At 35.2% G+C, this 144,179-nt stretch overlaps 1 protein-coding gene across 1 annotated transcript; it reads left to right on the top strand.

Annotated features, from left to right (window-relative positions):
- The first annotated feature begins 54,408 nt into the window (after positions 1–54,408).
- Positions 54,409–115,393, top strand: FAM83B (family with sequence similarity 83 member B). Its single transcript, XM_079148395.1, is given in 5 exon segments — positions 54,409–54,825; positions 54,827–54,913; positions 101,608–101,772; positions 102,447–102,571; positions 110,629–115,393. Coding segments are annotated over 5 exon segments (3,042 nt in total). The 5' UTR covers positions 54,409–54,468; the 3' UTR covers positions 112,937–115,393.
- Positions 115,394–144,179: the final 28,786 nt, after the last annotated feature.

Genomic DNA, 144,179 nt, shown 5'->3' with positions numbered 1-144,179 from the left:
ACAATTCAGGTCTGTTAAACACAATTTTATTGTTAATTCTAAATGTTCTTGTGATCACTTAATTTATACTCTGAAAGTGGGGTATGTTTTAGAACTTTGTTGTTGAACTTACCATTTGAAAATCAGAATACATTCCTCCTCTTGGAAACAGTTCTGAATAGAGCCAGCTTTAAGGATGCTATGGATAAAATTTTGTTCAAATAGCACTTAAGAGCTATCAAAACCGAAGCCGCTAACATTTCTCAGAGAAAATGTGTTAGAACCTTCAGAGGGAACTTCCTTCCTATTGAGGTAGACTGGCAGGCATGGGCACTGTATTGAGGCATCCCAGAACACAGGGTAGAGCAGTATGCCCAGGAGGGTGGGCACTGCCAGTCATTGGCAAGCTGAGTGCTGTAGTCTGCTGAGAGTGGGAGACCCCACGACAAAGAATGTGTGTGGAGATGGAATAGAGTGGGGACTTTTGGCCCCAGATTGGGGAGGAGGGTGTCTTAAGGAGTCCTCCTTAAGGAGTCAGAGGGTTAACATATGCTGGAAGTAGAGGAGGGGGATTGTGAAAGTCAAAGATGTTTTTATTGGTTTGATGCTGTGGACAATGATTTGGGTTAGAGAGAGAATTTAACTATAAGGGATATCTGTGGGCACTTCTGTATTGGGAAGTTCTTGAATTACATGATCATGGATGATGGGGGAAACTTTTCCTCTGGGAACATCTAATTACTACACAATTTGTATTTTGTTTTATTTTTGCACTGTCTTCATAAGTGGAATCAAACACACCCTAAGGGTGCATGCAATTTATATTTTGAACTATGTATCTATTTTACGTGGACTCCCCATCATTGTAGTAAAGTAGTAATAATCTGTCTTTCATGCATACTGGTATAAAGTGTAATTTCTGTCTTACTGGCTGGAACCTATTTTAAAGAGTTTGTACAAAAGCATTGCAGTGATGATATCTAACCGCTGTAACTTGTGTTCTTTTATGTATTAAACAGTTGAATTCATTAAACAGAGTTATTCATTAAACAGAGTTATTCACCATTATATGCCAAGCAGTGTGTTTCCCACAGGGAATTGGAAGCTGACAAGATTCTGTTCCTGGATCTCAAGAATATCCCAATTTATAGACTTTAAAATAATTATAAATACACATAGAAATGAATGCATCAGATTCTCTGATTTATCATTTCCTTCATATTCTCCAAAGGTCCTATCCTGTGTTGTGTATACTTATTAATCATTTGAGAAATTGGATATTAGCAGATATGGGTTAGTCATGATTTTGGACAAAATACTTCTATCCGTCTCTCGGGTTTTCCACTGTCATTGTGAAAGATTTGGAGTGTCCCGTAGCTCTGTTCTCCCACTCGCTCTGAAATTCTGTGTGATCGCTTCTTACTGAGGGTACCATAACATAATGTTAACTAAGGGCTCCCCACAGTATCATTGGGAAGTTCATTATTTCCTCATCTATTGTCATATTTTCATTTCAAAGGGTTTTAGTTCTCTATTTAACATTAGGCTGCTTCTCTGATTGTATAATCATTATTCGCTGGGGGCAGAAAAGGCAGTTTTCACTACACTAAAGAGCCACATCTTCCATCCCAATGGCTGAGATAGAATCATTCAACAGGGGATGTTTGTCGGGACTGTCATTTATAAACATGTGCGAGCAATGATGGCTTTAATTCTTCACAGTACGCTGCTCCAAATACTTGGTCTCATCTGACTCATTCAGCAGCTGTTTCCTGATGTTTTAAAAGAATTGTATTTTCCTCAAATAGCATAACTTCTGAATTATTTGCTAGAGAAGGGTGCGGACTAGCCAAGTTGTTTTTAGAGTAACAATCGACAGTGTCCCCCTGTGGATTTTTTTTCATTCTTGCCCTTGCTTCCTATCTAGCCCCACTTTATTCCTTCTCCTCTCCGTGCCACACTTTATGCATCTCTTTTATTTCCTCTCTTGCTTTCCTTTATCTTCATTTTCCTTCCTTTTCATTTTTTCTTTTTTTTTTTCTTTTCCTACTTTCATTTCTTTTTCCTTCTCTCCCATTCCCTACACCCTTGTCTATTTCTCTGTTCACCTATTTATTTATAGATCTTTATTTCTGTCTCTATGAGCAAAGTTCTACCTTAAAACACTATGTTTCTGAAATCTATAAAACTCAAACAATAGAAAGTCAGATAATGAACATGTTACATGGGGGATTTTATTCCTTAGTAGCTAAAATATATTATCAATGAAAAGACAATTATACTTTGGATAGTAAATACAATATTCAGTAACACACTTCTAGCATTTTATATATTTAAGAATTATTCCTTTCTTTCACGATAGAACATGTGTACAATGATCATCTAGTGAAAACTAAAGATCTGCTTCTTTGGACATATTCAGTGGGTTCCATCTTTGCTTCAGTTATATTTAACTTAAGAGATAAACATCTGTAAAGTCAGGACTTCAATTTTTCCATTTTACTAGAAATTATAAGTTCAATTTATATTATTATATTCAAGTAAATGTGTAAATTAGATAGGGGAAAATGATATTATCGAAAGGCCATGATAAGCTGACAGTCCCAGTGTGCAGTAAGTAGAAATGTTTGATAATTGATGGATTAAACACAGGAATTATCAAAAGAAAGCCATTCTGAGTTTCAGTGTGTATGTAGAAAAATCCAGGCTGTTCAAAGGTCAAAAGAAATGAGTACAAGGACACTTGTACATACAATTTAACCTTTATTTTAAAAAAGTGTCAGCAGGAAAAGAATTGTGAAGGAAATTACAATTACAGTGTATGTCTATAATTTCTGTCTGTTCATGTCAAGCAAAAAATCAAAGTCCATATACATTGAAAGTAATATAGAAGGTGCTTTATTACAGAAGCACTGATTTAGGCAATAGTAGGCCAATTCATGTACATTCAGATCCATATATATTATCTGAAAAGTCAGTCACCTTAGGTTTGTTCTCAGAGCCATGACTTAGAGCCCTTATGAATATAGGATCTTTAAACTGAAATTCTGTATTTTGTTTATAGAGTAAATTACTCCCATTTATCATGTTAAATCTTATAGGTAGAAGACTTCAAATAATAAATTTCAGAAAAAGAGTAAAACCTCTCTAAGGTCGTTGAATCCAAAATGTGATTCCAGAAAGTTGAGACAGGGGCTCTTGAGCATGCTAAATAGGTGTGTGTGGAGGTATCACATGTACATGACTTGATAAAATCATTGACTGAGTTACAGAAACAATCAGTATTTTTATTTTAATGTAATAGCATAGTGATGCCATTCTCCCCCAAATAATTCAGTTTATTTTGTGTACATTTTGAATGAGTAAGTGTCTTGATTTGTATGGTGGATTGTTAAAACCGAAGGAAAGGCTGATTGATTTAGAGGACATAATCAATCATGACACCTGGGAAGGTTGCCAAGGGGGGTTTTCATATAATAATATGTAATGTGATAAGAACTGAGAAGCACTAGCCACATGTGTTTGGGGTAAGCTAAATTGAAATATGAAGAGAAGAGGCCTGCCTTTGAAATCAGCTTGAGCTTTGAGCAGCAAAGGAATGAAATAAAGCAAGATTTACACACTTGTACACATAAACACGGGTAAAATGTGTGGAACAGAAAGTAACCAGTGATAGGCACTGTACTGTGTGGTCAAGCTGTCTCCTTCTCCCTCACTGTAACACTGACACAGGGCTTGAGGACAAATGAAAGTGAAACAGAGGAGCTGACAGGTGCACTTTCTGGTTTAGGTGTGGTTTAGGCATCTGTGACCAGAGTCCCATAAAGGTCAGATTTGTTTTAGCATTACCTTCCAGTCTCCCAGGGTAGCCCCACTCTCAGGCTCCCAGGTTGCTGTTCAGCATAATCCACAAGCCCCAGAAATACATTAATACAAATCCAGCAACATTTTGTACATTTAAAAGATGGATTTATTTGTTCTGTATCTATTGATTTCCATGTGTGCAAGGACTTTATAAACAAATGAGAGGAGCCAGTGAAGATTATTTGGAAAAGAATGAAAGATTGAACAAGAGTGGACTAGTTCCCAGTCAGAATTTTTGTTGGGAGTTTCTGTGGAGAAATAAAAACACTTTATTTCAGTTTTGACAGCTGTTTCTGCAAACTTGATTAAGAGGGAGCCCTGAGGGAAATGCCTAATAAAGAATTGGTAGACACTGGAGTTGTTTTAGGTATTCTGATTATTTATATCCCTCTTTACTGAAGTTAAAACAAAAGTCCAAGACTAGATTATATTGTAAAATTTAGTATTTTTTTGGCATTCTAATTACATAAATTTGTTTCCACCTATACATTTTCCACAGAATTATTTGTTTTAAAAGTTATTTAGGTAGAGTACTTTTCTGTCACTACATATGTATAACACTTTGACTTTTGATGGATATTCCCAGCATAAGGAAGCAAAATATATTTTTGTTATTTATACATTTACTTTTTCATAGGTGAGGCACACTGCTCTTGTTAAAAGTGGAAAACCATTTTAAGAGTTCATATTGGAGTCTGTATTTATTATGTTTTCCTACAGCATTTGTTCTACAAATGTCAACATGTGCCAAGAATGACTTTGTTATTTTCTTAAATAGATTCAAAAGGTGGAACAAGAGTGCACATGTTTAACATTTAACTCCATGGGGTGCTTGTTGCCTGGGGTATTTTTGTCTAAATATATCTGCATTAAATTCTACTAAGGTTCTGAAACTGAAGTTGAAAGATCCTTAACCCTACTTACTATGGCATTTGGGAAACTGTGGATGGGTGTTGTGAAGTGAGGAGGAGGAGAGGCAAGGCAAAAAAGACAGATCCCTGGTAACTTCTGCTTTATAAGTACGTGCCGAAGGCAGAACTGAACATACTTGCCCTATGAGAGAACAAGCCTTATCAAGATGGCAGTGAGAGGGCACTGATAAATGCACCGAGCAATTGCAGCTTTAAGGAAGGAGCTTCCATTCTAGTGAGGTAATGCAAGCAACTGCAACAAATACCTTCATTATTTCACACAGTAAGATTGTCGGTTAAATTAAGTGGGGTGAGGGCAGTAAGCACCACAGTGAGGGTGAGTGAGGTGGAAGACCTCTCTAAGGAGATGACAGGAGTAATCTTGGGAGGTCAGAAAGGAATGAAAATAGGGAGCATTCCAGGCAGATGGAACCACTGGTGGGAAGATCCTGGGATGGGGATTAACTGGGGGTGTTAAATGTAAATAAGGAAACCCTCTTGATATCTAGGGAAGTGTCCATAAGCCAGCTGAATATGTGGGTCTAAAGCTTAGGGGACCAGCTGGGTCTGGAGATTTGTGAGTTATTCATGGATCTAAGACTGGAGGAGACCCTTCTGGGGAAGAGTGAAGACTGAGAGGAGTAGGGTTCCCATATCCAAACCCTGACAATGAGAAAATTAACGCTTTCTTGACATTTGCGGGAAATTCTTAGCCTTTCAAAGACCCTAGCACTCAGAATATCTCAGCAATGAATTCAAACATCATTGGCACTAATAGTAGTCACCAGGTAAAAATCACTTCCTCACCTGGTAGTGTTTTTAAGAAAAGGACATCATCCTGTTGCAAGTTTTCCTATTTTTAGAGTGGAGAGATAAGATAATATAGTCTTTTTGAAGTCAGAATCTGGGTTCATAGCTGGATGATTTATTAGATAAAGTTAAACTCCACACTGCTCTATTTTGTCAAGTTGTAAAATATAGTCTTGTCAACTTCCCAGGGGCTGCTTTGGAATAGAGTTCACTCTAATTTCACCTTAATGATACTTCAGACTTCCATAATCATTATTGAAAACCCAACTAATCCTTGCTTCCTATTGAAATAAGTATATGTAAAAATAAAACCAACACCAGAAGCACAAGAAAAATGAGTCATGCTTCACAGCTAATTTGTATCACTTCTCCTTGTTGAAAAAATGAGAATTAGAACCTTATTTCATTATGATTAATTTAGATGTATAGAGACTATGGAATGATTTTATAATAATTAATAAATTAAAAATGACCAATTTTCAGGGGAATTCCCCAAAGATACTTGATATCTCTGTTCTTTTAACAGAGTTCTCATTTGAAATTAATATTTTTTAAATATAGATCTATCAATTTATGGAATTGCTTTTGCAGTACTCAGTGTGTTTCTAATTATTCTTTCAAAAGCCTTCAATAAATGGGTAGCATGTCTTATTATCAAAACACTAACCTCCATTTAATGAATATGTGCTTAAATCCTAAAAAGTTCAGATATTTTGATTTTTTTAAATGGATGCTTCAACATTATCTAGCTACCATACTTTAATCCACTCTCATTCTGTTACCTTGAGTTATTAAGGCAGTACTCTTAGCTTATCACTTAACAATTATGTGGTAGACATTTAGATTTGTGCTAAATAGACACAATCACTGCCCTCCCAGACTCAGTCTAGTCTAGTGGGGAGAGTAAATGGTGCATCTAAATAAAGGCCGATAATTGATGACATGAGCTGTGGATTGCTGTAGCAGCTTCTTACAGTGGCTTCAGCACAACCCTGAAGGTTGGGTGGACACTGTGTCAGCTATTTACGAAATCCTAATTAAGTGCATCTGGTTCACTTTTTTTCTTTTATTGTCCTTACTCAAGTAGCTTTAATTTCTAGGTATTTTGCATGTGTTTGTGTGCTACTCTGTAAGAGTATTAAGCTGCCTTTCACTTAAGGTTTCAAATTACCAATTACCATCAATTTAATGCATAAAGAGAGGTGAGTGTTCTAAAGTCAAAATTAACTATTCAGGTACTTTTTAAAATGTTCTTTTTTTCCTCTTTGCAAACTAATGCAAATTCATTGATAAATATGTGTTAAATATAGAAAAGTGAAAAAGGAGCTTTACAAAGTCTCCTATAGAACCACCATTCAAAGAGAACCACCCTCATTTTCTGTGTGCATGTATTTTCCTTTTTAGATTAATTTTCTCCCATTATAATTTTGCTCTTTTGTAGTATTGTAGCCTGCTTATTAAACACACAGCATTGTAACAAGCATTTCTACATGCTAGTAAAACCAGTAGAGCAGCCTTGGCATTCTTGGTTTTTATTTATTTTTTGTTTTTTTAATTATTATTGTTATTATTATTATTATTTTTTTTTGATACTGGGGATTGAACTCAGGGGTGCTTAACCTCTGAGCCACATCCCTAACTCTTTTTTATATTTTATTTAGAGACAGGTCTAGCTAAGTTGCTGAAGCTGGCTTTGAATTTTACATCCTCCTGCCTCAGCTTCCCAAGATGCTGGGATTACAGGTGTGTACCACTGCACCCAGCTATTCTTGGTTTTTATGATTTGAACGTGGTGAGGATAAAGTTGTTTAGTTAACTTCAAAAACAAACAAACAAATGTATAGCTGGTACTTCTGGGTTAGGAACACATTGACTTGCTGGGTCTATTTCGATCACATGGCCCGTTTAGGCTGAGCACAGTGTGACCCTGGAGAAGGGGAATAGCCTAAGAAGGCTTAGCCCTGCCACTGAGCAGCTTCAGGATTTACACCCTGATAATAGAGAGGGAACTAGACCCTGCTATGAAGTTGGGATTATGGGAAGAGCTCTGAATAACAGTTATCTGACCTGAATTCTTACCCAGGATGGGCCATTATGTTACTCATTTGTAAATCTTTAATTTACAGTGTTTCCTCTTTTTTTTTTAAAGCCCATTGTTCCACTAATTAAATATTTTTATAAAATTCAAAAAAAAAAAAAAAAAAAGAAGAAGAAGAAGAAGATGAACTTTGAAAGCCAATTTAGAAAAATTTGGGATTAGGGTTAGTGGGCAGTTTGTTGTCACACCCCCTAACTACCTTCTCACCTCCAACTGCAGTTTGTGAACATCACAGATTTTTTTTTTTAGCAGACAAAATAAATAACATCTTAGCATTTTTGAGCAAGAGTACAACAGGGGATTTTTTTATTCAATAAAACTGTCTTGGATTAGTAACTAACAACATTTTTGCATTTTTTAAATGACAAATGTAAAGTTGAGGAGTTACATCTCATTTAGTACCCAAAGAAATCCCTGAGGTCAATATTGTTACTTTACCCATTTTCTTGATGATGAACATGAGACTTAGAGCCTTTATATAACAGAACCGAGAGTGTTTACAATCAGTAAATGGCAAAATAGAAGCCAAAAGCCATAATGCCACTGAGCCAATCTGCAATTTGTTATTGGGTTCTTAAAATCTACTCTCCGCTTCCTAATTGAAGACTACTCTAATGCATCTCTCTTAGTGTTCCCTCTGCATTAAACATTTTGATTTCTCAATGCCATGACATAATGGGCTCCATACCTGCATAATTCTGTACTTATATAGTTAACTTCTGATGTAAATTCAAGCCTTTAAATTTATTATAGTTCAACTTAATGCTATTTATGTTTGTTTATTATCTATGTTAACATCATTTTGATTATTCTGACATAAGAAATATGCATTTTTCCACAAATTTACCAGTGCATTTCTATTTATTCATCCAAACAATTATTATCCATACTGCTCAAGCTCAGACCAAGAATGGCACACGCTAGCACAGCACAAGATGCCGTTCCATCAAGATGCCTGTGTCCTGTTCACTCTTACTTCTGGAAGGCTGATATTATGATAAAATGTAATTCAAGAATAATTTAGATGTTAGTGAAAGAGTAATTTACCTTACCTTCACTTGCACTTTAAACCATGCATTGAGAAATCCTCTATAATTTGACCATTCAACATAAACTTTCCCACTAAACAGTTTTTCTCATGAATCTGTTTATAGGAATTGCTCAGTATGTGCCTACAAATGACATATGAATGATTATGTTTTAATGTCATTAACATTTATTTGAGACCATTTGCATTTGATACCAGAAATTTCTGGAGTTTAGCTTAGGGATGGCAAGTGTATTGAATGACAGTCAATATAGACAAACCCTGGAATTACATTTATTGATGTGAAAGTGATATTTCTATTCATACTCTATAATTTAAAAAATCAAAGAAATTAAGAAACAAGAAGTCTTAGGCAAATGGAATTTCCACTTGGGATTTGTAAAATGAATTGGAGGAATATCGATTTGGCCTTTTTGTGAGCTTGATAAGATGAGGGATTCTGCTGGTGCTCCAACCATGCAGATGTTTGTACATAGCACCCCATGACAGAGTGTGCCATATAGTAATGTATTCCTCAGCCCGTTGAAGGATGACAGTCATCTATGCTTTGGGGCCATTTTCTCATGCATGTTATTATGAAGCCAGCTTAGACTCTTAATGAGTTTGGATGTCAAAATTAGATACCAATTAGTACTTGACAGCCTAGGGTATTACAGTAAATTTTTAATTTAATCGTAACTTCTTTCATGTTTTAATTGTCATCTTAAATTTCTTGTAATCAAATTTGAAGACAAACACTATCTTGGCAGCTAAAAAATTGAAAATAAAAGAGATCTATGACTTTCAACTGTTCTGGGCCATAGATTATGATTTTATAAGATAGATGCTTTGAAGCAATGCTTTATGATATGTTTCCTCACTTTCTATGGTTGGGTATTTTGATATACAACATAAAATTAATTACCTAAAACAAGACTGATTCAAGAATTTTTTGATAATGTTTCAATGATTGCAAAATATTCATTTAACTTATATCAGAGAAATAATTCCAGGAATTTTATAATGTAGAAAAAGTATCTAAAATATTTTCTAGATAACAAATTTAATATTTACTGTTTTTTTTTTTTTTTTTTTCAATTAAGATTTAAAAATAAGGGCACCAAGACATATTCCACAATAGGTTCTTTGAAACACTCTGGGGAGAACCTATGCCTTTGTCTTATTTCTGGTTGCTGGCCATCTTAGGCTTTCCAGTCTGCCTGTGTAGTCTCTTGATTTCTCCCTGTATGCCTATCTCTGCTCCTCTTCTCTCTTTATAAAGACACCAAGCATACTAAATGAGGGCCTACCTCAATATGTACTTCCAAATGGCAGTGAGTGATTATGTTTTAATGTCATGAGCATTTATTTGGGAACTTTTCCATGTGATACCAGAAATTCCTAGAGTTTAGCTTAGGGATAGCAAATGGATTGAATGACATCCAATGTAGATAAACTCTAGAATTATATTGGTATGAAAGTGACTTCTTTCTTATTTGAAGTGCTTTTTCTAGTTTATTGTAATTTCGTCTTAACTTGATTTTATTTGTAAAGACCTTGTTCCCAGATAAGGTCAGTGTCACAGGTAGTAAAGGACTTCAATGCTTCTTGCTGGAGGACACAATTCAGAATCCTTAATACTATTCAGTAGTAGAAGAGAAACAGCCTCGGTAGGTTGAGGAAGGGACTGCAACAGTATTAGCACCTTTTGGATCCTTTTCACCATTGTTTTCAAAGACCTGCCTCAGGCTATTTGTGATTCAAGAAGTTGTAGCTTCTCTTTGGAGGATTTTTCCACTAACCTGTTATTTCAGAAGTCTTTTCAGTGTATCTTCTCAAACCAGAAACTAAACAAACAACAACAGCAACAACAAACAAAAAGCTTGCCACTAGTTTTGTTTTATTGCGTTTGCAGATGATGAAATCATTTCAAATTATATGCCATTACTAAGGGTATGACACACAAAAAAAATTTACCTTTTTTTATCTTAAAAAACTCTTCTGATCAAACATTTCTATTTTCAAAGCAGTTGTACTACAACATTGTGAAAGTGTTGTATCTTTATAGTAATTATAATGTAACGAATTGTGAAAATGTAAAATAGTTACAACCGCATAATAGTAATATCAAATGCTAAGCACCTGAATTGTATTTCTTCATTTATCCTATAAAATGATCCAATGAGGTGAAGACTGTTACTCTTCCTTCTTATCCCAAACTGAGACTTGTTGAAGTAGGTATTTTATCTGAGAGCTTCATGGTAACTGGTGAAGCAGGGTTTGAATCTGACATCCTATAGATAAACTGTCATGCTCTCTGCTAGTCATTTTGTGTCTGTCTGTCTGTCTCTCTCTCCTCCCACCCCCAAGCTTTGTGAAGTTGGGTATTAATATGATATTTTATGTAAACTTTTTTGGGGGGCAGGTATTGGGGGATTGAACACAGGGGCATTTGACCACTGAGCCACTCCCCAGCCCTATTTTGTATTTTATTTAGAGACAGGGTCTCATTGAGTTATTTAGCCCTTGGTTTTGCTGAGGTTCGCTTTGAATTCTCGATCCTCCTGCCTCAGTCTCCTGAGCTGCTGGGATTATAAGCCTGTGCCACCACTGTGCCTGGCTAAACTTTTTATTTTGAGATAATTGTAGATTCAGAGTTGAGAGATATTAATACTGAAAGATTCCTTTTATTCTTTATCCTGTTACCATCTTGCAAAATGGTAATACTGTATCCCAGCCAGTTTATTTGCATTGATACTGTCAATCATTGATACTGTCAAATGCAACAAAAATGCTTTTGTGGTCCTTTGGTAGCCCTATATACCTCTCTCCCACCATAACCCTCCATTCTTCCTTGGCAACCACTAATCTGATCTTGTAAGGTCCCCAAAAAGGAAACCCCAACTCTGTCCCATGGATGGACGGCAACCCCAATCAACCGCAGGAGGCGTCACTTGATGCAAACCACAAGAGGTGTTTATTCCAGCGCGCTGGGACCCAACTCGAGGAGTCGGGTCCCTAGCAGAAAATCTTGTAGGTTTATAAAGGCAGAAACCATACATCGGGAGGGGTCGCACATGAAAGGGGGAAAAAGGGGGGGAAAAGGAAAAATGGGGAACAAAGCTGCCGGGAAATTTCAAAGGGGGTCTGGGTTTGCTGATAACATACAACATGTTTCACAATGTTTTACAACAGGGTGTAGATTCTGGTCAATAGTTTCTGGTAATCCTACTGTTTGAGCACTATCTAGCTATCTGGCTCAATTTACTCTTTTATTCTCTGTTTGGGGCTGTTTCCTGGAACAGCTTTAAGGGCTTTGTTCCCATTACTGGGAGGGAAACCTTAGGGAGTTGAGATAAAACAGACAGCTTAAAAAAATGTCCATTCTTTCAATCTCTATTCTGTACTTAATGTGATTGCAAGAATGGAGCATGTAACATGTAACCTTTAGGGATTTATGCTTTTTGTTATTGTTGTTTGTCTTTGATCACTATGCCTCTGGAGGTTAATCTAGGTTAATCCAGGTTGTTGCACAGATCAGCAGCTGTTTTATTCCTGAGTGGTATGTTACAGTATGGATATACGACTGTTTAATATGCACTGGTTGAGAGATATCTAACTTGTTTCTAGTTTTTGCTGTTACAAATAGAGTTTCTATGAAGATCCATGGAGAAGTTTTTGAGAAATAGAAGTTTTAATGAATCCTAAGAATGATATTGCTATAATGTTTGTGAAGTTTCACATTTATTTTATAAATGAAATTGCCAAAGTGTTTTTTAGAGCAGTCCATGAATTGAAATGTATATTTTGTTGAATTGAAATGTATATTTTTTCTATGATTTATTCTATATCATTTATATTTACAGAATGTAGTTTTGGAATTTCTACTTGCCAAAAGTGACCCTAAAAATTCTGTATCAAATTCAATTTATAATGTTTTTGAGGCATGACTTTTTAGGGTTTTCTCCCCCTGACTCTGACCTACCAGAATGAATCACTTTATTAGTAGAGTAAGCCCAGTGGTCTGCTCAACTTTTTATCCTAGGGAGATGTTATTATTTATTATTTATTATATTTTTATATTATTTTTCTCTAGACATTAACTCTGTTAATAGAAAATATATTTCTGACCTATGATTTTTAATAGGTATTAATAAAATGATACTTTATTTTTCTAAATTTAAAGCCACACCTAATTTTGTCCTTAATAAGCCGTATAAATTTTCAGTGAAAGTATGCAACTGTTGTTCTTTCTTGTTCTCTATTAAAATTAGTTTGGAGATGTTTTCTTCACAAGAATCTCTTATAAACAGCTCTGTGGTAAATGGGTATGTCTGCACAATTACTTAGAGTACATTGTTACCCACAGGACCAATACCAAGTGTGTTTATTTCTTAACTCTTATACATAATGTCTTAACTTATTGCTCATAGTTGCTATGTTTTTCCTATATTGTGTTTTTCTGCATGGCACCTGCATTGACTATTTGATTTTATATGTAGTTCAAGAATGCATTTTTTTATAGTTGCAAACTATTTACATAAGTAAAGTTCATAAATTAAAACTATTTTTAAAGCATTGTATGCATTTTAACTTCCATATAGATAACAGGCATTTAACATTACATATTATGGGAAATAATAAAACTAAAATACAGAAGTTAAGAAATAATGCTCAGAAAACTTGGATTTTTAAAAAATGAATGACCAGTAGTTGCCTTCCATTTTAAATAATTATAAATAATAGATGTGATTTTTTTATGTAACCATTTTTTTCCCCAGTATGGGATGGCATTATCAAAGGAAAACTGTACCTTACTAAATCTTAGGAAGGTCAATAAGCATATGGATTGATTCTGTCAGATGATCATGAACTTTGCTAAAAGTGAGCATTATGTACAAAGGAGAACTTCAATGAATGTTGGAAATATTATGAATCAGTATGATATCAGGTTGTCTTAGTCCATTTTCTATTGCTATCACAAAATACCCCAAATTGCTACTTTATTAAGAAAAGAGGTTATTTAGCTCACAGTTTGGAAGGTCCAAGAGCATGGCATTAGTGCCTGCTTCTGCTGAGGGCCTCATGCTGTGTCATTTCATGATGCAGTGGAAAGAGGAAGTAGTGAGTGTGTATGGAAGGAGCCTGTGTGAGAGAGAGGCAGAGGGGGGTCTGACCTACCTTATAACAATGCTCTCTCCTGGTAATTGATTCAATTCCACAAAAATAACTCACTCCCATAACATGTAATCCAGTCTCAAGAGAAGTAACCCAGTCTCTGGAGGAAGACATCAATCCATTCATTAGGGTAGTGCCACTGTGCTCTAATTACCTACCCCAGGCCTCACCTCCTACAGACCCCAACACTTCACAGTACTGTTGTATCTGGGACCATGCTTCCAGCACATGAACCTTTGCAGAACACCATCGCACATGTGCATGAAGTGAGCAATGTGATAAGCCCTCATCATTGACAGTGTTAATATTTTGGGCCAGATAATTCCTAATTGTGGGTGTCTGTCCTGTGCATCATACTATGTTCAGCAGCATTCCTGGTCCAATAGATGCCCGTCGTGCCCCTCCCTGCAAGATTTATATTTTAAAATATCTCCAGGTATTATACCCTGGGGTAAGTCTCCCCTGTGGAAAACCACTGAACTTGAATGAAATGTGGTTTGGAACAAGCTAGCACCTCCTATAATGATGGAGAAACTCATACATGTGTCAGCATGTGTCCCTGGTGCATGTCAATAGATTAAATTAATTTTAATTAGGTAATAAAAAGAAAAATTGTCTTTCTATACCAGAGCTTGCACACTAACAAGGTATTCCTCCTCTTACCCTTGGAGGACAGCCTGTTTCTGCTGATTTTTGTCAAATCAGCTTTTCAGGCTTGTAGTACATCTGGAGTTATATCTTGTTTGAACCCCACAATGGAAATCATGACTTCAAAAGATTGAGAAGTCCTTTATCCGACTGAGATAACATCTGCTCCAGTATCTCACAGGGTCCAGTCCTGAGTGAATGATTGAATGAAAAGCATTTTGTGAGTATTGTGTGGGATTGAGCATGAGTTTAGATAGGAAGATTTTTATTCCTAAATCTCTGATTTACCTTTGATGTCCTAAATTTCCTACCTGTACACTGTTTAGTCACTATATTTCAGATTTTTTGTTTTTTGTTTCTATTTTTTCTTTCTTTTTTTTTTTTTCATTTAAACCATCTCTTGAATATTTGTGTTACTTCCTCACTGGGTGTTTGAACACTGACTCTTGAGCTAAGTGACTCTGCTCCACTTCCCAGCTACTGCCAGACTAATTGTTTGCAAAGTAAGTTTTGATAACTCAGAAGATCTCCTGGTCCCTCTATACTTGTCTCCATCTTATCTGTTAAACTTCATCTCCTACTCCTAGTAAACGAAACCTATTCAGCACACCAGATTTCCCCCAATTTCTTAATGTATATGCTTATTTCTGTTCTGTGCTGTTGCTTATGTTTTTAGCCTTACATGGAATGAAAATATTTATTCCTGTCACCTGATCATACTCTTACTCATAGCTCTTGGTTGAGCTGAAACCTTCCTATAGCACAGGGCTATTCATATCTCTTGTGTTCCATATTTATCTCTACTTGCGTTTATTCTTAAAGCATTGAATATAAGCATTAATTAATCAATTAATATGAATGCATGTTCATTTTGGTTTTTAGCAATAAATGACTTTAAGATGATAACTAACAGTTTTTTTGTGTATATTTTGCCACCCACCTCAGCTAATTAGTGAATTCCTGGAAGACAGGTTTTTTTGTTTGCTTTTTGTGTGTGTGTGTGCGTGCTTTTAACATTTTTAGTATATTATTATACACATAACAAGTATTCAGTAGAGATTTATACTAATGGCTAGTCAGACGTTGACTGTATTTTTATTCTATTTTAAAAGGGCTTGTAGAAACTGATAACTACCCTGTGTGGTCCTAGATTTAAGAATTTCTGAGTGTATTGAGAAGACAGGTGTATTGTCTTAGATGAGAAACTGGAAGTAGAGATAAGTTGAAAAAGGAAAATCAAATAACAGTTTTTAGGAAATGTGTTTAACTGTAATATGTAATAGATATATGAATTGCAGTGCTATTAATGTCACTTTGGATATGAAATACATGTCAGTTTAAGCTTCTAGTAATATAAATGAGTAAATGTAAAAACAGTAATTGACATGTATAATAAAATGTTTGAATACAGAATTCTGAATGATCTTGATTTTCTTCTTTTCAAACTCTCAGATACCTCTTGCAAATGGACATTTGAAAGTGCCACTGTCAAATTCTTGCAAGAATGGAGACCTCATCAATGCTTTCCTCATTGAATGAGGAGTGTAAATCTGACAACTACATTGAGCCTCACTATAAGGAATGGTATCGAGTGGCGGTCGATACCCTGATTGAACATGGACAAGAAGCATACCGAGAATTTCTGGCCAAGGAACGTGTTGCAGACTTCCTAGCTGAGGAAGAAATTAATTATATTTTGAAAAATGTTCAGAAGGTTGCACAAAGTACAGCGCATGGTACTGATAACTCCTATGATGATACCTCGTCTTCAGGGACTTACTGGCCCATTGAGTCTGATGTGGAAGCTCCAAATCTTGATTTAGGTTGGCCATATGTTATGCCTGGACTCTTAGGGGGCACCCATATAGATCTCCTCTTTCATCCACCAAGAGCACACCTACTTACAATAAAGGAAACTATTCGGAAGATGATAAAAGAAGCAAGAAAGGTAATTGTATTTTTACTTTGAAATGAAAAACATTTGAAATGTAGAAAAGCATAGTGAATACATAGATAATAGCCATGGCTATTATTTTCAGCAAGTATACATATGGATATATAGAAAGATTATACTTCCCATATCATGCATATATTTGAGAGAGAGGCAATAGGGCCCTGCTAAAGGGGCAAATTTCCTTCTCTTCATAATGTAATCAAGAAGCCTTCTACCCTTGAAGACTACCATAGATGGACTGGGAATAAGATGATTTGACACTTTCGTAAGTCTCTAAAGCACTTAAATATTTCTTAATCTTTGAAAAGAAATATACTGGTGGATCTGGTAAAGTTTTTACTGTTAGAAACTGTACTAAATACTGATTGTTGCTTTGGATGTGGTTTATGCTGTTATACAAACTAAGTTTCACTTATCTGTTTTCTGAGTTAATACGGAAACCATATAAAATCAACATGATAATGTGTAATATTCTAAAGTAAGATTCTTAGGTACTTAGCTTTTCAGGGCCTTAGTGCTCTTTATCAAATATTTATATTGGCTTATAAGTCTCACAGATCCTTTTTTAGAGCTCAAAAGAATTTGCAGAAATACTGTTTATCAGTAAACGTTATTGGGAGTTGTTTTGTTTTGGGTTTTTTTTTTTTTCTTTTTATGTACTGAGCACCATGGAAGGCACTTTGTAGAATCCAACAGATTTCCCAAGCACAACTAAAGTTTTAAAATGTTTGAAAAAAAAAAGATGATTTTTAAATCACAAAGTACATATCAGTTACAGAGACTTTGATACAGAAGCTCAGATCTGAAAGGGGCCTTAGGAGGTACACATACAGGTCATTGCTTTCTTCCACTCAGCAAGACACAGAAATGCTTGAAAAAGTATAGTGTATGAGTATGGAAATAGAGGGCCCTCTGAGTCCTCAATGACATGACAGTTTGCAAGACAGGAAGCCAAATTTCTAACAATCAGTTTTGGGAGACAGTGTTCTGAAGTTAATGTCAAAGATAGGTTTCATAAAAGTGATATTTTCCTCCAGATTTCTTGAACTCAAATAACCTGACTTCTTAGCTAGGTTAACTCCTTGAGCACTATTTTTTAAATGAGAGGACTAATCTATTTCAGTTGTTAAAAATTAGCTATAGAATCAGGCATACAGAAGATGACCAGATGTTCTTTGAATAAGGTAAACTGTCAGTTCAATTTTCTGAATTCAATCTTTAGTATTTTTAAAACTATCCTGTGCTCTGTGAAACAAGTATACAATTGCACTTTATAAAAAACAGAAAATTCAAGAATGTATATGCGTATTTCTAAAGGCAAAATACATATTGAGGGTTATCTTTGTTAAAATCTGTTAGGGGACATAATATGCATTTCAACAATATTAAGGGAAAATTAGAAACATACCCATTCAGGTTAAGACTACACTGAGGTTACTTAGTAGGTATGCACATATCAGCCTAGGTCAGAGCTAGTCTTTGGGGCGTTGCATTTTTATGATGCCTAGTAGACATAATTCAGGAGATATCATACATTTTGAGACTAATACTCACTTACAACTAAATATTAGTTATGACCTTTTGATGTGTTTTTCTTTCTAATGTGGCACTGTGTATTTAATAAGCCTCTAAAAGTAATATCCTCTACCTGGTCATTTTCTACTGAGAACTCCTGCTTAATTTAGCAACAGAGGAAATTGAAGTCCATACTGTAAAACAATGTGTGTTCTGCTCTCTTCCATAAAATCAGAGTGGCATAAAAGAAGGAAGAGAATCTTATTTTTATTCAATTTTTATGTATATATGTATACACACACACACACATATATCCATATAATCTGAATTAAAAATATTATTTGATCCTACAAATTATATTGCAATTGAAATAATAACAGATCACTTTTTTTTTCAAAAGCATTGGGGAATATGCTAGTATCTACCCAGATGCAATAAATATTGAAGTCAAGTTGTTTGTATACACATGAAAAGCTTATTTCTCAAGTATTTGGCAAGTTTATTCATATGGTATTATGTGTACTTAAAGATTTTTGAAGGATAAAATATTCTAGGGAAATTATTGGCTTAGATTTTTAAAAATTCAGATTAATTATTCCTACATCTGGACAAAGTCCTGTAAACTTTTTGAAAGTAAAAGCAAATAGTATGGAATAAAAACTTGTCAGAATATATTACTTTTAAATGATTAAGTGTGGTTTTTCTTACTGCCATGGATTCAGCAGAAAGCCACATTTGGTTTTAATCTCTCATAATCATTGGAAGCCTATTAATCGTCAGAATAAACTTTCAGGTTTTAAATCTTTTTCAGAGGATATATTCTCTTTATTGGCAACTTGGTGAATCATCATGACCATATAAGAGGTTGATCTTTTTTCACAAAATGTTTAATAAGGCAGAGTCTAATGAATAGAATAGATTTCTCAGGGAGATTCGTTTTGTAATCAACATTGTAAAACTGTTTGTAGATAAGAGGCCAAACAAGTAGGGCTAGGAACCAGCAAATCAGAACCCAAGATATACTTTTACTTCTCTGTTTGCAACTGAGATCAGGCATTTATAAAAATAAATGCCATATTATTAAAATAAATGCCACATTGTAAAAATAAAAATAAAACTTAATGAAAAGAATTCAAATAAAATCTGCTTAGCAGTCCCAAGAGTGGACGTCTGATCAATCATAAACATCAAGTTACTCTTCTAGTCCCTTAAAAAAAGGATTAAAAGTAATAATACTCTCTCTGCTCTGTCTCTACCAAGAATATCTAATTTTTTCCCCACTTCATTGATGGGAATTGAACCCAGGGTCATGTGCTCCATCATAGAGCTACACGGCCAGCATTTTGTTTCTTAATTTTACTGTTATAATCCTATCTCTAGCTTGAGTTATATGACCTCTGAATCATGTTCCTTTTGTAATTAGAAATGATTTTATTATAAATTAAAAATCCAGATTTTTAAAATTTATATATTTTTGTCAGTTTTTACTTAGGGTTATTTAGAAAACACTTTTTCTCTCTGTCTTTTTTTCTTTCTTTTTTGATGAATTTACTTCATTTGAGAATTTTCCTTTGGAAAAATCCAATTATAGATACTATCTTACATGTGCCCTAAAGCAACATATTTTGATTTACTGGCAATTTTTTAACCCCTTTCTACTTTTTACTATGTGATTGACAGTTGCATTTGGATCTGCTTTTTAAAGTCTGAAAGTATCTTGCAAGAATTTTCCCAGGTAATTACTTGTCTCTCAAGAAGTGTTCCCAAGATGATATATGTATATATCCTTAATTACTATGAACTCCTCTTATGAAAACATCCTCTCTAATTACTTTAAAAAGTCATCTTTCATTAATTTTTTCTAGCCACTCAGTGGCACATATTCACAAAGTTTTAACTTCTGGGAATATTGAATATGTAATATTTAACCAGAATGTTATTTGCATTTCTGTTTCCTAATTCTAACCTGACTTCTTCTCTGAGATGTGCCTCTTACTCTTGCGAAATATGGAATCAAGAAGACACAAAACCGAAAGTCTAGTGAGAATTAGGGCAGAACGATTCCTGAGGTGCTAAGTACCACATCACTCCCATTCAAGTCTTGGTTCATCCTTGAGTCACTGTTCCTGGGTGTGTCTGTTTGGCCTTGGGAGTTATTAGTAATACAGGACAATATGAACCATCAATTGGGCCCATAGATGCCAAAGAGGAGGTGAATAGATGATGGGGGGGTCTCTTTGGGGGGCTCTCAGCTGGTAGAATAGAAGTAGTACTGAGCTACAGGCTTGGTCACCAGGGCTCTACAATAAGTAGTGGCATTGAACAAATCTTTGTCCCTTCTCAAGTATTTTAATTAATTAATAAAAGATAGGAAGCAGTAATCATCTGGTATTTTCTTTCTTTCTTTCTTTTTTTTAATCTAGCATCTTTATCCACATCTCTAATCATGCTTAAAATAATGTTCTACTCCTTGGTGAATCAGTTTGCGATCTGAATGATTTTCATTGTGGTGTTGTATTACTTCCATCCACTTTACTTTGCAACCATGTCCTGACCAGCTAAATGTCATTTATGTGTTTTGCATCACTGCCTTCATTAGGCCAGGATCATCTCTCTCCCCTTTCATTCTTTGAATTTGAATGAAAATTAGTTTCCTCCAGGAAATATATTTTGGCTAGTCAGATTTAATGACCTTACTATCCTGTGATATTAAATTGAAAATCTTTTCTCTGAAAAAAGTGCATTATATGTTAATGCATGTTTACATTTGAGTATTTGTGCCTGAGAAGGAAAGGTGGGAGGGTGATAGACTAGTGGAGATTAGGGAGGTAGGGAAAAAGAGAGAGAGAGGTACTGAGGAGAGGGGGGAGAGAGAGTAGAGAGAAAACTTGTTAAAATTGTACTAGCAACTGTTGCTCTGCCTATATGGGAATAATCTCTCTATGCCAAACTTCTGGTACTACACAGAGAGATAACACATCCCTCATTATTTCAGTGATACACCCACTTGCTGTATCAGTAACCCTGGTGATATTAAGTATGTTATTTTCAGTGCACTTATTTAAGGGGAAAAGAGAGTAAAGAAGATACCATTAAGAGAACTTTTAACCTTCCTGTAAGACAGTTTGTGCTTCCTTGATTTACTTGATAACCTTTACGGGCAAAAGGAATAGTCTCTTTTTATTTTAATTACCCAAATTTAAATAATGCTGTTATTTAATAAAGACATCCTACAATGATATGAAGGCTCAGAATATTGGAGTCAGCTTAAATCCCAGGTCATTTTATTAGACTTGGCAAATGCAGCCTCTGAGTTATTTTTCCCATGTGTGACATGGGAAGTGCTAGTACTCCAAAGGATCCTTGTGAGCACTGGAAGAAATGGCTGACTTTTCCAACATTACACCTGCCACATATTTAGCATTCTAGAGAGATGGCACTAAGATCTCTTCCCACCTCTTCCACCAGCTTTTCCTATTTCTATTACTTTATTTCCTAATTCTGTCAAATTAAACTTGTTTTTGCAACCTTATTTTTGTATCAGCTTGTATTTTTCATCACTGAATTAGCATTTCTTCTTCTAAGGTGAGAAGAATTTTTACCAACTTCAGGATTTAATAAGACAGCATCTTACTAGGAATGCGAGCTACAATGACTAGCCATTTGTGATATGAACACTCCTGAAAAGATCTAAACATATGTCTGAAAGTATCTTCATGATTATGTACAGTAAATTAGTTGCAGAACAGCACAACATTTTTCAAATATTGTTGCTTAGAAGATTCAAATCGGGGAAGTAATTGATTTAACACAAGTACATTTGAAAATAAGACCTACTGTGAAGATAGCTTCAATTTATGTATTTTATATTCAGATTGTGCAAAAAGATATCTTCCTTTGTGAAAGAAGTGATGTTGAAGAAAAAAATGCCAAACTATACTTTCTTACCTAAAGATATGAAGATCAGAAAAGATCCATAACTCTGGCAGAAAGCTAAAGGAGCGGGGCGTGCTTTACAGAGCAGGAGGGAAAAAAAATCATTCTTTTCTCATACAGCACTAAAAATGACAAAATTTACTGTTTTTTAAAATAAAGATATTGTAGCAAGAGTTCTGTATTTATGAAAGATTACACGGTTTTGTGAATTTCTGAAGTTATTAATTACAGCCTTGCTGTCTTGGTGTCAAAACTTCATTTAAGTATCTCTTAGTTCATAAAGTATTACATACCAAAAATTTCTGATACAATTCAAAAGCCATGAAAAATATTTCTTATGGCCTGCCCTACTTAGTCTTCTTAACTTAACAAAATTATGCTTTGATGACAGTGTTCCTGTTTTATGCTTTGTTGAAGCAAAAATTTGGAAAGGTATAAAACATGAAGATAAAATTGTATAAAATCTTCATCTTGGTTGCTCATCAAAATCATCAGTAACTTATGAGCTTCATATGTTTCAGGGAGTACTTTGTTAAGTAATATCTAAAAATCCACTGTGGCTTTTATTTTCAACAGATTTTCACGTTAAAATGGCAACTTACCTGGGCACAGTGGCATAGGCGTATAATCCCGGGCACTTAGGAGGCAGGAAAATTGCAAGTTCAAGGCCAACCTGGGTAATTTAGCAAGACCCTGTCCCAGGGGAAAAAAAAAAAAAAAAGGGTTTGGGAATGTAGCTTAGTGGTAGAGTATCCCTGTGTTCAGGCCCCAGTACCAAAATAAATAAATAAACAAACAAACAAATAAATAAATGAATAAATAATATAGAGTTATAATAGATAAAATAGAGTTATTTACAGATGACAGGAGAAACTTTCCCTTGATAGTATTAACCCACAGCTCTAGTTAATACTTGGAAAGAAACAATTTAACATTGGAGTTAGTTAGGAGTGCATATGATTTAATGATTTATCTAAGAGAAATGTTTTCAAGACCATTTTATCTACTCAAATATTACTCTTTGGTTCTTAAAATGTCTTTTTTTTTTTTTTTTTTCCCCAAAATAGGTCTGTGCTGATTGCACATGATGTATGCAATCTTTCTTTTGTACTCTGTGGGAATGTTATTGACGATGGTACAAAATTTAGCTCTGTGTCTTCTGAAGTAGGTCTCTGAAGGAATCTCTAAAGTAGAATGCCTGCTTTTTATGATTATTTATGTTTGCTCATTTTCTTTCCTGTCACAGGCTTAAAATAAAAACTAGTTACTTATTGAAATGTGAATTATTTTTCTGATGATAGACCTAGAGTAATTTGTTGAAATGCAAAGTTAATTGTCATCTAAAACATTATCATAAAACACTGAGATTTCATAATGCCTATATAACACCTAAATTCCATAGGAACAGAATTTCATAGTTTTTCAATCTCAGGTGCTTTAAGGTCTAAGCCAGAAAAAATAACTGCAAAGGGAAAGGGAGTGATATCCAATAGTGTGTGAAGGAACATGGACAAAAAAGGGAAACTTGACCTGATGGTGGGCATTTTTGTTGAAAATATTATAGAGATGATAAGCTCAAGACCTCCAGGACACTTAGGGGCATCTTGTCAAAAGTTCATTTTCATGAGAATATGGGAATGTTGGTTTCCTTCACTTGTCTGTCCTCTTGGTGAGACTTAAGTAATGATGTTTGCTGTGGGAACCTTGTTGAGTTAACAGAAGCTGTAACACTAGACTGACATTTTGTATTTAAAGGGTTCTGCCTGCTCTTACACAGTTGCTACAGATGCATCATGTGGTGTGTACCTTTATATAAGTTACTGGAGTCCTAACTGATCACTCTTCAGATGATCTTGAAAAACTCAGATACAACTGGCCTGAACCAGAAGAAGATTATGTTAAATAGATAAGGTCAACAACCAGAATGCACGCATGATCAGGAGGCACTTTGAAAGGAAACAGGTATTCTGAGTTCATATATAAGGGAGATTTGAAGTGGGAAGAAAAACCAGACAGACAATGAAGTTGTCCTTTGACCTCTGCTGACTTCAACCTTGAGAGAGATCTGTCTTTGACCAGGTTTAAGAATTTAAAGTATGGCCCAGGCCATTCATTCATCCAGCAAATATTTGTTTAGTGCCCATTGTATATCAGGTACTGTTCTAAGTTCTGGTCATTCTCCAGAGCTCTCAGCCAGCGCTTACACACAAATGGGGAAGAGAGATAATAAGTATGATAAATGAGGAGTACTGTGGAGAAAACAAATCAAAATACAAATATGGTTGGGTAAGGGAAATTGGGAGGAGTGGTGGGGGTGATTTGCCATTTTTAATAGTGTGATCAGAGTAGGCCCTAAGAAAGTGTCATTTGAGCCAAGATTTGAGGAAAGGAATGAGCCATGCATATATTTGTGGGCAGAATAGACCAGACATAGGTGAAGGCATAGGACAGAAATATGGATTCTTGTTTGCTAGAGAAAGAGCAAAGAGGTTAATTGGTGGAACCAATAGAGCAAAAGGGGAGATGAGTAGATGATGAGTTCAGAGCGGTAACCTGAAGGCCAGACTTTGTAAACCTGTGGACCATTAGGAAGAACTTGGCTTATGATCTGTGTAAATTAGGAACCACTGGACAGTTTTGGGCAAAAGAGAGGCATGCTCAATTTTAAATATACTGCATTTTAAAAGGATGCCTCTGGCTGTGATATTAAAAATTAACTGTAGAGGCATAAGTCAGCAGCATATTAGAGGCTACTAAAATAATGCAAGTGAAGAATGATGATGTCTTAGTAAGAATAGTGGCAGTGATAGCCAGCTTTTGGATGTATTTTGAATATAGTAAATTGTAGTATGTGAATTAACTTGAAAAATACAAGTGTCTCCTACATGTTTGGCTTGAATAATTGGTAATGATGACCTTGTCATTTGAAGTTGGTATTAGAGGTCTCGAGAGCTAGGGTCAGGAAGAAGACAGGAAACTAAGATGAAGGGACCTTCAAGTTAGCACTTCACCACAGCCATACAGTGGCTGACCCATCACCTCAGGCTCTGTGACCTGGGCTGCAGACATGTCTAGCTCAAGAGAAAAGGGTTCACATTAGAACAGAGTGACTGAACTTGGAGAATAGTCCTGACCTTGTGGGCCTACCAAGAGAGAGTGTTGGAAATGACTTGTATAAGATTCAGTTTCAGTGGGATGGGTAAATAGTGTGACTAGATGCTGACCCAGGACCTATGATAAAAAAGATCATATATATGCCCTCCTGAGAAATAGAACCATCACTTAATTTTTTTCAAGCAAGTTATACAGGCAAAAATTAAACAGTTCCTATGTTCTGGGCCAGGGAAGTGAAAGACAATATTAGAACTAGAAAGGTGTCACATAGAAGGTCACTTTTTAAAGAGAGCTTTTGGGAATTTTTTCCTCGGGGTCCTTAGTAATGAGCTCAGGGCCTCACACATGCTTTGGTGAAATTTTGAGAAATAGGAGCTATTTGGTGGAGATCGTAGCATTTCAGACTGCAGAGAATGTGAGAAAAGTACAATCAGGTAGAAAAAAAGAAAAGGCAAGGGATGCTGCAACAGGTAGATTGGGGCAAAATTATAGAAGTTCTTTGATATAACATTTTAAAAGTGGAGTTCGGGAAGTCATGAAGTGTGTTTGAGTGACAGTGATGTCATCAAAACTGTCCTTGGACAGATTAATGTTTTGATTAGTTAAAAGTTGAGAAAAATAAAAGAGGTTATAACAAGTGTTGAGGTAATGATCACCAACAAACTAATGGGCTGGAACCAGCTGAAGTTCAATAGAAAACCAGTGTCTTCTTGGAGTATGAAGATATCTTCAGTTTACTACTACCACAGGGAAACTTAACTGCTTAGTCCTATGTCTCAAGGAAGGGGCCTTTTCTTTTTTTATAATAATATTCAATGGTATACACTAGGCTTAAGTCTAGTTATGTTTACAAAGTACCTGTTATATGAAAGACATTCTTTGATCATACAGATGGGTACTGTGAGTATATTGGCATCACCCAAGTCGTTGTTGTATTAAAAAGGGTCTGAATTTTTTCCATCATTTTGCTCATTAGGTATCAGAGGATGATAGAGACATCTGTATTATATATCTAAGGTTTTCTTTTTTGTTATCAGAGAAATAACATTCCTTGTGGAAAACATGGAAAAATTCAGAAAAGGTTTAAGAAAATAAAATTCAACTACGATTCCCAGTGGAAATATAACTGCTGCTAGAAATTTTCTTCCCTATTAGATAACAAGATGGATAGAGAAATTTGTGCATATAAGTTTGTTGGTATGTCTTTATCTTAATGTTCTATATAAATCTCTGAAAAGGAAGGTTAATATGTAATATACTTGATATATACATGTTGTATATAATATGAAAAATGCCTCCTGACTTCTTTTTATTTATGATTTTTCCCATAGTAAAATAATTGGTTTTCTGTACTGAAATGTGATGATATAACAAAATAGGACAATGGGTGCCTTCCCTAGGGCAGGTCATAAAGGGAGGATCCCGTTCTGTGGGGAATTTAAAAACAATAAGATTGACCAGAAGACTGTCTGTGCTTTATTGCAGCATATGCTGGCAACTATAAATATTATCAGTGACAACATACTTCCTTTATCATTGCTGCCTCCACCTATCTCTTACCCATTACTGTACCCCTTGGTATACCTGTGCTGATAGTATGAAAAATCTCATGTTGTATACCTTCAGAACTATTTTTATATAAGTATTAGCTATTAAATAATTACTTGACTTCTGATGCTTTAAAATCAGAAAAATACAGTAAGTCTATATTTTATTTCATAAGCCAAAACTTTCCTTTAGGCTATATTAATTTCTTAGTAATAATCACCTTTTTATTCCCTTCCCCCCATGAATTCAATACAGGAAATATTTTAAACTTGTAAATAAATGTGAAAGGCAAAACATTGCCATTTGGCTAAATATCAATCCAATATGTGCCACGGAAGAAAATCCATAATTGCGAAAAAAAAAAAATCAGTATCTGAGTCATAATAGTCATATTTAAACTGGCTGAAATTCTAGAGCAATTACTGCAAAACAAACCAATAGCCAAATAAACAGCAAGAAAGCACTGTGTTTGTCTTTTTACACATGAGCAGAGGGAAATTGACAAAGTCCAAAAGTCCATGCATAGTCACCCAACTGATTAGTATACTTAAGGACTGATAGGTGTTTTTGACTTCTATTCCAAGACTCTTATATTGTGTTACTTCTACTTTCAGAAGCAAAGAACAAAAAGGTTAACTGATTTGTCCTCAGTTTTAGAAGTAGGACATGATGGGCTTGGAATTGGAGCCCAGGCAATGGGCTTAGAAGAACCTGGACTTTGAACCGCCATGGTATGTTGCCTATGGTAGACCATTTGGGCTGCCACTATGCCAACCAACTGAATTCTACCAATCACCATGGATACTAGTACAGTTGACCCTGGGAATCTGAAGGAGAGAACATTGATCCACAAGCAGGACACATAGGAGGCTTTGTTGCTTTTTCTCTTTCTATCTCCCTCTACTTTTTTTGATTGGTTTTTAGTGGTTTGGTTCAGGTCCTCTCATATGCCTGGAGTATTATGAATGAATGTTGGATATTTAGTAGGAAGAGAGGGAGGATTTACACAGGATGTACTTTTCTTTGGGTTAGCAATTCAAGTTAGACTGATTACCTTATTCCAGGAAGGGAATGAGATTTTAGGATGAGGATGTTTAGCCTTGGAATTGTGGTCTTGACCAAGCTTCCATTTATTCTCTGTGTATGTAACCCTTCTGTGATCTCTTATAGCCTTTCTTGGATCTCATTAAAAGCCTAATGTGTGTTTGAGTCCTCTTTAGGGAGACTCTGAACTAACAATTTTATCTCCCCAGTGTGAATGTCATAAGCTTCTTACCCTCTTAGAACCTTTCTTCTGTTTGGTTTCTCATGCTGTTTTGTTCAGTGAGAAAATTCAGACTTTGGCAAATGCTGGTAAGGGCAGTTACTGCACAGATTCTTGGTAGTACTTATCTTACTCTTTCCTTTTTCCTCTGTTTAAGGATCCTTAGTTCCTTTTAGCTTGGTGGCCCTCGACTCCAATTATTATCTTCTTTATCCTTTCGAGATTGATGAAAAGCTCTTGGCCACAGTTTACTGTTTGGCTGCAATGTCTTGCACTATGAATTGGCAACTGTGAAATTGTGAGTAAAAATATGGCTGAAAAAATCTGACTTTATCTGTGATCTTGGCCTTACAGTCTGGCTATATTTATTTTATTTAACAGTATTCTTCTGCCCTTATGATTTTCAGTGAAGTGTTTGACTAGTACAAAGTATCATGGTCTGAAGCAGGAGATTCTTTCGCGTTTCATTTGGAATGAATTAATATAATATTATAAAATCTACATGTGAATTTAAGAACATTACATGGTCACGTATTAAAGGAGTTGAAAATACAAAGAAATAATAACTACCAATATTTAATGTTCAGAAGATTTTTAAGTTTATTTCTGTTACTAAAATACAGCTTTTACTCATTCAGTGAAACAGGGCTATTATGTTTTGAACATTTCAGATATTTCTCATGGGTAGAGACCATTCTATATTTCATTTTTCACTTTCTGTGTCTTACTTTCCCAACATTTCTCCAGTGCAGAGCACATCATGAAACTTATTATTTCAAACATTATCCTAGTGAAGACTTTTTTTTTTTTTAAATCTAAACCACATACTGTTATATCCCTGGGTTAAAATACTCTTAAAAATATCTACATGTGGGAATATGTGCATGTATAGCTAGCCTGTCCCTATAAGGATGGAGGGATGTGTGCATGTGTGAAGAGACATAACCAGCTCTGTTCCTCACTTCTAACGTCTTAGAGAAAGACCTTCTTGAGTCCTCACTACACACTTTTCAGTGCTTGACTCTAAGGGAAATTTAACAGGGTTTACCATGTTCCTACTTTTAAAATCTTAAATTCTTTGTGTATATTTTAAAATGTATCATACAACCATGTATAATTTAGTAGTGAAGTGTATATATAATATATATGTTACATATATATACACAAAGAATTTTTACATTTTAGCTATTTATGTTAAACTTAACTGTTAAAACCAGCTAGTGCCTTGCAACCCCTTCTGCCACTGCCTTGTTCCTGCTGGCCAGAGCAATGCCAACCAGGTTTATAACAGCCTGACATGACACTCCTAGGGTTGGGTGGCTTTGCTTTGTTGAAACTTCCTCTTTTGTGAATGGTTTTGTGAAGTCAACATGTTTTAATTACACACTCACTTTACTTAAAATTATGTCTCATTTTTCAATATGAAAATGAACATGGAACAGTCATAAATGAAATTCAAATACAAGAACTTTATAGCATCATTCATCATAGCTTTTTTAAAAATAATTCATTCCAGAAAAACAGATTTAGGAAGTGTAATATTAAAAATTTGTAGTTTGTATTCATTGATCTTTTTTCTTCAAATCATTGTCAAGTTGAATCAATATAGGTACTCCTTGAGTCCTCTTATTTCTAAGTTAAGTGTTCAAAAACTTTTTTCAGTTGTTAATAACCCCCGATTTGAAAAACCGCGCAGCTCATTCCAAAAATAAAAGATGCTTTGTCTGCTGCCTCTTGATATTTTTGTAAAAGTAGACCAATTTGGATTCCATCAAGGGTTTTCAGGGTTTTGTTTACATACTTTCACAGCAGCCAAATCCCTAGAGTTAAGAGTCACAGATATCAAGGGCTTAGTTTCACGTTAGTGCAAGTGTCCACACTGTTTTATTTTTTAGGGTAAGATCAAAGAAGTTGAGGACCCAAATAATTAGTTAAAAATAACACTGCAGAAAAATGTGGCCCAAAGAATGCATGCATCAGTTGCATATGTAAAAATATGCCCCTCAACTCTAATACTGTAGACAAGGTCCCTTAGTTCTTTTATTTTTCCTGGTTACTACTAAAGAAACTGCTGTGTTGCTGTAACCCCTGGATCACTGTGTTCCCTTGATATGACCAAGGAGGAGCATGGTGACCCCCGCTGAAGCGCCTGCCCATCTGTGGCTTAATATGAAGACAGCACCTCTTCATTCTCCTTCCCTGAACACATCCTGATTGAGGATGTTCAGGGTGCTTTCCTTTAAACTTCCCATCTATTCTCCTCCAACACCTTGTTTCTGCTTCTTTTTTCTTCTAATGTGTTTTTCTTTGGAGAAGGGAGAAAATCTGTGATCTTGAACCCCCTGCAATTCTGTTTTCTTTCCTCCTTACAACCCTAGTTTGTATTTACAGTTACCTCTCTGCTTCCAGCCTGACATTCCTCTAGAGTGAGTCACTTGCCTTTGTCCTTTTACTTCTCATGCTACCATTCTTCTTAACCTTTAACCATTTTTATCTTTAACAGGAATTTTCCATCAAGTGTCACTATTTATTTCTCCTTCCTTTCAACCCTGCAGTCTGAATTTCACTTGTTCCTCTCCTAACCTGTGTGTCTCATAGGCCTCTTTTGTTCACATGGTGAAGCCATGCCAGCAGACTTTCCATATCCCTAAGTCCTCCACCGCTCCGTAATGTCTTCTACTTTTAGTTCGTTTACCATTAGTTTCTGTGCTACTTCTCTTTTGTTTTCTTTCGCTCTCTAACTATTGCTGTTTTAAACTCCTTTGCTGACTCAACTCCTGAAAGTAAATAGTTCAGAAGATTTTTTTAATCTGTCTTTTGTGCTTTAATTTGATAAATGCTATATATGTAGCATGGTCTTTGGTAACTATAGTGTCTGTTGATTTAAGTGACTCTCCCAAGTGTCCCATATTTTGAATACAGGAAACAATGGGGTCTGCCAAGAATTTGCAAATGTGATTCCTAGGAACCTTTTTCTGGACTTCTTCAGTAGGAAGTGGTCACCTGTTCTGTGTGGACTGTTTGAATTCTGATGAATTTCCTGATTTTGTTTAGGATGACAATCTCATAGATAAATTGGAAAATATGATCTCCAGTCTGTATTTAAAGTGTGTGTTGTCTGCTAAGAAAATGCATGCATATGACATACAAAATACACAAACACAATCTAGTCCATACAGGTATCTTATATTTGAGAGAACATATTTGAAGAAATTTGCATTAAGAATATGGGTCATCTTAGGGAAACATGAGAAATAGAACTCTACAGAGTTTGTCCTCAACCATCTGTGTTTAAGTTAACATTTTTCTCACAGGAGTAGACTACAAAGTCAGCTCCTTGAGTTTTTAGTAAGAGACATAGTGGAAAGAGTAACAGGCCCTTTGGGATTCAGGTTTCAGATATAGGATGACTTTGTTTGAAAAAATATTAGAATAAGCAGATATAAATCTAATACTGTGCCTTCAGAATGCAGAAATGCATGAAGCAGGGGTATAGGTCCGTGGAACTAGTGGATACAAATTGCCTGACTTTGAATCTCAACTCTCCCACTTCACTTTTACTATGAATTCGGTATGGTACAACCTGTCTGTGGTACAAACCTGCCTAAAAGTATTTCAGCTGATCCTTAAAAACACTATGGGAATCAGTATTAATTTTCCTTTTTTTTTTTTTATCCTGATATAGAAAATTAGATTTCACATAGTTAAGTAATTAGACCACGGTCAGCAGAGTGGGGAGCCATGATTGCAACCAAAGTCTCTGACTTGAAAGCTTAGATTTTAACTCATTTATGGCCAGGGCCTTTCAAGATTTTGTGACTCGAAAAGGATGTGTGTTGGAAAAGGAGAGTAACATCCCCAAATCTGGATCAATGAGAAGGAACATTACAACGAGATCTGGAATAAATCATCACTGTAGAGCTTGGGGAGAACAAGGTTGGCCTAGCTTGAATAGCTATGTTCTTGGTCCAGTAGAGGGAGAGATTCAGTGTCATTGAAGGTTCCTTTAGTCTGTCATTTTAGCCTTGCATGAAGTTCTGTTATATATTTTTGACTTCCTTGAAACTTACACATTTAATTTGGTAATATATATATTTTAATGCTTTTTTTTAGTAAATTACAATTATACATAATTGAGAGGTTCATTTTGACATACATGCATGGAATATAATTTGCTCCATTTCAGTCCCCCAGTACTTGCTTTTTCCCACTCCTTTCTTCTCTCTCCCTATTCCCCTCCCTCTCCTTTATTGATCTTCTTCTTCTTATTTATTGTTTTTAATTGGTGCTTTATCTATATACATAAAGGCACAGTTCACCATGATATATTCACATAGGTGCATAGCATAATTCGGTCAGTTTCATTCTGCAGTTCGTCCCTCATCCTTTCCCTTCCCACTCTCCTCTATGCCCTTTCCCTACTTAACTATATATTTTTTTATGTTCAGGAAAATATGCCAATTTATGATTCTGGCTTTTACTACCTTTTTTATTTTTTTTTCCTTTTCTATCTTTTTACCTCTATAAAGCAGTTGTTCCGCTTGAGAGTTTAACACAACAGTCACATATCACGACATCACAAATTCTAAAAATAGGCATGGAATTCATGTTCACAGTTTTCATTCCTCATGTATTGTACATAATGTTTGTTTCTGCCTGAGAAGACCCTATTATATAGATTGTTCACAGTCTTTACCATTGTCATTGTCTTCCAGTACGTTTAAAATAGCATCAAATCTGCAGGGAAGAGTATTCGTTTTAAAGTGTTTTCTATTCAAAATTGACAAAATGGAAATGACGAAAATATTTAGGTATTTAAAGTCACATTTCTATAACTGTCAGGGAAATTTACCTGGTTGAGTTTATAGGTATTGTTATTAGAATTCTTGGGAAGGAACCTGTGTAATAAAATCAATTACATTTGTTGAAAATTAAAATATAATTGGCTGTAGAGTCAAGTCTAGTTTCTTAGAGGCCATTATGAAACTAAGAATGCAAAATAGTATAAAAATACATTTCATGCAAATCTTCTTAGTAGTTAGCTAGAAGTTATCTCTGTCTTTCCTTTGGGATCATTTTTACTGTTCCTGTTGTCATTGCAACATTCTTCTCATATCTTTTCTCTGAGATCCTTTAAGCTGCTCACTACTTTATGGCATAGTGGGTACAACTTTACCAGCTAATGGTTATGGCAGTGGCCCATGGTATGGCCTAAATAGGGGGAAAAAAAAAAAAAAAAGCAATCATCTGGATAGTGGGGAAACCGCAGATGGAAAACCGTCATGGTTATCATGATTAATCTAAATATATTTATAATCCCTTTGCTGATAATGAATGTCTTAATTGCATTATTATGTTCTGAGTAGTTTAAATGTTACAAATAGGAAAGCCCTTAAATGGAGTTAAACATTATAACATTATATGTTATTTAATTCCCTAGAATTATGTTATAGGGACAGAGGGCTCAGAAAGTTTTCTCAGAGTTTTGGACAGAAATCCTAATAATTTCCATCTGAGAAATTCTGCAGATGTCTGGAAAAAAAAACAAAACAACACAAAAAGCTGACTTTCTAGCTGTCAAAATCAGGTCAAAAGTTTAGTCTTTGATTTGGTAGATTTAGATCATAGAATTTCTTAGTCACTCTCTTTACTTTCGTCTGGACTGGTAGAATAATGAAACTGTAAAAAAGAAATGTAAGTAGCACTAAGATATCCAGTAGGAGAATGAAACAAGCCACATGCCAGTTCACTACCAGTGTTGCTTTTGGGCAAGGGGTTAGGGGTAAGACAAGTGTAAAATAGGAATCATACCTGAACTAATTTCTAATCAGCAACCTTAAGATCGAAAGAACTTTGTCGTTCTAATGAAAACATAATCAAATAAAACAATCAATTATTTGGACCAAAGAGAAGATGGGAGTGCATAAGGAAAATAGCTGAATTATTATGTTTTCAGTTAGCATTATCAGAATTTTTTAAGATTATAACACTTATACTTCTTGGTTCTATGAAATAACATAGTTCCTCTTTTCCTCAGGTTGTTTTTCCTGGAGTGCCTAATGATATATTCTTCTTCCTCTTTTTGGCTGTTTAGCTTACATTTTTTACTTAAACAGGGTGTACAAGGAACCAACATAGTTTTCTTTGCTTTCACTCTTAGAATTGATGCCTAAGAGGATCAAGGAGCATTTGGCACCCCTGATCCTACCCTTTGCTGCTTTCTGGTACTCTTCTCCCCACAAGCTGTCTCTAGCTCAGACAGCAATTCTCTGCTAGCCCCATCAGTGCAGGTATAACAGAATTCCTCAGGAGACTCTTCCCTAGCTCTGTGCTCTGTGAAGCAGATTGGGTACTCTCTGTACTCTTTGGGGACTCAGAGATAGAAATGGCTGGCCTTTTTAGTCATTGATTATGTGTTGAAAATTGGGACAAAAGCCAGAAGAACTGAAGTGCTGCTGATCACCACCAGTTCATGGCTACTATTTTTTGGTTGTAGGGTTTGTATGTTGTTGGTTGTTGCTATTACTGTTTTGTTGTGTTTTGTGGTACCGAGGACTGAATCCAGAGCCTCACGTATGATAGGCAAGTGCTCTACCAACTGAGGATCACCAGCTCTGACTTCCCCGCCAAGTGCCCCAGAGACCCCACACTAGTACTTCCCCAGCTGAACTCCCATCTCTACCCTGCTTCCAAACTGGACTATTGCATTTATATTTTCACACCAGAATAATGGTATCACCATCTAACGAGTCATCAAAGGAGTGACTCCTTCCTCTCCCCTCTGCCTTCCCCTAGTCCCATTTTTGTCAAGACTTGTTGATTCTGTCACCTGCATGTCAAATTGGTCCTATCTTCTCTATCTCCAGTGCCATTTACTCTACTCAAGGCATGTGTGGTCTCTTTTGGACTATTTCAGGGACTTTGTGACTCATCTACTATTGTCTCGCAGTGTCCTGTGTTTTCCTCTTGAGATTTTAGGTAGCCTGTCTTTGCAGTTGAACATTCCCTGAACTTGCTCAGTGAGCTCAGCGTTAGCATTCCTCCTCCACAGGCATGTTTTGTGTAGCACTTCATCGTGCAGTGATTCACGTCTTTGTTTCTGCCTCTCTTCCAACTAAACTTAGAAGTCCTCGAGAGAGCAAGTTTGTTTTATACATGTTAGAATTCCTAGCATGCAGTAAGTGCCCAGCTTATTTCTTCAATAAAAATGGTAAATACAAAAGTAGATTCTGATATGCTGTGAAATACAAAATTAGTGGTGTAAATCGATAAAATAGAATTATAAAGCCTTTCTTATAATTTTTAAAAGGGCATTACTCATATAACATTTGTGTGAATATAAAATAAGTTCAAGGTTTTCCCAAGCACTTAAAAATTTCAAGAGCTGAAGGTATATCTCAGTGGTAGAGTGCTTGCCTAGCATATGCGAGGCCTTGGGTTCAATCCCAGCACCACCAAAAATAAATAAAATTACATAAAATAAATAAAAAAAAACAGAAGCAAAGATAATTTTGCATTTAATTTTAGGATTCTTTGTTATAGTAAATGCAGCAACTCTAGGCCTGATTCAAAATAGGCATTTTCTTTGTCTAGTTAGCTATAACAACATACCATAAACCACTTAGCTTATAAACAGCAGAAATGTATGCTTACAGTTCTGGAGGCAGGGAAGTGAAATATAAAGCACTGACATATTTTGGTGTCTGGTGAAGACCCATTCCTGGTTCACAGACTGCCACTCTCTTGCTGTGTCCTCACAGGGTACAAGTGGCAAACCAGCTCTCCAGAGCCTTTTATAAGGGCACTGAGCCCACTTACGAAGGTTCTTCCCTCATGACTTAATCACTCCCAAAGGCCAATCCTAATGCCATCCTCTTGTGGGGTTTAGGATTCCAGCATAACAGTTTGGTGGTAGGGGATGCATGAACATGATAAGACCAGTGCAGTCCAGGAGCTTGGGAATATGGTTAAGCAGATGCTGCTCAGATGCTCAGTGTCACATTTTGGTGACTGAAGTTCAGTTGGGCTCCTGGAATAAAAATGATCCAGAGCATATATTTTAATCCTAACTAAATGAAAGGATTCACATTAAAACAGATAAAAATAAAAACTGATGCATGAAATAAATTAGAATGATTTGTCTTATGTTACATAGTTTATATCATAGAATAGGTAAATCAAAATAGCATCACATATAGCATGTAAAATTTTGCCAGAAGTCATTAGATATGTATAATGTAATTATGCATGTAAAATTATTAATGGAAATTATTATTGTAACACACGCTTGTTGGACTTTCCTGGTTTTAGTATCTTTTTATACATACAAGGCACAACATGAAAGCAAGAACAAAGAGTCATTTTTAGATCTAATTTGAGATCATTGCCTTCCAGTGGGATGGTGTGAAAGAAGCACAGTCCGGCTCCCCACTCTCTACCAGCATGTCAGAATCTCTGGGGGTCCTTTTCAGGTGCTCATTCTCCTCGTCCCCAGTAGGAAGCACCAGGTGTCACGTAGGTTTTTACTTGATAGGACTGTGCTATTCCTGAAGAATATTGAGGCATCAAAGTGTGCTGTTGAAGGACAGAGTTGATAGTTGAGCTGATTTGTGTTTCATGGTTTAAGAGTATCAAAAATGAAATGACTTTTATAGTTTTAAATATCCAAAATGAAGTGCCTATTAGAAATAATTTTGGTGCCAAAGATTCTATTTTTGCTGCTAATTGTTGGTGACCAATAAGTAAAAAAAAAAAAAAAAAAAAAAAAAATGAAGACTAGCTATAGGTGTAATTGTGTTAGTGACAAAATACACACCATACATATGCACATACAATAAATATACACAAGATATTCACTGCCTTACTTAGGAAGACTCAGGTGACTCTACAGCTCACAGCCAAATGATGGCCTGTCTCCAATAATGTCATTTAACAAGAAAGTGAGAAAAGGCAAAACCAGAGTGTGGTAGACCATCCCATTCCACTCAAAAAGGCTGGGGTGTGTGGGTACAGACCCACAAGAACTATATATTTATGCATAGCTAATAAGTAATAGCTGTCAGTGGAATGCTCAACATTCAAAGCAACTTCAATTATCTATACAGACATTAAAGTAACCATAAATCAAAATTTAATTTTTTCAGTAGGACCTAACTATTCTTTGATATTGGAAAACTTTGCTCAGTTGCAGACTTAATAGACTATTGTTGACATGTATGCAAAGCTGATCATCTGTCTGTCTAGCAAAATGAAGATTCTTGAATAGTCTACAAAAGCCTAGAGGTTAAAGATAATACATCTCAGAATATACTTTAAACTGATCTTACTTTTGAACTGTTATCCTTGAGTGCTATTGCCCCTTTCCTAATAGATTCACCATGTGTTCCCACAGGATAAACAGTGAGATAGGGGGATTTTATAAATACCTAGCTCAATAATGAGTATCAGTAAATAAAATTATATCAGGCTTACATTGTTTCTCATGATTATAAAAAAAAAAAATCATGTTGTTGTCCTCTTGAACAAATGTGGTAAGTGCCTGTGTTGTAATAAGGCAAATAGAACTCATAGTCTTATTCCCTGAAGCCACTGTGTTAAAGAATTTCCTGTCATATAAAAAAAAATAATAAATCACATAGTTATTGAAAGAAAATTTCAAAGTGTTTTGACACAGCATTGCTATAATATAAAAATCGATTAAAATATTATGGAGGTTCTTATTAAAAATAGCATTGTTTCCTTTATTCATTGCTTTAATGTTGTAACATAAATAGCTGTTGCTGGTTAAAATTATGCAGCACAATTTTTAACTTCTTCCTTGGGATGACCTTGAAATTTTACTATTTAACATACACATCATTTTTATTCATCAGATCTACAGAGAAATAATTTTAGGTGATTAAGCACTTTAACTCTGACAGGTGAATGTTATTTAGTGACAGATGTAGTGTTTGTACAACAAGTAGCTAGTTTGAATGCTCTCTTTCCTTCCTGTAGACTCTTCTTTGCCTCATTTCAAGTCATTTGAGGTCAGCTGCCTCCCTGTCCCTGAGTCCTTCCTATGGAGGTGATAAGACTGACTTCATTCTCAGTCATAATTTGTGGATTTACTATCTTGTAACTGAATCACTTTCAGCATAGTTATTTCTTATCTAACTCATAGCACAGGGATTGACTTATTGGGTTAAATATTATTTCCTATACTTGAGTGTTTTTTGTTTCTGCTGACATTGGCAACAAGCTGCATGGTTTTTTTTTTTTTTTTTTTTTTGCTGTGCTGGGTATTGAACCCAGGGCCTTGTGCTTGCAAGGCAAGCACTCTACCAACTGAGCTATCTCCCCAGCCCAAACTGCATGTTTTGAGAAGGGAGAGCGATAATGTATGATGTAGACTTGGAAAAGTAAAGCTCTGTCCCCAAACACCCCAAGATCCATTTAAGAGGCACTTGCAGATCTATAAATGGTGATTTTGTTTTTAGTCATCTTGTGTTGTTTCCATTTCTTTGACTCTGCTAACTTCCACAGATAGAAATATTGTAGGTCCACCATGTACTGCATGGGATTTCTTCTTTGGGAAAATATATTATACAGATTGTCCAGTTCTCCTGTCTCAGTCATCAACTCTGTTGTGATCATAATGTTTTCTAATGTTTTTTTCTTCAGTGCCGGGCGGAGGGGCAGGAACAACACATGTTCTTCTTGATTGTCACAGTTATCTTATTTTTTTTTGACATTTTTCCCACAATTTTGTGTTTGTCCTAAAATCAAAGGACCACAGAATACCAGAGAAATCCCTCCCCTCATTCTGTATGAGTCAGATTGTTCTTCTCATTTTATGTCTAATACTCTATGAGTAATGCCCAACATTTTATATACATCTAAAAAAATCCTATTAAGAAATTTTGAGGAGTGCTAATTATCTCCTTTGTTCTCTCTGTGAACAAGCATCTTGAGTGGTTTTTTAACTTCAGCTTTTGAAATAAAATGAAAATGACTTACATAGAGTGACTGACCCCCTAATGTGTAAGATGAGATTTATGCAGTTTATTTTCAAAATATTTAGAACTACTTATTTTGGTAATCAGAAAAAGCAGAACTAATTATAATACTCATGCATCACAAGCAATATATAGAGGTTAATAAAAATAACAATTTCATTATTATGGATATTTTTCTATGTTTATTTCAATAAATGGGTTCCCATTTACCATACTTTTTTTTTAAACTGGGCCTGTTTTCCATTCTATGAGTATGCTATAACTGTGGTGCTCTGTTACGTTTTGGACTATTCTGTTTAATACAAATGTTTGCAATTACAGAAAGTACATAAATCTCTGTAAATTTGAGTGAGGTTTTCTCCTCAGGGTAAGTTGAGAACTGAATGGTATGATAGAAGAATATGACTTATTTACCTAGTGTATGTAAAAAAACATTGCCAGACCAACATCCAGGAGTATTGACTCAAATTATACCACCACTGATTTCCTGTGAGTTTTTGGAAAAGATAATAAGCAAAACAGGATAGTTCAATTGTCAGTTTTCTGCATTCAGGTCTTTTTTGTTTAATGACTGCATACTATTTGTCTTAATCATTTTTCTATTGGGATATTGGTCTTTATTTTTCTCATTTCCTAACTCCATTAATGTAATACTCATTCTTTCTTAAAATATTCCAAAGTCATCCTTATCAAAAAGCACCTGGAATGAGTTTTTTTACTCATTCTTTTGTTTTTTTTTATTTTTTCTTTTCTTTTTTGCAGGGTGCAGGGGGTGGCTGGTATTGAACCCAGTGGTGCTACATTCATGGAGCTACATCCCCAGCCCTTTTTATTTTACATTTTTTTATTTTGGATAGTGTCTTGCTAAGTTGCTTAGGGCCTCGCTATATTGCTGAGACTAGCTTTGAACTTGCATTCCTCCTGCCTCAGCTTCGAGTTGCTGGGATTTTAGGTATGTGCTACTGTTTCTGGCTCTTTATTTTTTCTATAATCCTTTCTACTGACTTATTCTTTATAATGCTAGCATCATACTCTTTTGTTCTAGCATTATACTTTTCAGTATTATTTTCTCTGAATATTTCTGTATATTCATACCTTTAGTTTTCCATGTAAGTTATTGCCTTCATTGCTACCTACACTTCTGTACCACTCATACACAGGTAGGTTCTTATCTCACTGGCCAGTTCCTTCTTACTGAGGAGTTCATGTCAGCCTTTATCTAGAATGACTAGAAGAAGCAATTTTTTGTTAGATTGGAAACTGTCCTATGTGTCCTAGATTGTTTTTGTCCTACTCTTTTTGGACAATAATTTGCTGCTAACTTTGTCTCCTTTAACTAATCCCAAATAGTTTGAAGTCTTTGCTTAGATATTGTTTAATGTTTGATTAAGTAATGAGTCAGTGTTTTAAAAAAATTACAAATAAGAGACTATTTTTCTGTTCTAGAATGCTATACAAAGCAGTTGATTTTCACAGATATTTAATGATGTTTAAGGGTGATGCATAGTGTATATTCTGACATGCAGGCAGATATCAAATCCACCTTGGCCAAAAACTTGTTAAAAACTGTGAATAGCATTATCTTCTCCAAGAGTCCAAAGGTACACTGTTGAGGGAATCCATAGGTACTACCTGTCTGTCTACTTCACAAGTACTGTTGTCTAAATATTAAGTACTCTTCTAATCTATACCACTGCCTGCCACTCCACACTAAGGTCATTGAAGATAAACAGTCTTCCATATGCCCTGCCCCACGCTGCAGCCTTGGTTGAATACTTCTCATTGTGCCTATCAGAGAATACAAGCTCAATATGTGCATTTTAAATAGGGAGTAATACAGTCCCACCTCCGCCTACCTGGTCTTGACTGTATTCTGAGTGCTCCAAAGAGATTAGACTGAGAGAGACTGAGTTCAGTTGATGACATCAGTGCTAGATCCCTGTGGGCAGGAAGTAATAAAAAGCAGAGTCTGGCTGTGGCCATGATAGCCATGGTTGGCAGATAGGGTTGGGTGCAAATGCTGAGAAAAGAGAGACAAAGGGAAAATATATAAAGAGGACCAAGAAAGGAAAACAGAGAAAGAGAAGGAAAGGAAATGATAGGGAAGGGAAGAAAGAGAAATAATAGGAAGGGAAGAGAAAAGAGCAGAGGGAAAAGGAGAGAGGGGATGGGAAGTCAATTATGTGTAAAGGAAAGGAAAGATATTCTGTCTGGGCATGGGTGTGCTTCCAGGGCAGTAGCAATGGTGGTGAGGCAGATGGGAGGAGGAGCTGCCGGGCACTGGGGAATGGTGTGCTGCTTCCCAGAGGGAACTCCTCTCTGCTTCCATTCAAAGAGGGAGAAGTGAAGAAGAGGACCCAGAGGGACATTTATTTGTTGTAGAGAATGTTAAAACTGTCCAGCAGTTTGGAGCCACTCTAGACTCTTGCTGTACTTCTATAGCAGCTTTCATATTGGCCAGTTATCAGGAATGCATTCATTTCTATTCAAAACTTTAAGAATATAAACAATAAAGGTAGACTTGAGAAAATTGAATAAAATGAAAATAAAATCAGGATTTGGCCATAGGATCATGATCTTTCACCATACATTATTCTCTGTATTATGAATCTTCCACTTTTGTTTTTTCCAATTTACACCCATAAACATGATTTTCTCTCCACTGAGGAAAAACCATATCCCCCAGCTTATGCTACTTACATTAGCTGTGATCTTTCTTCTTTCATTTTATTATTGAGTCTCTAAAAAGTCACTTAAATGTATTCTCTCTGTCTCTCTTCTTTTACTTCCATCCCAGTGTACCAACTATTATTAAAAAAAAAAAAATCATTATTAAAATCACCAATAAAGAAGACTCTTTGTTTCAGCTAATCATACTGTTCCATCTCTATGGAGAATCTAAATTCTATTAAAATGGAGTTTTCAAAAGAGCGTAACATACAAAATGTCTTGTTTAATTAAGAAATAGACTAGGTCATTTATTCCACTACAAACAGATAAAAGTGCTAAAACCTGAACAATGATCCTCTATAGGTAACTTACGTGGGCTAAATTGAGTTGGTGCTTTGGTATCCATGTTTTTCTGATTTTATCATCAAAGTTAAGAAAAATAGAATTATTTTTCTCAACTTAGATCTCAGTCCAATATAATACAGTGTTTAGTTACACCAAAACAAGGTTTTTGAGTATTCCTTCAGTTAATAGGTGATTAAAAATGGTGATTTGATAGATAGAGGATGTGGCTAAGAATTATATTTAAGTCTTGGAAATATATTTCAACTGAATAACATACAGGAGTCTGCATTCACAGGTGTAACCAGATATATACTCTCTTTCTTCCAGCATATCTTTATGAAACTTTTGGTTAGACATTCCTTCCTAATTACAATGAAATTCAGTCCATTTTGTTTTTATTGTAATGTGTTCAGGGTGAACAGTATCATCAACGTTAAACTTCCTTACAGTTATATGGAGAAAGCCTACTTTTAAATATATGCTCTGCATCCATTGTTCCATGTACCTTTTCCTGAATGCCTACTAATTGTAAAAAAAAAAAAAAAGTGCTAAAAATATTTTGCAGCTTTTTTGTTGTTTAGTGTAGAAAAGTATAGAAAAGGTACTATCTATATTAATCATTACATTATAAATTAAAGAATATTTTTCCTATCATTGTTGATTCAAGTAGTATTTAAGAATGTGTTACATTTTATAGATATTTCTTATAGATCTCAATGGTTTTGAAAGGCTATGAAAAAATAAAAGAACCATAAAGAATTATTCATTATTGCTAAGTCTAAAAATAATCAGAAGGGCTAATTTTTTGAATGAGGCTAGTAGTCATACTGATAAGCTTAACACTATCTCTTCAGTTCTTTATTCTCTTGGCATTAAAATGAGTTTTGTTCTCAAGCTTCTGTATACTTTCTTGTTGGCTTTCTCATAGGAGCATACTGAAGTGAAAAGGGGTCTTAATAATATTTTCATGGGGAATGTCTTAAGAGTTTTTAAAAAACGAAATCATAGAATCTCAAAGTTTGATGGCATCTCAAAGATCAGAGTTGATTTAATGTATCTCTTCACTCATCATAGGAATTTCTTCTATTCCACATAAGGTTCCATTTAAACATGATAGTATTAACTGAATTGCAGGGAATGTATCAAGATTTGAAGGAATCTTAATCTCTAATGTAGTGCTGGGGATTCAATCGAGGGTCTCACACATGCCAAGCAGGCACTGTACCACTGAGCTACCTTCCCAACCTTAATGCTAACATTTATATGATATGATGTAACTTTTATATTGGCTTGGTAAGAGACCTAAAACCATGCATATTGTTTTAACACATTTAGCATGAATAATTACCATAAAATTTTTCAAAGGAATGGCAGGAAGCAGATGTGATATAGGTCCCTGGTGTGAAAAAATATCCATCCAAAAATACAAAATTAACATTACTTATTTAAGGCTCTCCTTGACCCAAAGAAGAAGATGGGAACAATAAGTGGGCATAATACTTGGGAAATAAAAGTCATCTATTACCTCCTTCTTATTCCTTAATAAATAAGTCTTTCATTGTTGATATTGCTCCTAAAGTATATATCCTCCAAGGAGAAGAGCTCCTTTAGGTACTCTGAAATGTATCTCATTTCAATGCTATATACATATTACCCTTATTGAATATTTTATTTATTGTGATTATTGAATTTTTAATTTTTAAATTAATGAGGTTTTTCAAATAATCACTTTTTAGCTGGTAAATTTTTAGAAAAAATCTAACCAGAGTTTTCATACTTCATATAATTTATGCATACGTTGAAACCTGTCCATAAAGGATTTTAATACATTTGAAATTGAGCCTCACAGACTAAAATTCTGCCCAGACTGGCTTCAGATTTGTTCATCATAGGCTATAGGGGAAAACAGTATTTAATACTAGCTTCACCCATTGACAATCTCATGAAATGGCCAGAACTTTGAAATAGGTCTTAGAAGATGATAAAGGTATAGTTCAAGAATGGAACTCTGTATTCAACTATTCTTTGCCACTTATTATTAATGGAGCATTAAATGTACATCTAGAGTCATATTCTACCAAAAAAGGTGGCCACTATATTCTAGAAACCCTCAGTGTATGCATTTCCCCCTGACTCAGGCAGGGGGCTGGGGTCATATGGAATGGTAGGGTGTAGAAGTAGAAGAAAACTAGATCAAGTCATAGCTTTTTCACTTTCTGTGTGATTGATTTTGTATAAATATTGGTTTCTATATCTTTAGCTTTTGTCGATGTCATTCATGTGGTTTTGATTAAAGAGAGAGCACTACATGTTTAACCCAACACACAGAACTGTTCTTGAGAAGTTTGATCTTACAACTTTCCACTATGCAAGTGTTATTATTCCAAACTTACTAGAATTCATGCTTCTTACAGTTTTTACTTTTGGCATTTAGACTATATTTTAGGAATACTGCCATTTTAAATATCAGGCACATGACCATTAGGGTTCTTCTGGCTGTCTCATACATGTGTTCGTACATAAAATATTCCTAGAACCAGAAGACCAGGCAACAAAGCAGTAATGTCTATCTGTTTGTTCAATCCCAGTTCCCAAGGAGAATACCATGGGTTTCAGATGAAACATACCTTGAGATACTTCTGAGATGGTGCTTTATTAAGAAAAATCATGGTTAGGAATGTGGCACAGTACTTGTCTAGCATGTGTGAGACCTGGGTTTGATCCTCAGTACAATATATAAAAAGAAAGAAAGGAAGGAAGAAAGAAAACAAGCAAGCAAGAAAGAAAGGAAGAGAGAGAAAGGGAGGGAGAGAAGGAGGGGAGGGAAGGAAGGAAAGAAGGAAGGAAGGAGGAAGGAAGGAAGGAAGGAAGGAGGAAGGAAGGAAGGAAGGAAGGAAGGAAGGAAGGAAGGAGGGAGGGGGAGGAGGGAATTCTCACTAAAATTTCAAGAAATTAAAAATGAAAACATTTATTTAAAAATGTATATTCATATATTTATGTATATATTTGTGCACTATTTGAAAATATCTACAGTTGATGCTTTGGAGAAACCACAATGAATAATTTAGTAAATTTTATTGTTACATTTGGAAATTGGGATACAAAAATGACCAAGGTACATGCTCACTCTCAAATAGCTTATTACCCCTGAGAATGCAGTATGTAATAACAAGGCTGAAAGAAGTACACTGAAGTACAAATATACTGTAGATGGAACACAAGTGAGGATGCAATTAATTTAGGTTAATAAAATTGGCAAAGGCTTTGGGAAGGTGCCTGTGCCTACAAGTAAGCTGTATCCTTAAAGATAAGTTGGATTTTTACAGACGAAGAAAAGATGGGGTTTTAAGACAAAAGGAACCACATAAATATGGTGTTTTGAAAGTGTCTACTTATCTGAACAAATGCATGGAATATGCAGTGAGGAATAAAACAAAGAAAATGTAGTCAGATTGTGATAGATTCTGAATATCACTGTAAAGAATTTATATTTGATTCTGTAAATTGCTTAAAAAGGCTTTATATCCAAAAGATAGAAAATTGGCAGCAAGGAATTTGATTCTATAAGTTATTTTTAAATAGTTTATCCAAAAGATAGAAATGGGAGGCCAAGCCCCAGTCTTAGACCCTGATAACCAACTGATTATAAAAATTTCTACCCTTCTAAATCATAGATAGCTGAAACTGAACAAATCAGTCAAATCCATTCATTCCAACCTTACTCTGCCTATGTCTGTTATTGACAGCCGCGGTCACTTAGTTACCCAGTGCAGATATGTTGAAGTTACTTGAACTCAGGGTGCTTAACCACTGAGCCACATCCCTAACTCTTTTTTATATTTATTTAGAGACAGGTCTAGCTAAGTTGCTGAAGCTGGCTTTGAATTTTACATCCTCCTGCCTCAGCTTCCCAAGATGCTGGATTACAGGTGTGTACCACTGCACCCAGCTATTCTTGGTTTTTATGATTTGAACGTGGTGAGGATAAAGTTGTTTAGTTAACTTCAAAAACAAACAAACAAATGTATAGCTGGTACTTCTGGGTTAGGAACACATTGACTTGCTGGGTCTATTTCGATCACATGGCCCGTTTAGGCTGAGCACAGTGTGACCCTGGAGAAGGGGAATAGCCTAAGAAGGCTTAGCCCTGCCACTGAGCAGCTTCAGGATTTACACCCTGATAATAGAGAGGGAACTAGACCCTGCTATGAAGTTGGGATTATGGGAAGAGCTCTGAATAACAGTTATCTGACCTGAATTCTTACCCAGGATGGCCATTATGTTACTCATTTGTAAATCTTTAATTTACAGTGTTTCCTCTTTTTTTTTTAAAGCCCATTGTTCCACTAATTAAATATTTTTATAAAATTCAAAAAAAAAAAAAAAAGAAGAAGAAGAAGAAGATGAACTTTGAAAGCCAATTTAGAAAAATTTGGGATTAGGGTTAGTGGGCAGTTTGTTGTCACACCCCCTAACTACCTTCTCACCTCCAACTGCAGTTTGTGAACATCACAGATTTTTTTTTTTTAGCAGACAAAATAAATAACATCTTAGCATTTTGAGCAAGAGTACAACAGGGGATTTTTTTATTCAATAAAACTGTCTTGGATTAGTAACTAACAACATTTTGCATTTTTTAAATGACAAATGTAAAGTTGAGGAGTTACATCTCATTAGTACCCAAAGAAATCCCTGAGGTCAATATTGTTACTTTACCCATTTTCTTGATGATGAACATGAGACTTAGAGCCTTTATATAACAGAACCGAGAGTGTTTACAATCAGTAAATGGCAAAATAGAAGCCAAAAGCCATAATGCCACTGAGCCAATCTGCAATTTGTTATTGGGTTCTTAAAATCTACTCTCCGCTTCCTAATTGAAGACTACTCTAATGCATCTCTCTTAGTGTTCCCTCTGCATTAAACATTTTGATTTCTCAATGCCATGACATAATGGGCTCCATACCTGCATAATTCTGTACTTATATAGTTAACTTCTGATGTAAATTCAAGCCTTTAAATTTATTATAGTTCAACTTAATGCTATTTATGTTTGTTTATTATCTATGTTAACATCATTTTGATTATTCTGACATAAGAAATATGCATTTTTCCACAAATTTACCAGTGCATTTCTATTTATTCATCCAAACAATTATTATCCATACTGCTCAAGCTCAGCCCAAGAATGGCACACGCTAGCACAGCACAAGATGCCGTTCCATCAAGATGCCTGTGTCCTGTTCACTCTTACTTCTGGAAGGCTGATATATGATAAAATGTAATTCAAGAATAATTTAGATGTTAGTGAAAGAGTAATTTACCTTACCTTCACTTGCACTTTAAACCATGCATTGAGAAATCCTCTATAATTTGACCATTCAACATAAACTTTCCCACTAAACAGTTTTTCTCATGAATCTGTTTATAGGAATTGCTCAGTATGTGCCTACAAATGACATATGAATGATTATGTTTTAATGTCATTAACATTTATTTGAGACCATTTGCATTTGATACCAGAAATTTCTGGAGTTTAGCTTAGGGATGGCAAGTGTATTGAATGACAGTCAATATAGACAAACCCTGGAATTACATTTATTGATGTGAAAGTGATATTTCTATTCATACTCTATAATTTAAAAAATCAAAGAAATTAAGAGACAAGAAGTCTTAGGCAAATGGAATTTCCACTTGGGATTTGTAAAATGAATTGGAGGAATATCGATTTGGCCTTTTTGTGAGCTTGATAAGATGAGGGATTCTGCTGGTGCTCCAACCATGCAGATGTTTGTACATAGCACCCCATGACAGAGTGTGCCATATAGTAATGTATTCCTCAGCCCGTTGAAGGATGACAGTCATCTATGCTTTGGGGCCATTTTCTCATGCATGTTATTATGAAGCCAGCTTAGACTCTTAATGAGTTTGGATGTCAAAATTAGATACCAATTAGTACTTGACAGCCTAGGGTATTACAGTAAATTTTTAATTTAATCGTAACTTCTTTCATGTTTTAATTGTCATCTTAAATTTCTTGTAATCAAATTTGAAGACAAACACTATCTTGGCAGCTAAAAAATTGAAAATAAAAGAGATCTATGACTTTCAACTGTTCTGGGCCATAGATTATGATTTTATAAGATAGATGCTTTGAAGCAATGCTTTATGATATGTTTCCTCACTTTCTATGGTTGGGTATTTTGATATACAACATAAAATTAATTACCTAAAACAAGACTGATTCAAGAATTTTTTGATAATGTTTCAATGATTGCAAAATATTCATTTAACTTATATCAGAGAAATAATTCCAGGAATTTTATAATGTAGAAAAAGTATCTAAAATATTTTCTAGATAACAAATTTAATATTTACTGTTTTTTTTCAATTAAGATTTAAAAATAAGGGCACCAAGACATATTCCACAATAGGTTCTTTGAAACACTCTGGGGAGAACCTATGCCTTTGTCTTATTTCTGGTTGCTGGCCATCTTAGGCTTTCCAGTCTGCCTGTGTAGTCTCTTGATTTCTCCCTGTATGCCTATCTCTGCTCCTCTTCTCTCTTTATAAAGACACCAAGCATACTAAATGAGGGCCTACCTCAATATGTACTTCCAAATGGCAGTGAGTGATTATGTTTTAATGTCATGAGCATTTATTTGGGAACTTTTCCATGTGATACCAGAAATTCCTAGAGTTTAGCTTAGGGATAGCAAATGGATTGAATGACATCCAATGTAGATAAACTCTAGAATTATATTGGTATGAAAGTGACTTCTTTCTTATTTGAAGTGCTTTTTCTAGTTTATTGTAATTTCGTCTTAACTTGATTTTATTTGTAAAGACCTTGTTCCCAGATAAGGTCAGTGTCACAGGTAGTAAAGGACTTCAATGCTTCTTGCTGGAGGACACAATTCAGAATCCTTAATACTATTCAGTAGTAGAAGAGAAACAGCCTCGGTAGGTTGAGGAAGGGACTGCAACAGTATTAGCACCTTTTGGATCCTTTTCACCATTGTTTTCAAAGACCTGCCTCAGGCTATTTGTGATTCAAGAAGTTGTAGCTTCTCTTTGGAGGATTTTTCCACTAACCTGTTATTTCAGAAGTCTTTTCAGTGTATCTTCTCAAACCAGAAACTAAACAAACAAACAACAATAACAGCAACAACAAACAAAAAGCTTGCCACTAGTTTTGTTTTATTGCGTTTGCAGATGATGAAATCATTTCAAATTATATGCCATTACTAAGGGTATGACACAAAAAAAATTTACCTTTTTTTATCTTAAAAAACTCTTCTGATCAAACATTTCTATTTTCAAAGCAGTTGTACTACAACATTGTGAAAGTGTTGTATCTTTATAGTAATTATAATGTAACGAATTGTGAAAATGTAAAATAGTTACAACCGCATAATAGTAATATCAAATGCTAAGCACCTGAATTGTATTTCTTCATTTATCCTATAAAATGATCCAATGAGGTGAAGACTGTTACTCTTCCTTCTTATCCCAAACTGAGACTTGTTGAAGTAGGTATTTTATCTGAGAGCTTCATGGTAACTGGTGAAGCAGGGTTTGAATCTGACATCCTATAGATAAACTGTCATGCTCTCTGCTAGTCATTTTGTGTCTGTCTGTCTGTCTCTCTCTCCTCCCACCCCAAGCTTTGTGAAGTTGGGTATTAATATGATATTTTATGTAAACTTTTTTGGGGGGCAGGTATTGGGGGATTGAACACAGGGGCATTTGACCACTGAGCCACTCCCCAGCCCTATTTTGTATTTTATTTAGAGACAGGGTCTCATTGAGTTATTTAGCCCTTGGTTTTGCTGAGGTTCGCTTTGAATTCTCGATCCTCCTGCCTCAGTCTCCTGAGCTGCTGGGATTATAAGCCTGTGCCACCACTGTGCCTGGCTAAACTTTTTATTTTGAGATAATTGTAGATTCAGAGTTGAGAGATATTAATACTGAAAGATTCCTTTTATTCTTTATTCTGTTACCATCTTGCAAAATGGTAATACTGTATCCCAGCCAGTTTATTTGCATTGATACTGTCAATCATTGATACTGTCAAATGCAACAAAAATGCTTTTGTGGTCCTTTGGTAGCCCTATATACCTCTCTCCCACCATAACCCTCCATTCTTCCTTGGCAACCACTAATCTGATCTTGTAAGGCCCCCAAAAAGGAAACCCCAACTCTGTCCCATGGATGGACGGCAACCCCAATCAACCGCAGGAGGCGTCACTTGATGAAAACCACAAGAGGTGTTTATTCCAGCGCGCTGGGACCCAACTCGAGGAGTCGGGTTCCTAGCAGAAAATCTTGTAGGTTTATAAAGGCAGAAACCATACATCGGGAGGGGTCGCACATGAAAGGGGGAAAAAGGGGGGGGAAAGGAAAAATGGGGAACAAAGCTGCCGGGAAATTTCAAAGGGGGTCTGGGTTTGCTGATAACATACAACATGTTTCACAATGTTTTACAACAGGGTGTAGATTCTGGTCAATAGTTTCTGGTAATCCTACTGTTTGAGCACTATCTAGCTATCTGGCTCAATTTACTTTTATTCTCTGTTTGGGGCTGTTTCCTGGAACAGCTTTAAGGGCTTTGTTCCCATTACTGGGAGGGAAACCTTAGGGAGTTGAGATAAAACAGACAGCTTAAAAAAATGTCCATTCTTTCAATCTCTATTCTGTACTTAATGTGATTGCAAGAATGGAGCATGTAACATGTAACCTTTAGGGATTTATGCTTTTTGTTATTGTTGTTTGTCTTTGATCACTATGCCTCTGGAGGTTAATCTAGGTTAATCCAGGTTGTTGCACAGATCAGCAGCTGTTTTATTCCTGAGTGGTATGTTACAGTATGGATATACGACTGTTTAATATGCACTGGTTGAGAGATATCTAACTTGTTTCTAGTTTTTGCTGTTACAAATAGAGTTTCTATGAAGATCCATGGAGAAGTTTTTGAGAAATAGAAGTTTTAATGAATCCTAAGAATGATATTGCTATAATGTTTGTGAAGTTTCACATTTATTTTATAAATGAAATTGCCAAAGTGTTTTTTAGAGCAGTCCATGAATTGAAATGTATATTTGTTGAATTGAAATGTAATTTTTTCTATGATTTATTCTATATCATTTATATTTACAGAATGTAGTTTTGGAATTTCTACTTGCCAAAAGTGACCCTAAAAATTCTGTATCAAATTCAATTTATAATGTTTTTGAGGCATGACTTTTTAGGGTTTTCTCCCCCTGACTCTGACCTACCAGAATGAATCACTTTATTAGTAGAGTAAGCCCAGTGGTCTGCTCAACTTTTTATCCTAGGGAGATGTTATTATTTATTATTTATATTTTTATATTATTTTTCTCTAGACATTAACTCTGTTAATAGAAAATATATTTCTGACCTATGATTTTTAATAGGTATTAATAAAATGATACTTTATTTTTCTAAATTTAAAGCCACACCTAATTTTGTCCTTAATAAGCCGTATAAATTTTCAGTGAAAGTATGCAACTGTTGTTCTTTCTTGTTCTCTATTAAAATTAGTTTGGAGATGTTTTCTTCACAAGAATCTCTTATAAACAGCTCTGTGGTAAATGGGTATGTCTGCACAATTACTTAGAGTACATTGTTACCCACAGGACCAATACCAAGTGTGTTTATTTCTTAACTCTTATACATAATGTCTTAACTTATTGCTCATAGTTGCTATGTTTTTCCTATATTGTGTTTTTCTGCATGGCACCTGCATTGACTATTTGATTTTATATGTAGTTCAAGAATGCATTTTTTTATAGTTGCAAACTATTTACATAAGTAAAGTTCATAAATTAAAACTATTTTTAAAGCATTGTATGCATTTTAACTTCCATATAGATAACAGGCATTTAACATTACATATTATGGGAAATAATAAAACTAAAATACAGAAGTTAAGAAATAATGCTCAGAAAACTTGGATTTTTAAAAAATGAATGACCAGTAGTTGCCTTCCATTTTAAATAATAAATAATAGATGTGATTTTTTTATGTAACCATTTTTTTCCCCAGTATGGGATGGCATTATCAAAGGAAAACTGTACCTTACTAAATCTTAGGAAGGTCAATAAGCATATGGATTGATTCTGTCAGATGATCATGAACTTTGCTAAAAGTGAGCATTATGTACAAAGGAGAACTTCAATGAATGTTGGAAATATTATGAATCAGTATGATATCAGGTTGTCTTAGTCCATTTTCTATTGCTATCACAAAATACCCCAAATTGCTACTTTATTAAGAAAAGAGGTTATTTAGCTCACAGTTTGGAAGGTCCAAGAGCATGGCATTAGTGCCTGCTTCTGCTGAGGGCCTCATGCTGTGTCATTTCATGATGCAGTGGAAAGAGGAAGTAGTGAGTGTGTATGGAAGGAGCCTGTGTGAGAGAGAGGCAGAGGGGGGTCTGACCTACCTTATAACAATGCTCTCTCCTGGTAATTGATTCAATTCCACAAAAATAACTCACTCCCATAACATGTAATCCAGTCTCAAGAGAAGTAACCCAGTCTCTGGAGGAAGACATCAATCCATTCATTAGGGTAGTGCCACTGTGCTCTAATTACCTACCCCAGGCCTCACCTCCTACAGACCCCAACACTTCACAGTACTGTTGTATCTGGGACCATGCTTCCAGCACATGAACCTTTGCAGAACACCATCGCACATGTGCGTGAAGTGAGCAATGTGATAAGCCCTCATCATTGACAGTGTTAATATTTTGGGCCAGATAATTCCTAATTGTGGGTGTCTGTCCTGTGCATCATACTATGTTCAGCAGCATTCCTGGTCCAATAGATGCCCGTCGTGCCCCTCCCTGCAAGATTTATATTTTAAAATATCTCCAGGTATTATACCCTGGGGTAAGTCTCCCCTGTGGAAAACCACTGAACTTGAATGAAATGTGGTTTGGAACAAGCTAGCACCTCCTATAATGATGGAGAAACTCATACATGTGTCAGCATGTGTCCCTGGTGCATGTCAATAGATTAAATTAATTTTAATTAGGTAATAAAAAGAAAAATTGTCTTTCTATACCAGAGCTTGCACACTAACAAGGTATTCCTCCTCTTACCCTTGGAGGACAGCCTGTTTCTGCTGATTTTTGTCAAATCAGCTTTTCAGGCTTGTAGTACATCTGGAGTTATATCTTGTTTGAACCCCACAATGGAAATCATGACTTCAAAAGATTGAGAAGTCCTTTATCCGACTGAGATAACATCTGCTCCAGTATCTCACAGGGTCCAGTCCTGAGTGAATGATTGAATGAAAAGCATTTTGTGAGTATTGTGTGGGATTGAGCATGAGTTTAGATAGGAAGATTTTTATTCCTAAATCTCTGATTTACCTTTGATGTCCTAAATTTCCTACCTGTACACTGTTTAGTCACTATATTTCAGATTTTTTGTTTTTTGTTTCTATTTTTTCTTTCTTTTTTTTTTTCATTTAAACCATCTCTTGAATATTTGTGTTACTTCCTCACTGGGTGTTTGAACACTGACTCTTGAGCTAAGTGACTCTGCTCCACTTCCCAGCTACTGCCAGACTAATTGTTTGCAAAGTAAGTTTTGATAACTCAGAAGATCTCCTGGTCCCTCTATACTTGTCTCCATCTTATCTGTTAAACTTCATCTCCTACTCCTAGTAAACGAAACCTATTCAGCACACCAGATTTCCCCCAATTTCTTAATGTATATGCTTATTTCTGTTCTGTGCTGTTGCTTATGTTTTTAGCCTTACATGGAATGAAAATATTTATTCCTGTCACCTGATCATACTCTTACTCATAGCTCTTGGTTGAGCTGAAACCTTCCTATAGCACAGGGCTATTCATATCTCTTGTGTTCCATATTTATCTCTACTTGCGTTTATTCTTAAACATTGAATATAAGCATTAATTAATCAATTAATATGAATGCATGTTCATTTTGGTTTTTAGCAATAAATGACTTTAAGATGATAACTAACAGTTTTTTTGTGTATATTTTGCCACCCACCTCAGCTAATTAGTGAATTCCTGGAAGACAGGTTTTTTGTTTGCTTTTTGTGTGTGTGTGCGTGCTTTTAACATTTTTAGTATATATTATACACATAACAAGTATTCAGTAGAGATTTATACTAATGGCTAGTCAGACATTGACTGTATTTTTATTCTATTTTAAAAGGGCTTGTAGAAACTGATAACTACCCTGTGTGGTCCTAGATTTAAGAATTTCTGAGTGTATTGAGAAGACAGGTGTATTGTCTTAGATGAGAAACTGGAAGTAGAGATAACTTGAAAAAGGAAAATCAAATAACAGTTTTTAGGAAATGTGTTTAACTGTAATATGTAATAGATATATGAATTGCAGTGCTATTAATGTCACTTTGGATATGAAATACATGTCAGTTTAAGCTTCTAGTAATATAAATGAGTAAATGTAAAAACAGTAATTGACATGTATAACAAAATGTTTGAATACAGAATTCTGAATGATCTTGATTTTCTTCTTTTCAAACTCTCAGATACCTCTTGCAAATGGACATTTGAAAGTGCCACTGTCAAATTCTTGCAAGAATGGAGACCTCATCAATGCTTTCCTCATTGAATGAGGAGTGTAAATCTGACAACTACATTGAGCCTCACTATAAGGAATGGTATCGAGTGGCGGTCGATACCCTGATTGAACATGGACAAGAAGCATACCGAGAATTTCTGGCCAAGGAACGTGTTGCAGACTTCCTAGCTGAGGAAGAAATTAATTATATTTTGAAAAATGTTCAGAAGGTTGCACAAAGTACAGCGCATGGTACTGATAACTCCTATGATGATACCTCGTCTTCAGGGACTTACTGGCCCATTGAGTCTGATGTGGAAGCTCCAAATCTTGATTTAGGTTGGCCATATGTTATGCCTGGACTCTTAGGGGGCACCCTATATAGATCTCCTCTTTCATCCACCAAGAGCACACCTACTTACAATAAAGGAAACTATTCGGAAGATGATAAAAGAAGCAAGAAAGGTATGGTATTTTTACTTTGAAATGAAAAACATTTGAAATGTAGAAAAGCCATAGTGAATACATAGATAATAGCCATGGCTATTATTTTCAGCAAGTATACATATGGATATATAGAAAGATTATACTTCCATATCATGCATATATTTGAGAGAGAGGCAATAGGGCCCTGCTAAAGGGGCAAATTTCCTTCTCTTCATAATGTAATCAAGAAGCCTTCTACCCTTGAAGACTACCATAGATGGACTGGGAATAAGATGATTTGACACTTTCGTAAGTCTCTAAAGCACTTAAATATTTCTTAATCTTTGAAAAGAAATATACTGGTGGATCTGGTAAAGTTTTTACTGTTAGAAACTGTACTAAATACTGATTGTTGCTTTGGATGTGGTTTATGCTGTTATACAAACTAAGTTTCACTTATCTGTTTTCTGAGTTAATACGGAAACCATATAAAAATCAACATGATAATGTGTAATATTCTAAAGTAAGATTCTTAGGTACTTAGCTTTTCAGGGCCTTAGTGCTCTTTATCAAATATTTATATGGGCTTATAAGTCTCACAGATCCTTTTTTAGAGCTCAAAAGAATTTGCAGAAATACTGTTATCAGTAAACGTTATTGGGAGTTGTTTTGTTTTGGGTTTTTTTTTTTTCTTTTTATGTAGAGCACCATGGAAGCACTTTGTAGAATCCAACAGATTTCCCAAGCACAACTAAAGTTTTAAAATGTTTGAAAAAAAAAAGATGATTTTAAATCACAAAAGTACATATCAGTTACCAGCGACTTTGATACAGAAGCTCAGATTCTGAAAGGGGCCTTTAGGAGGTACACATACAGGTCATTGCTTCTTCCACTCAGCAAGACACAGAAATGCTTGAAAAAGTATAGTGTTAGAGTATGGAATAGAGGGCCCTCTGAGTCCTCAATGACATGACAGTTTGCAAGACACGGAAGCCAAATTTCTAACAATCAGTTTTGGAGGACAGTGTTCGAAGTTAATGTCAAAGATAGGTTTCATAAAAGTGATATTTTCCTCCAGATTTCTGAACTCAAATAACCTGAATTCTTAGCTAGGTTAACTCCTTGAGCACTATTTTTTAAATGAGAGGACTAATCTATTTCAGTTGTTAAAAATTAGCTATAGAATCAGGCATACAGAAGATGACCAGAGTTCTTTGAATAGGTAAACTGTCAGTTCAATTTTCTGAATTCAATCTTTAGTATGTTTTAAAACTATCCTGTGCTCTGTGAAACAAGTATACAATGCACTTTATAAAAACAGAAAATTCAAGAATGTATATGCGTATTTCTAAGGCAAAATACATATTGAGGGTTTATCTTTGTTAAAATCTGTAGGGGACATAATAGGCATTTCAACAATATTAGGGAAAATTAGAAACATACCCATTCAGGTTGAAGACTACACTGAGGTTACTTAGTAGGTATGCACAGATCAGCCTAGGTCAGAGCTAGGTCTTTGGGCGTTGGCATTTTTATGATGCCTAGTAGACCATAATTCAGGAGATATCATACATTTGAGACTAATACTCACTTACAACTAAATATTAGTTATGACCTTTTGATGTGTTTTTCTTCTAATGTGGCACTGTGTATTTAATAAGCCTCTAAAAGTAATATCCTCTACCTGGTCATTTTTCTACTGAGAACTCCTGCTTAATTTAGCAACAGAGGAAATTGAAGTCCATACTGTAAAACAATGTGTGTTCTGCTCTCTTCCATAAAATCAGAGTGGCATAAAAGAAGGGAAGAGAATCTTATTTTTATTTCAATTTTTATGTATATATGTATACACACACACACACATATATCCATATAATCTGAATTAAAAATATTATTTGATCCTACAAATTATATTGCAATTGAAATAATAACAGATCAACTTTTTTTTTCAAAAGCATGGGGGAATATGCTAGTATCTACCCAGATGCAATAAATATTGAGTCAAGTTGTTTGTATACACATGAAAAGCTTATTTCTCAAGTATTTGGCAAGTTTATTCATATGGTATTATGTGTACTTAAAGATTTTGAAGGATAAAATATTCTAGGGAAATTATTGGCTTAGATTTTAAAAATTCAGATTATTATTCCTACATCGGACAAAGTCCTGTAAACTTTTGAAAGTAAAAGCAAATAGTATGGAATAAAAACTTGTCAGAATATATTACTTTTAAATGATTAAGTGTGGTTTTCTTACTGCCATGGATTCAGCAGAAAGCCACATTTGGTTTTAATCTCTCATAATCATTGGAAGCCTATTAATCGTCAGAATAAACTTTCAGGTTTTAAATCTTTTTCAGAGGATATATTCTCTTTATTGGCAACTTGGTGAATCATCATGACCATATAAGAGGTTGATCTTTTTCACAAAATGTTTAATAAGGCAGAGTCTAATGAATAGAATAGATTTCTCAGGAGATTCGTTTTGTAATCAACATTGTAAAACTGTTTGTAGATAAGAGGCCAAACAAGTAGGGGCTAGGAAACCAGCAAATCAGAACCCAAGATATACTTTACTTCTCTGTTTGCAACTGAGATCAGGCATTTATAAAAATAAATGCCATATTATTAAAATAAATGCCACATTGTAAAAATAAATAAAACTTAATGAAAAGAATTCAAATAAAATCTGCTTAGCAGTCCCAAGAGTGGACGTCTGATCATCATAAACATCAAGTTACTCTTCTAGTCCCTTAAAAAAAGGATTAAAAGTAATAATACTCTCTCCTGCTCTGTCTCTACCAAGAATATCTAATTTTTTCCCCACTTCATTGATGGGAATTGAACCCAGGGTCCATGTGCTCCATCATAGAGCTACACGGCCAGCATTTTGTTTCTTAATTTTACTGTATAATCCTATCTCTAGCTTGAGTTATATGACCTCTGAATCATGTTCCTTGTGTAATTAGAAATGATTTTATTATAAATTAAAAATCCAGATTTTTAAAATTTATATATTTTTGTCAGTTTTTACTTAGGGTTATTTAGAAAACACTTTTTCTCTCTGTCTTTTTTTCCTTTCTTTTTTGATGATTACTTCATTTGAGATTTCCTTTGAAAAATCCAATTATAGATACTATCTTACATGTGCCCTAAAGCAACATATTTTGATTTACTGGCAATTTTTTAACCCCTTCTACTTTTTACTATGTGATTGACAGTTGCATTTGGATCTGCTTTTAAAGTCTGAAAGTATCTTGCAAGAATTTTCCCAGGTAATTACTTGTCTCTCAAGAAGTGTTCCCAAGATGATATATGTATATATCCTTAATTACTATGAACTCCTCTTATGAAAACATCCTCTCTAATTACTTTAAAAAGTCATCTTTCATTAATTTTTTCTAGCCACTCAGTGGCACATATTCACAAAGTTTTAACTTCATGGGAATATTGAATATGTAATATTTAACCAGAATGTTATTTGCATTTCTGTTTCCTAATTCTAACCTGACGTCTTCTCTGAGATGTGCCTCTTACTCTTGCGAAATATGGAATCAAGAAGACACAAAACCGAAAGTCTAGTGAGAATTAGGGCAGAACGATTCCTGAGGTGCTAAGTACCACATCACTCCCATTCAAGTCTTAGGTTCATCCTTGAGTCACTGTTCCTTGGTGTGTCTGTTTGGCCTTGGGAGTTATTAGTAATACAGGACAATATGAACCAGCAATTGGGCCCATAGATGCCAAAGAGGAGGTGAATAGATGATGGGGGGTCTCTTTGGGGGGGGCTCTCAGCTGGTAGTATAGAAGTAGTACTGAGCTACAGGCTTGGTCACCAGGGCTCTACAATAAGTAGTGGCATTGAACAAATCTTTGTCCCTCTCAGTATTTTAATTAATTAATAAAAGATAGGAAGCAGTAATCATCTGGTATTTTCTTTCTTTCTTTCTTTTTTTAATCTAGCATCTTTATCCACATCTCTAATCATGCTTAAAATAATGTTCTACTCCTTGGTGAATCAGTTTGCGATCTGAATGATTTTCATTGTGGTGTTGTATTACTTCCATCCACTTTACTTTGCAACCATGTCCTGACCAGCTAAATGTCATTTATGTGTTTTGCATCACTGCCTTCATTAGGCCAGGATCATCTCTCTCCCCTTTCATTCTTTGAATTTGAATGAAAATTAGTTTCCTCCAGGAAATATATTTTGGCTAGTCAGATTTAATGACCTTACTATCCTGTGATATTAATTGAAAATCTTTTCTCTGAAAAAAAGTGCATTATATGTTAATGCATGTTACATTTGAGTATTTGTGCCTGAGAAGGAAGGTGGGAGGGTGATAGACTAGTGGAGATTAGGAGGTAGGGAAAAAGAGAGAGAGAGGTACTGAGGAGAGGGGGGAGAGAGAGTAGAGAGAAAACTTGTTAAAAATTGTACTAGCAACTGTTGCTCTGCCTATATGGGAATAATCTCTCTATGCCAAACTTCTGGTACTACACAGAGAGATAACACATCCCTCATTATTTCAGTGATACACCACTTGCTGTATCAGTAACCCTGGTGATATTAAGTATGTTTATTTCAGTGCACTTATTTAAGGGGAAAAGAGAGTAAAGAAGATACCATTAAGAGAACTTTTAACCTTCCTGTAAGACAGTTTGTGCTTCCTTGATTTACTTGATAACCTTTACGGGCAAAGGAATAGTCTCTTTTTATTTTAATTACCCAAATTTAAATAATGCTGTTATTTAATAAAGACATCCTACAATGATATGAAGGCTCAGAATATTGGAGTCAGCTTAAATCCCAGGTCATTTATTAGACTTGGCAAATGCAGCCTCTGAGTTATTTTTCCCATGTGTGACATGGGAAGTGCTAGTACTCCAAAGGATCCTTGTGAGCACTGGAAGAAATGGCTGACTTTTCCAACATTACACCTGCCACATATTTAGCATTCTAGAGAGATGGCACTAAGATCTCTTCCCACCTCTTCCACCAGCTTTTCCTATTTCTATTACTTTATTTCCTAATTCTGTCAAATTAAACTTGTTTTTGCAACCTTATTTTTGTATCAGCTTGTATTTTTCATCACTGAATTAGCATTTCTTCTTCTAAGGTGAGAAGAATTTTACCAACTTCAGGATTTAATAAGACAGCATCTTACTAGGAATGCGAGCTACAATGACTAGCCATTTGTGATATGAACACTCCTGAAAAGATCTAAACATATGTCTGAAAGTATCTTCATGATTATGTACAGTAAATTAGTTGCAGAACAGCACAACATTTTTCAAATATTGTTGCTTAGAAGATTCAAATCGGGGAAGTAATTGATTTAACACAAGTACATTTGAAAATAAGACCTACTGTGAAGATAGCTTCAATTATGTATTTTATATTCAGATTGTGCAAAAATATCTTCCTTTGTGAAAGAAGTGATGTTGAAGAAAAAAATGCCAAACTATACTTTCTTACCTAAAGATATGAAGATCAGAAAAGATCCATAACTCTGGCAGAAGCTAAAGGAGCGGGGCGTGCTTACAGAGCAGGAGGGAAAAAAAATCATCTTTTCTCATACAGCACTAAAAATGACAAAATTTACTGTTTTTTAAAATAAAGATATTGTAGCAAGAGTTCTGTATTTATGAAAGATTACCGGTTTTGTGAATTTCTGAAGTTATTAATTACAGCCTTGCTGTCTTGGTGTCAAAACTTCATTTAAGTATCTCTAGTTCATAAAGTATTACATACCAAAAATTTCTGATACAATTCAAAAGCCATGAAAAATATTTCTTATGGCCTGCCCTACTTAGTCTTCTTAACTTAACAAAATTATGCTTTGATGACAGTGTTCCTGTTTATGCTTTGTTGAAGCAAAAATTTGGAAAGGTATAAAACATGAAGATAAAAATTGTATAAAATCTTCATCTTGGTTGCTCATCAAAATCATCAGTAACTTATGAGCTTCATATGTTTCAGGGAGTACGTTGTTAAGTAATATCTAAAAATCCACTGTGGCTTTTATTTTCAACAGATTTTCCACGTTAAAATGGCAACTTACCTGGGCACAGTGGCATAGGCGTATAATCCCGGGCACTTAGGAGGCAGGAGAAATTGCAAGTTCAAGGCCAACCTGGGTAATTTAGCAAGACCCTGTCCCAGGGGAAAAAAAAAAAAAAAAAAAGGGTTTGGGAATGTAGCTTAGTGGTAGAGTATCCCTGTGTTCAGGCCCCAGTACCAAATAAATAAATAAACAAACAAACAAATAAATAAATGAATAAATAATATAGAGTTATAATAGATAAAATAGAGTTATTTACAGATGACAGGAGAAACTTTCCCTTGATAGTATTAACCCACAGCTCTAGTTAATACTTGGGAAAGAAACAATTTAACATTGGAGTTAGTTAGGAGTGCATATGATTTAATGATTTATCTAAGAGAAATGTTTTCAAGACCATTTTATCTACTCAAATATTACTCTTTGGTTCTTAAAATGTCTTTTTTTTTTTTTTTTTTCCCCAAAATAGGTCTGTGCTGATTGCACATGATGTATGCAATCTTTCTTTTGTACTCTGTGGGAATGTTTATTGACGATGGTACAAAATTTAGCTCTGTGTCTTCTGAAGTAGGTCTCTGAAGGAATCTCTAAAGTAGAATGCCTGCTTTTTATGATTATTTATGTTTGCTCATTTTCTTTCCTGTCACAGGCTTAAATAAAAAACTAGTTACTTATTGAAATGTGAATTATTTTTCTGATGATAGACCTAGAGTAATTTGTTGAAATGCAAGTTAATTGTCATCTAAAACATTATCATAAAACACTGAGATTCATAATGCCTATATAACACCTAAATTCCATAGGAACAGAATTTCATAGTTTTTCAATCTCAGGTGCTTTAAGGTCTAAGCCAGAAAAAAATAACTGCAAAGGGAAAGGGAGTGATATCCAATAGTGTGTGAAGGAACATGGACAAAAAAGGGAAACTTGACCCTGATGGTGGGCATTTTTGTTGAAAATATTATAGAGATGATAAGCTCAAGACCTCCAGGACACTTAGGGGCATCTTGTCAAAGTTCATTTTCATGAGAATATGGGAATGTTGGTTTCCTTCACTTGTCTGTCCTCTTGGTGAGACTTAAGTAATGATGTTTGCTGTGGGAACCTTGTTGAGTTAACAGAAGCTGTAACACTAGACTGACATTTTGTATTTAAAGGGTTCTGCCTGCTCTTACACAGTTGCTACAGATGCATCATGTGGTGTGTACCTTTATATAAGTTACTGGAGTCCTAACTGATCACTCTTCAGATGATCTTGAAAAACTCAGATACAACTGGCCTGAACCAGAAGAAGATTATGTTAAATAGATAGGTCAACAACCAGAATGCACGCATGATCAGGAGGCACTTTGAAAGGAAACAGGTATTCTGAGTTCATATATAAGGGAGATTTGAAGTGGGAAGAAAAAACCAGACAGACAATGAAGTTGTCCTTTGACCTCTGCTGACTTCAACCTTGAGAGAGATCTGTCTTTGACCAGGTTTAAGAATTTAAAGTATGGCCCAGGCCATTCATTCATCCAGCAAATATTTGTTTAGTGGCCCATTGTATATCAGGTACTGTTCTAAGTTCTGGTCATTCTCCAGAGCTCTCAGCCAGCGCTTACACACAAATGGGGAAGAGAGATAATAAGTATGATAAATGAGGAGTACTGTGGAGAAAACAAATCAAAATACAAATATGGTTGGGTAAGGGAAATTGGGAGGAGTGGTGGGGGTGATTTGCCATTTTTAATAGTGTGATCAGAGTAGGCCCTAAGAAAGTGTCATTTGAGCCAAGATTTGAGGAAAGGAATGAGCCATGCATATATTTGTGGGCAGAATAGACCAGACATAGGTGAAGGCATAGGACAGAAATATGGATTCTTGTTTGCTAGAGAAAGAGCAAAGAGGTTAATTGGTGGAACCAATAGAGCAAAAGGGGAGATGAGTAGATGATGAGTTCAGAGCGGTAACCTGAAGGCCAGACTTTGTAAACCTGTGGACCATTAGGAAGAACTTGGCTTATGATCTGTGTAAATTAGGAACCACTGGACAGTTTTGGGCAAAAGAGAGGCATGCTCAATTTTAAATATACTGCATTTTAAAAGGATGCCTCTGGCTGTGATATTAAAAATTAACTGTAGAGGCATAAGTCAGCAGCATATTAGAGGCTACTAAAATAATGCAAGTGAAGAATGATGATGTCTTAGTAAGAATAGTGGCAGTGATAGCCAGCTTTTGGATGTATTTTGAATATAGTAAATTGTAGTATGTGAATTAACTTGAAAAATACAAGTGTCTCCTACATGTTTGGCTTGAATAATTGGTAATGATGACCTTGTCATTTGAAGTTGGTATTAGAGGTCTCGAGAGCTAGGGTCAGGAAGAAGACAGGAAACTAAGATGAAGGGACCTTCAAGTTAGCACTTCACCACAGCCATACAGTGGCTGACCCATCACCTCAGGCTCTGTGACCTGGGCTGCAGACATGTCTAGCTCAAGAGAAAAGGGTTCACATTAGAACAGAGTGACTGAACTTGGAGAATAGTCCTGACCTTGTGGGCCTACCAAGAGAGAGTGTTGGAAATGACTTGTATAAGATTCAGTTTCAGTGGGATGGGTAAATAGTGTGACTAGATGCTGACCCAGGACCTATGATAAAAAAGATCATATATATGCCCTCCTGAGAAATAGAACCATCACTTAATTTTTTCAAGCAAGTTATACAGGCAAAAATTAAACAGTTCCTATGTTCTGGGCCAGGGAAGTGAAAGACAATATTAGAACTAGAAAGGTGTCACATAGAAGGTCACTTTTTAAAGAGAGCTTTTGGGAATTTTTTCCTCGGGGTCCTTAGTAATGAGCTCAGGGCCTCACACATGCTTTGGTGAAATTTTGAGAAATAGGAGCTATTTGGTGGAGATCGTAGCATTTCAGACTGCAGAGAATGTGAGAAAAGTACAATCAGGTAGAAAAAAAGAAAAGGCAAGGGATGCTGCAACAGGTAGATTGGGGCAAAATTATAGAAGTTCTTTGATATAACATTTTAAAAGTGGAGTTCGGGAAGTCATGAAGTGTGTTTGAGTGACAGTGATGTCATCAAAACTGTCCTTGGACAGATTAATGTTTTGATTAGTTAAAAGTTGAGAAAAATAAAAGAGGTTATAACAAGTGTTGAGGTAATGATCACCAACAAACTAATGGGCTGGAACCAGCTGAAGTTCAATAGAAAACCAGTGTCTTCTTGGAGTATGAAGATATCTTCAGTTTACTACTACCACAGGGAAACTTAACTGCTTAGTCCTATGTCTCAAGGAAGGGGCCTTTTCTTTTTTTATAATAATATTCAATGGTATACACTAGGCTTAAGTCTAGTTATGTTTACAAAGTACCTGTTATATGAAAGACATTCTTTGATCATACAGATGGGTACTGTGAGTATATTGGCATCACCCAAGTCGTTGTTGTATTAAAAAGGGTCTGAATTTTTTCCATCATTTTGCTCATTAGGTATCAGAGGATGATAGAGACATCTGTATTATATATCTAAGGTTTTCTTTTTTGTTATCAGAGAAATAACATTCCTTGTGGAAAACATGGAAAAATTCAGAAAAGGTTTAAGAAAATAAAATTCAACTACGATTCCCAGTGGAAATAATAACTGCTGCTAGAAATTTTCTTCCCTATTAGATAACAAGATGGATAGAGAAATTTGTGCATATAAGTTTGTTGGTATGTCTTTATCTTAATGTTCTATATAAATCTCTGAAAAGGAAGGTTAATATGTAATATACTTGATATATACATGTTGTATATAATATGAAAAATGCCTCCTGACTTCTTTTTATTTATGATTTTTCCCATAGTAAAATAATTGGTTTTCTGTACTGAAATGTGATGATATAACAAAATAGGACAATGGGTGCCTTCCCTAGGGCAGGTCATAAAGGGAGGATCCCGTTCTGTGGGGAATTTAAAAACAATAAGATTGACCAGAAGACTGTCTGTGCTTTATTGCAGCATATGCTGGCAACTATAAATATTATCAGTGACAACATACTTTCCTTTATCATTGCTGCCTCCACCTATCTCTTACCCATTACTGTACCCCTTGGTATACCTGTGCTGATAGTATGAAAAATCTCATGTTGTATACCTTCAGAACTATTTTTATATAAGTATTAGCTATTAAATAATTACTTGACTTCTGATGCTTTAAAATCAGAAAAATACAGTAAGTCTATATTTTATTTCATAAGCCAAAACTTTCCTTTAGGCTATATTAATTTCTTAGTAATAATCACCTTTTTATTCCCTTCCCCCCCATGAATTCAAATACAGGAAATATTTTAAACTTGTAAATAAATGTGAAAGGCAAAACATTGCCATTTGGCTAAATATCAATCCAATATGTGCCACGGAAGAAAATCCATAATTGCGAAAAAAAAAAAATCAGTATCTGAGTCATAATAGTCATATTTAAACTGGCTGAAATTCTAGAGCAATTACTGCAAAACAAAACCAATAGCCAAATAAACAGCAAGAAAGCACTGTGGTTTGTCTTTTTACACATGAGCAGAGGGAAATTGACAAAGTCCAAAAGTCCATGCATAGTCACCCAACTGATTAGTATACTTAAGGACTGATAGGTGTTTTGACTTCTATTCCAAGACTCTTATATTGTGTTACTTCTACTTTCAGAAGCAAAGAACAAAAAGGTTAACTGATTTGTCCTCAGTTTTAGAAGTAGGAAATGATGGGCTTGGAATTGGAGCCCAGGCAATGGGCTTAGAAGAACCTGGACTTTGAACCGCCATGGTATGTTGCCTATGGTAGACCATTTGGGCTGCCACTATGCCAACCAACTGAATTCTCCCAATCACCATGGATACTAGTACAGTTGACCCTGGGAATCTGAAGGAGAGAACATTGATCCACAAGCAGGACACATAGGAGGCTTTGTGCTTTTTCTCTTTCTATCTCCCTCTACTTTTTTTGATTGGTTTTTAGTGGTTTGGTTCAGTCCTCTCATATGCCTGGAGTATTATGAATGAATGTTGGATATTTAGTAGGAAGAGGAGTGGAGGATTTACACAGGATTTACTTTTCTTTGGGTTAGCAATTCAAGTTAGGACTGATTACCTTATTCCAGGAAGGGAATGAGATTTTATGAGATGAGGTTTAGCCTTGGAATTGTGGTCTTGACCAAGCTTCCATTTATTCTCTGTGTATGTAACCCTTCTGTGATCTCTTATAGCCTTTCTTGGATCTCATTAAAAGCCTAAATGTGTGTTTGAGTCTCTTTAGGGAGACTCTGAACTACAATATTTATCTCCCCAGTGTGAATGTCATAAGCTTCTTACCCTCTTAGAACCTTTCTTCTGTTTGGTTTCTCATGCTTTTTGTTCAGTGAGAAATTCAGACTTTGGCAAATGCTGTAAGGGCAGTTACTGCACAGATTCTTGGTAGTACTTTATCTTACTCTTTCCTTTTCTCTCTGTTTAAGGATCCTTAGTTCCTTTTAGCTTGGTGGCCCTCGACTCCAATTATTATCTTCTTTATCCTTTCGAGATTGATGAAAAGCTCTTGGCCACAGTTTACTGTTTGGCTGCAATGTCTTGCACTATGAATTGGCAACTGTGAAATTGTGAGTAAAAATATGGCTGAAAAAAATCTGACTTTATCTGTGATCTTGGCCCTTACAGTCCTGGCTATATTTATTTTATTTAAAGTATTCTTCTGCCCTTATGATTTTCAGTGAAGTGTTGATCTAGTACAAAGTATCATGGTCTGAAGCAGGAGATTCTTTCGTTTCATTTTGAATGAATTAATATAATATTATAAAATCTACATGTGAATTTAAGAAACATTACATGTCACGTATTAAAGGAGTTGAAAATACAAAGAAATAATAAACTACCAATATTTTAATGTTCAGAAAGATTTTTTAAGTTTATTTCTGTTACTAAAATACAGCTTTTACTCATTCAGTGAAACAGGGCTATTATGTTTTGAACATTTCAGATATTCTCATGGGTAGAGACCATTCTATATTTCATTTTTCACTTTCTGTGTCTTACTTTCCCAACATTTCTCCATGCAGAGCACATCATGAAACTTATTATTTCAAACATTATCCTAGTGAAGACTTTTTTTTTTTTTTAAATCTAAACCACATATGTTATATCCCTGGGTTTAAAATACTCTTAAAAATTATCTACATGTGGGAATATGTGCATGTATAGCTAGCCTGTCCCTATAAGGATGGAGGGATGTGTGCATGTGTGAAGAGACATAACCAGCTCTGTTCCTCACTTCTAACGTCTTAGAGAAAGACCTCTTGAGTCCTCACTACACACTTTTCAGTGCTTGACTCTAAGGGAAATTTAACAGGGTTTACATGTTCCTACTTTTAAAATCTTAAATTCTTTGTGTATATTTTAAAATGTATCATACAACCATGTATAATTTAGTAGTGAAGTGTATATATAATATATATGTAACATATATATACACAAAGAATTTTTACATTTTAGCTATTTATGTTAAACTTAACTGTTAAAACCAGCTAGTGCCTTGCAACCCCTTCTGCCACTGCCTTGTTCCTGCTGGCCAGAGCAATGCCACCAGGTTTATAACAGCCTGACATGACACTCCTAGGGTTGGGTGGCTTTGCTTTTGTTGAAACTTCCTCTTTTTGTGAATGGTTTTGTGAAGTCAACATGTTTTAATTACACACTCACTTTACTTAAAATTATGTCTCATTTTTCAATATGAAAATGAACATGAACAGTCATAAATGAAATCAAATACAAGAACTTTATAGCATCATTCATCATAGCTTTTTTAAAAATAATTTCATTCCAGAAAACAGATTTAGGAAAGTGTAATATTAAAAATTTTTAGTTTGTATTCATTGATCTTTTTTTCTTCAAAATCATTGTCAAGTTGAATCAATATAGGTACTCCTTGAGTCCTCTTATTTCTAAGTTAAGTGTTCAAATACTTTTTTTCAGTTGTTAATAACCCGATTTGAAAAACCGCGCAGCTCATTCCCAAAATAAAAGATTGCTTTGTCTGCTGCCTTTGATATTTTTGTAAAAGTAGACCAATTTGGATTCCATCAAGGGTTTTCAGGGTTTGTTTACATACTTTCACAGCAGCCAAATCCCTAGAGTTAAGAGTCACAGATATCCAAGGGCTTAGTTTCACGTTAGTGCAAGTGTCCACACTGTTTTATTTTTTAGGGTAAGATCAAAGAAGTTGAGGACCCAAATAATTAGTTAAAAATAACACTGCAGAAAAATGTGGCCCAAAGAATGCATGCATCAGTTGCATATGTAAAAATATGCCCCTCAACTCTAATACTGTAGACAAGGTCCCTTAGTTCTTTTATTTTTCCTGGTTACTACTAAAGAAACTGCTGTGTTGCTGTAACCCCTGGATCACTGTGTTCCCTTGATATGACCAAGGAGGAGCATGGTGACCCCCGCTGGAAGCGCCTGCCCATCTGTGGCTTAATATGAAGACAGCACCTCTTCATTCTCCTTCCCTGAACACATCCTGATTGAGGATGTTCAGGGTGCTTTCCTTTAAACTTCCCATCTATTCTCCTCCAACACCTTGTTTCTGCTTCTTTTTCTTCTAATGTGTTTTCTTTGGAGAAGGGAGAAAATCTGTGATCTTGAACCCCCTGCAATTCTGTTTCTTTCCTCCTTACACCTCTAGTTTGTATTTACAGTTACCTCTCTGCTTCCAGCCTGACATTCCTCTAGAGTGAGTCACTTGCCTTTGTCCTTTTATCTTCTCATGCTACCATTCTTTCTTAACCTTTTAACCATTTTTTATCTTTAACAGGAATTTTCCATCAAGTGTCACTATTTATTTCTCCTTCCTTTCAACCCTGCAGTCTGAATTTCACTTGTTCCTCTCCTAACCTGTGTGTCTCATAGGCCTCTTTTGTTCACATGGTGAAGCCATGCCAGCAGACTTTCCATATCCCTAAGTCCCTCCACCGCTCCGTAATGTCTTCTACTTTTAGTTCGTTTACCATTAGTTTCTGTGCTACTTCTCTTTTTGTTTTTCTTTCGCTCTCTAACTATTGCTGTTTAAACTCCTTTGCTGACTCAACTCCTGAAAGTAAATAGTTCAGAGATTTTTTAATCTGTCTTTTGTGCTTTAATTTGATAAATGCTATATATGTAGCATGGTCTTTGGTAACTATAGTGTCTGTTGATTTAAGTGACTCTCCCAAGTGTCCCATATTTGAATACAGGAAACAATGGGGTCTGCCAAGAATTTGCAAATGTGATTCCTAGGAACCTTTTTCTTGGACTTCTTCAGTAGGAAGTGGTCACCTGTTCTGTGTGGACTGTTTGAATTCTGATGAATTTCCTGATTTTGTTTAGGATGACAATCTCATAGATAAATTGGGAAAATATGATCTCCAGTCTGTAATTTAAAGTGTGTGTTGTCTGCTAAGAAAATGCATGCATATGACATACAAAATACACAAACACAATCTAGTCCATACAGGTATCTTATATTTGAGAGAACATATTTGAAGAAATTTGCATTAAGAATATGGGTCATCTTAGGGAAACTGAGAAATAGAACTCTACAGGAGTTTGTCCTCAACCATCTGGTGTTTAAGTTAACATTTTTCTCACAGGAGTAGACTACAAAGTCAGCTCCTTGAGTTTTTAGTAGAGAACATAGTGGAAAGAGTAACAGGCCCTTTGGGATTCAGGTTTCAGATATAGGATGACTTTGTTTGAAAAAATATTAGAATAAGCAGATATAAATCTAATACTGTGCCTTCAGAATGCAGAAATGCATGAAGCAGGGGTATAGGTCCGTGGAACTATGGATACAAATTGCCTGACTTTGAATCTCAACTCTCCCACTTCACTTTTACTATGAATTCGGTATGGTACAACCTGTCTGTGGTACAACCTGCCTAAAAGTATTTCAGCTGATCCTTAAAAACACTATGGGATCAGTATTAATTTTCCTTTTTTTTTTTTATCCTGATATAGAAAATTAGATTTCACATAGTTAAGTAATTAGACCACGGTCAGCAGAGTGGGGAGCCATGATTGCAACCAAAGTCTCTGACTTGAAAGCTTAGATTTTAACTCATTTATGGCCAGGGCCTTTCAAGATTTTGTGACTCAGAAAGGATGTGTGTTGGAAAAGGAGAGTAACATCCCAAATCTGGATCAATGAGAAGGAACATTACAACGAGATCTGGAATAAATCATCACTGTAGAGCTTGGGGAGAACAAGGTTGGCCTAGCTTGAATAGCTATGTTCTTGGTCCAGTAGAGGGAGAGATTCAGTGTCATTGAAGGTTCCTTTAGTCTGTCATTTTAGCCTTGCATGAAGTTCTGTTATATATTTTTGACTTCCTTGAAACTTACACATTTAATTTGGTAATATATATATTTTAATGCTTTTTTTTAGTAAATTACAATTATACATAATTGAGAGGTTCATTTTGACATACATGCATGGAATATAATTTGCTCCATTTCAGTCCCCAGTACTTGCTTTTTCCCACTCCTTTTCTCTCTCCCTATTCCCCTCCCTCTCCTTTATTGATCTTCCTTCTTCTTATTTATTGTTTTTAATTGGTGCTTTATCTATATACATAAAGGCACAGTTCACCATGATATATTCACATAGGTGCATAGCATAATTCGGTCAGTTTCATTCTGCAGTTCGTCCCTCATCCTTTCCCTTCCCACTCTCCTCTATGCCCTTTCCCTACTTAACTATATATTTTTTTATGTTCAGGAAAATATGCCAATTTATGATTCTGGCTTTTACTACCTTTTTTATTTTTTTTTCCTTTTCTATCTTTTTACCTCTATAAAGCAGTTGTTCCGCTTGAGAGTTTAACACACAGTCACATATCACGACATCACAAATTCTAAAAATAGGCATGGAATTCATGTTCACAGTTTTCATTCCTCATGTATTGTACATAATGTTTGTTTCTGCTGAGAAGACCCTATTATATAGATTGTTCACAGTCTTTACCATTGTCATTGTCTTCCAGTACGTTTAAATAGCATCAAATCTGCAGGGAAGAGTATTCTGTTTTAAAGTGTTTTCTATTCAAAATTGACAAAATGGAAATGACGAAAATATTTAGGTATTTAAAGTCACATTTCTATAACTGTCAGGGAAATTTACCTGGTTTGAGTTTATATGTTGTTATTAGAATTCTTGGAAGGAACCTGTGTAATAAAAATCAATTACATTTGTTGAAAATTAAATATAATTGGCTGTTAGAGTCAAGTCTAGTTTCTTAGAGGCCATTATGAAATAAGAATGCAAAATAGTATAAAAATACATTTTCATGCAATCTTCTTAGTAGTTAGCTAGAAGTTATCTCTGTCTTTCCTTTTGGGATCATTTTTACTGTTCCTGTTGTCATTGCAACATTCTTCTCATATCTTTTCTCTGAGATCCTTTAAGCTGCTCACTACTTTATGGCATAGTGGGTACAACTTTACCAGCTAATGGTTATGGCAGTGGCCCATGGTATGGCCTAATAGGGGGAAAAAAAAAAAAAAAGCAATCATCTGGATAGTGGGGAAACCGCAGATGGAAAACAGTCATGGTTATCATGATTAATCTAAATAATATTTATAATCCCTTTGCTGATAATGAATGTCTTAATTGCATTATTATGTTCTGAGTAGTTTAAATGTTACAAATAGGAAAGCCCTTAAATGGAGTTAAACATTATAACATTAATTATATGTTATTTAATTCCCTAGAATTATGTTATAGGGACAGAGGGCTCAGAACAGTTTTCTCAGAGTTTTGGACAGAAATCCTAATAATTTCCATCTGAGAAATTCTGCAGATGTCTGGAAAAAAAAAACAAAACAACACAAAAAGCTGACTTTCTAGCTGTCAAAATCAGGTCAAAAGTTTAGTCTTTGATTTGGTAGATTTAGATCATAGAATTTCTTAGTCACTCTCTTTACTTTCGTCTGGACTGGTAGAATAATGAAACTGTAAAAAAGAAATGTAAGTAGCACTAAGATATCCAGTAGGAGAATGAAACAAGCCACATGCCAGTTCACTACCAGTGTTGCTTTTGGGCAAGGGGTTAGGGGTAAGACAAGTGTAAAATAGGAATCATACCTGAACTAATTTCTAATCAGCAACCTTAAGATCGAAAGAACTTTGTCGTTCTAATGAAAACATAATCAAATAAAACAATCAATTATTTGGACCAAAGAGAAGATGGGAGTGCATAAGGAAAATAGCTGAATTATTATGTTTTCAGTTAGCATTATCAGAATTTTTTAAGATTATAACACTTATACTTCTTGGTTCTATGAAATAACATAGTTCCTCTTTTCCTCAGGTTGTTTTTCCTGGAGTGCCTAATGATATATTCTTCTTCCTCTTTTTGGCTGTTTAGCTTACATTTTTTACTTAAACAGGGTGTACAAGGAACCAACATAGTTTTCTTTGCTTTCACTCTTAGAATTGATGCCTAAGAGGATCAAGGAGCATTTGGCACCCCTGATCCTACCCTTTGCTGCTTTCTGGTACTCTTCTCCCCACAAGCTGTCTCTAGCTCAGACAGCAATTCTCTGCTAGCCCCACATCAGTGCAGGTATAACAGAATTCCTCAGGAGACTCTTCCCTAGCTCTGTGCTCTGTGAAGCAGATTGGGTACTCTCTGTACTCTTTGGGGACTCAGAGATAGAAATGGCTGGCCTTTTTAGTCATTGATTATGTGTTGAAAATTGGGACAAAAGCCAGAAGAACTGAAGTGCTGCTGATCACCACCAGTTCATGGCTACTATTTTTTGGTTGTAGGGTTTGTATGTTGTTGGTTGTTGCTATTACTGTTTTGTTGTGTTTTGTGGTACCGAGGACTGAATCCAGAGCCTCACGTATGATAGGCAAGTGCTCTACCAACTGAGGATCACCAGCTCTGACTTCCCCGCCAAAGTGCCCCAGAGACCCCACACTAGTACTTCCCCAGCTGAACTCCCATCTCTACCCTGCTTCCAAACTGGACTATTGCATTTATATTTTCACACCAGAATAATGGTATCACCATCTAACGAGTCATCAAAGGAGTGACTCCTTCCTCTCCCCTCTGCCTTCCCCTAGTCCCATTTTTGTCAAGACTTGTTGATTCTGTCACCTGCATGTCAAATTGGTCCTATCTTCTCTATCTCCAGTGCCATTTACTCTACTCAAGGCATGTGTGGTCTCTTTTGGACTATTTCAGGGACTTTGTGACTCATCTACTATTGTCTCGCAGTGTCCTGTGTTTTCCTCTTGAGATTTTAGGTAGCCTGTCTTTGCAGTTGAACATTCCCTGAACTTGCTCAGTGAGCTCAGCGTTAGCATTCCTCCTCCACAGGCATGTTTTGTGTAGCACTTCATCGTGCAGTGATTCACGTCTTTGTTTCTGCCTCTCTTCCAACTAAACTTAGAAGTCCTCGAGAGAGCAAGTTTGTTTTATACATGTTAGAATTCCTAGCATGCAGTAAGTGCCCAGCTTATTTCTTCAATAAAAATGGTAAATACAAAAGTAGATTCTGATATGCTGTGAAATACAAAATTAGTGGTGTAAATCGATAAAATAGAATTATAAAGCCTTTCTTATAATTTTTAAAAGGGCATTACTCATATAACATTTGTGTGAATATAAAAATAAGTTCAAGGTTTTCCCAAGCACTTAAAAATTTCAAGAGCTGAAGGTATATCTCAGTGGTAGAGTGCTTGCCTAGCATATGCGAGGCCTTGGGTTCAATCCCAGCACCACCAAAAATAAATAAAATTACATAAAATAAAATAAAAAAAACAAGAAGCAAAGATAATTTTGCATTTAATTTTAGGATTCTTTGTTATAGTAAATGCAGCAACTCTAGGCCTGATTCAAAATAGGCATTTTCTTTGTCTAGTTAGCTATAACAACATACCATAAACCACTTAGCTTATAAACAGCAGAAATGTATGGCTTACAGTTCTGGAGGCAGGGAAGTGAAATATAAAGCACTGACATATTTTGGTGTCTGGTGAAGACCCATTCCTGGTTCACAGACTGCCACTCTCTTGCTGTGTCCTCACAGGGTACAAGTGGCAAACCAGCTCTCCAGAGCCTTTTATAAGGGCACTGAGCCCACTTACGAAGGTTCTTCCCTCATGACTTAATCACTCCCAAAGGCCAATCCTAATGCCATCCTCTTGTGGGGTTTAGGATTCCAGCATAACAGTTTGGTGGTAGGGGATGCATGAACATGATAAGACCAGTGCAGTCCAGGAGCTTGGGAATATGGTTAAGCAGATGCTGCTCAGATGCTCAGTGTCACATTTTGGTGACTGAAGTTCAGTTGGGCTCCTGGAATAAAAATGATCCAGAGCATATATTTTAATCCTAACTAAATGAAAGGATTCACATTAAAACAGATAAAAATAAAAACTGATGCATGAAATAAATTAGAATGATTTGTCTTATGTTACATAGTTTATATCATAGAATAGGTAAATCAAAACATAGCATCACATATAGCATGTAAAATTTTGCCAGAAGTCATTAGATATGTATAATGTAATTATGCATGTAAAATTATTAATGGAAATTATTATTGTAACACACGCTTGTTGGACTTTCCTGGTTTTAGTATCTTTTTATACATACAAGGCACAAACATGAAAGCAAGAACAAAGAGTCATTTTTAGATCTAATTTGAGATCATTGCCTTCCAGTGGGATGGTGTGAAAGAAGAGCACAGTCCGGCTCCCCACTCTCTACCAGCATGTCAGAATCTCTGGGGGTCCTTTTCAGGTGCTCATTCTCCTCGTCCCCAGTAGGAAGCACCAGGTGTCACGTAGGTTTTTACTTGATAGGACTGTGCTATTCCTGAAGAATATTGAGGCATCAAAGTGTGCTGTTGAAGGACAGAGTTGATAGTTGAGCTGATTTGTGTTTCATGGTTTAAGAGTATCAAAAATGAAATGACTTTTATAGTTTTAAATATCCAAAATGAAGTGCCTATTAGAAATAATTTTGGTGCCAAAGATTCTATTTTTGCTGCTAATTGTTGGTGACCAATAAGTAAAAAAAAAAAAAAAAAAAAAAAAAAATGAAGACTAGCTATAGGTGTAATTGTGTTAGTGACAAAATACACACACATACATATGCACATACAATAAATATACACAAGATATTCACTGCCTTACTTAGGAAGACTCAGGTGACTCTACAGCTCACAGCCAAATGATGGCCTGTCTCCAATAATGTCATTTAACAAGAAAGTGAGAAAAGGCAAAACCAGAGTGTGGTAGACCATCCCATTCCACTCAAAAAGGCTGGGGTGTGTGGGTACAGACCCACAAGAACTATATATTTATGCATAGCTAATAAGTAATAGCTGTCAGTGGAATGCTCAACATTCAAAGCAACTTCAATTATCTATACAGACATTAAAGTAACCATAAATCAAAATTTAATTTTTTCAGTAGGACCTAACTATTCTTTGATATTGGAAAACTTTGCTCAGTTGCAGACTTAATAGACTATTGTTGACATGTATGCAAAGCTGATCATCTGTCTGTCTAGCAAAATGAAGATTCTTGAATAGTCTACAAAAGCCTAGAGGTTAAAGATAATACATCTCAGAATATACTTTAAACTGATCTTACTTTTGAACTGTTATCCTTGAGTGCTATTGCCCCTTTCCTAATAGATTCACCATGTGTTCCCACAGGATAAACAGTGAGATAGGGGGATTTTATAAATACCTAGCTCAATAATGAGTATCAGTAAATAAAATTATATCAGGCTTACATTGTTTCTCATGATTATAAAAAAAAAAAAAATCATGTTGTTGTCCTCTTGAACAAATGTGGTAAGTGCCTGTGTTGTAATAAGGCAAATAGAACTCATAGTCTTATTCCCTGAAGCCACTGTGTTAAAGAATTTCCTGTCATATAAAAAAAATATAATAAATCACATAGTTATTGAAAGAAAATTTCAAAGTGTTTTGACACAGCATTGCTATAATATAAAAATCGATTAAAATATTATGGAGGTTCTTATTAAAAATAGCATTGTTTCCTTTATTCATTGCTTTAATGTTGTAACATAAATAGCTGTTGCTGGTTAAAATTATGCAGCACAATTTTTAACTTCTTCCTTGGGATGACCTTGAAATTTTACTATTTAACATACACATCATTTTTATTCATCAGATCTACAGAGAAATAATTTTAGGTGATTAAGCACTTTAACTCTGACAGGTGAATGTTATTTAGTGACAGATGTAGTGTTTGTACAACAAGTAGCTAGTTTGAATGCTCTCTTTCCTTCCTGTAGACTCTTCTTTGCCTCATTTCAAGTCATTTGAGGTCAGCTGCCTCCCTGTCCCTGAGTCCTTCCTATGGAGGTGATAAGACTGACTTCATTCTCAGTCATAATTTGTGGATTTACTATCTTGTAACTGAATCACTTTCAGCATAGTTATTTCTTATCTAACTCATAGCACAGGGATTGACTTATTGGGTTAAATATTATTTCCTATACTTGAGTGTTTTTTGTTTCTGACATTGGCAACAAGCTGCATGGTTTTTTTTTTTTTTTTTTTTTTTGCTGTGCTGGGTATTGAACCCAGGGCCTTGTGCTTGCAAGGCAAGCACTCTACCAACTGAGCTATCTCCCCAGCCCAAACTGCATGTTTTGAGAAGGGAGAGCAATGATAATGTATGATGTAGACTTGGAAAAGTAAAGCTCTGTCCCCAAACACCCCAAGATCCATTTAAGAGGCACTTGCAGATCTATAAATGGTGATTTTGTTTTTAGTCATCTTGTGTTGTTTCCATTTCTTTGACTCTGCTAACTTCCACAGATAGAAATATTGTAGGTCCACCATGTACTGCATGGGATTTCTTCTTTGGGAAAATATATTATTACAGATTGTCCAGTTCTCCTGTCTCAGTCATCAACTCTGTTGTGATCATAATGTTTTCTAATGTTTTTTTCTTCAGTGCCGGGCGGAGGGGCAGGAACAACACATGTTCTTCTTGATTGTCACAGTTATCTTATTTTTGACATTTTCCCACAATTTTGTGTTTGTCCTAAAATCAAAGGACCACAGAATACCAGAGAAATCCCTCCCCTCATTCTGTATGAGTCAGATTGTTCTTCTCATTTTATGTCTAATACTCTATGAGTAATGCCCAACATTTTATATACATCTAAAAAAATCCTATTAAGAAATTTTGAGGAGTGCTAATTATCTCCTTTGTTCTCTCTGTGAACAAGCATCTTGAGTGGTTTTTTAACTTCAGCTTTTGAAATAAAATGAAAATGACTTACATAGAGTGACTGACCCCCTAATGTGTAAGATGAGATTTATGCAGTTTATTTTCAAAATATTTAGAACTACTTATTTTGGTAATCAGAAAAAGCAGAACTAATTATAATACTCATGCATCACAAGCAATATATAGAGGTTAATAAAAATAACAATTTCATTATTATGGATATTTTTCTATGTTTATTTCAATAAATGGGTTCCCATTTACCATACTTTTTTTTTAAACTGGGCCTGTTTTCCATTCTATGAGTATGCTATAACTGTGGTGCTCTGTTACGTTTTGGACTATTCTGTTTAATACAAATGTTTGCAATTACAGAAAGTACATAAATCTCTGTAAATTTGAGTGAGGTTTTCTCCTCAGGGTAAGTTGAGAACTGAATGGTATGATAGAAGAATATGACTTATTTACCTAGTGTATGTAAAAAAACATTGCCAGACCAACATCCAGGAGTATTGACTCAAATTATACCACCACTGAGATTTCCTGTGAGTTTTTGGAAAAGATAATAAGCAAAACAGGATAGTTCAATTGTCAGTTTTCTGCATTCAGGTCTTTTTATGTTTAATGACTGCATACTATTTGTCTTAATCATTTTTCTATTGGGATATTGGTCTTTATTTTTCTCATTTCCTAACTCCATTAATGTAATACTCATTCTTTCTTAAATATTCCAAAGTCATCCTTATCAAAAAGCACCTGGAATGAGTTTTTTTACTCATTCTTTTGTTTTTTTTATTTTTTCTTTTCTTTTTTGCAGGGTGCAGGGGGTGTGCTGGGTATTGAACCCAGTGGTGCTACATTCATGGAGCTACATCCCCAGCCCTTTTTATTTTACATTTTTTTATTTTGAGATAGTGTCTTGCTAAGTTGCTTAGGGCCTCGCTATATTGCTGAGACTAGCTTTGAACTTGCATTCCTCCTGCCTCAGCTTCGAGTTGCTGGGATTTTAGGTATGTGCTACTGTTTCTGGCTCTTTATTTTTTCTATAATCCTTTCTACTGACTTATTCTTTATAATGCTAGCATCATACTCTTTTGTTCTAGCATTATACTTTTCAGTATTATTTTCTCTGAATATTTCTGTATATTCATACCTTTAGTTTTCCATGTAAGTTATTGCCTTCATTGCTACCTACACTTCTATACCACTCATACACAGGTAGGTTCTTATCTCACTGGCCAGTTCCTTCTTACTGAGGAGTTCATGTCAGCCTTTATCTAGAATGACTAGAAGAAGCAATTTTTTGTTAGATTGGAAACTGTCCTATGTGTCCTAGATTGTTTTTGTCCTACTCTTTTTGGACAAGATAATTTGCTGCTAACTTTGTCTCCTTTAACTAATCCCAAATAGTTTGAAGTCTTTGCTTAGATATTGTTTAATGTTTGATTAAGTAATGAGTCAGTGTTTTAAAAAAAATTACAAATAAGAGACTATTTTTCTGTTCTAGAATGCTATACAAAGCAGTTGATTTTCACAGATATTTAATGATGTTTAAGGGTGATGCATAGTGTATATTCTGACATGCAGGCAGATATCAAATCCACCTTGGCCAAAAACTTGTTAAAAAACTGTGAATAGCATTATCTTCCAAGAGTCCAAAGGTACACTGTTGAGGGAATCCATAGGTACTACCAGTTCTGTCTACAAGTACTGTTGTCTAAATATTAAGTACTCTTCTAATCTATACCACTGCCACTCCACCCACTTCTAAGGTCATTGAAGATAAACAGTCTTCCATATGCCCTGCCCCACGCTGCAGCCTTGGTTGAATACTTCTCATTGTGCCTATCAGAGAATACAAGCTCAATATGTGCATTTTAAATAGGGAGTAATACAGTCCCACCTCCGCCTACCTGGTCTTGACTGTATTCTGAGTGCTCCAAAGAGATTAGACTGAGAGAGACTGAGTTCAGTTGATGACATCAGTGCTAGATCCCTGTGGGCAGGAAGTAATAAAAAGCAGAGTCTGGCTGTGGCCATGATAGCCATGGTTGGCAGATAGGGTTGGGTGCAAATGCTGAGAAAAGAGAGACAAAGGGAAAATATATAAAGAGGACCAAGAAAGGAAAACAGAGAAAGAGAAGGAAAGGAAATGATAGGGAAGGGAAGAAAGAGAAATAATAGGAAGGGAAGAGAAAAGAGCAGAGGGAAAAGGAGAGAGGGGATGGGAAGTCAATTATGTGTAAAGGAAAGGAAAGATATTCTGTCTGGGCATGGGTGTGCTTCCAGGGCAGTAGCAATGGTGGTGAGGCAGATGGGAGGAGGAGCTGCCGGGCACTGGGGAATGGTGTGCTGCTTCCCAGAGGGAACTCCTCTCTGCTTCCATTCAAAGAGGGAGAAGTGAAGAAGAGGACCCAGAGGGACATTTATTTGTTGTAGAGAATGTTAAAACTGTCCAGCAGTTTGGAGCCACTCTAGACTCTTGCTGTACTTCTATAGCAGCTTTCATATTGGCCAGTTATCAGGAATGCATTCATTTCTATTCAAAACTTTAAGAATATAAACAATAAAGGTAGACTTGAGAAAATTGAATAAAATGAAAATAAAATCAGGATTTGGCCATAGGATCATGATCTTTCACCATACATTATTCTCTGTATTATGAATCTTCCACTTTTGTTTTTTCCAATTTACACCCATAAACATGATTTTCTCTCCACTGAGGAAAAACCATATCCCCCAGCTTATGCTACTTACATTAGCTGTGATCTTTCTTCTTTCATTTTATTATTGAGTCTCTAAAAAGTCACTTAAATGTATTCTCTCTGTCTCTCTTCTTTTACTTCCATCCCAGTGTACCAACTATTATTAAAAAAAAAAAAATCATTATTAAAATCACCAATAAAGAAGACTCTTTGTTTCAGCTAATCATACTGTTCCATCTCTATGGAGAATCTAAATTCTATTAAAATGGAGTTTTCAAAAGAGCGTAACATACAAAATGTCTTGTTTAATTAAGAAATAGACTAGGTCATTTATTCCACTACAAACAGATAAAAGTGCTAAAACCTGAACAATGATCCTCTATAGGTAACTTACGTGGGCTAAATTGAGTTGGTGCTTTGGTATCCATGTTTTTCTGATTTTATCATCAAAGTTAAGAAAAATAGAATTATTTTTCTCAACTTAGATCTCAGTCCAATATAATACAGTGTTTAGTTACACCAAAACAAGGTTTTTGAGTATTCCTTCAGTTAATAGGTGATTAAAAATGGTGATTTGATAGATAGAGGATGTGGCTAAGAATTATATTTAAGTCTTGGAAATATATTTCAACTGAATAACATACAGGAGTCTGCATTCACAGGTGTAACCAGATATATACTCTCTTTCTTCCAGCATATCTTTATGAAACTTTTGGTTAGACATTCCTTCCTAATTACAATGAAATTCAGTCCATTTTGTTTTATTATTGTAATGTGTTCAGGGTGAACAGTATCATCAACGTTAAACTTCCTTACAGTTATATGGAGAAAGCCTACTTTTAAATATATGCTCTGCATCCATTGTTCCATGTACCTTTTCCTGAATGCCTACTAATTGTAAAAAAAAAAAAAAAAGTGCTAAAAATATTTTGCAGCTTTTTTGTTGTTTAGTGTAGAAAAGTATAGAAAAGGTACTATCTATATTAATCATTACATTATAAATTAAAGAATATTTTTCCTATCATTGTTGATTCAAGTAGTATTTAAGAATGTGTTACATTTTATAGATATTTCTTATAGATCTCAATGGTTTTGAAAGGCTATGAAAAAATAAAAGAACCATAAAGAATTATTCATTATTGCTAAGTCTAAAAATAATCAGAAGGGCTAATTTTTTGAATGAGGCTAGTAGTCATACTGATAAGCTTAACACTATCTCTTCAGTTCTTTATTCTCTTGGCATTAAAATGAGTTTTGTTCTCAAGCTTCTGTATACTTTCTTGTTGGCTTTCTCATAGGAGCATACTGAAGTGAAAAGGGGTCTTAATAATATTTTCATGGGGAATGTCTTAAGAGTTTTTAAAAAACGAAATCATAGAATCTCAAAGTTTGATGGCATCTCAAAGATCAGAGTTGATTTAATGTATCTCTTCACTCATCATAGGAATTTCTTCTATTCCACATAAGGTTCCATTTAAACATGATAGTATTAACTGAATTGCAGGGAATGTATCAAGATTTGAAGGAATCTTAATCTCTAATGTAGTGCTGGGGATTCAATCGAGGGTCTCACACATGCCAAGCAGGCACTGTACCACTGAGCTACCTTCCCAACCTTAATGCTAACATTTAATATGATATGATGTAACTTTTATATTGGCTTGGTAAGAGACCTAAAACCATGCATATTGTTTTAACACATTTAGCATGAATAAGTTACCATAAAATTTTTATCAAAGGAATGGCAGGAAGCAGATGTGATATAGGTCCCTGGTGTGAAAAAATATCCATCCAAGAAATACAAAATTAACATTACTTATTTAAGGCTCTCCTTGACCCAAAAGAAGAAGATGGGAACAATAAGTGGGCATAATACTTGGGAAATAAAAGTCATCTATTACCTCCTTCTTATTCCTTAATAAATAAGTCTTTCATTGTTGATATTGCTCCTAAAGTATATATCCTCCAAGGAGAAGAGCTCCTTTAGGTACTCTGAAATGTATCTCATTTCAATGCTATATACATATTACCCTTATTGAATATTTTATTTATTGTGATTATTGAATTTTTAATTTTTAAATTAATGAGGTTTTTCAAATAATCACTTTTTTAGCTGGTAAATTTTTAGAAAAAATCTAACCAGAGTTTTCATACTTCATATAATTTATGCATACGTTGAAACCTGTCCATAAAGGATTTTAATACATTTGAAATTGAGCCTCACAGACTAAAATTCTGCCCAGACTGGCTTCAGATTTGTTCATCATAGGCTATAGGGGAAAACAGTATTTAATACTAGCTTCACCCATTGACAATCTCATGAAATGGCCAGAACTTTGAAATAGGTCTTAGAAGATGATAAAGGTATAGTTCAAGAATGGAACTCTGTATTCAACTATTCTTTGCCACTTATTATTAATGGAGCATTAAATGTACATCTAGAGTCATATTCTACCAAAAAAGGTGGCCACTATATTCTAGAAACCCTCAGTGTATGCATTTCCCCCTGACTCAGGCAGGGGGCTGGGGTCATATGGAATGGTAGGGTGTAGAAGTAGAAGAAAACTAGATCAAGTCATAGCTTTTTCACTTTCTGTGTGATTGATTTTGTATAAATATTGGTTTCTATATCTTTAGCTTTTGTCGATGTCATTCATGTGTGTTTGTATTAATAGAGATAGCACTACATGTTTAACCCAACACACAGAACTGTTCTTGAGAAGTTTGATCTTACAACTTTCCACTATGCAAGTGTTATTATTCCAAACTTACTAGAATTCATGCTTCTTACAGTTTTTACTTTTGGCATTTAGACTATATTTTAGGAATACTGCCATTTTAAATATCAGGCACATGACCATTAGGGTTCTTCTGGCTGTCTCATACATGTGTTCGTACATAAAATATTCCTAGAACCAGAAGACCAGGCAACAAAGCAGTAATGTCTATCTGTTTGTTCAATCCCAGTTCCCAAGGAGAATACCATGGGTTTCAGATGAAACATACCTTGAGATACTTCTGAGATGGTGCTTTATTAAGAAAAATCATGGTTAGGAATGTGGCACAGTACTTGTCTAGCATGTGTGAGACCTGGGTTTGATCCTCAGTACAATATATAAAAAAGAAAGAAAGGAAGGAAGAAAGAAAACAAGCAAGCAAGAAAGAAAGGAAGAGAGAGAAAGAGGGAGGGAGAGAAGGAGGGGAGGGAAGGAAGGAAAGAAGGAAGGAAGGAAGGAAGGAAGGAAGGAAGGAAGGAAGGAAGGAAGGAAGGAAGGAAGGAAGGAAGGAAAGGAGGGAGGGAGGGAATTCTCACTAAAATTTCAAGAAATTAAAAATGAAAACATTTATTTAAAAATGTATATTCATATATATTTATGTATATATTTGTGCACTATTTGAAAATATCTACAGTTGATGCTTTGGAGAAACCACAATGAATAATTTAGTAAATTTTATTGTTACATTTGGAAATTGGGATACAAAAATGACCAAGGTACATGCTCACTCTCAAATAGCTTATTACCCCTGAGAATGCAGTATGTAAATAACAAGGCTGAAAGAAGTACACTGAAGTACAAATATACTGTAGATGGAACACAAGTGAGGATGCAATTAATTTAGGTTAATAAAATTGGCAAAGGCTTTGGGAAGGTGCCTGTGCCTACAAGTAAGCTGTATCCTTAAAGATAAGTTGGATTTTTACAGACGAAGAAAAGATGGGGTTTTAAGACAAAAGGAACCACATAAATATGGTGTTTTGAAAGTGTCTACTTATCTGAACAAAATGCATGGAATATGCAGTGAGGAATAAAACAAAGAAAATGTAGTCAGATTGTGATAGATTCTGAATATCACTGTAAAGAATTTATATTTGATTCTGTAAATTGCTTAAAAAGGCTTTATATCCAAAAGATAGAAAATTGGCAGCAAGGAATTTGATTCTATAAGTTATTTTTAAATAGTTTATCCAAAAGATAGAAATGGGAGGCCAAGCCCCAGTCTTAGACCCTGATAACCAACTGATTATAAAAATTTCTACCCTTCTAAATCATAGATAGCTGAAACTGAACAAATCAGTCAAATCCATTCATTCCAACCTTACTCTGCCTATGTCTGTTATTGACAGCCGCGGTCACTTAGTTACCCAGTGCAGATATGTTGAAGTTACCTGGACTACATCGTCTTTGTGTACCCTTGCATCCCATTGATTGTCAGATATTTTTTCCATGTAGTTCCTAAATATCTGTAAATTTGTCCTCCGTTCTACATTGCTGAGCATGTTTCTCTCTGTCCCCACCCCTGCTCTTTTCTGCCCTTCTCTGGTTTTCTCAAACTGGTGCCATAGAAGGTATCACCTGCTCTTTCTTGCTGTTTGTATTTCCGGTGGGGAGCAGGTTGCCTAGTGGGAGCCACCGGTACAATCATGGAACACTGGAGGGAGAGGAGTCCTGTTGCCCCTGCTGGTTCCCTTAACAGTGTCGACACTTCTGAAAATGGCCTTTTGACAAATGTCCTACCAATGAAAATTTTTAGGAAGATTTGGATTCCTTCCAGAATGCTGAATAATGTAATACCCTTTGCCAATTAGATTTGATGCTCTCAGAACTTGTGATTCTCCTGCTTCAGCCTCCCAAGTCGCTGGAATCACAGGTGTGCGCCACCACCTACATATTTTACACCCACATTTTTTTGCCTACAAACTACATATTTTACACTTTCGCAGAACTGATTTTTCCAAATGTAACATTACAACCGTTTGTAACAATAGGAAAATATTTATTCTATAATGATAAATATACAACATTCAACATTATATAAATAAGATAATCTCAGCTTTGTGAAAATATGCAAATACCAAGATGAAAGGAAAAGAAGCATTGTTCCTGGTTGTGAAAATAATGCTGTTTTTTTCTTAGAATTTTGTCTATAAATTTTCTCTGGGAATAGAGCAAAAGAGGAAGACAGACTGTCCAACTCTGTGTTTGTAATAGATATTTTATAGATTTTTTTTCATGTCCTAAGAATACTACTAACATCTTATTTCTTTTTTTACCCAAATGCTTAGAATTCATACAAATACCCTAAATTTTACTTAAAACCTTTGAATTTAATTTGACAAAAGGCTATCTGATATAAAGTTTTTAAAAAAGTGAGATGATCTTTTAACTGGATTTTTAGTGATAAGGTTGTCATAAGATGTGAGGTCGGAGTCTGTTTTAGATGCTCATGAATTGTAATTTAGCTTAAAATTAAAATTTTATCAGAGTATTTTGCATGACCATTTTCTCTCAGAGGACAGATCACTTTGGGCCTCTTATCAGTTGTCAGACTTATGTTGCATTTGATCAGCTCAATGAAAAAAAAAACTAAAGGTTAGATTTTTTTTAAACTGCTTCACATTTTAATAATTTGGATAAATTTTCCTCTACTATGACTTATCTGAATGCATTAATGCCCACCTATATAATTTTCTTATGCATTTATTTCAAAAAGGAAGTCTTAGTAACCTAAATCGCAGGCTTATTTAAATTGCCTCACAAAATGAAATTCCAACTTGAATTTTACTTGTCAGAATGAATGTACCTTTTTAATGTTATTTGTGTCCTTACATATGGAAGATAAAAAATGAAATTATTCAGGATGGAAATAAAGTTCTAAAATGCCATTTTGTATTTTTGCTGCAATAGCCAAATTTAATGAATTGCTCTAGGGGAATTTTTATACAGTTTTTCTCCTCCATTTTGTTCTCCTCATCTCATTCTGTTCCTCTTCTTTAATCATTAACTTTCAATTCCCCTAGATTTATAGTTTAACTGTCTGCTCGAGGATACATTTATATGGAACATTTTATTTTCAAATAACGTTTATTTAGAATATCAATGAAGTGTGATACATACAGACATGGAAAATCCTTAATTTTATGATACAGCAATTTGGCTTAATCTAATGAAAATATTTGAGATAAATGTGGTTATTTCAACCTTTGATAGGGCCAATATCAATTTTAATAAAATGTCAGTTTTTAGATGTAAAATCTGTAATAAACAAAAACAGCCTTTTAGCCCAGAACACTAAGTTCCTTTTTATGAACCTGCTATAGAGAAAGGAAGTAACAGATACTTTATAATTTTCCCAACAGAAAAAACTAAAGATTATATCAATGAAATTTTAATTATATTTTTGAAGATTTGAGGATAGAAGCTGCTAATAAAATATAAAATTTGCAACTTTCAGCCCAGCTGAAAAACATTTGCTATGTTTTGCTTTATATTTTATTAATCTGTGTGGAGTGACTATCATTAAGTATTCAAAATACTCAAGAAACTTGAAATGTGACGGGGAGTTATCCAGTTAATATTCTAAATAATATGGCTAAAGTTTTTCACTTTAGTTTGATGGACTCTTGGAAATTATTTCCAATAATTCTTTTAGGACAGCTGTTCCCTACCACCTAAGGTATGCTATGTTTTCAAGTTTCAGGACACATATGGAAAAAAATACATAATTTATAAAAGCTGGTAGAGTGAAAATAATTCAAGAGAGGAAAGTAGAGAGAAATAAAAAAAAAACTACGTGTAAATTGACTATTGGGCACAAGTGTGGCAATTCATTGTGTTAAATATAACCTGCTTTTTAAATATTTCATGACCTTAATGAAACTCCTTTATATTTGAGTTTCTTATTCAATTGGAATGAATATAGAATAAGTCATACTCTGTTGCCACATGGCCGGTTGGATTTTTTAATGTCAGGTTAATTAATTGTGTATAGTTGGTGTTGAATTGGAATGGTTGTTGCCCAAGTAAAGGATGCAGTCTCTTAAATGAGAACAGAAAGTTTTGCCTTTTTCTATTGTTGTTTTAATTGTTGGGAGGATCTTTGGTTAAGGTCAATAGGGTTTTTAAAAATATCATCTTATGGTCAATTTTGCTGCCTCTGTGTCCCCTGTTCTTGCTTAAAGCAAATTTCATGCCACCAATCATTTAATTTCATTTGAACTGGTTTAGTATGATTGGAAGAAAAAAAAGACTTTAAAAACAAAACCCACATGTAAGTATCAAACATAAACAACGAAAATGTCAATCATATTTTCAAATAACAAGTCAGTGTTGAAATTTCCCTGATTGTTACATACACATCTTTTTACAGTCATTTTTTTAAAGTCCAAAGAAGGTCCAGGCCCCATATTACATTTGGTTGACATGTCCTGTAATTGTCTTTTAATCTATACATTTTCTGCTTTTTATTTATTTTTTTAAAGTAGCAGTTAGGTATTTATTTCCTGAACATTTTCTAGGTATCTTTTAAATGAAAGAAACCAACAGTTGTGTTCATATTAACACTAGCAAAGTAATGCTTCAAATAAGAATTCATTCATAAGGCATGTGTCATAAAACACTTGCCATAGGAAAAGACATACCTAAGTTCACTTTGCATGATACAGAACCAAGCTTAATAACATAATAAAAAATGACCTTTATTTATATATTGAATCCAGCACTTAACCTGCCTCACCCTAAAAGGTCACTTTTCATCAGATCCACTGGACTTGAATTTGTGTCTCATGGTGATTTCTGGTCTCTCCACATTCTTTGCATCAATCCATCTGTGTCTTTAGATGTTGCTTAGTACTTGATGTCAGGACCCACCTTTATCGATGTGAAGTTAGCCCCACCATCTGCTCCCTTTGCTTCCACTCCAGGGCTTGTTGAACATTACTAGAAAATGTCTCAACAACGTGTTAAAACGTTAACTTTATATTTTTTAAGATTGGGCTCTTATTATTAACTCTGCCCATCTCTTAATGTCTCACTAAGTTCTTACTGTATTCCTCAGAGCAGTTTTTCTGAGTCTTTTTCATTCATATGCAGGCCCACTCTTTTGAGTGCTCACTCAGAAGGAAACTACTTCCAAGCAGAGGTGTGTTAAGGGCATCAAGTGACAGTTCCTTAATCTGTTTCCCTTTCTCCTCTATGTCCTACATATTATCAAAAAGTTTCCATTATAATGTATTTTCCTCTCCCTGTTGTCTTAGCATATTTGCATGGCCTATTTCTGATGTAAACTCTTCCTTCTCTGCTTATTCTATTCCTTTTCAACACCATTGAGATCTTATAGTATCAAATGGATCATGTCTTCCTTATTTTATATTTTGGTGTCCATTCATCTTTTCCTGTATGTCTAAACACGTTTAAATTTTGGACGGGTCAATGGTTGGGTGGAAAGTAGAAAGGAAAAACAACTTTTTAATCACATTTTGACCCAGTTCAGTGGCTTTCCTTCTGCACATGAACTAAATGCTATTTTTGAATGTTAGATTTTCTTATCATGGTACAGTAATTTGTTGTGGAATATAGGTCTCTAGGCCCTATAGGTCCCTATTTAATCTTTCTCTCTTGTCCTTCACCATCACTCAGCCTGTAAGTCTTATCAAATCTTTATGTCACCCCCATCCCCTAAGGTAATTTGTTTTTTTCCATTGCTTTTTTTGATTTAAATTTTTAAAAATTTTAAATTTGTTCTAATAAGGATGTAGCTGGAGAATATTATGCTAAGTGAAATAAGCCAATCCCAAAGAACCAAAGCCCAAATAAATGTTTTCTTTGATATGTAGATGCTAATTCACCTCCATCCCTTTTATTCTTGCTACCACTATCCATATTGGGATCTTATGCTAGATTGGGACTAAAACTCATTCCTCTCCCTGCTATTAGCCATTTAACTCATCTTGCAGATACAAACATATTGATCTTAAGTATTGTTTTAACCACATTTTTCTTTAGCTATGAAGTTTCAAGTGGCCCTTTCATTCCTTGGTGAATTTGTAGTTAATGTGGCATTGAAGGACTTCTGTCTATAGTCTGGGCCAGATTTGCCTTCATAATCTTTCTAGCTCTATTGCTAACTCCTCCTTAATGTAATTCCATTTCCCATCAGAAGCAGTCCCCTAACTTTGTGCTGCTTTGCCTCTGAGCCTTCCTGATGCCTCAGTTCTTATTACCCAAACCACTCATCTTCATACACTAATCTACAGCTTTCCTCACAAATCTGGACTCATGACATGAGTCTTTCTCTTGCCTTTAGTGTCCTTTACTATTTTTTTTAAATAATTGGTACTCCTTTATATCACTAAAGATCAAGTAAGGTAATAGCTGTCTCAAGCCCGTGATGATTTTGTTACTGAAAAAAGGCTATCTCCCAAGAGGTCCTAGGAAAAACACAAAATACCATAGCCAGTTTGCCAAGATCTAGATTCTGGACCTTAGGCTTAAGAATTGAAAGCCCAATCCATAAATTCACTTTGACTAGTTTTGGAACACTGATGTCTGACAACAGAATGCCATTTTACAGTGCCAGTTGCAATGGCTCACTGTCCTAATAGATTTGTGTTATCCAGCTGGCTCATTTTCTTTTTGTAGCAATATGTATACAGTTTGCCCTAATATACTTGAAGGCATAAAATCAGAACAAGGAGAACTCATATGATGTCTAGAATGCATCTGGCTCAGATGCCATTACTAAACCAAGTGTACCAAGCCAATATTAAAAAGATCAAATTCATGCCTTTGGATACCGACCCTCCCTTCTGGACAGTATTTAGGTGAACATGGGTGCTATTTGTATATGTGATTCTACTTTATTCCCCTGGCTTATCAACCAACTGCCATACTCTCATACTGACATATCTACTTTAGTATGTGTCCCCCTTATTCATTTGGCTCTTTTCACATCCTGTGCTCCCCATCCTCTCTGCCAGGGGACTTTGTGCTCCAGTGTTTTGATCCATTGTGCGTTGACCTTGAATTCTTAGGAATGTCATTATTCATTTATAAAATGTGAGGGGATGTCTTATTCTCCAGGTACTAATGGCACAAAATTCTTAGAAGTAATTTTTCCTTTGGTTTGGTTATAATTTTTTATAACCAGTTATACCGATTTATAGTTTTATGAATGAATCATTCACAAAATCATGTGCTCCTTGAGAACAAGCAGCATGTAAGCACTGCATCCCAACAAAAATTTATTGAACATCTGATATATGTCAACTATTCCTACCTAGGAAGCAAAGTATATACGCTCAAGTTATATCATCTTGATTGTGGAAAGCTCTAGCTAGCTTTGATGAACATTTATTTTCTCCATAATAAGTTTTCTTTGAAATATCACCAGTAAATATTACCAGTTACACATATTATTATAGTGCAACATTGGAAGGTTAATAGCAAGCTATTAAGAAATTAAGAACAATATTTATTACTTTTGTTGTATGGCCTTTGATCGTTAAACACACACACACACACACCTCTGTTTTAGCAAGTTGCCTTCTGTATGACTGTGCTCACTTGCTAACTCTGGTTGAAAATATAGTCACAATTGAATTTATTTTAGTTTCTTGCTCTAAATTTTGATCCAAAATTATGAACTTATCTGTAAAATTAGATGAAATACAACTAATTTTTAATTTTTAAAATATTGATGATGGATTATAGAAACTTGTATTATTTTAACTTTTCTATAAATTTGACTTTAATAATAAAAGTGAAAATGAAGTTAAAAGACATAAACAAATATTGCAATTTTATACTTTATTCCTAGTGAGATAATACTACCGTATCTGTCTATTCTTTATCTATCTACCCTGAAATATTAAAGTACTATGTAGCATGTATGTTGTGTTCAAAAAATTATGAATGTATCATGACTTCTCAGCAGTTTATGATTGCTTTTCAATGAATATATAAACTTAACTTTCTTCTTCTGTTTTTACAAATGTTTTTAGAATTTGACTAAAATGTGACCCTGATTCTGTAGTAGCAGTACTTCAGAAAAGATTAGCATTTCTAGTTGTCTAACTTTATATCAGTTATCTCAATTTTATAAATTTTTAAATGGGTTTGTTTTTTAAATGATACATAAAAATACAAATATTGTACATATTAATGGGGTACCATGTATACATAGTATAATCAGATTAGATTTCTCTCTTCCAACATTTATTTCTTCTTTATGGAGAAAACATTCAAAGTAATTCCTTCTAGCATTTTGAATGCCCAGTACATATTTCCTTTCTATAGTTTCCTTATTGTGTAATAGCATGCCATAAGTTCTTCCACCTAGCTAACTGCAACTTAGTACCCAGTGATCAATGCCTTTCCCTGTCCTCTCTCCACTTTCACCTGCCTCTGGCCACCACTGTCAACTTCTGTGAGGTCATGTGGTGCTTGTCTTTCTGTGCCTGATTTACTTCACTGAAAATACAAGTTTCCCATTCCATCTCAGCTGTTGCAAATGACAGGGTTTCATTCTTTTTATGGCTGAATAGTATTCATTGTGTACTTGCACCATGTTTTTATATGTTTTCAGTTGATGGACATTTAGGTTATTTACATTTCTGGCTATTTTAGATAGTGCTGCAGTGAACATAGAAGTACAGGTTCTCCTCAACACAGTGATTTTACTTTCCTTTGTATATATACACAATAGTGAGATTGCTGGATTATATGGTCATTCCATTTTTAATGTTTCAAGAAACCCCCATTTAATAATGGCTGTAATGATTTACATTCCAACAATAGTGTATATGAGTTTCTTTTTCTCCACATTCACACTAGCAATTGTTATCTTTAGTCTTTTTGATAACAGCAATTTCTCCTTGAGTGAGATGATAATGTAGAGTGCTTTTGATTTGCATTTCTCTGATCACTAGGGATGGTAAGCATTTTTCATATACCTATTGGCCATTTTTATTCCTTCTTTTGAAAAATGATTATTAAGTTCTATTGACCATTTTTTATTATTGTTGTTTTTGTTTGTGGTACTGGGGATTGAACTCAGGGCCTCACACATGCTAAGACAAGTGCTTGACCACTGAACTACATCCCCAGTCCTATACTGACCATTTTAAAATCAGGTTATTTGCCTTTGTTACTGTTGAGTTTTGGAGTTCCTTACGTATTCTGGATTCTGACCCCTTGTCAGATGTATACTTTGCAAATACTTTCTCCCAGTCTGTAAGTTATGTCTCCACTCTGGTTGTTTCCTTTGCTGTGCAAGAGCTTTTCAGTTTGATGTAATGTCATTTGTTTATATTTTCTTTTTTTCCTTTACTTTTGGGTTCTTGTCCAAACATTCCTGCCTATTCCACTGTTCTGAGTATTTGCCCTGTTTTCTTCTAGTAGTTTCATTGCTTTGGCTCTTGGATTTAAGTCTTTTCACCCATTTTGATTTGAATTTTGAAACCGGTGAGAGAACAATTTTATTTCAAAGAGTGTGACTGTGGTACTCATAGATATGGGTTGTGCACAAAGTTAGGAGCATTTTAATTGTTAGCTGGTTGGACAGAATCTGCTGTGTTGCTCCCTTCTCTCCTTTCTAGCCTCAAACAATGTGGCTCTCCCAAGAGCTCCATCTTAGGCTCTGTAAGATGAACTGTTCCTGTGGTCCTACAGCTTAATCATCATAATACAAGAAAAGCTGGGGACTCCTGAGCTCATTTTTTACCAACACTACCTACTTTATCTAGATCCTCTGATATTGGCTTTTGGGACACTCACCAGACTAAGTTTCAGTAAAAAAATCACTTTTGGAGAAGTATTGAGAAAATGAGAACATGTAAGAAGACAGAATTGCTGAAATTAATAGAAGTGACTCTCTTTGAAGTTTCACATAAGCCTGTTTTTCTTTCCTCCCAGTTTCTTTTAGACTTCTTCCCTAGACTAGACATTATTTTCAAAAGCAAAGAAACCTACTTGCACAGTGCTATTATAAAAGTTTGCTTAAATAGAATAAAAATAAAGGCATATTTTGTTTTTAAGCACTTCAGTTTGAAGTATAGTTAGTCATGTAATGTCATGCAAAGAGTGTAGGAAATACCATCAGTTTCTCTTCAGAGTTGCCATCCATATGTATCAGTTCTATAAATTAGTGCCATTGCCCAAACATTCCTCTTTACATCACCTGTTGACTTTTATTATAATACTCTAGATTCCCCCCACACTTTAACCAAGTGGTGATTGATCAGATTTTTGTAAGCTTTGTATAATGCACCTTGAAATCTTATTGTTGAATAGTGAAAACTGATTATTTTTATGTCCTAGATAATATGACTTACAAGTATCAAGTCTTTGTTTTTTCCCTCTACTAATATATGAATCAGTTTTGGATGATGAGCCCCTAATATGTCTTGGGAAAATCAGTTTTCATGGTTTAATATATAAAAATGGAGCTCTGTAATACATATTCATGATAGAGTTTGAAATCTGTACTATTCATGTTATTTTAGTCATTTTAATCAGTTGTGAATTAATAGTTATTGAAGTATAGAATTCCAAAACCTGGTACATGTGAGATCTTCTCTGTTTTAATTAATTTATTATATATCAGCTGTTCCAATGACTTCTCCAAGATCATTTAATTTATGGCAGACCAAACTAAACTAGTTGATTTAGCCATCTAATCAGTTGTGAATTAATAGTTACTGCAGGGTAGAATTCCAGAACCTGGTACCTGTGAGATCTTCTCTATTTTAATTAACTTATTATATACAGAGCTGTTCCAGTGACTTCTCCAAGATTGCTTAATTTATGGAAAATCAACCTAGTTGATATATAGTCATGGATATTAGATCTTATTTAGGCTGCACAAGAATGAGGGCCAAAGACACTTATTCTTCATCTCAGTCTCTTTTTTGTTTTTTGAATCCCATTTAGCACATTATTTTTGACAGGTTTTTATAGACCTAAAAATATATATTCCTTAAGTGATCATGTCCTCTTTTCTATTACTCAATTCCTTAAAGTTTTCCAGTTGTGTTCAATTTAGTTATAAATACAGTTATTTTAGAGCTCCATTAATCTTTTTTTTTTTTTAATTTGAACTCCCTATTAGTTTTTCTTCTAATGAGAAAAATAAATTCTCCTGTCTCTGTTCCATTACCAAGGAAGTCTGAATCCCTTCAAATGAAGCATAAAAGATATAATATTCCTTTTTGAGGGGGATAATGACAGTTGTGTTACTACAGAACATTAACCTGAGGTACACCTACATTTCATTAAGTATCTAGGTCATATAAAAGCATGTTGCTAATAGCTTTGTGTCCTAATAGATGACAGAGGTAAAAGGCAATGTAAGATTTGAAAATAAAATGCTGAAGATAGTGCAGCATATTTCTAAGGAAGTGGAAGTATTCAACATCAACATGAAAATGAACATTTTCTATCAAATATGTTATCCAGTTTCAGTTTGTGCATGTGTTTGTATGCCAGGGATTAAGCCCAAGTCCTTGCTACTGTTCATTTTTCATATCACCCCTTTCTACCATGTGTTTTTTTTTTTTTCAGTGTACTTACAAATATGAACATTACAATAAAGGTCATTAGACGATTTCACAATCTCTTCATGAGCCAGTAGAACCTAAGTACTTTCAGTATGCATATTATTATTAGACACATTTTCCCAAGACACCATTTTGACCAGATATTCTCTTTTTAGGATTTATATTGTTCTACAGATCAAATCTAAACATGTGTCAGATTTTCAAGATCTTTTAGAACCTATGTAATTCTCTGATTACTTTTATTTTATGCTCATAAGCCTGATGATCTTTGGGTTTAACTTTAGGTGAACTCAGTACACATCTGTTAAAATGTTGTTATCATTTCATTCCCATCTTTGCCTGTGTCTTTGCAATGCTAGTCTTCCAGCTTAGAGGCTAAAAATAATCTTTATTCATTATTTAAGGCTTATTCTTGAAGCCCTGTTGTCTGTTTCATTCTCCTGTGCTCCCACTCCTAACAACCATGCACATACAGACTGAATTTTTAAATTTAATACTGTACTGTGAGAAAAATAAGTCAAAACTAATGTCCTTGAATCAGGTTCTCTGAAACTACTAAAAAATATCATGTTTCTTTCAAACGTTAAAAGTGACCCAGGATTCTTTTAAAAATGTCTCCAAGTCTGATGATGAATGCACTTATTTCAATTTATAAGGCAAGAATAAAACAAGAATATAGAATCAAGAGAAAAATTTAAGGAGTATATACTGTTGTGGTAGTTTAATGGAAACCACTTACCATAACTGGTTTCTGAATTGACATATAATCAACTGATATACCTTGTGAAAACATTATTCTAATCAGGCATATACTTTGTCTTTGATTACATATAGTTACTGTGGTCACATCTACTGCACAGTGTGATTTAAATAGCTCGCTGGGCAAATAGTTATTTCAGATAAAATTTGGAATACATCATTTCTAATCATTACTCTCCCCAGAATGTAATCCGCCACAAAGAAGAGCTATATTTTTTTGTTGCCTTTCATGAAACAGCTGAAATGTTCTGTAGCTCTTATGTGACTTTTCACCACATTGACTGAAGGTGCAAAACAGAAGCCCTGACAATTATCAAAAATACAAATAATAATAAGTGTTGGTAAGAATGTGGAAAAAAGGTACACTCATACATTGTTTGTGGGACTGCAAATTAGTGCAACCACTCTGGAAAGTAGTATAAAGATTCCTCAAAAAACTAGTAATAGAACCACCAATGATCTAGATATTCCACTCCTCAGTACATATCCAAAAGATGTAAAATCGGCATACGACAGTGATACAGCCACATCAGTGTTTATGGCAGCACAATTCACATAGCCAAGCTATGGAATCAGCCTAGGTGCCCTTCAACAGATGAATGGATAAGAAAAATGTGATATATATACAAATGGAGTATTATTCAGCCATAAAGAAGAATAACATGACATTCGCTGGTAAATGGATGGAACTGGAAACTCTCATATTAAGTAAAATAAACCAGTCCCAAAGAGTCAAAGGTCGAATATTTTCTCTGGGTAGCAGAAGCTAATCCAAAATAAGGGGAGGAGGAATAAAAACCATAGAGGGAAAAAAAAAAAAAAAAAGGGAAAGATAATTTCATCAAAATAGAGGAAAGATGAGTAGAGTAGACGAAGGGGATTGAGGAGGAAGAAGAGATAGGAAAATGGAAGTACAGCAGAGTGAATCTGACCAAACTGTCACATATGCATGCATGCATGTGACACAGTGAGCCCTGGCATCGGATGTATCCACAGGACACTAATTAAAAAAAAAAGAAAAAAGAAAAAAAAAGTAAACTGTAAATAGATTCAAGTGGGCTCAGTGGAGCAGAGTGAGGGGAGCGGGTGGGGGCAGGAAGTACTGGGGACTGAATTGGAGTGGGTTGTGTTCCATGCTTTTGTGATAATTTAAAAGAACACATTTTTAAAAGAAAAAAAAATTAGAAACAGAAGCCCCAAGAAGTAGCCAGTTTAGTTGACATTAGATAAACTTGCTGAAAATGTATAATCTAATCTTCTGGATGCTGATTTAGTATATCATCTGCATGTAAGAATGACTGTTATTTGTTCTACTTTTGATGTGATAGAATCATCCAATGGCTGAGTGACTTCAATTACCTTTTTGCAAGCAAAAAACTTTATATATCGGTGATATGTTTTTGTTCATTCCCAAAGTCTAAAATAATTTGTTGCAGGAGGATATCTGGTAAATTAAAATGGAATTCTTAGATATACAGAACAAAGAATACCATGTTGTATAGTAGTGATTCTTTGTATTTAAAAAAAAAAAAAAAAAAAAAAACCTCTCTAGTTAAAAGAAATTAGTGATAGACTTTCAGCAGCAATATATTGAAAAAAATATATTTACATGTGTGTGTGTGTATCATGAATATTTTCTTTATGTTAATGCTCATGTACCATCACACTTCTCATTAATGCACAGAAAATACATTAAATTAATAATTGTAGATGGGCTTTGAAACTTCACATATTTGATATTACCGAAAATATTTTCAAGATGCAGATGAGGTTGTTTTCATCAGTTTCTCCCGTCTGGTGCTTTATGCCAATTCAAAAATAAAAAAGGAATGAGAGACACCACTAGCATGTTAGAAATTGTTCTTCCTGCAGACAGTCTGACTGAAACGTTTTTCAGGTAGTGTGAAGAAGGTCATCAACTTATAGGACCGTGGTCCAATATTTTGTTTAAACATAACATTAAAGTAAATTAAAATGACTTCATATTATCCATGACTTGATTCTCTTCTAACACATTCCAGATGTGTCCATTGCTTTTTTCTGATATGTTGTCATGTGCCTGTTCCCAGGCCATTCCATTCCCTTTCATTTCTGACAACTTTGGACCCTACTTCCTATTACTCTTTTTGACACTTTACCTTGCCTCTCTATTGCTACCTTCCCTCAGTTCCTGGCAATTCAAATATACAGGTAAGAGATCTTTCTGTAGAGCACTTCCTTGTCTTGTCCTCGTGATCTTTTTCTAATGAACCTCAGCCATTGACTCCAGTCACATCCTTGAATTTATCAAGGCCTGTAATATGCAGATCCTCCCTAATTCATGCATCCCTGACAATCCCTTCTGTTTCTATTTCTGCCTTACTGACTCTAGTGTATACTTGTAACAAATATTCTTGTCTTTTTTATTTTTTAACTTTGTTTTATGGAAAGTTTCAAAACTAGAAAGAATAATACAAAAATACCTCATGTATAGTTAACTATCCTCAAAAATTAAGAATCTGTGGCTATTTTTGTTTCATTTCTTATAATGTGAAGTAAATACAAGTCAAGATTGTTTTTCCCTCTGTGGCCATATTAATGTGTATATTTAAAAGATGAGATACACACTAAACCTAAACATGCACAATTCCTTTCTTTTTAATTTTTTTTTGATTCATTGTACACAAACGGGGTACAACTTTTCATTTGTTTGGCTGTACACGATGTAGAGTCACACTATTTGTGAAATCATATATGTACATAGGGTAACGATGTTTGTCTCATTCCATTATCATTCCTTCCTTGCCCTCCCTCCCCACCCCTCATTTGCCTCTATACAATCCAGTGTTCTTCCATTCCCGCCCCCCTGCCCCCATTATGTATCATCATCCATTTATCAGAGAAAACATTCGGCCTCTGTTTTGTGGGGATTGGCTTAATTTACTTAGCATGATATTCTCCAACTCCATCCATTTACCTGCAAATGCCATAATTTTATTCTTCTTTATGACTGAGTAATATTCCATTGTGTATATATGCCAAAGATTCTTTATCTATTCATCTGTTGAAGGAAATCTATGTTGATTCCACAATCTAGCTAGTGTGAATTGAACTGCTATAAGCTTTGATGTGGCTGTATCTCTGTAGTATGCTGATTTTAAATCCTTTGGGTATAGGCCAAGGAGTGGGATATCTGAACCAAATGGTGGTTCCATTCCAAGTTTTCTAAGGAATCTCCATACTGCTTTCCAGAATGGCTACACCAATTTGCAATCCCACCAGCAATATATGAGTGTACCTTTATCCCCACATACTTGCCAACATTTATTGTTGCCTGTATCCTTGATAATAGTCATTCTAATTGGGGTGAGTTGAAATCTCAGGGTAGTTTTGATTTGCATTTCTCTATTACTAGAGATGTTGAACATTTTTTTCACATATTTGTTGATCGATTGTACATCTTCTGTGAAGTGTCTGTTCAATTCCTTAGCCCATTTATTGATTGGGTTATTCCTATTTTTGGTATAAAGTTTTTTGAGTTCTTTATAGATTCTGGAGATTAGTGCTCTATCTGAAGTGTGTGGTAAAGATTTTCTCCCACTCTGTAGACTCTCTCTTCACATTGTTGATTGTTTTCATTGCTGAGAAAAAGCTTTTTAGTTTGAGTCCATCCCATTTATTGATTCCCGGTTTTTTTTCTTGTGCTTTGGGAGTCTTGTTAAGGAAGTCTGTTTCTAAGCCAACATGATGAAGATTTGGGCTTAAGCATTTGATACAATACAGCACCCCTTCATGCTCAAAACACTAGAAAAAATAGGGATAGTAGGAACATACCTCAACATTGTAAAGGCTGTCTATGATATCTATGATGTAAACCCAAGGCTAACATCTTCTAAATGGAGAAAAACTGAAAGCATTCCCTCTGAAAACTGGAACAAGACAGGGATGCCCTCTTTCACCACTTTTATTCAACATTGTCCTTGAAATTCTAGCCAGAGCAATTACATGAAAGAAACTAACGGGGTACAAATAGGAAAAGAAGAACTCAAACTATCACTATTTGCCAAGGACATAATTCTGTATTTAGAGGATCCAAAAAATTACACCAGAAAATTTGTAGAACTAATAAATGAATTCAGCAAAGTAGCAGGATATAAAATCAACACTCATAAATCTAATTAATTTCAATTCATAAGTGATGAATCCTCTGAAAGAAATTAGGAAAAGTACCCCATTCACAATAGCCTCAAAAAAAAAAAAAAATACTTGGGAATCAATCTAACAAAAGGGGTGAAAGACCTTTACAATGAAAACTACAGAACACTAAAGAAAGTAATTAAAGTAATTAAAGTAATGAGAAGATGGAAAGATTTCCCATGTTCTTGGATAAGGCAGAATTAATATTGTCAAAATGGCCATACTACCAAAAGCACAGATTCAATGCAATTCCTATTAAAATCCCAATGATGTACCTCACAGAAATAGAGCAAGCAATCATGAAATTCATCTGGAAGAATAAGAATCCTAGAATAGGTAAAGCAATCCTTAGCAGGAAAAGTAAAACAGGGGATATCGCAATACCAGAACTTCAACTATACTACAAAGCAATAGTAACAAAAATGGCATGGTATTGGTACCAAAATAGACAGGCAGACCAATGTACAGAATAGAAGACACAGAGACAAACCCACATAATACCGTTATCTCATACTAGACAAAGGTACCAAAAACATACTTGGAGAAAAGTAGCCTATTCAACAAATGGTGCTGGGAAAACTGAAAATCCATATGCAGAAAAATGAAATTAAAACCCCTATCCCTCACCCTGCACAAAACTCAACTCAAAATGCATCAAGGCACAATTCCTTAACATCTACCTGTCCTTTAAAACCAGAAGGACTTCCAACTGTTGATCCTGTCCCTATTTCTCTGCCTCTCACAGTCATAACATCTTCCTTCCTCTTTATTTCCAGCTCAAATCCCACAGTTAGCCATTGCAGCCTCTCTACCTTATGCATATCTTCAATTCCTCTGTCCTTTCTCAATTTGTTATACTATATGGCAGGACCACAGCCATAGTTAAATCCAACTCTCTGGCTACTCCATGCCTACAAGTTTAGAGAATAAGTCACAATCATTATGTACTGGTCCCAGTTTGTCACCTGGTGAGTCCTTATGCTAACCACCAACCAGACTCTATTTTCTTAGTCTATTTCCTTTCCTACCCTTCTAGATGACTTCTTAGTATCCTTTCTTCAGACCTCTAAATGTCTTCCTAAAGCCTCACTCTCAATTGAGGGCCTCAATTTCCACTACACCCAGAAAATCTAATTTCCTCAGTGTCTCTACCACATTCTGTCTCTCACCAGCAACCGAAAGTTTGTATGTGGCCTTTAGATTTCGTGTAAGAGATGATCCTTTGTTGGTCTGTGCAGTAGATGCCATAATTCCTTTACTTTTGGCCTACGTCCTATCCCTCATTGCCTAGTCATACTCAAAGACCTTGTTCCAGAAACTCTCCCCTTCCCACCTCCCCACTCGCCTTCCTTGCATCATTAATTTTTGCTCTTTACTGGAACATTTTAGTAACATATACGGGCTATCATTTCTCTCACCTTAAAACAAAACAAGTGCAACTTCTCTCGACCCAACTTGACCTGCAGTACTGCTCTATTTCTCTGCTTCCTGTTGTAGCCCAATTACGAAAGCATAGTTGTCTGTTTCAGTAATATCCAGTGTCTGCCCTTGAGTTCTCTTCCAAACACTGTCCTCTAAGGCTTTTGTTCTTATGTCTTCACTAAGTCTGAACGTGGTCTAGCAGTTGGACTTGGCGCTCTGTAAGAACACCCTCCTCCTTGATACTTTGCTTGGATTTCAGGATGCCGCCCTCTCTTGCCTTCTCTTATATTAGACAGTTTTCACTTTGGAGTGTCCCAGGATTTATTCCTTGGTCTTCTGTTTATCCTCTCTCCCTTGATGACTGGAATTCAATTATCTCTACACCACTGACATCTCATTTACATCTCTGGCCCAGACCTCTCTACTCAGCATTCTATTTGGATATCCAGGCCCCCAAACCTCATTTCCTTCTTAATATTGCACCTGAAACATACTGCGCCTGCGGTCAACTCTGTGAGGCCAAGAGTTTCAGAGTTGCCCTGCTTTCCCCCTTCCCCACTCCCTACACCCAATCCGTTCACAAGTCCTTTCGGCTCAGATGCCCAGCATCGCCCATATTTTGCATCACCAACACCACCACCCTGGTTCTCACCATCATCTGCTGCTGCAATTGCCCCAGTTGTCCTGTTTCAAACCCTGCCCCCACCCGTGAAGTCCGTTCTTAACACCGTATCCAGAACTTCCCTTTTAAAACATAGACCATTAGGGTAACAATACCATTAGGTATATTTTTGCTTATTTTTAATGTGTTTTACTTTGTATTTTAGAAAATGGCCCACATATTACTATATGCATTTACATGTGTGTATATATATGTATGTATTTGATTTTTTTTTTCTATTCTGTGCAGTTTTTACTGAAACTAAGCAACTTCTTAATCTTTATTACGTATCTGAAATTGTTCATATCCTTTCTTTAACAGGTCATTGCGTTAGTGATGGATATGTTTACAGATGTGGACATTTTCAAAGAAATAGTGGAGGCCTCAACCCGGGGGATATCTGTATACATTTTACTTGACGAGTCCAATTTTAATCATTTTCTAAATATGACTGAAAAGCAGGGTTGTCAGATTCAGCGTCTCAGGGTAAGAATTCTGTTTTTTTCTCAAACATTTTTGTGCATCATTTTCATCTCATCCTGTTTAAGTCATGCTAAGATAGATTACTCCAAAAGTAAAAAGAAAAAAAAAATGTATGTATACTTAAGGTGATTCTATGATCACAAAAAGGGCCCTGCTGCTTTTCATAATGTGACTGAAAAAACATCCTCATATTAGCCCTTTTCTCAGTTAACTTTGATAGGAGGCATCTTTAATGCTTCCATTTTGCAGGTATAACCTTGAATTCACTGACAAGAGCACTTCTACAATTCAGTATGTATTGCTTGTCAAGATCATTTGGCTTACGGTTTGATGTTTCAAAGGAAGAGAGACTTTAATTTGTTGTTTTATCTTCATGCTACTATAATTCAAAAGGATTTATCACAATAGGATCCTAAGTGATTTATGAAATCATTCTGTATAAATATAAACCACTATCTATCTCTTCTTTAAGCTGTGTTGAAATATATTTTTCAAGTGATTATTTTTCTTGAGTAATTTTTGGGAGATTTCATTTCACAAATTTTTAAATGTGTTTTAAAAGTTGAATTCAAGTTAATGTTTTTTGTTATTAAGGTTTTATATTGATATATTTTTGACTTTTCAAAATATCTCCTTTCTAGCCATAATTTAAAATTTATATTTACATATTATTTTAGAATATTCGAGTGCGGACTGTAAAAGGCCAAGATTATCTTTCAAAAACGGGAGCAAAATTCCATGGAAAAATGGAACAGAAATTTTTGTTAGTTGACTGCCAGAAAGTGATGTATGGGTCTTACAGGTAAGAACACTGTGTTTGTTTTCAGCATTATCCATCATTTAAATAATTTATTAGTTTCAAATTTCAATACAACCAACTTAGCTCATTCTTAAAAATAAGAAAAGAACACTTGCATGGAAGATCGGAGCTCATGTTTCAGTTTTGGTCCTGCCTCTAAAAGATCTTAAGACTTTAGGCAAATCCTATATTCCCTAGGACTTCAGGTTCTAGAAAATGAGGAGGTTGACTAATACCTTAGGTTCCCTACAGCTCTACAATACTAAAGGCAGTTTTTCTCCCATGAAAACACTGTGTAGCGTAGATTAAGTAACAACTGCTCATAAAAAGAGAAGGTTTTTACTGCTTTGAAGAGACTGTTGAATAGATTTTTTCTTGTTTTGGTGTTACTCAAAATCTTATCAAACCAGAACCGCAGCCCCAATCCAGGTCAGGCTGATCCAGAGTACAGACACTTATCAACATTTCCTTTGAAATCCTGGCATCAGTCCTGCAGGAGACACAGGATGAGGCTGTATGAACAAGCAGATTAAAGTACCTGCAAACATCTGTGCAGTGCCAGGTCACCAAGGCAGTGCAGATTCACTATTAAAGATGGGGGAGACCCCAGAAGAGAAGTGGATATAAATAGGACAGTGGGAGGAGAGTCTGTGGTCTCTTTTCTTAAAAGCTTAAAAGGTCCCCAGGAAGGAAGAAACATACTGAAAGTGATGGCCTTAAGCAAGTCACTTAATTTGGTTGCACTTTGATTTGATGAGCTATAAATGAGGATATTCATAGAACTTGCCTCATGACATTGTTATTAGAATTAAATGAGTTAATCTTAGCTATTGTTTTAGGACTTTGTTATAACTGTTATTTTCTGCTACCATTCCCTTTAAGCTCAGGCAGTTTCTTCTTGCTGCTGTTAGTGCTGTTTGGAGTTCCAAGTGAGCACTTGTTAAAAGCAGAAATTACAATTAATGCTTAAAATTAATGAGTCCTTTTAAAGTCTTATTATATGTGTATATATTTGTTCAGATCCACTTAGTTTTAGAAAGTTTTTAATTAAAATTGTAATTAAAATTGAGAGCTTATTTGACTCACAGAATGGTGTTTCTTATTTAAGTTTATCATAATTAATGCTTTGTGTTTTTAATATTTAACTTGACTTATAAGATTGTGTTCAGTAGTAAATTTCACCTCAACTTTTGCTACCAGTAGGTAATAGGTGCCAAGTGTTCGGATAACTGTTGCTGAGCTACTTTAGATTGATGTGGGGTAAAATAGATAATTGCAATCACCAAAACCAACAGAAAGCAAAAACTCTTTGTCTTTCTATCTATATCATAGGTCAGAGGTATAATTGGAAATGAATGTGGAATTCCTAGGAATACAGATAATAACAATTCACCAAAACTTTTCTCTAACAATTTTATTCTCTTTGTTATTTCAAGTTCATTTTAATTATACATCTTGAAAATTTAGTGGTTGTCCACCATTCTTTTTGTTTTTCATGACTGACTATCATAGATCTTTCTTATTGCTAACAATATTTTCATGGACTCTGTTGGAATAGTTACAAAGCAGTTTGATTAAAAGAAGTATCTCCTTTGAAAACAGCCTTACTCTTTCATATTTTAGTATTGCCATTGTTTTCCTGACAGGCAAATTGAAAAATGGCTTCTTTAATTCAAAATTCTTTGCCATGGGATGTCTTTGGATTCTAAACTTCCAGCCTTTCTGAACAGGCCGGGAATTTGTATTCCCCATAGTCACACATTTGTCAGGTGACGGATCACACATTGTGATGACAGTTTTATCAGGAAAACACAACAGGCGTTTTGCTGTAACATGATACTAAGGCTAACTTGATGAGATAAAACACTTACATACTTAAAGCAATGTGTATAAAGAATATCTTGAATTTGATAACCCATTTGAAATTCTCATATAAAACTCTGAAAGATATTTAGTAAAGCATTTTCCACAAATTGAACCAAGAAAGAATTTTAGAAGCTTCTGTTTTTTAAATCTTATGATCTCTATAAAAGTTACTTCCCAAAGACACCACTGAAGTTGGTGTCTCTCCAGGGCCATTTTTGATCAGACATGAAAATTATCACATTTGGGATTTATCCCCCAACCAATATACCATCACTACTTAAACTGCATGAATTTTACTCTTTAACGCCCTGCCAGGAACCCAGTTTTTAAATCCACTTTTTGGTATGAGAATTCATAGCCACACTTCCAACTTCATGACTAATATATGCCAGTGTGTGTTTAGAGGAGGTGAGAATAGTTTTTTTAAAAAATAAATACTACTAAAAGATGTGTAATACAAAACAGTATTTCTTGTGTTCCATCTGTACTCACTCTTGGTTCTGACCTTTAAATGTAATTATTCAGTTTCTTTAGCTAGTTCTTCTGATTCTTATTACATTCCTTCAATAATGTAAATATACTGTTCTTTCTTAATTTATCAACTTCAATTATTGTCTCTTAGCTTTTCATTATAGTAATTGAAGAATTGTATTTCTCGTCCATTCGCATCCACTTTCCTTTCTTGTCTCCAGTTTCTCAATATAGTTTTATCACAAGTTTTGCTAAATGAAAAGTCCAGGATTACATTATTAAAATTCTGCCAAAACTGATCATTGCTAAGCTGTGGAGTACTTTATGGTATATGTCATAATAGAGTAAATAATAACCATTTTATTTTTGCTTTTATTCATTGTTCTTGTTTTCTCTCTATCTATTGCTATTTTTTCAGTTGACCATACAGATTTTGCAGCAGGTGAATGACTTTTCCAAAAATTCAGTATCTGACAACTATCTGTGATGTTCAACCTGGCCTAGCTGGTCCTTAAACCAGGAACACAACTAGAGTCCTCAGATATTCCATATCCCTGGGTGATTTGATGCACGATTTCTTAAATCCCATTTTTTTGTTGTTTACATTTTCATGTTCTACTTTTCTCCCAAGTTAGCCCAAGAACATTTTAAACCCCGAAATTCATAATTCTAGGTGATTTGAAGCTTAGTTTGAGATGAAATTCTTGGCTGAATCATTTTCCTCCAAATTTGGAAGGCATTATAATCAAAGTTACTGTTGAGAAGTCTCAACAATTATTATTCTCATTCTTTTCATGTAAATCTTTTTGTTTCTCTTTCTTGAGGTTCTAGGACTTTTTCCTCCCACCCTCATTAGCCTTTTCTAATCTATACCTATTCTCTTTTTTTCCAGTTTATTGAGTATAAAGTTAAGTTGCTGATTTGAGATCTTTCTGCATTTTTAATGTATGCGTCTACAGCTTTAACTTCCCTCTTGGAGGTATTCTCACTGCATTCCATAAATTTTAATATGCTTCATTTCCATTTTCATTTGTCTCAAGGTATTTTCTGATTTCTCCTGTGACATTCTTTGACCCATTTGTTGTTCAAAACTGTTAATTTACAAATATATGTGGATTTTTCAGTTTTATTATGCTATTGATTTCTAGTTTTATTCCATTATAATCAGAGAAGCTACTTTGCAGGATTCAAATCTTCCTTACATTGTTAAGACTTGTGTTTGATTTTTATGTGGTCTTTTCTGGAAAAGAGTCTATGTCCATGTGAGAAGAATGTATATTCTGGTTTCGTTGAGTGTGCTATGTGTGTCTGTTATAACCTATTGGTTCATAGTACTGATCAAATTGTCTGTTTCCTTGTTGATCTTCTCTCTTATTCTAACCATTTTTTGAAAGTGGCTATTAATTTTGTAGCCACTCAGTTTTGTCAGAGTTTGCTTCTGAGTGATTGATGATAAGGCTGATTTGAAGTTGGGTAGGAAATACTTACCAAAGTTGAACTTTCAACTGATGATTGGCTAGGGTCCTGGCAGTTTTATACAGGGATCCACACATATCAATATAAATAACTTGTCTGGAGCTGTTCAATGTTTCCTGAGAATAATCTCTTTCCCTGACCATTTAGTAGAAGTGGGCAGAATTTGGAGGTAATGTGATCCCGACCACAGTTGGGATTCCCTTTTCCAATCTGTTTCCAGTATACAGAAACAGTCTGTATTCTAGAAACACTGGAAAAAGGAAATAAGGATTTGACAATTCTTGTTTTCAGCTTCAGCTTCATCTCTGCCTTGTGCTGTTTAAAGATCCTGAGTTAAGATCTTTTCTGGAACAGTTTCTGCTGAACTAAACCTTAGGTTTCCTGAAAAGGATAGAAGGAATGCTGAAAAGGTGAGAGAAGAGAAAGGAACCTATAGGCCCAACTCTTCCAAATAGAGACTTTCATTCAATCCCCATTTCCGTATTTTTGTGGCTTTAATAACCTCTTGTCTGTTTTATAATTGAATGCCACAGACTGGGTAATTTACAGAGAAATTAAACTATTTCTTACAGTCCTTGAAGCTGTAAGGTGAAGGGTCAAGGGACTGCATCTGGTGAGAGCATTCCCACTGGTGGGAATTTCTGCAGTCTAAGGCGGTGCAGGGTATCACAAGGTGTGAAACTTGTTAGCTCGAGTCTTCCTTTTTGTATAAAACCACTAATTCCATCATAGGCGTCCCACCCTCATGACCTCATCTAATCCTAATTACCTCCCAAAAGTTCTGCCTCCACATACATTAGCATATGACTTTGGAGATCAAGTTTCCAACACATGAATTCTGAAGGACACATTCAAACCCTAGCAGTGAACCATATGTGTAGTATGTAGTGAACCATGTGTAGTACCTGTTGCTTCCAACATTAAATACATAAACACAATAAATTTTGTACTGACCCAAATGGCTTATTCCCGTTGGTACTCAACTTGCACAAACTTCTGAATTGTCAGTTACCACTTCTTCTTTGGATTTCTCTGCCTCAAAATACATTGACTATTTCCACCAGTTATTGACTCCCTTTGTTGTCTTCCTAGTAGCATAAAGAGAAGAAAAATAAACATGCTTGATAAATCAAATTTAACTTAAACCTTTTAAACTTTCCACTGACATGAACATCTGCCTTTTAATCTTCTGTGACTTAGAAAATAATAATTATTTATATTTTCATGTGTTTGTTTATAACAAATATTTTAAAGTGTCTATAATATGCCAAGCACCATTTGTAACTTCTGAGAATATAGTCCTCAACAAGGGACACAAAATAAGCTGAGAGAAGTTTTATTTTAGTGAGCAGGGGGACTGATGATTAACAAAGAGAAAACAAATAATAAAATATCAGATAGTAATAAGGAAGGACTGAAGGAATTAGACCTGGAAAATATAATAAAGTATGATAAGATGGATACTTTTAATAGAGTAGTCCCAAGTCAGTCAGTCAGGGGGAAGAAAGTATCTTAGAGGAAATAGTAACAACAAAAATCCTAGGGCAGATATCTGGTGGAGCTACTATCTCTGGAGAAAAGGCCAATATGGTAGAAATATCTTCTACAAGAAGAGAGCTATTTAAGATAGGACAGGGATACAGAAGAACATAGAAGAACATAGAACATAGAAGTTATTCTTTTAGGCCAAGTAAGGAGTTTGGATTTCATTTAAATAAATGGAAAATTGGATGTGGGAATGTGACATGACCCAATTTATATTCTGAGTAGATCACTTCTGTTACTGTTAATTGAAAAATAAGCAACTGAAGAAGAGCCAAATTAACAAATGACACTTCAGACTAGGGTCATAGGAAACAGGAGAGATCTGTAATAGGTTTGGGAATCAGAGTCAACAGAACCTATTTATTCCTGTTGGTTCTGGGAAAGAAAGCATTCAGAGGTGGCTCCTGTTTTCTATCTTGATCACCTGAAAGGATGATTGAGCCACTGACTTAAATAATTAAGACTGGGGAGGAAACAGATTGTGGGAAGAGGAATGTTGAATGAGGATCGGTGGCATCTTAGTTTTATGAAGTCCATTAAAATTGCAAGTTCAGATTGGACCTTAGTTCCAGAGATGAGAAAGAGGTTAGAACTGACAATACAGATCTTCTGGACATTTAGACAATATGATCACCTAGAATGACAGAAGAACACAGGAATCTGTCCCCAAACTCTGCAAAATGTTCCTTTTCTCCAGATTCTCAGATTTACTTATTAAATATATTAATTGAATGTCTGTCTTCCTGTTCCCTGAACTTTTATTACAGTATTCTGATTTACCAAAACTAGAAACTTTTTTCATTTGTCGAATATCTTCTCAGGTTCCTAAACTCGACACCTGGAGGCTGTTTTCGCTTTATAACCTGTAGACATCCTTTGTGGCATGAAGATCTTCTGGTCCTTTATTTTCTTTTTTTACTGGATCAAGTTTTATTCATCATTCCAATTTCTGCTAAAGTTTGGGCTCTTACGTTATTCTAACCACTTTATTCTTCATGGTAACTGTAGTCCCTCATCTTTCAAATCCAAACTACGAGCCATCACTAAACGAAAAGTAATTCTTCAAACATTTCTTTTTACTTTTTATTTCAGAGACAAATCTTAAGCAATCCAACTTTCTGCTTTGCTTTCAAGACATCTTCTATCTTGCTTTCACAACCAGTTTACAAATTCCTTACCTAACTCCTTTAATCTAGCTAAATTAATCTGTTTTCTGTGTTTGACCAAAACATAGCTATTATTGCTTCCCTTACTTTTCCACATCTCCTATTCCACACAAATTGTCTTCCCACATCTTTCATGTCTGAACTTCTGAATATCTAGTCTCTGTCAAAATTTCACTAAGCTCCCACTCTCTCAAGGGATTTCCATATACTCGCCAGCTATTTATTTCATTACTTGATTTTTCTAACATATTGTATTCAGATCTTCAATCAAATTGAAGCTTATTTATTCACTTTTGTACCATTTCTTTTAAGTCATCCTCCTGGCTCACACATTCACCTAAAAAGCAGCTGGTAAATATTATTAAACCATACATTCCATCAGCATAACAGATAAATTGAGCATGTCAGAATGGCAAGTTTCTTATGTGTTATATTATTGTTTTGTGCATTTTAAATCATTACTCTTCAGATTAAAAAAAAAAAGTCTTTGTGTTTGCGTTTGTTGTTTCCCCTCTATAGATAGTAAGATACTTTAATGTGGAATGTGTCTCTGTCTCCTTTCTCTTTTGTATAAACCCCATGTGTCATTTAAATTATTCAATGCATAGCATATTCCCAATGCATTTTTTTTCAGCATAGTGGTTCTTTATATCATCTAGGTTTTCAAAAATCAAATTTAAAATTTGATAGGAAATTTCAAGATAGCTGTCACTTCTAAACTACAGGAAATTGCAAGTTCCATAAAGTACTATGAAGTCATTACAAACCTTAGTGTCATAGAAATCATATTCTATATTAAAAGGTCTCCTTATTGGCCTTTTTGAATGGCATGGCTTATGAGGACTACAGTTACTTGTCCTGTGTACAGTGAAGTATGCCCATTAGTGATTGAGGCAGCTGCCTACAAATCCTGTTTACAGCTCCCTGCAACCTAAATTACACTTGCTGAGTAGGCCACAGAGATAACAGTCTGAAGGCATTGAGACTTTCAAAATACATGCATTAGCACAGGCCCATCTTGCATTATTACATCTTAGAACCATAGGGCTTTGTAGCCATTATGCTGTCTATGTCCTTATTTTGGACATGAGGAAAGTGAGATCCAAGCTCATGTGGCTATAACTCTGCAGAAGTCAGGCCTCCTAGCTTTTTCTTCAATTCTGACTTTTCTATACCCTGGCAGGATAGTATATGTGAAATATAAGATCGTTTACTCCATAAAATCTTGATAAGTGAAGATAAAAAAATGCACATCAAGCTTTTCTTTGAGCTTCTGGAAAGTAATGTAAGAAACCATGAGTGAATTTAAAACCAGAACTTGAGTTGCTTAATTGCTTTGTTCTTTGAATATGAATATGTGGATAAGGAGACACATATATTACAAGTGTATAATAGTTGAAAATATTCTGAATTATGCTAGCCAAGTATAACAAACAAAAGTATTCTTTTTTGAATATCAAATGATATTGTAGAAGTATAAATTATCATCATTCTTTTAACCTAGAAAATTTACAATTTTATTTTCTTTTCCCCCAGCTACATGTGGTCATTTGAAAAAGCACATCTCAGCATGGTTCAGCTAATCACAGGACAACTTGTTGAGTCCTTTGATGAAGAATTTAGAACCCTCTATGCCAGATCCTGCATCCCCAGTCCATTTGCTCAGGAGGAGTCAGCAAGGGTAAAGCATGGCAAAGCACTCTGGGAGAATGGCACTTACCAGCGATCAGTTTCTTCACTAGCTTCTGTTTCCAGCCAAAGAAACCTCTTTGGTAGACAAGACAAAATTCATAAACTAGATTCTAGTTACTTCAAAAACAGAGGGATATATACCCTAAATGAGCATGACAAATACAGCATAAGAAATCATGGATACAAACCTCATTTTATTCCAAACTTTAATGGTCCAAATACCACCCGACAGTTTCAACCCAGTCAAATAAATGAAAATTGGAAAAGACATAGTTATGCTGGGGAACAGCCAGAAACAACCCCATACCTGCTGCTTAATAGGGCTCTGAATCGAACCAATAATCCTCCTGGGAATTGGAAGAGGCCTTCAGATAGTCTCAGTGTGGCATCCTCCTCACGGGGAGGCTATACAGGCCACCAGAACACACCTGCCCAGAGTTTTGCTGATCGACTTGCCCAGAGGAAGACAACGAATCTTGCAGAAAGGAATTCAAATGTGCGAAGGTCTTTCAATGGAACAGACAATCACATTCGCTTTTTACAACAACGAATGCCAACCCTGGAGCATACCACCAAATCATTCCTACGCAACTGGAGAATTGAATCCTACTTAAATGACAATTCAGAAGCCACACCTGATTCAAATGGCTCGGCTCTAGGTGACCGATTTGAGGGCTATGATAGTCCTGAGAATTTGAAAGCCAATGCCCTTTATACCCACTCTCGGCTTCGCTCCTCTTTTGTGTTTAAACCAACTCTACCTGAGCAACAAGAAGTTAACAGTTGTACAACCAGCTCCTCAAATTCAACTATCATTGATTCCCAGGGAAGTGACACACCTAAAGACATCCCAGATACCCCTACAAGTGTACAGCATTTGACAGAAAAACCTTTGCCTGAATCGATCCCCAAGCTCCCGACACAGTCAGAGGCACCAAAAGTGCACACCCTGCAGCTTCCTGAAAACCAGGCGCCAGTCTTAAATCAAACTACAAATGCCCACACAGAATCAAACAACTATATATATACAACATTGTGTGTAAATAAGCAGACAGAAAATCTAAAGAATCAACAAAAAGAGAATCTTCTTAAAAGGCGCAGTTTCCCATTCTTTGACCACTCAAAACCCAATTTAGATCATGGAAATAGTAAGCATTATGTATATAGTACACTTACCAGGAATCGAGTAAGACAACCAGAAAAACCGAAAGAGGATTTGCTGAAAAGTTCTAAAAGCATGCACAATGTGACCCATAACTTGGAGGAGGGGGAGGAGGAAGCCTCTATCAAGAGAGATGCTCCAGGTGGCACCACAACCAAATCGATTTCCATGGCTGCTTTACTTGATGTGAATAAAGAGGAACCCAACAAAGAGCTCACATCAAAGAAGGAGGTAAAGGGCTCCCCAAGTTTTTTGAAAAAGGGATCTCAGAAGTTAAGGTCATTACTTAGCCTTACCCCAGAAAAGAAAGAAAATCTATCCAAAAATAAAGCACCTGCATTTTATAGAATGTGCAGTAGCTCTGACACATTAGTATCTGAGGGTGAGGAGAATCAAAAACCAAAGAAATCAGAACCAAAAGTTGATTCATCTCCTAGAAGAAAGCGTTCTTCCTCATCAAATTCTCAAGGCAGCATTCACAAGAGTAAGGAAGATGTAACAGTTAGCTCATCTCAGAGGATGCATCCTCCATCAGATGAAAGTGATAAAGTAATACCTTCCTCAAGTCCAGTTGAAAGAAAGTTCTTGGAGAGGGCAGGAGATGCCTCTGCCCCAAGATTTAACACTGAACAGATCCAATACCGAGATCCAAAGGAGATGAGTGCACCTGTTGCTCCTGAAAGAAGAGCAACCTCTTCTCCAAGGCCAAAGCCCAGTGAGCTTCTAAGAACTCATTCAACAGACAGGCGTGTTTACAGTCGATTTGAGCCATTTTGTAAGATCGAGAGCTCTATGCAGCCAACAAGCAGCATTCCAAATACCAGTGTAAATCGCCCAGAAATAAAACCCACAGTGATGGGCAACAGTTATGGCAGGTCCAGCCCAATGCTTAATTACAACACTGGTGTTTACCACTCCTATCAACCAAATGAAAACAAGTTTCGAGGATTTATGCAAAAGTTTGGAAACTTCATCAACAAAAATAAATGAAATACTGTAATTTCAAATAGCTATTGAAATATAAATGAATGTAACTATATATACACTTATCCAAAAAACACCGTGGACAGTTGTTATAGCATGTTATAACAGGTTTCTGTAACGGAAGACCAGCGGGTGTGACTTCATGTTCACCAGTGTAGTAGTGTACAGCAGTTATTCTGTATGATAAAATTAGTTGTGCTTAATTACCCTATGGATGGACTTCTTCTGTAAAAACATGATTTTAAAATTGTAATGGTAGAAAACAAATGTAAACTAAATTGTTTTTTTCAGACTGAAAATCTTAAGTGTTTAAATTAGAAATTTGAGTGAAGAGATGGTACATAGATTTTGACCATTCATTCCAAAGTCTGTGTTTTTGAAAAAGGAGCTTACTACAAAAAGTGATGCTTTGTGTCTTTATGATGTTTTCATATGTTCAAAAATATAAGAAAATGTGATAAAGCCTTTTTTTGTTTTTAATTAACTAAGTTTACAAGATCACTTGTTATGTTTTATTAATGTTGCTTTACCGTGGAGCTTTGTACAATGGTTTGGGCAAGAAGACTAGCATTTAAACTGTATAGTTCACACTTTTATTCTGCCTAAGTGTTTGCAAAGTATCAGACTCATGTGTACAACTATACTCATAGGATCCTATTTCCTAATCTTTTAAAAACAATCTTGAATGTACTTCTTTCCAGTTTGGACCCAGGGAGGCTGCATCTCACTCCCTCACCCCTGACTCCCAATTAATTATCCATCTTTTATCACCATGGCTTATTCAAATTTACAGCAAGCCAGTAACCTAGACTATTTCTCTTACTTTTTATATGTATATAGACTTCAGAAATATCATCTCCTGCCTAAATTTTTATGTTAAATTAACAGAACTGAGATGTTTTGCTTGAAAAATTATTTGCTTTTTGAAAAATGTGAGCCAAATATTATATGATGATATAGTGCTTTCACGAGGGTACTATGCCAAAAGTGAGAACGAGGCCTAGTTTTTCCATTACTATAGGACCTGGTTGGTTTTAAATCTTTCTATATCTCGATTTGGTGATAATACTCAGATCATATGATACTGTTTACCTATCCTTAAATTAATGAAATAAAAGCTCCATATTCCTTGCAAACACTTACCTTGGCTTTGTTTTATGCACAAGTATAGATTTGAGAAACAGTGGATCATGTCAGAAATGGGAAGTGCTTTTCTAACACTTTAAATGTATTAACATCTTCTAAGTCACTATGAGGGACAGTACATTGTTTTAAAAATCCATGGTTCAGTCAAATGTTAATTTCAATATCATTAAAATAATGACAGTATTTAAACACATGAAAAGAAACATGACAGAATAAAATGTGACAGTAGGGAAAATAAAAGCTAACATTTATTTAGAACTTACCTATAGACCAGGTAATGAGCTAGAAACTTGAGTTAACAGCAATGTTTTGTGGGTAACATTATCCTTGATATTATATTCATAGATGATTGATAAGATAATTGAGACTCAGGGAGAGAATGTCCCAAGCCACATAACTAATAAGTAATGACTCTGAACTGTCTGTAACATTCTGTCACAATCACTACCTCCCAGTCAGTTCGGTACCTGCCCTGCCCAATGTAGTAGGATTAAAAAAAAGTTATTTCCTGACTCAACAGTGATCAACCAGGAAAGATTAAGTTGATTTTCACCAGGTAACACAGACGCACAAGCCTTAAATTGATCACAGTAGGTGAGGTTGAGGGATTAAAATGATATTAAGTTCCAAAGATAATCTAGCAGGGTTAGTTTTAATTGCTAAGAAGCTGTTGTCTTCTCCTGCCACCAAAAGACCTGTGACAGTGAGGGCACAGCAAAGGGAGCTAGACTTGAGTTGTGACCTGTAGGCTAGAGGCTAAAGAGGGGTGCATTCAGTCAGGAAGCTTAAAGTGGAATACACTGTCTCATTAAATATTTACAATGACCCTGTGAAGTAAGAATCTCCTTTTACAGAAGACAAAACTGAGCTCTGGAGCAGTTACATGACCTTTCAAGACTCACATAGCACTGAATTGGCAGAACTGGGGTTTGAGCACAAAGCCTGTATTTTTCATCCTATGCTGGCTGCTCCCCCGCTGTTCTTGAAAAACTGTCTTTTGCTCTTTCTCCTTTTACCAATCATAGAAATATGTCAGTAACTGTACAAAAATAGCATTTTATAAATACAAATCCAGAATGTATACTTAGTTTTTTTATCATCCATAAAGCCCCCGTTATAACAAAGGAAACTCCCAAGTACTGCAACATGACTTTTTATTGTTTTGGGAAAATGAGTATCATCAACTCGAAATATTCACACTCCCTAATAAATGAATAGCATAAACATAAAACTTGAGTTTTCATTTATTACAGGAAAGGCACCCAATTTTATTTGCAGAAAATCCAATTACAAAATAACCTTTAGAATATGTATTTCTCTGTAATCAAACAAAGGATTCAATGACAATGAGAAATATTAATTATTTTGTTGGTTAATTTTCATAGTTACCTAGAGATTGTATGATCTTCATGGGTTACTGTCAGGCTACCAAAAAAGCATTAGAATTGGAGCTCAGTGGGTGGATGAGATTATTCATTTTGTTCTTAGCAAAATTCACTCTGATAATTCTGGACCATAGTTCTTTACCCACATTCCAAAGTCCAGAACTCACAGTTCACCAAACTAGATGGACTTCAGTTTATCTTCTGTTCTTTGTTGGTACTTGACTGGGTATCTATCAGAGATAAGAGGATAATGAGCTAATTGGCATTAGGCAACTCTGAAATAAAAAGCCCTGAAGTTTAGTGCAGTGTGACTTCAGAGCTAAAATGATATGGAGAGCAAAACTTCCTGTTTTAAGCAACAGTTGTTGCCATTTTGTACAGCAACTTACATAATTTCTGGAAACATAGATAGCTTTTAGGCACATTCTTTTAAATAGTTACTGAGCTTTTCATCTTAGTGGAATTGGGGAGTTTAGGATGTTTTATTCCATCCACACTTGACAGGTAATTTAGGCTTTTACACAACAGATTTATTCTCCTTTGCCTTTTTTCTTTGATTGTTTTCCTTCTATTTTTCCCTCCAGAAATACCTGTATGTCAGAATCTGTACATAATAACCTTCCAAAGTTTCTGAGCTGATAAATTCCCCAGGGTTAAGACAGGGCAAACACATAATACTTCAGAAAAATTAATCAGTGTTTCAGTTTTAAACAGACACTAGCCAAATTTATGGATGTAATAATTTCAAGTAATATATTTTCTCCTTTTCCTCCCCATATGATTATTGTTGGAAAGATAATGTCATTTAGATGTACTTTGATATTAAAGTTTGATAAGGCAATTTTTGACACCAATAGTATAAGCAGAAACTCAAGAAAAATGGGTATGAATATTTGATAGTTGACTTCAAAATAGTGTTAATACACCTGCATCCTGAACACTTGTGTACCTCTATTATGATGGAGATGCTACAGTTGTGACATGGTGTCTTGAGATATGGGTTCATGTTGTAGGTCTACACTTGTAGAAGCAAGTATCTTTTTTAGCCAAGATGACATCTGGTGCAATCTAGGTAAACAACAAAAGAGGTTGAATTCTGGATGTATTCTAATTTAACTTTATTCAAGACCTATCCTTATGTAACTACTATTCCACAGATGTTTGGTTTAGTAAATATCTGTTGATTCTTAATATGCCTATGGCTAAGGGATATAAAGTAGAATTATTGTTTTATGTTAATATATCTGTGATTTATTTGTGATGTTTAAAAAATTATAATGTTCAATTTGGTTCTTCAATTCTTAAAACTGAAAAAGACACAATAAAACAGAGTCAGCTTGTTATCTTTTTATATACATACAATGTTACAAAGAAGTATTCTTCCAAATTAACTTTTGTTTTTAGATTAATAAATGAATACTAAGTAATTTTGTACAAACATCGATGCATTCTCAGGTTGTTTTTTTTTAACCTATATACCCTGGATGTCTCCTTTCAAGTACACTCATTTAGTAAATATAATTTAGTAATTTAGATTGTTATATATTTTAAAATGTCTCCATGAACTTTAAAATCTTCTCCAGAACACTTTAGATTAGCAACTGCATTTCATTTAATTATTTATCTGTATTTGATATTCAGTGACAATACTCTACCCTTGATAATATATGCAGTCATGTGCCACACATAGGACCATATGTATGAAGGTGGTCCTAAAAGATTATAATGGAGCAAAAAATTCCTATTTCTGCTCCTTCTCTATGGTTGGTATGTTTAGACAACAAAAACTTACCATTGTGCTGCAGTTGCCCCCAGTGTCAATACTGCAACATGCTGCACAGGTGTGGCTTAGGAGCAGTGGACTGGCTAAACCACATGGCCTAGGTAGGTAGTAGGCAATGCCATCCAGGCGTGGAAGTTCACACTGCAATGTGTATACAATGATGAAATCACCTAGCAACACGTTTTCTCAGGAGGTATCCCTGTAGTTTAGAGGCACATGCCTTTAGATTCATCCTATTTTTATTTCTGCTGGAATAGTTACTTTTTTACTTTCAAAATACAGAATCCATTTTTTAAAAGAAACTTTGGTAGCCAACTTTTATATAACTTTTGGTTTTGGTAGCATTTGGTTTTGAGTAAAATATTCTGCAGGTGTATTTGTATTAGATGAACATTAAGTACCCTATAGTCTGAAAGCTAGCTATTTAAAACTCAAAATTCCTTAAATGTATCACATCATAGATTATGACATAATGGAAATGCTAAATATATATTAAAAGTAGTTTCTGTCTATAGGCAAATGTGATTTTGAAGTAGTTACGTGTAATGACAAAAAAATTTGATATCTCATAAGTGCTGATGTTGAAACCCTCATTCAAGTGGGACAGTAAATAGGTAAGGATTCACTTTGTAGCCATCCTAAAGGGAATTTATAGGTAGATTCAGTTAGTTGGAGGAGTCAGAGACCATCCTGAAGTAATCAGGCCTGAGAGAGATGGAAGGACATTAAAGGGCTTATGTGTGTATCCTCTCTGGGGAATGAATCACACAAGGGAGTTACCTGAGCTGAAAGCAATGAGAAACAAAAGCAAGAGATCTATATCATTTCTCTGAACTAACAAAGATCAGGGTAATATGTTAAGTTGGGCATTTCTCCCATGATATTAATCTGTTTCAACAGTCTGGCTCGTTGATTCCTTTAATACTGGTACAGGAGGCCTACTTTGTTCCAAGTATGTTTGCTGTAGTAGATTTTTGATGTTAAAAAAATAAAATGGATGGCTGGTTATTCAGAGGCTGACAAGTTTTCATGACTGTTTTTAAATAGGCTAAAAGTCCACATGCTGCTTGAGGACAACTTGTCTAAATTATGCCTTTGATGTACTCTAGTGCCCAGCAAAAGGTACACATAGCAGATGCCTAATAAATATTTGATAGGTAAATCCAATTATTTCCTGGCTGCAGTTAGGAAAATATATGGTTTATTAATATCCATTTATTAAAGTAAGTCTTTTATAATTACCATTAAAAGTCACAGATAAATGCAACAGGATTCCACATCTAAATTTCAGCCACCTTAGCCCTAGAATCTATGCATCTTTAAAGATGCAGCAGGACTGGTCTTCCTAGAATATGCATTTGAGAAGGGGAGAAAATTTCTGTTGAACTCATTTCAAAGGAAATGTAAGTAGAGCTATAAAAATTAAGTTAAAAAACAGTTGGCACAAAAGGAAAGGGAACAGTGATTTTACATTAGTCATTTAGATTGTCAACTAATGCAGGTTGGCAATGTGGGAATGAAAGGACAGAATGGCTTCTTTAAATAGTCTTCATGGTGCATGGAGTCTGTTGTCTAGAGTGACAGCAGCAAGCACCTCAGCTTCCTGCTTACAACTGCAGCCTCTACTAATGTTGAAAGGTTATGGCAACAACCACCAGAGTTTTGCTGGGCAACAATTGGGCACATCTGCCACTTTGGAGTAGGCAAGAGTTGGCAGTATTGCCACAATGGGCAAAGCAGGGAAGAGTAGATATCAGGAGGTAGCCAAGAAGGTAAATCTCCCTGGGAGTTCCTCCTACAACATATTTGGTAGGAGATCAGAGGTATGCAGAAATTCCAACAGAGCTATACGGATGGGACCTTTGTTCCCTTATTTTTACCGAGCTAGAATAACTCAGGAAATACAAGTCACATCTGTGTCATAAATAATAGTATCCAGAATGTGATTGGCACCATGATCTCTTCTGTTTCATTTCCATTAGAATTAGGTCAATGTAAATAAAACCAATAAACACAAGAGCAAGGCTCATATCAGGGATTCATTTTATAAAACAGAATTTGGCATACATCCTGATATTAGCATATTTTGCCTGTAAATTTACTTTTTTTCAAGGTATAGAAATAAAGATTTTTAAGAATATTTCAATTATCAGGCAGATTCATTTAGACTCAAAATGTATTTTTAACAGAAAGATTTGTTTATTATATACATTTGGTTTCTTTACTTACCTGTCTTCAAACCTACTAAAATTTAATTTTAGTTACCAGCCAAGGTTAAATCAGGTATCAATTAAATTAAAATAAACATTCTAATGAATAAGCTCTTACCATAAAAGCTCAGAATTAGATATTTCCATAAACATGAATTCTAAAATATTTGGTTTCATTTCTCACTTTTCTCCTCTAGGCAGAATATAATATTGTCCTTTTAAAAACAGAAAAAATCCTAATGTGTATTTCACCAATTTAAATATGGAAATAAATATTTAGTATTGCAAAACATTTTTTAAAATGACTCATACAATACAAAATCAGACAGTGCTGGTTATACCAGAAGCCTTCATAGTATTTTACCCAGGAAAAGGAATGAATAAGTGCTGATCTCATTTAATTTCCAGAAGAAAAATCTGGGAGAGATATTTTGCATTCAAATCATGGTAATATGAAGACTGTTTTAAAATAAAATTAGATAAAAATAGAAGAAAGAGCACAGAGCAGGGTGGTGGGGGTAGCAGATGTGAATGTTGCTTCTATCTTCTGACAAACCACATTTTACCATTTGACTCATATCTGGCTTCCTTCCTATTAAGTAAAACTGATAATATTTTATTTCATAGGCGTATGCAAGTATTAGAGATATCTACCTTGTAAATTGGGTCCCCTTAAAAGAAGGGCACCAAGGAATAAATAACAGAGTGGGATCATCATTCCCCTGACATTATATTGCTGCTTTTTAACTTAGGTAAATGTAGTAAGAGTTTTTAAATTCTTGGTTTTCTTCACTGAACTCCAAGTTTGACAAAAAGATTGATTTCTGGATGCTGGAAAATTAAAACTTCCAGTATTTGAAAGTAAAATGTATTTTTAAATGTCATCAAACTTAAAATGTTTTTGTACAATATCCAAGGCATATAAAATCAGAGGTCAGACATTGGCTGAACAGAGCAACTCAGGCGGAGCATGCGGGCGGCAGGTGCTGCCCCTGGGGCCACCTGGACTGGAAGAATTCTGCCACAGCCGCCAGTGATACGCATGGAATAAAGCCTGCCCATCAGTCACAGTGGCAGAACCATTTCCTCTCCTCAGAATTCTAAACACAGTGGTTTAAGGGATTGTAAGATTTATGGATGTTTAAGGAACCTGGGAAGTTGTTTTTAAATTATCTTTATCTCATAGCAAGGAATCAGAATGTTTAGAATCCTGACAGACCATCTACCACAGGAATAACACACCTCAACTTGACTAATGACAAAACATGTGTTGGAAGTATTGCACATGGACTTGACTTTATATATACTACATTATAGATTTTAGGTTAATTATAAACATTTTCATGCCAGTCTAATTTGTACAAGGTTTTTTCTCTATAATATTCCTTGAACTATAATAATCAAGAACCAACCATTTATAAGTCAACATTTTCACATGCCTACCCACTTATTTTCTTTTCCACACCTAGAAATTACCTTGTCCTTATGTCTCCCTCCCTATGTCAGAGTAATAAATCAGGGGCTTAATTCAATATGTATAATATTAAATGACATATATCAAACATTGTCTTCAACATTATGAGACACAGGTCTCAAGTACATCTCTGGAAATAGTATAAACACAAGAATAATACAGAAGTACAGAGACTATAACAGTGTTTAAGTACATATGTTTATTTGTATCAAGTCTTTTGCTTCTTAAATATGATATGGGAATGGATGTCTATTACATCGTACAAATTCTGTCATTTTTGTCACTGTTTAGATGTCTACATGGCTTGTGTTTATCAAGAACTTATTGTACTTGGTATTTCATTATTAAGTACTATATTTGATCTGTTATATTATGCTTGAGGCTTCAATTAAGTTGGTGGTGAAATTTAAAAAGGTGTCTATGTGGGACCACAGTATTCAACTTTGTCATTGAGCAAGACATAAAAACTGCTCATAGTTTATGCATGGCACCATCCCAGCAGGCCAAATTTGTGCCATAGAAAATAAAATGACTTTGGTTAATGGAGACATATTTGAAAATGCACACTGACATTCAATGAAAAATTAAAAAGAAAATAGATGGTACAACTGAAAGCTAAGGAGTGACGAGATATAGGGAAAATTTTTGAAACTGGAAGTTTCTCTGTAGTTGCAAATCTAGAGTGATCTAGAAAGAGCAATAAAATAGAGTTGCAGATGATTATACACAGAGCAAATAAAGAAGAATGTACATTTTGGGAGAATTTTTTTTTTATAGTGGGGTCAAGTTTAAATCAATGAGACAGCTTAATGGTCTTAGACAATGCTATTTCAAAACAATATTTCTGTTCATATAGAGAGAGTCAGGATAACAATTTTATGATGTCAGTGTTTGCCTTCTTAGGTTGCCTTAGCTTTGTCTACAGCTTGCCTTAACTTAATTTTCATCGGCTTAGTCAATTCCAGAAACCTCTTCTACAGCATACTTTATGACAAGGGCCATGTGTCAAGATTAGAGAAACATCCAGAAGATGTTTACAATGTTTACAATTCTGGGAGACTTTTGAGAAAGTTAGTATTTAGTGTAGGTTATAGAAAATTCTTAGAGTGATCATATGTTGGTGCGGGCATCAGGGGACCTGATACATGAGGAATTATTCCATCGTATAGAATACAATGTTTATATAGACTACATTGGTTCATCATTAGCAAACTTTTTTTAAAATGCAATATACAAACTTTATTTAACAAAAGTAACAGGTAATGTCAAACAGGCACTTATTAAGAGAAAAACTGACTAGAAGAAATTTTATCTTAAACACCTTACAATAACCTACTTGCAGTTGCATTTAACTGAGCTCATTGCTATGAGGAATACAGCTCATGCACAGGTGTGGATGAATGATTTGTACATTTTTCAAGTGTTTACTGAATAATACCTCATATACACATATACATTAAATGTGCAAAAGATAGATTCATATCATTTGTGTAATCATACATGTACATAGGGTAATGATGTCTGTCTCATTTCACAATTTTTCATACCCCCCTCCCATTTCCTTCTCCATAATCTAAAGTTCCTCCATTTTTCTCTCACTCTCCACCCACCCCCATTATATGTCATCCTTCACTTGTTAGGGAAAACATTCAGCCTTTGGTTTTTTGGGATTAGTTTATTTCACTTAGCATGATATTCTCCAATTCCATCCATTTATTTGCAAATGCTATATTATTCTTCTTTATGACTGAATAATATTCCATTGTGTATATATAGCACAGTTTCTTTATCCACCAGCAATGTAAAAGTGTGCCTTTTTTCCTCACTTCTATGCCAATGTCTATTATTGTTTGTGTCTTGATAATAGCCATTCTAGTTGGAGTAAGATGAAATCAGAGTTGTTTTAATTTGCATTTCTCTAAATACTAGAGATGTTGAACACTTTCTCATATATTTATTATTTTTTTTTAGTATGTAAAACAAAGAAGAGCTCTCTTTGCCACTAGTGAGGGCGGAAGAGGGTATATCCAGTGTGACTGTGGCTGTCTCTGGGCCTGTGCAGCCTCTTGGTGGAGCAGGCAGAGGACCCAGCCTTGTGGAACTGCTGGAGTGGAGCCAGCCAAATGAGATGCTCCGTGGGCAAAGCATGGTGTTGATGAAAACCATTTTCACCATCTTGAGGGGGACCAACCTCGTGATGGCATTTTGTGTCTGCAAGCCCACATTGAGCATTGACAGTCAAATAAACAATTAACTGCCACAGTTTGATGGAACAGAATAAGTTGTATTGCACATAGGCCCAGTGGAGAAGTTGGAATAAGAACTTTTCTATTTAGAAATGACCTTTGGTTTGAACAGTTGATAAACTGAACTGTTGATAAAGGACTTAGAAAAAAACATCTACTAGCAGTGATGGTTTTTTTCTAACATCATAATGCAAATAATTGGTTGCTGGGTCTGTTTCTCAGTTTTGGCTGTACTTGTTCAAAGACCTGAAGCTCCAAGCATTGGTGTAAAGATGGCATGCTCACAAGAAAGAAAACATGGTAACCTCATGTATATAAGAACCACACTGGAAAGGACTAATCATTTATGCTTAAAATAGTAATGAAAGCAAAGCTTAACATGCACACATTCCCTGCTTTAGTGTCATTTGGTCACAGTGGATCAAGAATCACATCATTTACCATTCTACTGAGTTAGCTGATTGCAAAGCAGTGTCTGCTGGGGGACACTTGAGTTCATCCTTCTTTGCTTGCATTCATTTCTGCTCTCTGACATCCCCTCTGATATCAGGGTTGCATTAGGTAGGCCTGTTCCCATATGTGCCTTGGGCCTGGAAGGCTCTAGGGTTGGACTAAAAATGTTACTAGTTGGTCCATCAGAAAAAGAACTCCATCCTGCTCAAACACATTAATCTCCTTATTGTAATAGTTATGTCCTTGCAAACTGAGACCTAAAACTTGTGCTAGCTTTTCAGATTGGATATATAAGAGACTCAACACCTTTCTAGCCCTGGGTGTGAAGAAATGAACCAAGAGGTGCATTTCCACCATGTGGGCTGGTGTGTGTTTACACAAATGCTACCTCAGTCTTAAAAATGCTGCAATTAGTTTGCACTCTGGTGAACTGGATTTTTTTACCCCTGTTGAAAAGATACTTTCATACTTATAAAGTGGTTATTAGTATTCAATTTTGTTATGAAATTAAAATCCTTGTCTTTTGTTCTATTTGAGCATAGTGCTGATTTGTTTTCTCTTTTTCTTTTCTATTCTTTCCTTCCTTCCTTCCTTCCTTCCTTCCTTCCTTCCTTCCTTCCTTCCTTCCTTCCTTTCTTTCTTTCTTTCTTTCTTTCTTTCTTTCTTTCTTTCTTTCTTTCTTTCTTTCTTTCTTTCTTTCTTTCTTTCTTTCTTTCTTTCCTTTCTTTCTTTCAGACCTGCACCTAAGGTGAAATAACTGATGAGGAATATGGTAACTATTTGACCTAAGGATTTTTTTTATAACCTTATAACATCAAACCAATAAATGTTCATTGTTCTGTGTTCTTAAGCAAACTCTCAATTAAAATTAAAGTTAGACCCTGAAAAAATAGGAAAGAATAAATAAAAATTCCAAGTGCATTGAAAATAGCAAGAATGATTATTTGTTGTTATTTTCATTCTTCATACCTGGGTAGGCACTGGTCATGATGAAAACATATTTTTTAAAAACTTTTTTTGTAGAGAATTTGAAACTTTGACAAAAGCAGACAGGTATTTCAATAGGTGCTCATTGTATCACCTTCCTATACACCCATCTGTTCTGTGATAAACCTGCTTTACCCCCATCCTTAATTCTACCATTTCATAATATTTTGAAACAAACATCAAAGGTCACATCTGTGTTTTCTCATCTTTACATTTTCAGGACTGTTTTACCCTAATTATTCCATAGTAGTATCCAAGATCCAAAAACATATGTCTTTGTGTGGTTCATGGTTACCGTTTCTATTTTCTGTAGATGTGATACCTCTGATGTAACACATGGGGGATTTACTTAATAGTAGATGTGAGAAATTGCTGACAAGTTTTTCAAAGTAGCTTTTAACAGAGATATAGAATAGCAATATGATTTACTTTATGCACAAAACCAAAATTTCCTTCACACAGCAAATAAGTGAGAAGAAAAATGTGGCATCTTTCCAGAATTTTAGTACTTACTCAAGTGTGTATATCTTGAGTAATTCACTACTTGCTGGTGTATCATCTTTATCCTAACATCTCTAGGATCCTTATTTATAATTGCTTTGCATGTTGGCTTGTAATCATTCATGTATCCATTCACTGAAATTAAATGTCTATTATTTGCTTGGTATCTATGGTGTACTCAGTCCCTTTCTTCCAGGAGCACAGGTTAGTGAGCAGAGTCCCAAATAGACAACTACTCTGCTACACCTGTGTGGCTGTAGTGAAGATGGTCTATGCCAGGAAGATAAAATAGAGGAGATGTTTTAGGCAGAGGGAAGGCATATTCAAACAAAGAAGCATGTGGAAGGTATTGTTCTAATGTAAAGAAGATTTTGCATGGTTTGCTGTTTGCATTTATGGGGATGCAAAGATAAGCAGTAAATGTTAGAAAAGAGGTTTTCAAGCCAAATTCTAGGGGATCTTATGCATCAAGCCAAAGTACAGATTTTATCTTGGAAGCAGTGAGGGATCTTGAAGTTTCTTGCATTTGGAATGACCTTTAAATTACTTTTGTAAAAATGAATCTCAGGAAGTGATACTAAAGATGGACTGAGAGGAACTATGGAGACTTAGACCAACTAGGAAGCTATTGCAGTAATCCAAGACATTTTTAATGGTTGATAAACTAATACCGTGGCACTGTAAGATGAATAAGAGGAACTCTGAGAAGTAGTTTAGAAATAGAATGAGAATATGAATAACTAAGCATTTTTTTGTATTTATTATTTTTATTGATACAATCATTCATATGTATGGGGTAACAATGCCAGACTTCAATTCGTGTGTACAATTTGTGATGATCAGTGTGAATATAGTTCCTAATAATGCTAATGTATTGTACAGTATTCATATTAAAGTAAAAGGATGAGTCTGGGATTGTTGGCTTTAAAAACTACATAGTGTTCTTCCCTGAGATGAGAAACACAAAGGAGGAGCAGGTTGGGTATGTGTTTATATGGACGGGATGGGGGAAATGAGTCATTTGCAGTTGTATTACATTTCAGATGCCCATGAGACACCCAGTTGCACATAGCCCTTAACTGTATGTAGCTGCAGCTCAGGGGAAAAGAATAAAAGAGATATTGAAGTAATCTTTATTGAGGTAGATAATTGAAGTGGATAATTACACTGAGTAACAGTGTCCAGGGAGAGACAGAGAAGAAGAAGAAAAAAAAAGAAGAAGAAGTAAAAAGATGAGAGAGAAGAGCAAGTGTCGCTTTTTTTCAGATTTATATTTTTTTCACCACTGTCCACAAAATAAATGATTCTTCTCCATTTAAAATTTATCATGTGTTTTAAATGGTCAAAGAGACCTGTCTTTAAATCTTACCTTGAAAACACCTGATTAAAATACAAGAGATTGGCTGTGCTTCTCAAATACTGCCTCTATATTTATGATGAGATTATAAATGTGTATAAGTATATAACAAAATTTCTCAAGATGACAACTACCATATAACTGCATTAGGCTAAAGGTGACAACCAAAGTAGCTTTTGACAACTCTCTGAGCTTGTCATCTATTCAGTTTCTCTTTAACCAGATGATGCTTCAGGATGAAAACTCGAACTCAAAGACGCAACATTTTAAATCATTTCTTTCCGAGTATTGTTATATATTAAGGACCAGAAATGGGAAGAGTAACGATTTGTAAAGAAATATCTAAGCTGTATAGCAAGAACTGGAATCACTTCTAATGGGTTTCGGGGAGTTACTTTATTTGGGATGATTAAAGGAAGGCAGAAGTTAGAATATTAGGAGTATAACAAGAGCCCTCAGATGTGATGCAAAACAGAATCCAACATTTGGATGTACCAATGAAGAGTAAGATGAGGACTCAAAGATTGGGAAGTAGAACCTATAAACTGCTGATTATCTCAGAGCAGTTGGCGCAGGGTAATGACAGGCCACGGGGACCATTCTGCACACTACTCCTGCCTTCTGGAATTCTCTGATAAGGAAAAGCCTAATATACTGGCAAGCCTTCCCCCACCACTTTCAAAACTTGGCTGAAGAGTAGTGCTAATGTTAGACCTGGGAAGCTGTTGGATGCTTCCCACTGCAGTCCTGTCCCTCTTTGCCCTGCTTTCCTCTTTACTCCACCATGTTTTACCCTTATACAGACACCCAATATCCTTGCACACTTTGAAGAGTGGCCTAGTCAATGACTAATTTGCTTAATAATTAATGCACCCTTGTGGAATAGTTGAAAGTGGTCAGAGGTGCATGCTGGAATGGACATTTCATCCTCTGTGGTAAGAGATGGAAATATGAGAAGGCATACATGTTTTATTCTTTTCCAGGAATAGAAATTTGGTAGGATGACTAGACAAAGTATCACAAGTTAATACAGTTAGTGAGATTGTCTATGAACATCTTAACACTGAGTGCCAGGTGTTTGATCTGGAGTGACCTTGACCATCTCTGAATAAGATCAGGAGTAGTTTCAGACACTAAAAGGAGACTAAACGTGAGTGAAAGTGGAGCAGGTGTGGCACTGTATAATTGTCCCTAATATAGTCAAAGAAGTAAAATAAATAGAACCTTCAAGTATCTGATAAGTGTGTTCATGGAAGATCTCCTACTTAATTAATGATTTCATTTGTCTGTTTCCAGATTTCTTAGCACGTATGTCAAATTTCTCATTTTTGTAAGGAATTGAGTTAGACCAGAGTTCCTCAAACTTTAGCATGCATCTAAATTTCTTGGAGAGTTCATTAAAGCAGATTTCTGAATCTCACCTCCATAATCAGTTGGAGATGAGTCACCCTTCTGAGTCAGTTAGGTCTAGAATAGAGTCCAAGAACTTGTATTTCTAATAAGTCCCTGGATGATGCTCGTGCAGCTAGCCTAGGAAATCACAATTTGAGAACCATTAAGTGCTAAATTCTTTGATACACTAAGAAATTTTTAAGCCTTAATGATTTCAGGAAAGGTTATATTACCAGAATTTCATGTTGAAATCATAATACATAACTGGAATAGATTTCACAAACATAAAATATTAAAATGTGTATTTGAAAATTATTTGTCTCTTTTTAACACCTATGAAGCTTTTGCATTCTCATGCTTTATGTATGTTTGTGTCTATATGTATATATATATATATGTGTGTGTATATACGACTATATATATTTGATGAGTTATAGTTGATTGAACTCAATAGTTAAAGATGATTCATGATTTCTTTTTCTACACACACACACACACACACACACACACACACACACACACATTTCCTAAGCTCTATATTTGAATAATAAGTTTATTTTAGAAAATATGCTTCCTTCATCTTTAAACTGAGAAATAGTTTCTCACTTAAAAGCCTCCCTCTTCAAATTGTGCTAAGTTGATTCATCTGCTTAATCCCAATTTGTAGATCTACTTATTTATCCATAAAATGATATGTATATCAGAAGTTGAGAAGGATTATCTGTGTACCAGTTTGTCTCACTGAGACAAATGCTACTTGTCACTAATGCCTATTGTTTTGTTCATTTATTTATTTTGGTACCAGTGATTGAACCCAGGGATACTGTACCACTGAGCCACATCCCCAGCCCTTTTTTATATTTTATTTAGAGACAGGGTCTTGCAGAGACACTTAGGGCCTCACTAAATTGCTGAGGCTGGCCTTGAACTTGTGATTCTCCTGCCTCAATCTCCCAGGCCACTGGGATATCAGGCATGAGCCTCCATGCCTGACTTGTGTATTGTTTTAAATAAGTGATATTTAAAATTAAATTAGAATTGCATATTCATATCATTGATTATTAAAATGAAATTTAATTTGCCATTTGAGAATGGAATCTCTTTTCCTCTGGTTTTACCATATTTAGTGACAAGAGGGCTTATTTGCTTGTCTCACAACTCTGTACTACGTTGGTTCAGTCTGACTACCTCACAGCAGGGAAGACATCATCACATGCCACTGACTTCAACTGTGAGCGCTCATGTTTTAGAAATTTCTAGCAACAAAGATGAAATACTATAAAAATAATTAAAATGATAAAATATCTTTAACTAATATTGAGTAGAAGACCATAAGGCACTCCTCACAAGAACCTCTTTTTCAGAAATAATAACGGGATCAACCTTCTAATCACATGCTAGTCTGCCCCTTACTTCTTGTACCAATGTCATATAAGCACAGTAACGAGATATTGGATAATTGTGTTGATGCTAATCCAAGATTTCACACAATACGACTCTGTTTTTAATACATGCTATTGGTTTATGTACTCTGTTAGGATTAATTTTAAATAAATAATACATTACAAGATGTATTTGAATACATCTTACTATTTAGAGAAGGGGCCAAAATTGAAATAAAAATTGTTAATTGTGTGCTTTGTTAAATATGGAGAAAAAGTATCAGTCATTCATAAGTTTGAGAGTGTTTTCTTTTCATAAAATATCCTATATCCTACATGCATGAGTACTAATCTATTGAGACCAATTCATAAATTTTAACTTTACTAGAAGTAATTGTCTATTCAAAAATATCTGCCATACAGAAAAGGAGATCTGTGCTGGGGATAGCTGTTTCCATCTAAACATAACAGTTGTAATGGGTAGTATTTAGTATTTACTGAGTGTTTATAATGTGCTAGGTGTTTTAAATGTATTATCTTAATTGATCCTCATAAAAATTATATTGCATCTGCGCTACTAACATCTCCATTCACCCAAGGAGGACACTGAGGCTTACAGTTTAATGGCCTCACAGGAGAAGCAGCTACTAATAGTAGAATCAGAATTTGAATTGAAACAATTCAAAACTCATAAAAAAATTTTTAAACTGGCTTCTCTTTCATTGAATAACTGTGATTCCAAACAAATTGCACACCCATTTGTGCCTTAACCACAAGATCTTTTTAGACTTGACATCTTCATACATTAGAATAGAGAATCATATTTATCCTTCTACTTGTTATGATTTGAATCTGATGACCCCAAAAGTGCATTTGCTAAGGGCTTTGTTCCTAAGGCAGCAGTGTTCAGAGGTGGGACCTTTGAAATATGATTGAATCATGACGTTTCTGACCTCATTAATGGACTGATTGATGGCTACATAATTTAAAAGGTTTCAGAATCTGAAGGTGGGACCTAGTTGGAGGAAGTGGGTCACTGAGGGTGTACCTTTGAGGGGTGTCTTATCCCCTATCTCTCCTCCTCCCTCTGTCTCCCTGTTTTCTCACAGTCAGGAGATAAGCAGCTCTGCTCCACTAAGTGCCCCCTGCCATGATGTTCTGACTCACTTCAAGCCCAAAAACAATGAAGCCAAGTGACCATGAACTGAAACCTCTGAAACTGTGAGCCAAAATAAGATTTTCCTTCTTTTAACTTGATTTTCCCAGGTATTTGTCACAGCAACAGAAAGCTAAAGAACCAACTCACCAAAATTAATTTGAGGCACTTAAAATGTAAAAGATAGATACGGTTCCTAGCACAATGTTCTGCATAAACTAAATGATTAATAAACATTTAAGTCAAGGAAAAAGAGAGGGGCATGCTTGGGTGATGCATTTGTGTCTGGAAGGAAGAAAAAAAACTGCTGAAAACTGCGTTCTGATGGGGCGTTCTCTCCAATGTTTCTAATATTTCATCTTACATTTCCTTGCCTTGAGAATTCTAACTCCTCAGGTCTGGTCCGCTGACCTCTCTCTGAATATCTCCTTCTTCATATCTACCTTCTCCTTGAATAAACATTGTGGCATGTATCTATTTTCCCTGCATTTGTCAAATGAAAGCACATATCTTTTCTTAAAATATAAATTTTCATATTTAAATATTTTATTCAAGTTAATACTTTCTCATGTGTTTCCTAGAGCCAGAAATGAATATACTTCTTTAAGATTCAGTACCTGCCTCTAAAATGTTTACAATAGGTATACCACATAGTAAATGACTATTGAAATAAAAAACAAAAATTACATTAGGAGGCATTTTTTCAAACTACCAAGGAGATTCAGAAGAGACAAAAACATAACCAGGTGAAAATTTACACCTTTACTTACTGTTTGGCAATGGCTTAGCTTTGAAGTTTGTTTTTTCCCAGAAAATAAGTTAAAGATACTGAAAAGCAAAAAAAGACACCTTAGGAATAATTTTAAGCAAGAGACTTACCTGTACAATATTCTAACAAACATTATGCTTCTTCTTACCTAAAATTAAGAAAAGCAAATACTAGTCCAACAAAAGCAGTGTTCTTCCAAGCTGTGTCCTTCACCAATATTGCCAATAGTAGTCTACAAAAATAGAAATCCTAAGATCCAACATTGCAAAAATTGGAAGATAAGAAGCTTTCAAAAATGGCAACTGTGGAAGAAATGCTTATCCAAGTGTATCAGTGTAAAGATGCAAATACCACTGGCAATGTTGATAGCAGTGCCACCTCTTAGCAATGCTGTTACAAATTTGCTCGTCCACAAGTCCATGTATAATCACAAAACTAATGATTAATTTGCCACTGTGCCATAGTCTTAGCATCTCTTCTAAGATTTCTAAAGCAGATGTTCCTTAATTCTTCATGTCCCTGGTTGTGTGCCCTAACATACTATAAAATAGCATCATTGAATATTAATATTGTACCACTATAGTGAAAAGAAACAAAAACAGGCTTATAATCATCTTAAAATATTATGTCTAAAATTTAAAAGTTGTTAGGGTGAAAATTAATACTATATATGCATTTTAAAATCAATCTTAAAATGGATTTTAGGTATTAAAACTGTTGCTCTGAGAGCTCTGACAAATGTAATTTTTTCATTCATTTAATAGACTGAATCTTGTTGCCACTATTTCTGACTTCTGAAACCAGGAAGGGAGGGAGAGATTATTTTTTTTTCTTTACTGGCAATTAACTGAATGTATAATTTTGAATAATCATTTGTAATTATTTCTTGGACATGGTCCCCATACCTTTCATCCAATTCCAAAAACCTAGCATATGGGTTCTGCTTTGAAGTTAGGTTAGAAGTGGAAGTGTTTATAATATGGGGGTTGGCAACCATTCCACTTTCAAAAGGACCAGAACTGCACTGTACCATGTAGATGTCAGTTAAACAAAATGCTCTCCTCCTAAATTCTGCACCACACCATTCTAGAGGTGTGGCAGAAAATAAGATGAGAAAGTCACTAAACTTTGATTTACTGTCCATGTTGGAGACTCACTGATTTCATAACAATCAGAACTACAGCAACACTGCAGAGCTACTACAAACACTGTCTTTTGGATCAATCAGACTTGGATTTTTATCTGTTTCCACCACCACTTATGCAGGGGTAGTTTTGGGTAGGTCACAGAATTATCTGAACTTTAGCATCATAATCTGTAAATGGAATCAGCACATTTTTCTATACAGGGTCAGGTAGGAAATATTTCAGGCTTGCAGGCCAAAGGGTCTCTGTTGCAACTACTCAGGTTTTCTGTAGAGAAAAGTTAGCCACAGATAATATGTAAATGAATGAACACACTGTGTCCTAATAAAACTTCATTTGTAGATGATGCAATTGACTTTCATATAATTTTAATGTCCAAAACACATTTTTCTTCCTTTGATTTAGTTTCAATCACTTAAAACTGTGAAAACTATTTCAGTACATGTAACATTAAAAAAAAAGTTGACAATCCAGAACCATGGACAATAGTGTGCCAAATACTGATCTATAAAATGGTCGCAATACTATGACCATTGGAACCCTTAAGGAGTTCTGATGAAGGGCAAGAGAGATGATGCAGTTAAAGTTATTAGCATTATTTTAGCCTTTGTGATTGTTATTCAGGTAAGTGTGGTTTTTACAGACTAATCAATCTGGAAGTCAATACGTGTTTTTCAGTTGTGTTGTTATTCCGAACACTTTTGCATACCATTTGGGGAAATGGCTTGAGACTGCATTCTGCCCTCCTTCTTGCTGAGAGCTTGGCAGCATGAGGCAATAGCAAAGAGAAGCACGGAAGTAGGTGAAATCAAATGACTTAGCTTTGTAGCCAGCACCTTGGTGCCCCAGGATTTAGGTAATTCAAGGTTTCAGACAGGCCAGCACAATGCTGAAGGAAATCCAATTTGGTGGGTTGAGCAGGGTCACTCACATCAAGAGATGTTCAACTCAGTAAGTCATCAATACATAGTAACCTTGTGTGAATACATTCAGAATTAGTCAAGTGAGCAGAGAGCTTCAGCAAGGATTCAATGCACGAGGGATCTGACATGCCAAGCTGGAGAACACAATATCAAACATAAAAAGCAGAGATTGACATTGGCTGTGACTTGACATTTTTTTAATTTCCAGTGCTCTACAGAGCATCTTGCCTTCCAGGTTTATAGCAGTCATACTTATTCCACTCAGGGAGAATACTAGTCTCGATTAGGCCAATAGAAATGGTAGAGATCTAACACTAAATTTGTAGGCCATCAACTTTGTCATTTGCACATATGATATGCCATTTAATCTCTATACAACAGTATACTGGAGTCCACAGTATGTACTACTCTAGTTTTATAAAATAGTATATTTAGAGCTACACATGGTCTATCTGAAGACAAAGCCCATTCTTTCTTATAGCATTAAGCAGAGATAAAATTTTTCTCCTTAATATTCCTATTTTCTCTCTGTTTTGATAATTTAGTAAGACTAAATTGAAGAATCCAAGATCTATAGAATAAAGGTAGTGCTGGTATTCAGACTCACCTGAATTTTCATATTTCCCTCCCTCCTTTCTTCCTTTTCTTCTTTTCCCTTCCTCCTTCCTTCCCCCTCTTTGCTCTGCTCTCTCTTTTCTCCTTTCCTTTGTCCCTCCCCTCCCTTCCTCTTCCTTCCTTCCTTTCTTCCTTCTTGACACTGCGGATTGAACCTAGGGATGCTCTACCACTCATCTACATCCACAGCTCTTTTCACTTTTCAGTTTTAAGACAGAGTCTGGCAAACTTGCCCAGGCTGGCCTCAAATTTGAAATCCCCCTGCCTCAGCCTCCTGAGTCACTGGCGTTAAAAGCATGTACCACCGTGCCCAGCTGATTTGCACACATTCTAACAAGCCATTTCTCTGACTAGGAAAAATTCTGTCATTGTATAGTCCATGGATGTTACCATCTTCTATCTTCTCTATAAATGTGTAATGAATTACAGTCAAAAGTAGCTTTATCAGGAAGCAAATGAAGCCTGAACAGAAGCCTTCTCCATGGTATATATGGAGAAGTGCTGGGAATGTGGCATGATATCCAGCTTGAATATTACACTCTGTCCACTGATGGTGACACAGGGATTGAGGACTGGCCAATAGGTCAATGACTTTACCTCCAACAATAAGATCCAGGCCAGATAGACATCATCACTCAACTGGACCCAAATTTTGACCTAAAGAAGAAGAAACTGATTCAGAGTTTGCTTCCTGTCTTCTTGTCTGGAAGTTATTAAGACCAAGCACTTTCTACAACTCATGCTCTCTGCACTAATGGTCCAATGAGAACTGGTCTGGAGAGGTCTGGGGAGGATATCGCCAAGTTAAACCAGTTGCTGTCATGGCAGTTCTCAGATAACTTGCTGTCATGGCAGTTCTCAGATAACTTGTTCTTTAACAAAAATGCACTCCGAGAACATGTGGCATTATCTGTAGAGAAATATCACACAGAAAGACATTTTTGAGTCAATCTTTTTTAAAAATATTCAAGTTTCCATTCAATATGCTAGAACAGATATTGAATATTACATTTCTAATCTCTTTTTGGAAAATTACATTACAAAGTTGTCATGGGAAGAGGACTTTAGAGTATACACCCAAAGTGCAGGAAGTAAAGTTACTGATTGGTGTATCAGTTTTTGATGAATAACAATGATGCTATTTTTCTTCATTTTGTAATACTTGTGACACTTATTGGTTTAAATTCTTTTAACTTGATGAGATTTATTGTTCCTAACACATATGCACTTCCATTTTTTATTTCTATATATACTTTTATAATCTTTTCCTTAAAGGGTAGGCTTCCAAATCAAATATACCTTAGGCAACACACACTGGAATTAGTTTGAGTCTAAGGTCGGTACCCCTCTTTTGACTTGCAGTGGTATCTGGTCCAATCCTGCTTCTTTCATAGAGAACTGGGGAAATTACATCTTCTCCATTGAAAACTCTTGCTTGTCAAGTTTTCTGCCATAAATCTTTCTCACTCTGTGTTGCTAGTGATATATCTATGCCTTGTCACTTATCCATGTATCCCTGTCTTGTTCAGAAATGACTGTGAAATGAATAATGTCAAGCTTGTGTATGGAGAACATTTTACTAGCTGAGACCACAGCACCAGATCTCTCCATAGCTCATTTACAAATTATTATATGTAGATGATAATGTTTGCTAGTCCATAGAATTATGTTTAGCATTACATGAAATTATGCAAATCGAAGGCTTAGAATAGTTTTTGGCTTGTGGGAATTTTTTAATAAAATGATATTGTCATTTTTAGTAAAATGATATTTTTTAGTAAAATGATAGTGTGAGCATCAATTTTGTTGAATAGACAATGAAAGCAGGAGCTGGTTTATCATTTTTTGAATATTTACAGCACTGACAAAATCTTCATCATTGGGGATAAGTTGACAGAAGGAAACCAGAGAAACAAAAATAAGTTGGAGTCATGTTTGAGGAGAAAGGAATATGTTCAGAGTGATGGTGGCACTAGAGTGGTCCCTCAACGGACTCTGAAGGCAACTCTACCTTCCATCAAGGAGGCACTCAATACATTCTGCAAAATAACAGCTTCCTGAAAGGTAGTCCTTTCAAGATGACTACCTGGACAGCAGTCTACAAGCATGATTCCATCCATGGACGTGTAAGTTACACTGCCTTCCCAGGGTAAATCAGATTATAACTCACACAGCCTATGTTTCTGCTCAGCATCCTTAACTAAAAGGTGGGAGGGATTGGTACTCATTCTTCCAGCTGCATCTGAGTGCACAAAACATAATAAAGACTGGCAGACGGACAGGCATGGTGGAAGAATAAATGCAAGTGATTCTGAGCTCCTGGCATGAAAACAATTTTATAAATTCAAGGCAGTCTTATATCTAGCTTCCTTCCTGATATTTCTCTGTTAAAACTAGACTTCAAATATAAAAGAACAAATAATTCCTATCTGCATTGTATGTAGAAGTCATAGTTAATTGAGTTATGTTTTGTTTAAAATTATGTCTTAATTCATAGTTATTGATAAAATGAAAAACAAATTTTTCACATGGTTGAATAAAATACTGGTAGTGGCATTAATACAGACTTTTAAAAAATCTTAGAACTCTTAGTGATGTATATATTATTTGTTTGAATGCTTTTATCTTCTGTAGTATATAACTAGTGGCTACTAGTAGTAGGATTTTAGTATATCTAATTAGTATATCCTTGCTTTTTAGAAGTTACATATCTTATAGCAGGTACACTATTTGCCACATATTTTATTCAATAAATTAAAAAATGGACAGAGACATAGCTTTCATATTTTTATGGCATAATTGTTCACATCGAACAGCATCAACATAGAATTCCAATACTGAAGTACATTGAAAACATTCAACTCACTGGGCATTTTCATCTTCCTTTTTATAAAAAGCAATTCAATTTCCAAAGAAAGAGATAATTGTTTCTTTGCAAAGCAGAATAATTTAAAATTATAGTACAGCATTTAAAATAATTTTCATAATTTCTTCCGAACATAGTTTATACTTGATATTCATAATTAAGTCCCTTAAAATCAAAGAGGGAAACTATGCCCCCCCATACCCTCCCAATAAGGTAATTTTCTAAATTAAATAAATCTGCTATTTTCAAACCATGTTATGACTCAATAGAGGGATTTTCAGGTGATTCTTATATAACTACATGACAAGAAACTTTTGTACTATGATAACTGCCAGATTACAGCAGGTACCCACCATGGTTTCTTTCTCCCTCTGGTGTTTTATTTGACAGTAACGTATAACTACTTTTCCTTCACAGATTAATATCTACGTTTTGTCATTTACCTTATTGACCTTGTTTCAATAGTTGGAACAGAATTACAAAGCAGGCACAATCTTTTAAGAGATAAATTCAAATTATTTGAACATATTTCCAAACCTCTTTTACATAAAAACATGTTCCATTACACATGGTGATTTCTTGGATTGGATTTGTTATTTATAAACTGCTTTCTTTAAAACCATACCTACATAAGAATAAAGAGAAATCAAAAAGATTTTGAAAGAAATATTCCTAAACTGGCAAGAGTAGATATACTGAGTGGCTTGAAATATGTAGGAAAAAAATGTTTGTTTGGCACCTTTATACCACACATGCACAAAAACAGTGAAGACCCTATCAGAGTAGTTACTCCGAGTTTAGTCTGTGGGTACTGAATACCCTGGAGAACTGGAGAACTCAGAAAAGTGTAAATTTTCTCAGTGTTAGTAGCATTCTCAGGGCTAGGGTTGGCCCAGTGCCCTATGTCAAATCCCCAACCCTGCAGGCCAGCAGGAGGCAAAAGGCAAAGGGTACTTGGGAGAAAATGGGACTATGTTGAACTGGTCATGGGGCAGTAATCCCTAGTACTGAAGCCAGGATTTGATATGCTCAGTTCACAAAACTTCTACTTTCCTCTATTCTCCCTAACCAGATTTTCCTGGTTTCTGTTACACCCTTTGAACTCAATTTCTTCTTCACACACCCATTTTTCCACACCTTTGCAGTTTCATTTCCTCAGTAGGCTCAGTCCTCACCTCACTGACACTTGATACTGTCCAGGAGCTATGTACTATGTCTTTTATAGAAATCACTGCAGGACTCCACAAGAAACATGAACCAGGTGCCCAGCATTTGCATAACCATATGTAATTTTGTGTTGAGGATTTGAATCGCTGGGCTCCAGTTGCCAAATCGGTTCCCATGAAAATGGACCAGGTTAAGCCTGGGTTCCATTTGACCTTCTATATGTTGCAATTTAATTCTTAGGTTCTGACTAAGCCAGGGTCAGCTGTCAATTTTATAACACAGTTGGACAATTCCTTGCCTTGTTTCTTACTGAGATTCCAGCACATCTGAGCCATGTCTATGTAAGTTGAACATGTAACCATATTGATCAAGTAAAGACTACCAGCCTAATCTTGGCAAATGCTTTGCCTCTCTTCACTCTTTCTCTGAAGCCTATGAAAAAGATCAAAAATTGATTTCAAAACTCTTTCTAAGCCTGACACATCCTTATAACTCTTCTTAACTAACTGCTACAGCAAACTACTACCAATAAATCAAAAGAGGGAAAAAAATTAAACCTTAAAAACCTATTTTCCACATGAAGAAACTTTTATCCAAAGGGCTCTTTAAGGAGCTTGTAGACCCTTCTTATAGAGTCTTGAAAATGCTGGAGGGATTAGGGAAGATGGAAAGGGACAAGAACAGACTTTTAATAAAGTGATGCAATTTAAGGCAATTCAGTGATCAAAAGACTTGCAGTGTGAATCAGAATATCAATCCACTTTTAAGAAAATTAAGGATGATTCCCTTCTCTGAGCTTGAGAATAAAGAGGTGGGCAGGGTGGGGGATTGTCAGATAATGGGAGATACAGATTGGCCAAAAGGGATATCTTGTCCCTTAATACCCTATTGAATATGATGCCAAGCAATATGAATCTACTAGTACTGCTTCCAGTTCTGGCCTGGTTTAGTTCTTGTCCCATTAGTTCAGAGCCTGGGGCTCATGCTGCTCTCACTGTATTGGAATGGAAGACAGAGACGTGCTTGGGCTTTGCAGCTGTCTGGATGCCAAGTTTGACCTGTGTGGCCAGCAGGAGCTCCTTTTGAAGTAGGAAGCCTTCTGGAGTTCTTCCATGACCTTCATTTGGCAAATGTAGACTTTGGTGACTTTTTAGTCAGCTCCCTTAATTGATACTACTGAGGATCAAGTTACTGTCTAATACTAATGAAAATATATTAAGCAAACACAAACTTTTAAATAATGGAGAGATATTATAAGATTATGTAATACCATCTTTTGCTTTATATGCCCTCTAGGTCTTGAAAGGGGTATCAGGTAACTACTTCTTTCCTTACAACCAAAACTCAAAGTTTGTAACTCTTTGAATTCAATAAGGGGAGATCATTACATGACAGAGACCTCAGGGCCCATTTAGATTATATAAGGATGTCCCCAAACAAAATGTCTTTCCTTGTAGCTCTTTAACCTTTTAGGACTCTTTAATCTTACTTTGCTTTCTTCTAAATCATAATAACTTGTTTTAAGCAAAGTCCCTAAGCCGAGTCAGAATCTCTGCATACTGTACTTGATTATGGTGCAGTTTGAATATCAGGGTTTTAGGGACCAACAGTGGCCCAAGTCTTTGAGGGGCGCCAGGTAATAGCGGCATGCAGTGCGGCCAACTGAAGCAAGAGAGGGTATCTCACCAAGTGATGGGTCAAAAAAGAAATTTGTGACTGAAATTTGGCTTGAGGGGTACCACATGTCCACCTCTGTAGTAGTTGCTATGGCAATGTACTTGAATTTTGTTCTGCATTTGGGTTTTGGATCCTATTATTGTTAGCTATGAATCAATCCTCTATTTCTCTGAGTTTGAGGAAAATAATTTTATTTGGCACAGTTGACTCTCTGCTTGTTTGTAAAGTTTTTTATTTTATTATTATTATTATTGTATGTGTGTGTGTGTGTGCACGTGTAAAAGCACATCGTGATCCATTAAAAATATAAGGCAGATTATAACTCTGTCAACAACCACATGTCAGTTTGCTACATACTAAAATTAATGATGCTACCATAAACATAAAAAATGTAAAAGTTATGGTTCTTGTTCTCAGGGAGATAATAAACTGCTTGAAAAAATAAGATTACAATATAACTATACAGAAATGATCTACAAAATATGCAAAGACATATTATTATTATAAACATAACTGGTGTACTACATTTATCCATGGGAGTAGAAAGTAATATTTATTTTCATACATTTATTTTCAAATGATAAGAACTCCAAGAAGCACTGCTTCTTACTCTAGGATTAGACTCGACTCTTAAAAACAGTTTTTGTATTCCTATCTGTAACCTCCATTCCTAAGGCATCTCTACCCGTTCTATATTAAAATAGCCTGGGATACATGATTAGAGCATCAGTCACGCAGTGATCAGAACTGGGCCTCCTCCATGGCGACAATGGGTCCTGGGTCAGATTCCCCTCTCAAGAGTTTTCTCTTCAGGTACCTGGTCTCAGTTCATGTGGGAAACCCAAGTCCATCCAACCTGTTCTAAACATTCATACTTCAAAAGGATCGAGTGTATGTTTTACTCCAGATCCTTTCTGATTTCTCCCTTATATCTAAGTAAATTACTGGATAAAAAGATGTATAGCAAGCAAAGCAAATAATACACCATCACCCAACACCAGCACCTAAGTTATAAGTCTTTGTCAAGACAAAACATCACCTCCTTGGTGATTTATTCATTTTGCATTAGGGTAAACACTGGGATGATATTCTGGTGAAACCTACAGAATTAGGGCTTGTTATCTTTATCATAAGAAAAACCTGCCAACAATACTTAAAGAACTTTTCTTTCAGATAAAAATAAAATTCTGCATTCTTATTTACCCCAATAATAATCTACTACTGAGAAATTCAAGCTAGGCAATAGTCCATGTGGAGTAAAGATTACCGGGAAAATAATCTTGGAGGAAGCCAGACCTATAGACCAGCAGATGCTTGACTGGGTTTTTAAGAAACAAAGCATTACAACAAACTCATGCATTTGGAATCTTGGAGCATTTCTCTGAATTCAGTATCATAAAGACTGAGACATATATGGAGTAAGAAAGAAAAAATGATGTTATGGGGCAGTAACACAGTACTAATGATTGCCTTGCAGTATTAATGACTGCATGCATATGAATTTCAGAGACCACCTATTTGGAATGGCAATTTTACTTGAATTGCACTTAGATCTAAGATTTTTTGATATTAAATCTTCATTTCACTCAGAGTAAATCAACTACAAAAAATGATGTTTTTTTTTTTTTTTTTTTTTTTTTTTACAATCTAGGCTTGAATATAATAATAGTACTTGGATTTGTCTGTAGGAAATTTCAAGTATAGGCTTTTCACTTGGAAGAGCAGTAGTATTTACACAGACCAGATGCAAGTCCGTAATTTGGGATTGGCTATGAATAATGTTCATTATGTCAAAGGCACACATTTTACTATAGTGAATCTGAATGGACAGGGGAAAAAGAATCACTGCCCCTAAAAGAAATGGCATTTTCTCTCAGTATGGTGCCATAAAGTAATACCGAGGTGGTGGTTTAGACTGATTCAGCAAGAGGGCTGCCTCTAGTATTCATTCTTGCAAGTCTGCCTATAGATGCAGTGCCCTGCAGCATGCACATTTTAAATGTAGAAATAACTAGAATAAATTGCAATGCAATTTATTATATAGATCTAAATAATATACTTTGACACCGGGTCCAAAATAGCTCTAAGATCAAAAGACTCTCTGAATGTAATTCACAATGCATAGCAGAATGCTACTTTTTATATGACTGCCAAAGGAACAAGGGTTTGTGGGTCCAAAAAGTACTAATAGTTCACTGCTCTCAGATTTCCCACTTATAGTCTTCACAATTAAAGATTTACTTTGAAGATTAAATCCATAACTCCTTCTGTGAGTAAATAATGCCTAGTATCTCTTTAGTAATTAATTGATCCCTGATTCAGTTCTTATGGAGAATTTCCAAGACCACCCAAATGACCATATTTATTATGTATTTTTTTCTTTTTACATCTTGAATGCAGACTTTGGAAAGAGGGCAAGGAAACTAATTAGCTTCATGCTATTAGTTTTGCTTTGAAACCATTACTATGACTTCCAAGAGAGGTTTCTCTAAGTAAAATACCACTATATGAAATTAAGGAAGAAATTTATAGGGTCACTAGTCATATTATCCAACATGACATTTCTGCAGTTTCTCAATGATCATTAGTCTTTTCTTCCTTAGTTGCCTCCAGCAAGCCAGGGTGGTAACAACTGCCTGATTCTGCTTCCCCTGTGTTAGATAAAGTAGTTTGTCACACCTTCTGTAGGATATGATTAGAGAGGAGCTGAAAACTATCTTTCAGTTTGTTAGTACCGTCTGAACTCATAAGGCATGACTACACATTAATCATATACCCTAACCAAACCCTTTGCTGTAGGTCATTTCCAACTAGTTGAGAAAGCACCTCTGAGCAATGGCATAAGAATGCATTATATTTTGATACTGAGAGGACTAAGAGAGATGTTTGAAATCATCAGTTTCTTTGAAGACAGAAATAGATATGGCATCCTAATTTGAGCAGCAGGAATATTATGATTTGAATCATGTCCCTTCAAAAAGAAATGTTGAAGTCCTAATTCCAGTACCTCTGAATGTGACCTTATCCAAAATAACGGGGTCTTTACAGAGATAATCAGGTGAAAATAAAATTATTAAGGTGGGCCCTAATCCAGTATGAATTGGGCACTTGTAAAAAGCAGAAACTTGGGCCTAGAAACAGACATTCACAGGAAGATTAGAGTAGTACTGTCACTTGTCAGAGCAGCAGGGATCCAGGCCACCTCCAGAAGCCAGAAAGAGGCATGGTAACATTTGTCTCTCCAGCTTTTGGAAGGCCCACAGACCTGCCAACACAGCAGTCTCTGAAACCATCTTCCAATAAATTCCTGTTATTTAATACCAGATATTGGTATTTTGTTACAGCGAACCTAAAAAGAGGGAGAAAAATACCAGACATGGGGAAAAGTGAAAGGATGCTGGAAACTAAAATAAAATTTTTTTTCCGATGACTAATTTTTAAAACAGCTTCTCTCTCTATTCATCTTCACTGAAGATGCTGTAGAAAATAAATAAAATATTTTAAAATTTTAAATAAATTTATCAAAGAAAATATTCTTTGATATACTAAAAAATTTCCTTATAGTTTTTGTTTGTTCATTTTTGACATTAAAAGTTAACCATATACATAATTATATTTGCCTGTAAGTCTGTCAACAGCAGTTTTAATTCTTAAATAATTGTCTATCATGTGATTGAACTATAGGACACTTAACTGTTATTAGGGACTTTGTTTTTCTTCCATTTTAAAGTTTTCCTCATATGAAATATGTATAAACATCTTGCCTCATATTTGGATCAAATATATAAAAATTGTAAGGCATTTGGAATTTATTGGTCAATAGCCCAATTCCAGTATTTGCCCACAGAATATAATGTTTATTTTACCATACAATAGCTAGCATTAAGTGTCCTTTTTATTACTATAATTAGCACATATTAATTATACAAGTTGATGTGATTCATAGTGATATTTACATATATACATACATCATCCATTGATCATGTCTTTACTAAAATTCATTTTTATGAATTTGGAAAATGTAAAAATTTCTCAGTTTCAACTGGTGCAGTAGCACATGCCTGTAATCCCAGTGGCTTGGGTGGCTGAGACAGGAGGATCACAAATTTAAAACCAGCCTTAGCAACTTAGTGAGGTGCTAAGCAACTTAGCGAGATCCTATCTCAAAATAAAAAATAAAAAGGGCTGGGGATGTGACTCTGTGGTTAAGTGCCCCTAGGTGTAATCCTTGGGAAAAAAACAACAAGAACTCTCAATTTGAAAATTGTTTGCAAATAATATCAAGCATATAGAAAATTTGTAAGAATATAATTAATATAAAGAACACATATATAACTTTTATTTAAATCCATCAATGGTTATTATCCTCATTTGCTTTATAATTAGCTTGTAGAATCATTTGAGGCTAAAGAACATTAATCATAACACTTTAGACCTTGCTAGATTTAGATACGTGGTATCCCCCAAAAGCTCATATGTGAGACAATACAAAAATGATGGGAGCTGTAGCCTAATCAGTGGATTAGGTCACTGGGGCATGCCTTTGGGTTTATATTTTGTCTCTGATGAGTGGAGTTCTTTTTCTGCTTCCTAGCTGTCATATTCTGAGATGCTT

This window comes from Sciurus vulgaris (assembly GCF_902686455.1).
Source record: "Sciurus vulgaris genome assembly, chromosome: 7".
In the NCBI taxonomy this organism is placed as follows: domain Eukaryota; kingdom Metazoa; phylum Chordata; class Mammalia; order Rodentia; family Sciuridae; genus Sciurus; species Sciurus vulgaris.
Note: the sequence above shows the minus strand (reverse complement) of the source record. Positions and strands in the feature narration are given on the sequence as shown.